This window comes from Marmota flaviventris, chromosome 6 (genome assembly GCF_047511675.1).
Source record: "Marmota flaviventris isolate mMarFla1 chromosome 6, mMarFla1.hap1, whole genome shotgun sequence".
Classification (NCBI taxonomy): domain Eukaryota; kingdom Metazoa; phylum Chordata; class Mammalia; order Rodentia; family Sciuridae; genus Marmota; species Marmota flaviventris.
Window position 1 is genome coordinate 80369770 of NC_092503.1, and position 144179 is coordinate 80513948.

Consider the following 144179-nt stretch of genomic DNA (forward strand, 5'->3'; position numbering starts at 1 on the left):
TGCCAAAAGTAAGCCCACCAAGAGTATCTCACAAACACCTTCCATAGGTGCTAAACCCTATAAAACCCATACCCTTGTTGTAGCCAGTCGCCATTTTCCTCTTGAAAATGTGACCCTCCGCTGCTTAATAAAGTATTGCTGATTCTTCGGGGTTTGTCTCTCTTTCTTTTTCCTTTTTGGATTCTCTTTCATTTGCTTTCGGTAAGGATATAAACACCAGACATTTTCATACTTGTTGGGAGTATAAATTTGTTGAAATGTTTTTGTTTCTAAAATATCAGAAAGTCTTAAAATCATTGCATCCCTTTACCCAGTTCCACTTTTTTAAACTTTCACCTTTGAAGAAATTCTTTTTAAAAAGTTGTAATATACAAACATAAAATTATTATACAAGTATTTATTTAAAAAAAAAAAAAAGGTGGGCTGCGGTTGTGGCTCAGTGGTAGAGCACTCACCCAGCATGGGTGAGGCACTGGGTTTGATCCCCAGCACCACATAAAAATAAATAAGTAAAGGTATTATGTCCATCTACAACTAAAAAAATATTAAAAAAGAAAAGAAAAGGAAAAAAGGTATCATAAGTAGTAATGTAGTTAAATATTTTATGTTATTTGTCTAAATTAAACACATTTTAAGATCATTTTGAAGTGTTTAAAGAAAATATTTTGGGGAGTTATAATTAGCCTATAAATCAATTTGAGATGATTTGACCTCTTTATTCAGTTTTCCTTTTTAGAGACATGATATATTTTTAGCTTTTCTGTATGTAGGCCACAGAATGTTACTGTTGTTAAAGAAGTATTTTTCTTTTACATTATCTAGATAGATATTGCTAAATATATCAATATCCGTAATAACAATATTTATCTACATAATAATATCTGTCATATTCTCTAGCTAGATATTGCAGGTATGTTACAATAATATAATACATTTTCTTTGTAATTCACTAAGCAATCATCTAATTTAATTTTCAAAATAACTCGAGGAAATTAACATTATGCTTTTCATTTTACAAATAGGGGAACTAAAACTTAGGGACTATGAGCAACTTGCGCCAATTTGCAGCTCCTGAGTGACAGACCCAGGTCTCTCTGACTTCTGACTTCAAATCCTTTGCTCTTAACCATGCCAATCTGAAATATGAAAGCTATTGAATTTTATATTTTTTCAACTTATATTTCAATTGACTGAACTTTAAGATTTAGAGAAAAGTACATTTGAATTACAAATTTCAAATCAGCATTCTTTATTCCCTCTTGCAGACTCCTCAATAAATCTCCTATTGAATTTCAAAGAATACTCCAGAAACAAGAACTCTCAAATGACTGTCAGTAGTGTTTGTCAAGAGAAGATTAGAAAGGCTCTATTAATATTTTTGCATACATTATGTCCTTTAGCACAAACTTGTGATTTAGAAGTTATGTCTCCTCCCCCCAATCCCTGGAATTTATTATATTAAAATCTTCTAGAAATTCCTATTTAATTTGTTATACATTAGACAACCATTATAATGATACAGTATTAATAAACCTACTGTAGGTCACAACAGAGAAAATAAGAGGGAAAGATAGGCCATTTGCCTCTTCGAAGCTCATGGAGATTTGAACTTGTGAGCTGAAGTTTCTCAACATTGTGACTCAACTGACTACATAATTTTTAAAAATGTCATTAAAAAATGGATGGTGACATATCATATAGAAGCTTATGAATAATAACTGTAGTATTTCCTTAAGATGAAGGGGGCTTAGAACACAGGATTAGATCATATAATTTTTCCCAGAACATTGTGCCTTAACAGAAATATTTAATAGGGAAAAAGACAATCCATCTGTCTTATAAGATTTAATTACATCAGGACCTTGGTGTTCTGATGGTCTCTGTTCATTATGATTACAAGAATCATCTTTGCTTTGCTCTATCATGTTTGCACATTCATGCAAGAGGTGAAAAACAAACATACAAATAAGTCCAAACCAAAACACATACTGAAGTTTTGGGTCTCTTTTCACTGGCGCCACAAGTTTGGATTAGTTTTCCTGAGTTGATGAACTCTTCTGCACTCAGTTCATCTGGAACATGTGTCTATTTAATCTAAAATTGAGGTTTTGTTGTGATTTTGAAGAGGTTTGTAGGAATCCAGTCTTGCAGAGTATTTCTATATGACAAAACATACAAGCACCATCTTTCTTAGTATTCTGCATATTTTATCAAAGAAACTCTGGGACTGGCAGGTGAAAACTCAGAGGCCATGACAGAGAAGGTGAGTTCTAAAACTAAAACTTTGTTCTTTGACTCACATCAATTGTTAAGTCTGTCTTTTCTTCCTACATCTGGCTAGTAGATAATGTAAGTGCTTTTCAAAGAAATAATGCAATAATGAGCAGAAAGCAGATTCCAGATTAAAACCTGAATACTCTTCAGGAGATGGAATCCTCTCTGATAAACTTTGATTATGATTAAAATTGATAATCTGAATCATCAAAGTAATGAAGGGGCTGATTCCAAATCCTAGGGCACTGGGTCTCATGCTTAGAATACCTTCAATTTGAAATCCTATGATGTTCATGAGAAGCATCTACCTTCACTTGAATATCAAATGAGTGATATAGCATGCTCAGAAGCTGGTTGTGGTTGGGCACAGTGGTAATTCCAGCTTCATGAGAATCTAAGGTGGAGGATCCCAAGTTAAAGACCAGACTGGTCCACTTAGCATGACTCTGTCTCAAAATAAAATTTCAAACAGGGTTGGGGATGTATCTCAGGTATCTCAGTGGTAGAGCACTTGCCTAGTATAGTACACTGGAGGCCCTGGGTACAATTCCCAACACTGAAGAAAAAAAAAAATAAAAGAAAGAAAGCTAGGTATGAAATTCATAAGATATAGAGTCTGTGTTTTGACAGATTTTTCCAAAGCAGCTTGGATTATCTGAAACCAATGCTTTACTATGCGTATGAATTACCTGAATTGAAGATCCTTATTTCATAGGTGTGGACTGGGCCAAAATTTCTGAGTGATTCATAGTCATGCAAATACTGCTTGTTTGTGGATAACACTTTGAAAACCAAAACCTTGACCAAGAAGATCCAGCTGACTTTTAGACAACCCAATGTACAGGCTGCCCCTGCTCCCTGAATATGTCAATACGTTCTACAACTCCACAGAATCTTCATCCATAGAATCTATAGATGAAGTTTTGCAATTCTGCAGAAATTGTGTATAGTTTAAAATATCTTTATAGCCTGCAATGGAAAAAGTCCACCAGAGGGATCAGAAATAGACCTCCAAATGTAACAAAAAAATGTCCTTCAAAAAGTAAAAGTCCTTCAAATTTTGGAAACATTGCATGAAAACTCCTGAATGACCTTCATTTGGCTTTCTTAAATGGTGTATATTTTTGAAGGAGCTCTTCAGATAATAGATGGGCATAGTACCCTTTTCATGTTCAACCAACAGTGCACCCTTGACCACTGACTTCTATAGATACTCTGCTGGGTTTTGCATGAAGTAATATGTCCTTCTAGGGCATTCACCAGTGAAAAATGAAAAGAAAGGCAAAGACAGAGACAGATGCCATGAGGATGACATTAAAGTACATGTAGGACAGTTTTGCTACACAGTCTAATAATTGATCCAGTATTACAGCTGTTGTGAAAAGGCACCTCCTGCAGCAACCAGATGCTTCCCGATAATATTCTACCCTAAATACACCATGTGTAGCAACCATCCCACAGTAGTACTGAACACCCTGACTCCTTGGCCTAGTGAGAAGAGCAATGGGTGATCATGAAACTAACTCTGTAAAATCATGTCTGATTGGTGGCAGGCCAAAACCAGGAAAGAGCAATTTTTTAAAAAATAATCTATTTGGTGGCAGATTTTTATCTGGTTGTAATAAATATGAGACAGGGGAAATGGATTTGATAGTCTCATCGTATATAAAAATCTAGATGGGCAGAGGATACAGCGGTGAGAAATCCAGGAGCAGCTCAGTAAGCTCCATGGCTGGTCAAACATTTTTTCCCAGTGCATAGTCAGAAAGAATATATTACTTTCCTGTACCAGTTCCAACTCCTTCCCTTTAGTGCCAAATTCCTCTTCCTGCTATCAGCAGCTACAATGCTCAGTTTCTCCTCTTGTCCTTCAATTAAATATTGTTTTTAATTATTTATTTGTATGTATAATACTTCACAGAAAACCCATGGTTGTGAATTTTCTTAATAATGATTTTTTTCTGTTTATACAAGTAATAGAGATACCACGGAAAATGTGGAACTGTAGAAAACCCAAAACAAAAAAAAAATGTTTTTGTTTTTGTTCTTAATTCTTTCTGATTACAAACAACCACTATTGAGCTGAGGGATGTGACTTGGTAGCAGAACACTTGCCTAGCATAGCTGAGGACCTGGGTTCAATACTTAGCACTGCAAAAAACGAAGAATAATAAACACACACACACACACAAACACACACCACCACCACCACCACCACCACCAACAACAACAACAAACCACTACTAATATTTTGGTACATTTCCTTATATTTTTCTCCTACTAAGCATTTAAAAATTAGCTTGTTTTGTTGAAGAACTATTAAAACACAAAAGAAATTTAAATTATACAAATGTGTTTGTGTGAAACTCCCCCTCTCCCCGATGCCTGCATTTCCTGTACCAAAGTCTTACTCCCCAGAGATAAACTTTCAGCAGTAACCCTTGTATGTTTTTAAAAGCATTCTTGTTTGTTTGTGGTAGTTATTCTTAACCTAAAATAATACATATCACTTGTAGTTTTTGACTTGCTAATTTTAGACAGCATTTATCTACTTTTTGGTATGAAAGATAAGGAAATTAGGATACTTATAGAGACACCCTATCTTTCCCCTTACTGTTTTTTAGTTATTTTTTTAATTGTTGAAATTTGTATTGTGGATGTTGTTTCATAGTTTTAAGTAATTCTCATATGCTGAGATTATACACTAAATTTGGAAATGTAATCCCAGGGGAAAGACAGGAAAGGGGGAGTGGGAGGATCCAACTGTCTTCAGAACTTTTTAAGAACATTTCAGTGTGCTCGCCCCATCTTGAACAAAATTTTGCAAATGCTGCCTTTGAAGTTAGGAATTTTCCTGGGCATCCTTTGGAAAGGATCCCTCTTACCTCTGAAGTTTGGGGCTGTCATTTTTTAAATTTTCAGTTTATTCCTTTAGTCTAACCTGGTTTTATTTCTATTTTCTAGAATTTCCTCAGACTGGTGATTAACTGCTGACATTCTCTGCCTCTCACCCTTAATATTATGCTCTTAATCTTTAAAACCTTTTTTTAAAAAAAAATTATTTAATGTCTTTCTATTCACTGGGATAGTGGCCAGCAGAGAGCTAGATGTGTGAGTTCTGTCCACCACTTACCAACACTAGGAATGATATTCTCCATATGGCCATTGCTTGGTTTCAGTCATCTTGTTACAAGCTTGATTCTTATTAATGAAATTAATTAATTTGGATCTTTCAAAGAACAAGGTCATAGGACCACATCAATATTTGTTCAGATGCTAGGGACCTGATCTCCTTCTTGCCTTTTGTCTGTCTTCTGCTACAGGACCTGGTCCTCTCATTGTTTCCCTCATTAGATCCAAAGTTGTTCCACCCAGGTACTTATGTGTTTCCCCCAAACCATTCTGCAAAAACCAAAGGGAAGTTAAGGAGTAATTAGGTCCCACTTCTATTTCAAACCACATTCATTTATTTACATTCAAAAATATTTATTTAAATGCCTTTCTAGTGCTGGGCCCTCTTCTAAGATCCTAGGCACAATGTAGAGAAAGAAACAGAGAACTGCTGTCCTCATGCTTACATTCTAGAAAGCAGGGACACAATATATCTTATTTGACTGCAGCTTTTAGGTCTACACAAATTGTCAAACATTGGGAGGAAAAACCATGTAATGCTGCCAGATTAGTAAACACATTATCAAGATTCCTAGCTGGCTTATCAATACCCCAAATTGTCTCCTGTTAAAAAATAAATAAGAGTCTTTGCCCAAAGATCGGTAGATATTTAATAGTGATAATAATCATATTTAAAGAGACAGAAATTCAAATATTAAAAGTTAAAAATACCACCAATGTTTTACAATGCAGTATAGTTTAAAAATTGACATATGTATAAAACGGAAATATGAAAATATTATAGATGACATTTATAGAGATTTTTTTTGGCTTTTTTTTTATTGGTTGTTCAAAACATTACAAAACTACTGACATATCATATTTCATACATTAGATTCAAGTGGGTTATAGAGATTTTTTAAGATGATAAAATTGTATAATTATTAAGCAAAAAATCATGATTCAAAATTATGTATGTAGTCGGATTCTATGTATTAATTGAGTAGTCTCGGCTTAGCAGGATATTAATTAAAAGTGTATCCTGCCTACAGCCCCCCCCCCATTCACTGCTCTCAAGTATGCTTTGTTGAATTCCAGATTCCTATCATTATAACATTTTGGACAAATTTCATGATATTTTACTTTCTACTTCTGAAGCATACTATTAAAACTTCATTTTCATTTCTGAGTCAATTTCTTTTCCTTCCCTGCAGCAGAAGCTAGAACCTTGACAGTGACTGAACTTGGGGAGTAGTAGGGAGGTAGAACCCTGGCTCTGGAAGAGGGTGAGGGTAGGCACCAACTTCTTATATGAATGCCTCCTGTGGGGGGACTGCCCTCACTCCAGTTCAGCATGTGCAGGTTTGATCCTAGTGTCCCAAAGGCTAAGATGGTCTACAAGCAGTCAAGTGTTCCCTTGGACAATAATCATCTTTACAAAAGTCTGCTTTGACACTGTGAGGAAGAGAAGGACTTCCCTCAGGTTTACTAGCAGTTTACCCTCCCAGCTTCTCTGGGTTGTGCATCTATCCCACCAACAGCCTGAAGGCTCTTATACTTTTCCTTGATATTTTCCTCCTTCACATGGAACTACTCAGAGTTCATTGCCCTGTCGTTTAATGTCATGGAGAACCCAACTGGGGGCAAGAGTCCTCATCTTCTCAGGCATATTATCTCTTTAGCAGTCGTCTTTCTACTTCCACCTTCAGAAAAATTTTAGATGAGAAATGGATATTAGTCTCCATAGATGTTCCATGAACTATGGGGAACTCTCCCAAAGACTGTATCAAATGCTTTATTCCAATGGCAACACAGTGACAAAGAGGCTGCAATTTAGCAGGCATCTGCTATGAAGTGAGATGTCAATCTCCTCTTCTTTGAGGCACCCTGGATTTCCTCCACTCAGTCCACCCACTAGGCTTTGGCAGTGTTAGAACCCTCCCCAGAATGCAAATCTGGTTTCTTACCTCATTTCCTGTACATAGATCTACCCCTCTTTTTGTGAGGTAAAGACCCAGAGAAGAGTTTCCTAGGGTGTAGGTTTATGGTAATAAGGTTAGCTGTACACTTTTTAACTAGCCATGATGAAAAGTTTTGAATCCTAATTATTGATGGCTCAGCTTGGACAGTAATTACAATTCTAAGGTAACAGGAAAAATCCCACCCAACATTCCACTTAGCAAAAGGGGTAAGGGGAAGATTAGAGACAATTTCAAGCTTTCTAAATTTTACTCCACTCTATGTATTGTTTAATTGGTCTAGGGAGAAAAGTTCTTAGTTCATTCAACTACTATGGTTTCCTTGTGTCACAGTATTAGGGTCTAACTTGCTTTTATTTCCAATTATTAATTTTGATAATATGGTTGGAGCAAAGCACATGAAATTGCTGTTCTGTTTTTTCTACACTGCTACCTCATTAGTATACCATGACTTCAATTCCATTTGTTTCCTCTGTACTGTTGATTACTTACATTTTTTTAATGTAAGAAAATTTTACCATTACTGGAAAGTCAGAGTCATTCATACATGAATACTGACAGGATGGAGACATATTAGTTAGAAACTATTGCTTGCAAAGGTTATGTGCAAAATGCCTGCCTTTCCTTGTTAAGGAAAAAAAAAATAGCATTGTTAGCAAGGTGCTAAAGAGGACAATCAGGCCGTTTTCTCTTTCCTGAATGTGAAAAGATCTGAAGCCAATGTTATTTAGTATTCTATCTAAAGACCACAAAAACAGCTTCAAGTACTGCTACTGCTAAGGAGCCAACATTTTGGGCAACCCTATTTTGTTGTCATGGTTTTTGTCATATTTTACGTTGCATTCTGTTTTTTTCTTAGCGTAAACAGTTATGTACATGCAGCGAGAGGGAACGTTAAATAATAATCCCCTTTAGACTTTCTTTTCCTTTGGAATCACATTTCTGAAATTACTTTCTTATTGATTTAATTATAAAGATAACATTTTCAGATGCTGAGATAAAGAAGATTAATGGAAATCACCAAGGCATAACATTGGTTTAAAAAAAAAAAAGGAAGGAAAGAAATTAAAAAAAAAATGTTAATTCCTCTTTAATAATTCAATACTTGGTGATTTGAAAGTTTTGGGGAAAATCACCTGAATAATCAAGCCAGAATCATTTGGATGGATTAAAGCTCAAATTGCTGCAAAGCAGCTTTTTTTTTTTTTTTTTTTTTTTCATCCATCACCATGGATACAAAAGGACAGCTGAAGTGCAGGCGTCTGACATCACAAGCATGCCCAAACAGGCCCGGAGCAGAGCCGCAGGAGAGCGCAGCAGCGCCACAAAGGATCAGGAGAAAAGCAGCGAGGAAGGGGAGGAAGAGGAAGACAGAATCAGGTCGTTGTTAAGATGAGTCAGGAGTTCAGATGGGAGGATTAAAACCGAGGAGACACCAGGCCAACCGGGAGGCCTGAAGACTGCTGCAGTTGTTTATACCGACCTCTCAATAACCTTCTTAGCCAGGAACAGAGCCAGGAGGCTGAGAGAAGGTCGCCTGCTGCTCGAGCGGCAGTTTCGATAGTTTCTCTTCACATTTTGCTCAGGCTTTAATTTTAAAGCATTTGAAACGTTTGTAATGTGAAATATTTAAAAAATAATGTTCTTAGAACTTTTACTTGCCTAGCTCACCTAATATTAAAAAAAAAAAAAAAAAGTCAATCCCCAAAGTAGCTGAATACTCCAAATAACAGCTTGAGACAATCAAAGGAATCAATATCCACTGGGCAATAGGCAATGGTAAATACATACTGAGAAAAATTGCTCTTTTAAATGTTGACTTCGAATTCAACAGTCACGAACAGACATGACTTCTATTTAGTGTTATCTTTTATTTGTTTTATTAACTTAAATTTTTGTTTCCTGTTAAAATGCAGTGTATTCCTTCTCAGGATGCTGTGTGGAATGTAAAGACCTGGACTCAGGAACCTGGATTCAGAGGTGTGCTGATAAAGGTGTAACAAGGGCTCCCAGGGCTCCCAGGGGGAAACTGGGATTTTTGTGGCAATTGATTTTTATGGTGAAAATATTTTCACCATGGCTGATTTCAACATTTGGCTTGAAAAAATTCTGAAAATATAATAATCAGCGTTTGCAAGCTACTTCCTCCTGACTTCGGGGCAGGGGTGATGGGGTTCTAGTGTAGTTCTGACCCCCAGCTGGGGTGGAATTTTGAGCACTTTACTGAGTTTCAGTTCCCTTATCTGATGAAGGAGCTGGAGCTGAGCTTAATCTTTGGTTATGGAATTGTACATGGGTCTACTCAGTGAATTCTTGGAGGCCACTTATGGAAGAGGGCATGTCCGAGATCCTGAATTGTTGAGGTTTTGCCTCTTTACAACCACTTAGACTTTGCACAATGGTCCTGATTTTAGCTATCATATAGTAATTTAGATTTATTTATATCATTTGAAAAGAAAAGTCCATCACTAAGGGAAAAATAACATTAAAAACCACTTGAATAATTGATCTTAAAGGTCTACTTACATTTGTAAAAAAATATTGATGCAATAAAACTAAAAATGTGAGACAGACACCAATGTACTGATGAACTGATTGTGAGTACTGGACTCACAATAGTAATCTGTATTTCATTATTAAATCTTAAAAACTGGCTGAAAGAGACAACTGTTTGAGTGAAATTTTACCCATGGAATCATAGACTTGTTTAAAACGAAAAAGATCTTAGGGATAATTCCCTCTAAGAAGTTTCAAATATGCCCCAAATTTTCATTAGAACCCCCTCAGAAGTGTGTGTGTGTGTGTGTGTGTGTGTTTAAGTGTAGGCTAAACATTTGTACCCAGCCAGCTCCCATGCCTTCCACATAGAAGCAGTTCCTATGTTTTAAATATGGGCTTCCATATAAGATTTCACTTGAGAAAAGGGTTATGTGGTAGGAAAGTAAAGATGCCATTTGCTTGTTTTTCTTAATATATCCAGAAACTAAGCTTTAAGGAGCTCCTGGTCTACTATCTCACAACCAGTAAAAGGTGAAATCGTGAGTGGAATTAAAGTCCTAGGTTTCCATACCAGCATTATTTTCCTTTCTAGAAGCTGGTCAACTGAGACCACCATTTCCTACTACATGCCTCTGTGTAAATAATCTGAACTTTTCCTTTCTCATAAGGTAGACACGACCCACATGTGACTAGTGAGTACTTGAAATGTGGCTAGTCCAAAATGAGATGTGTTGTAACTGTGAAATATATAATAGGTGTCAAAGTCTTAGTACAAAAAAACTCATTGATGATTTTAACTGCTGATTACAGGTTGAAATGGTAATACTTTGGATGTATTATGTTAAATAAAGTATACTTCAAGAACAAATTTCTCTTTTTAAAAATTTATTTTAATGTGACCACTGGAAAGTTTTTAATTAAATATGTGGCTCACATTGTATTTCTACTAGACAAATCTGACTTAATGGTAGGGTCAATTTCCTTATTGATACAAATGGAAAATATCCATCTGACCTTCCCATTTCTCAGGGTTGTTTAAGATCATATGAGGTAATCTTTTTGAAAATACTCTGCAGAGTGCTACACATATGTAAGATCACATTTCAAAATGTTTTTTGTTTATTTGGTCACTAACTCTGGTAGTTATTCTCTATAAGGTAGTAAATATTTTATAGTCTTTTTTTCATATATATCCATCCCATAAGGGAGAAATAGTTGTGTAGGCTACAAACATAATAGCAAACACATTCATTGAACCTCCTCATTTATATACTGTGAACACAAGACTGTTAGACTAGAACCAACTGCTGCTAAATAGTAACAAGTACATTCCAGAAACTTCTTTCTCCTCAACTTTCACCTTCAAACTTTTCCCTTGGAGTTTCTTTTTGGTAGTACTCAACAGTGAGCTAAGTAACAAGGTAGTCTGGGAAGTGTAGTTGCTAAGTCCTAGCTCCAGCATCATAGAACAGGACACAGAAAGGTAGGGAAGGATCTGAGAAACAGTAGCCATATAACTGGCACAATTCCAATTAATCTTTGGCACTGATATAATGATAGCACTCAGTGACTCAGTGACAGTCACCAGTGGAAGCTGTTGGGTTCTAGAGAAAAGAGGAATAGACTGCTGTCTGATAGAGCAGTGGTCCTGCTTTCTTGCTTAGCAGGGGTTAACAGTGAAGACAGACATGTCCATTATTAGGAGACACTTTCTGTGAGGTCCCACAAATTATTGGCAGAAAGCCTTTTGGGGATGGAGTACTTAAAGCACAGGGAGTCAAAAGATGACAAAATTTGGTTGAATTTATCTGTATTTATAGACTGGGAATTTAGAATTACCAGTGTTTTTCTTAAATTTAAAAACAAACTCACCAGACTGGTCTCTGAACATATTTGATTAAAATTATCATTATTATTTTTGGAAACATATTGGTTTGGTCTTGTAGTTCTAGTAACAATATTCCAGTTCTTCTTTGGAGAACCACTGCTCTTTTCTGGAAGAACATGAACATTTTGGTTACTTATTCACACACTTTCCCCTTCCCCTGCCCAGGCAACAACTTGACCGCAATAATTAGTTCATGTTCACATGTGGATGGTTAGAATTAGATCCCAATTCTAATTCCAATTCTAGATCTGGGTCAATCAGAAAAATATGTTCTTTCTCCATTGGGGTTGGTAGGTGAATACAAGGTAAGTTTGGAACTATGGTGGCCATATCTGAAAGGACAAGTCTTCCTGAAATCAAACCATCTCATAGACAGGTATATATCCAAGAGGGCTTGGATTGTGACTCAGCGGCAGAGAGCTTGCCTAGCATATATGAGGTACTGGGTTTGATTCTTAGCACCGTGTACAATAAATAAAATAAAGGTCCATCTATATCTAAAAAAATATTAAAAATAAAGAAAGATATATCCAAGAGATAAAGGGAAGAACAAAATCTTAATGACATCACACACTGGGAGCCAACTATTTGGAGCTAGGTCTACTTCTAGATTTTTCTATTATATAAGCCAATATATTTTTTCTCTGTTTAAAATTATTAAGATTACAGTTAAGTTTACATATAGCAAAAATCACTTAAGTTAAATGTATATTTTGATGAGTTTGAATAAAGAAAACCTTATTTTAACCACTATCTCAATCAAGATTTAGTAGGTTTATATTATTTTTAAAAAATCCCTTTTACTCTTTTTCAGTCAGTCAATGGCATGTTTTTACCAGCATAAATGAATTTCGCCACTTTTTGAACTACTTATTAATGGAACTAGATGGATTCTTTTAAAAATTGAAATGTAATAATTATACATATACATGGGCCATAATGTGACATTTTATATAGAATACATTCTTTTGTATCTGACATCATGTCCTTGAAATTCATCCATGTTGATCAGTAGTTCATTCTGTTGATGACTAGCATTATGTTGAAAGGAGATATTGTACTTTTTAAGTGTATTTTCATTTTGATAGATACTTAGGTTTTTTTCTGTTTTGTTTACTATGAATAAAACTGCTACAAACACTGTTGAACAAGTGTTTTTTGATGTTTTTATTCTCTGTAAATATCTGGAGTAAAATCACTGTCATGTTAGAGTTGTATGTTTAATTTCATAAGAAAATGCCATCTGCATTTTTCACCTGCATGCCCTATAGATATTTCAAACATTGTCCCCTAATTGCTTATTACTACCATCCTTTACCTCTCACACTTCTGTTTGCAATACCTTGGTGAAGGATGCCAGGTTTCTTAGAAATTTAGTGTCAACTTAGGCTTCTCTTTCACTCTCTCCCATATAAACCAGTTACCCAGTCTTGTAACACAGGTGGAACACATCCTTTTTTTCTTTTTTCTCATACTATGACTGCAGCATGACACAGTGAAGTTATTTCCAAATGCTATTTACTTTGATCCATAATGTTAAAAAATACATATCAGATGTATTTATGAAGAAAAAGTTTCACAAAATGATATTTATCCCTACTGTATACAGTATAATCTGTTATATTCTACATACATTTAAAAATTGTGTTTATAAACTATTAACTGATTTGATGATTCATTAATGATTTACAACTTCAATTTGAAAAGTAGGTGATTGAAAGTCAGGTCTTATAATCAGGCAAGAATTTAAAAACTTACTCCTCGATTTGTTAACCTCACGTTAAATAAAGCACTTGCCCTCTTTCAGTCCCAAGTTCCACTTATAACAAAGAAATAATAATAATAATAATAATAACTACAACCACCACCACCACCACCACAACAATAATAATAATAAATCATGGAGTTGTAGTAAGGATTAAAATGAGTATGTAGAACTATAAGCTCTGGGCCAGGAACAGATCCTGCTCAATATTATTTGATCCAGACCTTCCTCATTTCTTGCCTGTTACCTGTCCTTTTGTGAAGTTTTTTAAGCTTTGAGCTGATATTTCTGCTTGTCTCACTCTGCATGATGCCACTGAGATAATCTGTCTAAAATGCAGACCCAATCATATGAGTCATCTGTTCAAAAATTCATTTGTTGCTCCTATGACTTTGGGGACTAAATATAAACTTCATAAAAAGGCATTTAAATATTTACCCTTTGGATCCCCCCAGTGATGACAACTTTCTCTTCCAAGGTACCCCCCTCTCCCATCTTGCCTCACTATTTCTTCCCCTATCACATCTTACTAAATGATTTTTCCTGACTCTGTAGTGTCTGGGAATATACTAATTTGTTTCTACCTTATGTATCTTCCAGCTTCACTTATGATGTGCTTTTATGTGACATAAACTTCATTTTAAGAGTTATTTCTGGGAAGCTTACCTGGCTACCAGGCTGAGTTGAATATCTCTTCTAAGTCCCTTATGTATACCTTTTATAATCACCCTTACTACACAGTACTTGCAATCAGAGTTTGACTTCTCCTCTTTGTTCATTAGACATTGAACAGCTTGAAGATATGTCTCTATTCTTTATCTCTGTATTCCCCAAGGTGACTGATAAGTGCTTCAGTATGTATTTAATGAATGAGCCAAAGTTTCCTTCTAACTTAGAAATTTTCCATTGCAAATATGGTATGCCATTTTCCTGTTTACACCAGAGAAATATCTGGCTATTTTATTATGCCATAATACCAAATAACAAAAATGCTTTTTAAAAATCTAGCATATTTATTGTCACTTAAAAATATAGTGATTGCTTTTAACAATTTCCTGTGCAATATTTTCAGGTGAAAATAGGCAATTGCTTACTAAGGAAGTAATATTGATATATTCTTCCTTTCAAATCTAAAAATGTGAATACAAATAGAACTGCCATAGTTTCCCTGAGTGTTATTCCTACTGCTTTGGAGGTAGGATTTGATCTATAGGCAAATCTACTTAAAGATGTAATTGTGGAGAAACAGATTCTGAAAACAAGTTTTTTTATGTAAGACAAAAGCAGAAGTACCCCAAATTTAAAAAAATCATGAGATTCATATATTATTGATTTATCATCCAGTTATATGAAAACTACTAGTAAACAATCTCAATGGTTTAACTTCTTTACCAACAAAATAACTTCAAAATTTCATCAAGCATTTTAAAAATTTATCTTTTAAACAACAATAATCAAATAGCATTATAGTTCTATACTGCAAAGACAAATAATAACAGTCAAATTAGACTTAAGTTTGCTTTTGTAAAAACAGTTCAATTTCTAGGTCTCCAGTTACACTGCAGTGTATACCCAACTCAATTTTTCCTAATCCCTTCAATTTCTTTTATATACCTGGAATGTTAGTACTGTTTAAAAGTTAATATTATATGCTAACAACCTATTATTTACCTATAATCTATTAATAAATAATCTTACACCAAGAGTGAAAGTGAGATTTAAATTGTTTAATTTTATTATTCATCACATTTATGTGAAACATAGAAAATTGACACTGATTTATTTTTTAAAAAGAATGGTATTAAATGGACAACTGAACTTAATAATTAGATTTGTGTGCTTTTCAACATATTATATATAGTATGTCTTGCCTTTAAAAATTGTGGTCCTTGTAATTCTGGATGGTCTATAGGTGAAAAAACTACTTATTACTTTGCCTATTAACAATAAGAAGACATTCCTGTTAAAGATAATTTCAAGTGATAGAAATGTAAAAATGTGGTTTTGTTAGCTTTCTTTTATCTTTTATGAAAATAAGAATCTTATGTAGAATGTAGTGAAATGAAATGGCAAATCATATAATCTGAGAAAATTCTAGTCCCATAAAGAAATGATTTACATGAAAACTATATAACATCATGTAAAAACTTTTTTTTTTTTTTTTAGGGGGGAGGAGTACCAGGGATTGAACTCAGCGGTACTACGGGCACTGAGCCACATCCCCAGCCCTATTTTGTATTTTATTTAGAGATGCCTTGCCATTGCTGAGGCTGACTCCCAGACTCCTGCTGGAGATTATAGGTGTGTGCCAGTGCACCTGGCATGTAAAAACTTTTTAAGTTGGTATCACATACTTAGGGATAATTTAAAAGTTAATTCAATAAACTGTTTTTTTATTTCTGGAAGTTTATAATTTTTTTTCAAGATCAGATAAAGTCACTGTTATTTTTAATATGATAGGATGAATAAAATTGCATGTTGAAAGGATGTGTAATATATGTTACAATTAGATGATTTTGTGGAGATGGGTTGGCCTTTTAGATATTTTCTTGCTTACCAGTAATTCCTTTAACCTGTAGGTAAAAGATACTTCAGGTGCTAAAATTTGAAACTGATGGATTTTGAATTTGACTGGGTTTGTATCCTACTGTTACCACTTATCTGCTGCTCCACCTTCTAAATTTCTGAATCTGTTTTCTCAAGTATAAACAAAGACTAACAATACCTGTCTAGAACCACGGATGAAGATGGAATGAGATTTCACAGCCTGTAATATTCTAAGCGCTGACTAGATGGTTAGTTTCAGTCTTAGTTGTCCTTGAGTGCCTGCAATCCCTATTTGACTCTGTGATAGTCATTCATTTGTCCACATAAATGTAGTATGTTTCTTGATTTCACCCAGCAACTTCCTTTAAAAGCAATACACTAAGACATTTATTCAACTATCCAGTACTACCAGAGTCAATAATAACCAGCAAGCTATTTTAACAAAGAGTATTAGGAGATAGATTAACTGATGAAAAACGTTTCAGCGCAATTTTAGAGATTGCTCATTTTATTTTCACTAACAGTCGATTGTCATCTTATACAGATACGTTGTGTATAACGAAAATTAGATTTAATTACAGTGTTGTTTAGGTGGGTTAGTCTGTAACTTGAAGCAAAATATATTGATAGGATAAAATGAAATCTCTGAAATAGTGCACAGGTGGAAAAAACGGAGACGCAAGAAATTACCATATTTAATTACCACATTTAATAGTCAGAAGATTGATTAGAACTCATTTGCACTCCAGAATTAGATTTTCTGCAGGTAAAAATCCAGTGAGAAATGAACTGCAAAAGCAGCAGAGTATGGGGTTAAATCATCTTGATGAGAAGGCTTAGAGAGATTTAAAATCCTTAAGAGGATTTTCTTTTTATTGTTTCCTACCTCCTGTACTTAATGCTTTTTAAAGCACCGCTGACGTTTAAAGGGGAAAATACAGCATAGAACAAGTCTTAGGCTACTAACATGCACTTTGGTACACTTCCTTTAAAAAGCAGTGTGTGCAACTGTATTTCAAAAACGGTTCCACTGCAAACCTGTTTCACAACCTAAAAAGCCAAATTTAAGGCATGTTCGTCATTGACGAAGGCCCAAACCTTGCCACAGGAGCATTAATACACCAACCTCAAATGCTTCTGAAAATCAGGAATTTCAGCAAGCAGACCGAGAAGTACGAGCCACTTATAATTTTTTTCTGCCTCATTTAAAACCGTGCTATTTCCAATGCTTTTTAATTACGCCGTCGCCAATTTTACATTTCATTTCACGGATACTATTCCCCTCCGCCCGCGTTCTTCCCCCATCACAAAGGGCCCCAAAAGCTTCGCAGTAGCGCTTCGCCGGGCACAGACCAATACGCCCCTCAAGCGCAAGGAGCTTCGCGGCGAACACCCTCCTTCGCGAGCGCTGTTACAGCTAGAGTGATCGACCAATAGCCGTCTTCTGTCGCATTCGTCGTCCCGCCTTCCAATTTCACTGAAACCAATAGAAAAGGCCATCTGGAAAGAGAGGCCAATGGGAACCCAGCGAGAAGCACCATTGGCTGAGGGAATCCCGCGGTGCAGTCTGGGCCTCCGCCTCCGTTACCCTGGAGCTGAAGTCGCCGTACCGCTGCCACCCTGGAGCCGCCGTCCTCGCCCCTACCCCTTCCCAGTATTCAAACTTCCCGCACCCCGGCAACCCCGGCACCCACCCGCAGCTTCCGCAGGAGCCTGGCACCCGCACTTTGGCGGCTAGACGTCGGGGTCCCGGCTAGGAATTCGGTCCAGTGAAGGAAGGCAAGGAGGCGGGACGCCGCGTTGGTCTCCTGAGGAGCCGAGGAGGGTTGGGTTTGGGGAGGGCGTGGAGACCAGGGTAGGCCCGGGTGTGAGGAGAGACGGGTTGGGCGGAGGGGAAGCTGACCACCGGACGTTTGAGGATGGGATTGCAAGCGGAATTATTAAAGCAGGGGGTTTGAAAGGATTAGGGATGAGGGAGGATTTGGGGACCTGGGGGAGAAGAAAGTCGTAAGAGAATGATCTCGGCAGCTGGGAGAGTTGGGATGAGAGGAGGCTGACAGGCAGATGGGGAACTGGCAAATTAGAAAGAGAAAGAATTGGAAAAGGCAGGTTTATTTGTTGGGAAGAGAAGGAAGCAAGCAGATCTAAAGAAGCGACTAAAGTTATTAGCAATAAACAAAACCCAGGAGGCCTGTAGAGACTCAAGATGGTACAGAAGGGACGGTACCAAGAAGGGGGAGACTTTTGGTACCTCGGGGATAACAGGTTTATTGTTATTAGACCATGATTGGAGTGGAAAGGCACTGTTGTCTAGGTTGTGAATTTTTAAAACATCATTCAGGGATGGGATAAAAGGCGTAAGTTAATTGAAGTGGACACTCAGCCTTGTGTTATGTATGTTGAATGAACCTGGGTACATTGTTTTAACTGGTTCTGTTCACCTGAATTTAAATCCCTCTTTTGTTTACTCTGTGGTCCGGAACAGAGTACTGACATTGATTAGTAATAAGTTACTAACTTTTACAGCATATCTCAATTCTGATGAGCTACATTTCAGGTGCTTAGTAGTCACAGTATTGGACAACAGAATTGTAAACTATTTGCAGCTTGATAATATACTGTGGTTTCCTTATGCCTTTAACTTTTGCATATGCTGCTTCCTCTTGTAGAAACAAGGTCTTCCCTTACTTACTGCTTTCTTTTACTAACCTCATTAAACATCCATTCCCCTAAAATTTACAGCCTGTCCCCTAAAGTTACATTTATGCATAACTTTTACTAATACCCTGAGACTCAATTTAGGTATTATTTCCTGTGGAAAGCTTCCCAAAGTTTTCTTTCCTCTTATCTTGGTTCTGTGTTTACTTAGCCGCTTATACTTCCTTTTACATCATAAGTTCTTATACTCTGTTACATTATCTTTCTCTTCTTGGCAAGAGTTTCTTAATGGGAGGACAGCAGAAGTATAGGGCTGGGATTGTGGCTCAGTGACAGAGTGCTTGCCTCACATATATGAGGCACTAGGTTCGACCCTCAGCACCACATAAAAATAACTAAACAAAGATATGCCCATGTATAACTAAAAAAAGAAAAAAGAAGAAGAAGAATCATCATCTTACTCATTTGGTATTTCCACTTCATGTGTAGTTTAGGTTGTAAACAAATGTTTTATGTTTGAATGAAGAGAGGTTTTGTGATGACTTTATTTGACTGACTAAACTCTAAGAATACATACTGCAGCAAAGATGCTTTCATTTGACCTGTTATTTCAAAATGCTGTTTAAAAGAAACTGATAATACCTTAAATTTTAAATCTAGCATTTACCATGATCTGACTGATGCTATTTAAAGTCATACTTAAAATCTACAAACAGTTTTAATTTTTTAGATGTTTTACAAAGTTTTATTTTAACATAGTTTGATTTTTAAGGAAGAGTAGTTATTGTGAAAATAAATGTAGTAGGACAAGAAGATTATTTATAAATATGAAGGAACATGTAAATAAAGAAATGAGAAAACTTTACTTGGTTTATTTGTTTCTTAATCTTTTCTGTTTTGTAGAATAAGCAGTTATAGTTTTAATGTAGCAATATAGCTTTTTACCTTTATCTCATCTGTAGAAACTTCCTTTTGTTTTTGGGGAAAGAGAACTCCTTGTTTGTATCTTTCTTTTAGTTTATTTTCATTTTACTCACCAGCTGCCTTTTGGGTGAGCTCTTTTACCAAAAGCAAAGGTAGTTAGGCAACAGTGTTTCATATAAAGAAACTTAGCATAGGAATATGTCAAGGTATTAAGAATTCTTTGTTGCATGCAGTTTCCCCTCTTAAAATGAAAAAAAAAAAAAACCTTAAAAAAATCAAAAGCCTTTCTTTGAATCATGTAAATAAGATATGATTATGATATTATATACTGTAGGTTTACTTTGTTTCATTTGAGACTGAATATAAAGGAAACATTCCAGCACTGAAAGAATTTTTGTTAATCTTTATTTTCCTGACCTGTTAGGTGTAATCTATATTGCTTGAGATTTTTTTAAAAAGGAGTTTATTTTGGGATAAAAAATGACAAGTATTAGATTTGACAGTTTTGTATCACTGCTGTAGTAACACTCTAGGCCAGTTTTAGAAAAGAAGCTACATTACCCAACCCCCACTCAGCCACACATCAATAGGAAAAACAGATAAATAACTAATTACTGATTCAATCCTGGTCACAGTGAATTAGGTTTAATTAGTTGGAGAACTACACAGTGTATAAATCTTAAGTGTGCTACCTGTTAACCTAGATAATTTTTTTCTTTTCAGAGAAAAAATTCATTTAATAATATAACTAGATTATATTAGTCAAGTAGAAATTATTAATATAAATGCAGCTAAAATTTATCATTCTGAATCCCTGTTAGGTCTCTCGTTATTTATGTCCAGAAAAAAATATTCCAACTTAATGATGGCAGAGTTTCTGAGCAAAAATTTGATTTGCTAACTTTTCTCTCAGGAATTTTAGAGATTTATTTATGTCTTAGGCAATTATTTTTTTTTTAATTTTTTATTGTTGGTTGTTCAAAACATTACATAGTTCTTGATATATCATATTTCACACTTTGATTCAAGTGGGTTATGAACTCCCATTTTTACCCCATATACAGATTGCAGAATCACATCAGTTACACATCCATTGATTTACATATTGCCATACTAGTGTCTGTTGTGTTCTGCTGCCTTTCCTATCCTCTACTATCCCCCCTCCCCTCCCCTCCCCTCTTCTCTCTCTGCCCCCTCTACTGTCATTCATTTGTCCCCCTTGTATTATTTTTCCCTTTCCCCTCACTTCCTCTTGTATGTACTTTTGTATGACCCTGAGGGTCTCCTTCCATTTCCATGCAATTTCCCTTCTCTCTCCCTTTCCCTCCCACCTCTCATCCCTGTTTAATGTTAATCTTCTTCTCATGCTCTACGACCCTACTCTGTTCTTAGTTACTCTCCTTATATCAAAGAAGACATTTGGCATTTGTTTTTTAGGGATTGGCTAGCTTCACTTAGCATAATCTGCTCTAATGCCATCCATTTCCCTGCAAATTCTATGATTTTGTCATTTTTTAATGCAGAGTAATACTCCATTGTGTATAAATGCCACATTTTTTTTATCCATTCGTCTATTGAAGGGCATCTAGGTTGGTTCCACAGTCTAGCTATTGTGAATTGTGCTGCTATGAACATCGATGTAGCAGTGTCCCTGTAGCATGCTCTTTTTAGGTCTTTAGGGAATAGACCAAGAAGGGGAATAGCTGGGTCAAATGGTGGCTCCATTCCCAGCTTTCCAAGAAATCTCCATACTGCTTTCCAAATTGGCTGCACCAATTTGCAGTCCCATCAGCAATGTACAAGTGTACCCTTTTCCCCACATCCTCGCCAGCACTTGTTGTTGTTTGACTTCATAATGGCTGCCAATCTTACTGGAGTGAGATGGTATCTTAGGGTGGTTTTGATTTGCATTTCTCTGACTGCTAGAGATGGTGAGCATTTTTTCATGTACTTGTTGATTGATTGTATGTCCTCCTCTGAGAAGTGTCTGTTCAGGTCCTTGGCCCATTTGTTGATTGGGTTGTTTGTTATTTTATTGTCTAATTTTTTGAGTTCTTTGTATACTCTGGATATTAGGGCTCTATCTGAAGTGTGAGGAGTAAAGATTTGTTCCCAGGATGTAGGCTCCCTATTTACCTCTCTTATTGTTTCTTTTGCTGAGAAAAAACTTTTTAGTTTGAGTAAGTCCCATTTGTTGATTCTAGTTATTAACTTTTGTGCTATGGGTGTCCTATTGAGGAATTTGGAGCCCGACCCCACAGTATGTAGATCGTAGCCCACTTTTTCTTCTATCAGACGGCGTGTCTCTGATTTGATATCAAGCTCCTTGATCCATTTTGAATTCACTTTTGTGCATGGCGAGAGAAAGGGATTCAGTTTCATTTTGTTGCATATGGATTTCCAGTTTTCCCAGCACCATTTGTTGAAGATGCTATCCTTCCTCCATTGCATGCTTTTAGCCCCTTTATCAAATATAAGATAGTTGTAGTTTTGTGGATTGGTTTCTGTGTCCTCTATTCTGTACCATTGGTCCACCCGCCTGTTTTGGTACCAGTACCATGCTGTTTTTGTTACTATTGCTCTGTAGTATAGTTTGAAGTCTGGTATCGCTATACCGCCTGATTCTCACTTCTTAGGCAATTATTTTGAAAGAGGGAAAATTTAATATTTCATTTAAAACAAAAAAGGTAAATTTTATTAAATTAAACTGTTGATATCCTGTTTGGAAAAGCATTATGGAATAACCATTCTTTTCACAAATAATGCGTAGTGGTGTCATTATCATGGTAATGATGACATGATTTCTGTTTGCATGGGTCTCACATTTAGCAGGACTGGTAAGATCATAAATGTAAGATGATTTGTAGTGGTGACAGGTCTATGAAGAAAACAAAACTGAGTAATAGGATAGAGTTAATTAACTCAGTTTAATAGACATGCAAGTGGAGCTGATTTTGAGAAGGTAGCATTTGTGTTGAGAAAAGGAATAAGAGAAGGAGCCACCTTTGAAATTCTAGGTAGAGGGTGCAGCATGTACAGAGACTTGGCATGTTGGAAGCACAGAAGATCAGCTTGCTTGAAAGGGGAGATGGGAGGAGTAGCATGAGATAAGGGTGGAGGAGGAGGCAGAAGTGCTGAATCTTATAAAAATTTGTAGACCTCAAGGAATCTTATGGCCTTAGGAGGCGATTGAAGCAGGAGAACAGTGCTATCTGATCTGTTTCAAGTTGCATTTTCTGACTGCTGTGCAAAGAACTGGCTGGAAATTGAAGCTTGAAAGCATGGTATCAGGAGGCTATAGCAGAATTGCAAGTGAGAAAAGATGATGACTCAGACTTGGGCTCTAGCAGTTTAAATGGTAAGAAATAGTCAGATCTGGAATATATTTTGGAGATTAAACCACCAGGATTTGTGGATGACTTGGTATATTATGTGAGGGGAAAAAGAAATCCAGCATGATCCTAAATTTGTGACGTAATTAAGTAGATAGAGATGCTACTTAATGAGATAGGGAAGAGTTGGGGTAGAAAGGAGACAGATGGCCATTTGAGTTTTGAAAATGTAAATTTGAAATGATTTGTCAAATAGGAAGGTGGATATATCAGTCTGGAAGTCAGATTTATATGTGATCACCTAAGAGAGAGTGTACATAAAGAGGGCCGGTGTGTGGTACCATGGGTATTCTAGCATTTAGAGAACAGGAACAGTGGGGTAGTAAGAAAACCAAAAAAGCAGATGGCTATGAAAACTAAGAAAAGAGAATGTTTTAAGAAAGGGAGGGTGATATGGGTTGAATCTGCAGTATCTCTCACAAGCCCCTGTGTTGGCTTGGTCCCTAGCTGGTGGTACTCTTGAGATATGGTGGAACCTTTAGGAAGTGGGGACTAGTTGGGAGAGGTAGGTCACTAGATTGGGGGTCATGTCCTAGAAGCGTATATCTTGACTCTAGCTCCTCTCTCTCTCTCTCTGCTCTCTGGCCACTATGAGGTGAGCAGTTTTACTCCATCACATATTCTCTACCTTAATGTTCTGCCTCATCACAAGCCCACAGCCACGGAGCCAGACTGTGAAGTGAAACCTCTGAAACTGAGCTATATAAATCTTTCCTTCTCTGTGTTGATTTTCTTAGGTCTTTTGTCACAGTAACAAAAAGCTAAGAGAGGGAATGGTTCAAACACTGCTGTGAGATCAAGTAGGAATAGGATAGAAAATTGACTATTGGATTTAGGAAGATGAATCTCGTTCATGATCTTGGCAAAAGCTATCTCAGTGGAGTGGTGGGCATGAAAACTTGACAAGTGTGTGTTCCAAAGAAAATAATTGTTGAAAACCAGGTGGAGTTTACATTCTAGATTATAGATTACTTTTCAAAAAAATTAATTGGAAAATTAGAATAGAGAAATTGGGTTGTAAATATTATAGGACATGGAGTCAAATATCAGCTTCATTAGAGCTTCTTTGTTGATATGAATGATCATGTAAAGAAGGTACAATTGTACAAAGCAGAGTTTTTGATATGGAGAAAAGCGCATGGTAAAAGGTTTAACTTTCAAAAGGAACAGAAATACTCCTTCAGTTTTACCAGGTTGGGAGGGCAAGGAGTACCAGGATAAATACAAATGGAGGAGGCTTCAAAGATGAGGTAATGCTCATTTGATTGTTGTTTTTGAAATATGGATTTGGTCACTCATCTAAGAGTTGGAAAACTTATATTTTATTTCATGTTTTATTAAGTGAGCTTTGTGACCTCAGATAAGGTACTTGTGACCTTGAATAAGTCATTTTGTTTTTCTGGGCCTCAGTTTCCTTAATCTTTGCAAAGAAAGAAGTGATTCCCTAGAGTCTTTTCTAGTGCTCCATTGTTATATAATCTTATTAGGCTATAGTATGGTTTTTATTTCTTTATACTGTGTAAGAAAAATTAATAATTATTGTTCTAATAGTGGCTTTATCTGGTCATTATCTGTTTCCTCCTCTCCCCTTTTGGTCTAAATTTCCGGGTCTTTTTTCCTTTAACTTGTCTTTCATTTGCCTATTTCATTGGCTTGTTTGAGTTGTTTTTCTGAGAGCTCTGCCAGCCCTGCAACCAACAGTGTTTCTACAAGGACTGATTTCTTAACAGTGAATTTTTGTCTTAAGTTTTCATTCTCAAGGAAATCTTAGCTATTTGAGTTGCCATATTTTCTGAGGAATATTTGTTTATTAAATGTCGTGAAGAATTTTAAAGTAGTATGAGATGAACAAAATATGTAGATTAGAAATGCCCCTTATTTCAAAACAGAACTTAAGTAATCAGAAACATGACAAAAATAAGAATATATTCTATAGTGTTCCTGGGGCTATTCTTCATTTATCATTAAGGGACTATTTTTTCTTCTTCTTCTCCTTTTTTTAAAAAAATATATTTAGTTGTAGATGGACACAATACCTTTATTTAATTTTTATGTGGTGCTAAGGATCGAACCCTGTACCTTACATGTGCTAGCCAAGTGCTTTACCACTGAGCTACAAACCCAGCCCAGGGAAGTATTTTCATGTAATTAGTATGTAATCTTTTGGGGGAGCATGTAAAGGATACATACATAATTTATTGTGACTGTTTTTTAAAGTGTTTTTTCTACGGAAGACTTAGATTCTGTCTCAGTATGTTGCTCTTCTTGGTTTCCTCATTGTTTGAAATATCATCTGTATCTTCAGTAATTTTTTTTTTGACCCAATGGGTGCATGCGTTGAATAGTAGCTTCATGAACTTTGGAAAATTGATGGTTTATGTCAGATTGTTGAAAAGGGTAAGAATAATTTTTAGAAATAATTGGCTCAAAAATGACATATTTGTTGTTAAAGATATAGATCTGACCATATATACTTGGTCTCTTATCTTTCTGGAGATAACACTAACATAATAAAGAAAAAGAACAAGCCTATAACCATTGAAAAACTATCAAGATATTCTCAGTAGATGTTTTAGTCCACTTTTTTTTTTTTTTTTGCTGCTGTGACTTAAAGATCTGACCAGAACAATTATAGAGAAAGAAAAGTTTATTTGGGGGTTCATAGTTTTAGAGGTCTCAATCCATAGACAGCAGGCTTCATTCCTCAGAGCTCGAGGTGAGGCAGGACATCATGGCAGAAGAGTGTGGCAGAGGGAAGCAGCTCACATGATAATCAAGAAGCAGAGAGAGATTTCACTCACCAGATGCAAATATATACCTCAAAGCCATGCCCCAATACCCACTCCTCCAGCCATACCTCACCTGCCTCTAATTACCACCCAGTTAATCCCATCAAGGATTAATTCACTGCTTTGGTTAAGGCTATGACCCAGTTATTTCTCCTGAAGCTTCTTTCATTGTCTCACACATGAATTTTTGGCACCTCACATCCATACCATAATAGTGGACAAGAGATTATAACATGTTTCTGAAAGGGGCAGAGAGTAGTAATGGAACAAACAGAGAAAACTTTGTCCAAAAATAATCAAGAGAGAGCGGCAACAAAGGAAGAGTCTGATGTATCTAATAAAATCTCAAAATCTTGAGAATTAAAATGTCAAAGAGAAAGGATGATTGAAAATTGGAAGGGAGGAATAAATGAAAACTTTGTAAAGAACAATTGTGCCTCCTTTTCCACCTAAGCCCATGCAGTGACAGTTACTATTCTACTCCCTGACTCCTCACTCCTTTCTCTCTTTCTACAAAATATACAGAGGTTATTTCTTCTGGAAATAAAAATAAAGAGGAATAGTAGTATTGTCATGGTGGATATTTGTGCCTGGAGATAGTTTTTAGGCAGTTTCTTATATAATGACTGATTCTTTACACTTCATTTTAAAACAAAATGTACCAGTCCAGAAGCCTCGCTAATAATGCACAGTGTTTCTATTTATTCTTGTTAAATGTGAATGTTATGGTTTAGATATTAGGTGTCTCTCAAAAACTCATGGGTAAGACAATGCAAGAAAGTTTAGAGGTAAGATGATTGAGTTATGAGAACCTTAATCTAATCAGCGCAGTAAATCTAATAGGAATTAACTGGTGGTAACTGAAGGCAGATAGGGTATGGCTGGAGGAGGTGGGTCATGCCCATGGGGTATATATTTTGTCCCTTTGAGTGGAGTAGTCTTTCTCTCTCCGCTTCCAGGTGCCATGTCTTTAGCTGCTTTCCTCTACCACACTCCTCTGCTGTAATGTTCCATCTCACCTAGGGCCCAGAGCAATGGAGCTGGCTGGCTGTGGACTGAGACCTGAAACCTTGTGTTCCAAATAAACTTTTCCTCCTCTAAAATTGTTAGTGTTAGGTTTTAAGGTCACAGCACCAAAAAAGCTAACTAAAACAAATGGCCAACGAAGAATTCTCTTCAAAGAAATAAAATTAATAGTGTATAAATAAAAAGCCTATGATAAACAGAAGAAACTGACACTATGTAAAAGAATCCTCAAATTAGTAGAGACAAACAGGAAAGTGCATGTTTACTATTCTCAGAAATGAAAATATATTGCCTCAATAAAGCAAGAACAAAGTAATTATTTTAAAATCAGAAAGGAGAGTTCTTTGAAGTGAAAATTGTTGGTGCAGTTTTTATTTTTACTTATTCATTCATTTATTTTGGTACTGGGCATTGGACTTGGTCTTGAGTGCTTTACCACTGAACTACATCTCCAGACCTTTACAGTTTTAATTTTGAGAAAAGTTCTTGCTAAGTTGCTGAAGTTAGCCTTGAATTTTGTGATCCTTCTGGCTTTGCCTCCCAAGTTACTGGAGTTGTATGTGTGTGCCACTATGTCTAGTAGCACAGTTTTTAAAAGTTGATGGTTATGAGGATAAACCAAATTAAAATTCTTTGAAAATAGATCAAAAAGATGAAGAGAGCAGGTCTGTTATTTAACCAGCAGAAGTTTCAAAATAGTGGAAATAATAGAGGTCAATTATCAGAAAAAATACAAGTTTCCGTATTAAATGAAAAAAGTTTTCTGCTTATCTTGGGTGGTTTTTATTTCCTTTTTTATTTCAAAGATAACTTTGCTAGATATTGCAATTTTGGTTGATAGGTATTTTCTTTTACGACTTGGAACACATCATTCTAAACCTTTATGGATTTTAGAGTTTGTGCTAAGAAAGCAGAAGTAGTTAATGTTACTTGATGTTTTTCTCTTGAGGCATTTAAAATTCTATTCTTGTTCCTGTGTTAGGCATTTATTTTAATTATACTATGTTGTGAATCAGTTCTTTTTTGATCTTGTCTAGGGTTGTTAATGCATTCTGTATTTGGATATCCATCTCATTCACAAGGTTTGAAAATTCTAAAAAGGTTATCCATTCCATTAGTCTGCATCTCATACCTCTCTTTGATTCCAGTGATTCTTTAATCTGGTCTCTTAATATTGTCCCAGTTGTTCTATATTCTGGTCTTGGTTACTTTTTTCTTTTCTTTAATACTGTCTGAATGTTCAAGGCCAGTCACATTGTCTTCTAGCTTTGAGATTCTGTGTTTAGCATGATCTGCTCTATCATTAGAGAGACTTTCAACTGAACATTTTTATTTGATTTATTGTCTTGCATTTCTAAGATTTCTGTTTGGTTCTTTTTCAGTATCTCTTATCTCCTTTTTGAATTTCTCATTCATATCCTGTACTGACTTGAATGTTCAAAATGTGAAGAGAGAGAAAGTAAAGTGATGTAGCAAGGGATTGCTATAAATGAGAAGGAGGAAAAAAAATGAAAGAAACAAGTAAAAGAGAGAAAAAAAGAGAATTTGTCTATTAAGGGAGAAGGAGAGAAAGAAATAAGAGAAACAAAAACAAAACAAACATTCTAATGCTCAAAAGACAATACAAAGAAAGACAAGTTTTAAATAAAAAGTGCTAAAAATGAGAAAAGAAACAAATATGTGTATGTATGTATCCATGAACCATATATTCATGAATCAATCTGTACAGTAAGAACACACACACAAGATTCTTAATGAAAAATGGAAGAATTGTATCCATTGAGGTGGTTGAAAGTGTTAACAAGGATGAATAGTAACTGCCTATGCTCAACTGCCCTTCTTTTCTTTCTTTTTTTTTTTTTTTTTTTTTTTTTTGTGGTGCTGGGGATTGAACCCAGTGACTTGTGTAGTGAGGCAAGCACACTTCCAACTGAGCTATATCCCCAGCCCCCTTCTTTTCATTTTGTCTTGGGCTATATACCACTTAAAGCAAGGGCTGGGGTTGTTAAACCCTTCCTCTTATTGTGTTGCTCACTGAGCTGTCATCTGCAATGGCCTATAACTGAGGCTAGTCGAAATCACTCTTAGCTTCCCTTCTCACCAGGGAAGGTAGGATGGAATGGAAAGTAGTGTCAATTGGAGTTTTGTCTAGACAGACCAAATCAGTGTACTTGCAGGGTAGAAACTGCTGGTGGATTTCTAAGTGGGGAATTTCAGTGCCTGGAGTATAGCAGTAGTCAGGCCTCTAGAGGGGACTTCATTGGGTGGTGGTGTCTGCTCTGTCCCTAAGGCTAGGCAAACCCTGATCTCTGCTGGAAATCTCGATTTTAGAAGCCTCCTAAGAATTCTACTCAAAGGGTAGGGGAGCCAACCCTTCCACATGTCTCTCATAGTCTACATCAATGAATACAGTTTTCAAGGCTTAGTCCCAAAATGTTTCCATGCCTATCTGTTCAGTTTCTTGACCCTTTTCAGCAGGTCACATGAGCTGCTTGACTCAAAAGTGAAGTAAGTTGTACTCCCCTCTGTATCTGTGATTTGAATTCCCCTAGTTACAATCTTCTCTGTGCCTGTTTCAATCATGTAGGCACTTGCTGGGAAAGTATGGCAATATTTGCTTTGATTTCCTGGGCTTTTGCAGCAGCAAACTGCAGTATGGCCTCCTCAAGATGGCTCCCGGCTTCAGTTCTTTGCTTGCCAGTTAAGAAACCCAGAGCACTTTTCAAATACCATTTGCTGTGCAGCCTCTGAATCTGCTACATTCAGGCCACTTTTCTTTTCTACAGGTTTTTTCATCCCATGTTTATTGCGTTTGTTATCCTTCCCCTCAGTAGTGACCCAGTGCTGCCACCACCACTGTAACCAGCTTGGTTCCAATGTACTCTTCTTGTACTTTGTTCAGTGCATGCAAATTTCTGAGTCTCTAAGATACTCTGATATCCAGTATTGAATTTCAGTGAGTTTCTGCTTTTACCTGCCTCCATAAGAAGTAGTACTCCTACTACTTGAATCCCAATCCATGGAGCAAATGGAAATGCAGCCTTCTTCTAATCCACAATCTTGAATAATCAACAATATTTAGAACATATGAATTATTTATTTCTGGAATTTGCTGCTAATATTTTTAGACCCAGTTGACCATGGGTAACTGAAACTATGGAAAACAAAACCATTGATGAAGGGGAAACTACTGTAAGCATAAAAGTATAAGACATTAAAATGCCTTTCTTAGGGAATGGGACTTGGATAATGGGACAATGTACATTTCCTTTTTTTGTTGTTGTGTAACTGTAGATATATTTGGGAGGAGGAGAAAAAAGAGTGTATTGTGGATTCTTCCCATTGACATTAAAAACTGCTCTGATTTAGATGGAATAAATCTTCTGTTATGCAAATATGAACAGAATGACTTATTTTTTCCATTAATTTACTTTTAATTTTTAATAGAGTGCTAAATTTTATTTTTGTATTATATTTCACATATAAATGATGTATAAATAATAAAACGCAAAATTATATTTTATTAACACATTTATTTTCCAAATTAATGAGTTTCTGTATGGCATTTCCATACACATGTATAACAGTGCATTGATCATGTCCACCTTCCCTTCTACCTTCTGTCATACTCTCTACTCACTCCCCTCCTACGAGTACCCTTCCTAGTACCTAAATTGCCTCTATTTTCAAGTTATCTTTTATTTAGTTTCCATATAATATATATTTACACATGTATATACACATAAATGCACACACATATGTAATAATGTAATATTATTATTATTATTATTATTATTATTATTGTTGTTGTTTTGTGACTGTTGTGAATGATTTACTTGCCTGATTTCTTTCTCAGTGAGTTCATTATTGATGTATAGAAAACCTGCTGATGTTTTGTGTTGATTTTATATCGCTATTTTACTGACTTTATTAGTTCTAAAAGTCTTTTGGTAAAGCATTTAAGATTTTCTATATATAGAATCATTTTAGTAAACTGGGATTATTTGACTTCCTTTCCTATTTATATGCATTTTCTTTCTTTCTGTTAGTGATTGCTTAGTCCAAATTTCCAGTACTATATTGAAGAAGAGTGGTAAGAGTGGGTACCCTTGTCTTGATCCTGATCTTAGAGGAAATGCTTTTAGTTTTTCCCCATTCAGTATGATTTTGGCTATGGCTTTGTCATATATATCATTAATTATATTTAGGTTTGATCCTTCTATACCTATTTTATTCAGGTGTTTTACTGTGGAGGAATGTATTGTTCTGTTAAAGACTATTTCTGCCTTTGAAATGATGCCAATTGAGATTTTTCATCAAATGATATCAAGTGATATTTTCCCTTCATTCTCTTTATGTGCTCTATTATGTTTATTGAATAATATGTTGAACCATCATTGCATCTCTAGAATGAAACCAAGTTGATCATGGCATATATGATCTTTTTGGTATGTGCTATTGAAAACTATTTGTAAGTATTTTATTGAGAAGTTTTATATCTGTGTTCATCAGATATGTTGGTCTGTAGTTTTTTTTTTTCCTTTTTTTTTTTAGTTGTAGTTAGACACAATACCTTTATTTTATTTATTTTTATGGGGTGTTGAGGATTGTGGGGCTCTCTCTCATCCAGCGAGGAGGTCTGTGGAACAGATTAGAGGACAGTGTGGCTGCAGAGTCCCTAATCAAGACCTCTGGAGACCAAGCAGGAAACAGGTCTGATTTTACTGCACAGTTATCATGTATATATACTCAGGCAGTAGTTAAGCAGATTATAGGCAGCCACCAATGCAATTTCTGCTAACTGTTCTTGCAGCGACCAGCTAAGGAGTGGGCTATGGAGCAAGCACAGGAACTTCAACACATGGCCTCACCTCCAGGGCTGTGCCTTCGGGGTAATATAATTAGTGATAATGATATGATAATGTACCTTCGGGGTAAGCAGCCTGCCACTCACACACCTAGCATGAGGGGAGTGGCCTACCACTCAGAGCCCTTAATGTATGCCAAGTATGCAGCACTCCATGCACTTGTCCCCACAGAGGATCAAACCCAGGGCCTTACACGTGCTCCATGATTGTTCCACTGAGCCACAACCCCAGCCCCTGGTGTGTCATTTTATTTATTTATTTATGTCCTTACAAGGTTTTGGTAGCAGGTAATACTGGCTTCAGAGAATGAGTTTAAAAAGGATTCCTTTCTTCATTTTATGGATAGTTTGAGGAACATTGCTGTTTTTAAAAAATCTGATGAGATTTAGCAGTGAATTCATTGGGTCCTGGGCTTTTCTTCATTGGGAGACTTTTTTTAATGACTCAATCTCATTAGCTATTGGTATACTTTATATATATATATAATATATATATATATATAATATATATATTATATATGTATATATACACACACATATATGTATATATATATGTATACTTAAATATATTTACATATATGTGTGTGTGTGTATGTACATACACACACACACTCTTGGTTCAATTTTGGTAGATCATATGTATCCAGAAATGTGTCTGTTTTCTCTGGATTTTCTAGTTTTTTTAGCATAGAGTTTTTTTTTTTTGTTTGTTTGTTTTTTAACAATATTCCCTAATGATCTTTTGAGTTTCAGTGGTGTCTGTAATAGTGTTTTCTTTTTTTAACCTCTGATTTTTTTTTTTTTTTTTTTTAATTTTTTATTGTGGGTTGTTCAAAACATTACAAATTTCTTGACATATCATATTCCACACTTTGATTCAAGTGGGTTATGAACTCCCACCTTCACCCCATACACAGATTGCAGAATCACATCAGTTACACATCCATTGATTTACAAATTGCCATACTAGTGTCTGTTGTGCTCCACTGCCTTTCCCATCCTCCACCCTCCCCCCTCCCCACCTCTCCCCTCCCCTCCCCTCCTCTCTCTCTACCTCCTCCACTGTATAACCCTGAGGGTCTCCTTCCATTACCATGCAATTTCCCTTCTCTCTCCCTTTCCCTCCCACCTCTCATCCCTGTTAAATGTTAATCTTCTTCTCCTGTTCTTCATCCCTACACTGTTCTTAGTTACTCTCCTTATATCAAAGAAGACATTTAGCATTTGTTTTTTAGGGATTGGCTAACTTCACTTAGCATAATCTGCTCTAATGCCATCCATTTCCCTGTAAATTCTATGATTTTGTCATTTTTTAATGCAGAGTAATACTCCATTGTGTATAAATGCCACATTTTTTTTATCCATTCGTCTATTGAAGGGCATCTAGGTTGGTTCCACAGTCTTGCTATTGTGAACTGTGCTGCTATGAACATCGATGTAGCAGTGTCCCTGTAGCATGCTCTTTTTAGGTCTTTAGGGAATAGACCAAGAAGGGGAATAGCTGGGTCAAATGGTGGCTCCATTCCCAGCTTTCCAAGAAATCTCCATACTGCTTTCCAAATTGGCTGCATCAATCTGCAGTCCCACCAGCAATGTACAAGTGTACCCTTTTCCCCACATCCTCGCCAGCACTTGTTGTTGTTTGACTTCCTAATGGCTGCCAATCTTACTGGAGTGAGATGGTATCTTAGGGTGGTTTTGATTTGCATTTCTCTGACAGCTAGAGATGTTGAGCATTTTTTCATGTACTTGTTGATTGACTGTATGTCCTCCTCTGAGAAGTGTCTGTTCAGGTCCTTGGCCCATTTGTTGATTGGGTTGTTTGTTTTCTTATTGTCTAATTTTTTGAGTTCTTTGTATACTCTGGATATTAGGGCTCTATCTGAAGTGTGAGGAGTAAAGATTTGTTCCCAGGGTGTAGGCTCCCTATTTACCTCTCTTATTGTTTCTTTTGCTGAGAAAAAACTTTTTAGTTTGAGTAAGTCCCATTTGTTGATTCTAGTTATTAACTTTTGTGCTATGGGTGTCCTATTGAGGAATTTGGAGCCCGACCCCACAGTATGTAGATCGTAGCCCACTTTTTCTTCTATCAGACGGCGTGTCTCTGATTTGATATCAAGCTCCTTGATCCATTTTGAATTCACTTTTGTGCATGGCGAGAGAAAGGGATTCAGTTTCATTTTGTTGCATATGGATTTCCAGTTTTCCCAGCACCATTTGTTGAAGATGCTATCCTTCCTCCATTGCATGCTTTTAGCCCCTTTATCAAATATAAGATAGTTGTAGTTTTGTGGATTGGTTTCTGTGTCCTCTATTCTGTACCATTGGTCCACCCGCCTGTTTTGGTACCAGTACCATGCTGTTTTTGTTACTATTGCTCTGTAGTATAGTTTGAAGTCTGGTATCGCTATACCGCCTGATTCACACTTCCTGCTTAGCATTGTTTTTGCTATTCTGGGTCTTTTATTTTTCCATATGAATTTCATGATTGCTTTCTCTATTTCTACAAGAAATGCTGTTGGGATTTTGATTGGCATTGCATTAAACCTATAGAGAACTTTTGGTAATATCGCCATTTTGATGATGTTAGTTCTGCCTATCCATGAACAGGGTATATTTTTCCATCTTCTAAGATCTTCTTCTATTTCTCTCTTTAGGGTTCTGTAGTTTTCATTGTATAAGTCTTTCACCTCTTTTGTTAGGTTGATTCCCAAGTATTTTATTTTTTTTGAAGATATTTTGAATGGAGTGGTTGTCCTCATTTCCAATTCAGAGGATTTGTCGCTGATATACAGGAATGCCTTTGATTTATGCGTGTTGATTTTATATCCTGCCACTTGGCTGAATTCATTTATTAGCTCTAATAGTTTCTTTGTAGACCCTTTTGGGTCTGCTAGGTATAGAATCATATCATCTGCAAATAGTGATAATTTAAGTTCTTCTTTTCCTATTTTTATGCCTTTAATTTCTTTCGTCTGTCTAATTGCTCTGGCCAGTGTTTCGAGAACTATGTTGAACAGAAGTGGTGAGAGAGGGCATCCCTGTCTAGTTCCAGATTTTAGAGGGAATGCCTTCAGTTTTTCTCCATTCAGAATGATGCTAGCCTGAGGCTTAGCATAGATTGCTTTTACAATATTGAGGTATGTTCCTGTTATCCCTAGTTTTTCTAGAGTTTTGAACATAAAGGGATGCTGTACTTTGTCAAATGCTTTTTCCGCATCTATCGAGATGATCATATGGTTCTTATTTTTAAGTCTATTGATGTGGTGAATAACATTTATTGATTTCCGTATATTGAACCAGCCTTGCATCCCAGGGATGAATCCTACTTGATCATGGTGTACAATTTTTTTGATATGTTTTTGTATCCGATTCGCCAGAATTTTATTGAGGATTTTTGCATCTAGGTTCATTAGAGATATTGGTCTATAGTTTTCTTTCTTTGAAGTGTCTTTGTCTGGTTTAGGTATCAGGGTGATGTTGGCCTCATAGAATGAATTTGGAAGTTCTCCCTCCTTTTCTATTTCCTGAAGTAGCTTGAAAAGTATTGGTATTAGTTCTTCTTTAAAGGTTTTGTAAAATTCTGCTGTATACCCATCTGGACCTGGGCTTTTCTTAGTTGGTAGTCTTTTTATGGTTTCTTCTATTTCCTCAATTGATATTGGTCTGTTTAGGTTTTCTATATCCTCCTGACTCAATCTGGGCAGATCATATGACTTAAGAAATTTATCTATGCCTTCACTATCTTCTAATTTGTTGGAGTATAAGGATTCAAAATAGTTTTTGATTATCTTCTGTATTTCTGAAGTGTCTGTTGTGATATTGCCTTTTTCATCCCGTATGCTAGTAATTTGAGTTCTCTCTCTTCTTCTCTTTGCTAGCATCGCTAAGGGTCTGTCGATTTTGTTTATTTTTTCAAAGAACCAACTTTTAGTTTTGTCAATTTTTTCAATTGTTTCTTTTGTTTCGATTTCATTAATTTCAGCTCTGATTTTAATAATTTCTTGCCTTCTACTTCTTTTGCTGTTGTTTTGCTCTTCTTTTTCAAGGATTTTGAGATGAAGTATGAGATCATTTATTTGTTGGTTTTTTCTTTTTTTAAGGAATGAATTCCAAGCAATGAATTTTCCTCTTAGAACTGCTTTCAATGTGTCCCATAGATTCCGATATGTTGTGTCTGTGTTTTCATTTATCTCTAAGAATTTTTTAATTTCCTTCTTGATGTCTTCTATAACCCATTGATCATTCAGTAACCTATTGTTCATTCTCCAAGTGATGTATGCTTTTTCCTTCCTTCTTTTATCGTTGATTTTCAGTTTCATTCCATTATGATCAGATTAGATGCATGGTATTATCTCTACTCCTTTATATTGTCTAAGAGTTGCCCTGTGACATAATATATGATCTATTTTTGAGAAGGATCCATGTGCTGCTGAGAAAAAAGTGTAACTGCTTGATGTTGGGTGGTATATTCTATATATGTCCATTAGGTCTAGGTTATTAATAGTGTTATTGAGTTCTATAGTTTCCTTATTCAACTTTTGTTTGGAAGATCTGTCCAGTGGCGAGAGAGGTGTGTTGAAGTCTCCCATGATTATGGTATGGTGGTCTATTAGACTCTTGAACTTGAGAAGAGTTTGTTTGACGAACATAGCTGCACCATTGTTTGGGGCATAAATATTTATGATTGTTATGTCTTGTTGGTGTATGGTTCCCTTAAGCAGTATGTAGTGTCCCTCTTTATCTCTTTTGATTAACTTTGGCTTTAAATCTATTTTATTTGATATGAGTATGGACACTCCTGCTTGTTTCCGAAGTCCATATGAGTGATATGATTTTTCCCAACCTTTCACCTTCAGCCTATGTAAGTCTTTTCCTATCAAATGCGTCTCCTGCAGGCAGCATATTGTTGGGTCTTGTTTTGTGATCCATTCTACTAGCCTGTGTCTCTTAATTGGTGAGTTTAAGCCATTAACATTTAGGGTTATTATTGAGATATGGGTTGTTCTTCCAGCCATATTTGTTTATTTCTGTTACTAAACATGGTTTGTTTTCCTCTTTGATTATTCCCCCCCCCTTTACTGTCCTACCTCCCACTGTTGGTTTTCATTGTTATTTTCCATTTCCTCTTCCTGTAATGCTTTGGCGAGGATGTTTTGAAGAGATGGTTTTCTAGCTGCGAATTCTTTAAACTTTTGTTTATCGTGGAAGGTTTTAATTTCATCCTCCATCCTGAAGCTTAATTTCGCTGGATACACAATTCTTGGTTGGAACCCATTTTCTTTCAGTGTTTGAAATATGTTATTCCAGGATCTTCTAGCTTTCAGAGTCTGTGTTGAAAGATCAGCTGTTATCCTGATTGGCTTACCCCTAAATGTAATCTGCTTCCTTTCTCTTGTAGCTTTTAAAATTCTCTCCTTATTCTGTATGTTGGGCCTCTTCATTATAATGTGTCTAGGTGTGGATCTCTTATGATTTTGCACATTCGGCGTCCTGTAGGCTTCTAGGATTTGGGATTCTGTCTCATTCTTCAAGTCTGGGAAGTTTTCTTGTATTATTTCATTGAATAGACTTCTCATTCCTTTGGTTTGGAGCTCTGTACCTTCCTGTATCCCAATGACTCTTAAGTTTGGTCTCTTAATGTTATCCCATATTTCTTGGATGTTCTGCTCATGGTTTCTTAACAGTCTTGCTGAGCTGTCTATGTTCTTTTCCAGTTGAAATACTTTGTCTTCATTGTCTGATGTTCTATCTTCTAAGTGTTCTACTCTGCTGGTAGTATTCTCCATTGAGTTTTTAAGTTGGTTTATTGCTTCCTGCATTTCTAGGATTTCTGTTTGTTTGTTTTTTATAACCTCTATCTCCCTGTATAGTTGATCCTTTGCTTCCTGGATTTGTTTGCGTAATTCGTTGTCGAAGTGATCTTTCATTGTCTGATTTTGCTGTTTAATGTCTTCCTTGATACTCCAGATCATCTGAAGCATGTATATCCTGAATTCTTTATCTGACATTCCATCTGCTGCAGCTGTTACCTCTTCTAAAGTTGCGTTGACCTGCATTGCTTGTGGTCCTTTCTTTCCTTGTCTTTTCATACTGCTTGCGTATCTTTCCTGCAGGTGCGGGCGGCGTCTCTGCTCTCTGCTTATTCCAATTGGGGTGTCGTGGCTACCACGCCGGCAGGTCACTGGGCCTGTTCTGGGAGCTGGCGGCGGCTCTGTTCTGCCCCTACTCCAATTGGGGTGACGAGTGTACCACGCCGGCAGGCCACCGGGCCTGATCCGCCGGTCGGTTGCAGGTTTGCCTACCCTGCAGGCGCGGGCAGCGGCTCTACCCTGCCCCTACTGCAAATGGGGTGACGTGTCTGTCGTACCGGCAGGCCACTGGGCCTGTCCCGCTGGTCGGTCGCAGATCTGCCCACCTTTCGGGCACGGGTGGAGGCTCTGCTCTGCCCCTACTCCAATTGGGGTGTCGTGACTACCCCGCCTGCAGGACGCTGGGCCTGTTCCTGGCACGGGCGGCGACTCTGCTCTGCCACTACTCCAATTAGGGTGGTGTTTGTACCACGCCGGCAGGCTCCTGGGCCTGATCCGCCGGTCTGTTGTAGGTCTGCCTACCTTGGAGGCGCGGGCGGCGGATCTGCCCTGCCCCTCCTACCACGCCTGCGGACCCCTGGGCCTGATCTGCAGGTTGATCACTGGTCTGCTCACCCTGCGGGCACGGGTGGCGGTTCCGCTCCGCCCCCACTCCAATTGGGGTCACGTGACCACCACACCGGCAGGGCCTGGTCCGGGCGTGGGAGAAGGATCTGCTCTGCCCCTACTCCAGTTGGGGTGACGTGTGTACCACACTGGCAGGCCACTGGGCCTGACCCACCAGGCTGTCACAGGTCTGTTTACCTTGCAAGCGCGAACCGCGGCTCTGCCCTGCCCCTCCTACCACGCCCATGTACCACTGGGTCGCGGGTCTGCCCACCTTGCGGTTGCGGGTGGCGGCTCCGCTCCGCCCCCTCTCCAATTGGGGTCACGCGGTCACCACGCTGGCGAGCCACTGGGCCTGCTCCGGGTGCTGGCGGCGGCCCGGCTCCTTCCCTCTGGCTCGACGACAAATTGAGGAGACTCGGGTGACTGTGCCTCCCCCCCCCTACCAGGAGACCAACTGCTTATGTCACCACTGGTATTGATGAAGTTCCCTCCTCCGCCGCTTTCTGCAGACATCAGATCTCTGCCATGTTGGTATCCTATGCGAGTGGCAGCATTTCGTTCCCCTTGCCGGGCAACCAAAGCACCGGGTGAGTCCTGACCGGCCCTCAGCAGGACCCGGACCGAGAAGCAGTTTCCGCGGGCTCCTAGCCCCGGGCCAGGGAAGTTCCGGGAGCCGGAACTCGGCCACTCCGTGCTCGGTGTAAGCTCCTATAAATGTAAGCTCCAAGAAGCAGTCCCCGCGGGCTCAGTTCCGGGAGCCATAATTCGGCTGCTTAGTGCTTGTTGTATGCTCTGGTAGGCGCAGGGTCCAAGAAGCAGCCTCCGCAGGCTCAGCAGCCCTGGGCCAGTGCGGTTCCGGGAGCCGGAACTCGGCCGCCCCGCGCTGGGTATTCACTCCGATAAGATCAGGTTCTAAGAAGCACCCAGGCGCTGAGCCCTAGCAATCTGTCTGCAAGCCGCAGGCGAATTGCAGCCTGAAATTACCTGTTCTATGGCTGAATGAGCTGCGGTCAGTCGAAAACAGTGGTGGTGACGTCAGTTTACCAACATGGTGGCTGCTGGCCTCCTCTGTGGTCTGACCGGTGTGGAGAACCGAGATGGACCGCTTCCTTCCCCGTCTCGAACCCAGAATTCAGCCCTGAGTACGGTGCTTGCGCGGCTGGCAGAAACTGCAGCGCTGTAACCCTGCGTCTCTATCCCAGCGCACGCTGCAGATTCTAGCCTCGGGCCGATTTGCTGAATAAGCAGTGCGACAAACCTCTCGCGTTTGAGTCCCCGTAGCTGATCCTCGTGCGATGGAAATCCTTCCTCCAGGTTCCGGAGCACCCCACTATTGCTGGAAATTCCTAACAAGATATCCTTTAGCCGTCCTGACTTGTCATACTCCCACACAGTGAAGCAGCACACGGGGGCAATGCACTCCCCTCGCCGCCATCTTTCGGCCTTAACCTCTGATTTTATTTATTTGGATATCCTTTTTTCTTTTGGTTAGTTTTGCCAAAGGTTTGTCAATTTTGTTTGTCTTTTGAAAGAACCAACTCTATTTCATTGATCCTTTGTATTGCTCTTTTGGCCTCTATTTTATTTATTCTTTCTCTGATCTTTATTATTTCTTCCCTTCTACTGATTTTGGATTTAGTGTATTCTTAAGACCTTGAAATTCATTACTAGGTTATTTATCTGAGGTCTCTGTTTTGTTTTTTTTCCACTAAAGCATTCATCACTATCAACTTTCTTCTTGATACTCCTTTCTCTGTATTCCATATGTTTTGATATGTTGGGTTTCCATTTTGATTTGATTCAAGAAGTATTTAAATTTCCCCTCTGATTTCTTAAACGACTCAATGTTCATTTAATAGTGTGTTTAGTCTCTATGTATTGTATCATTTCTACAGTTTCTCTTGGTGTTGATTTCTAGTTTAATTCCATTGTAATCAGATAAGATGCAGAAATTATTTGTTTCAAGTTTTTGAATTTGTTAAGACTTGCTTTGTGAGCTAATATATGCTTTATTGGGGGCAGTGTTAAATGTACTAATGAAAAGAATGTACATTTGGTAGCTGTTGGATGGAATGTTCTGTAGATGTCTTTTAAGTCCAGTTTACTTATAGTATAATTTATCTCTGATGTTTCTTTGTTGATTTTTTTGTCTGGATGATCTGTTAATAAGACTAGGGTATTGAAGTTAACCACTATTGTATTGGGAACAATTTATTCATTTATGTAGTGTTTGGTATATGAAATTAGGTGCTCTAATGTTTGGTGCATGTGTATTTATAATCATTATATCTTCTTGATGAATTATTCCATTGATTAACATGTAACAACTTTCTTTGTCTCGCTTAATTTTGTCCTAAAGTGTATTTTATTAGATATAAAAATAGCTACTCCTGCTTGCTTTTGGATTTCATTTGCTTCGGATTTTATTTTCTAGCCTTTCACTTTCAGTCTGTGTATGTCTTTGCAGAAGAGGTGAATTTATTGTTTGGTCTTGTTTTTTAATCTACTCAACAAATCTGCATCTTTTAATTACAGAATTAAGGCCACTTATATTCAGGGTTATTATTGAAAGGTATGTATTTGTTGTCATTTTATTGTTTTTCTTGTGGTTGTTTTAAATAGTATATGTTCATTTTTTTCTCTTTAGAAGTTTGATAGTGTACTATATTGATAAATTTTAATCTTTCCTGTTTCATTTGCATGTCTGATGTTCTGGTTATATTTATCCTTTCCTATACTTTGTGATTATATTTATCTTTCTTCCTTTTCTGAGTGTAGGATTTGCTGTTATCTAATGCTGGTCTTGTCATAAATTCCCTTAGTTTAGGCTTATCTTGGAAGGTCCTTATTAATCCTTTGATTCTGAAAGAAAGATAATCTTGCTGACTATAACCTCTTGATTGGCACTTGTTTTCTTTCAGAATTCATAATACCTCATCCCATACTCTCCTGGCCTACAGAATTTCTACTAAGAAATTTGTGTGTGTTTAATGGGTTTGTCTTTAAATGTGCCTTGGTACTTTTCTCTTGAAGATTTTTATTTTCTTTCTTCATACTGAACTTTTAGCATAGTAACTGTATTGTGAGAGATTCTTTCTGGTCATGTATATATGCAATTCCAAGTGCCTTCGTACCTAGATGTCTGTGTCTTTCCCAAGAGTTGGGAAATTTTCTGCTTTTATTTCATTGAATAGGTTTTTTTATGCCTTTAGCCTGTAGCTCTTCTCCTGTGGGTATACCTGTTGTGTGGATGCTTGGTCTTTTAATGGTGTCCTGGAGATTTTTTGTTTTGTTCATTCTTTTTTTTTCCACTTATTTCTATCTTAATGTAATATCAGGCTTGTCTTAATATCTCCGATAGTCTTTCTTCTGCTTGATCCAGTCTGTCCATAAGACTTTCAACTGAATTTTTATCTGACTTATATGAACTTTTCATTTCCAATATTTCTATTTGGTTCTTTTTCAAAAACTCCATTTATGGAAATTCTCATTCATATCTTGCATTGTCTGTTTGAATTCATTCAGTTGTTTATTTGTATTCTCTTGGAATCCATTGAGCTTTAAAAAACCATTCTTTTGAATTTTTGTCCAGTATTTTATCTAATTTGATATCTTTAGAATCTGTTACTATACAACTATGAACTTTAGAAGGTTCTTATTGCCTTATTTTATCATTTTTTGTTTGTATGTTGTGTTTGTACATCTCTTGGGATGGATAGCTCTTCCATTTCTATATGAGAAACTTCTTAACTGGCCTTCTTTTGATGATGTATCTTGGATATCAGTTTATTGTGTAATGCTGGGTTTAATTCCAACTGGACTTTGTAACATGGTCTCCCTGTGGCGTCTTCAGCTGTGATTAGTAAGTTTTGACACAATGTGCAGTGTATTGGAGCCTGAGAAGCCCACCTTTTTTTGAAGGCATTGCAAGAGTGGGATCCCTTTGATAATTTAACTAAATGTGGTATAGACAGAAGGGTTGAGTGGCATTCTCTGTGGTTACTCCTACAGTGGGAATATATGCCTCTATCAGGTGGTAGAGGTTTCCATAGTCACTTGAAAGCAGTTCTCATATTGACCCTTCTAATCATGGTGAAGGACTAGAAGCTTTTTATCCTCTGTTTAGACATTGGTCAGTTTCTGGTTTTTCAGGTGGAAATGCAGGGACCCAGATCACAGCTCCAACTCTGTGGCACTCAGATTCACACTTGTCAGTGATGTGCCATCTTTAGGATGTTTTTTTTAAAAAAAAAACAACACTGAGGACTCACATAGGCACAATGTCCAAAATGGTTTTGTTATTTCTTTCTGCTATTATGGAGGGGGTACCCAGGAGGGAAATGGCAGAGCCTTTCCCCCATTTGTGCCCACTTTGGGATGGGCCATTAGCTAGGGGCTTCTGTTCCCTATATTCTTTAAGTTGAAGTATCTGCCAAGGTTTGAGCAGGACCAAGTCACGGCTAGAGCTAGGTGTAATTCCTCTTAGTGGGATTTGCAGTGTAGTTCAGGGCAGAGCACCTTCTCAATATGTGTAAAGTCCTGGGCTTGATGCCTAGCACTGTTGGGGCTGGGTGGAGCAAAACCAAGAGATAAGGGGAAAACATGTAGCATAAAATATTTTTAAAATTTAACGTTAAAATTTTAAAAAGTTCAAAATGGGGGAAAATTAAAGAGTAGAAAAGAAAAAAGGTATAAATAAAAATTTATTTGGGGGGAAGAAAGGATGATTGCAGCTTATGCTGATCAAGCCTTCTCTGTGGGTCTTCTTAGGCTGTGCACCCTGTGGACAGAGAGAAAATTAAGGATTATTCACAGGCCCCCATTCTCCATTCCTTTTTTTTTGTTTGTTTTGCTTGCCAGGTGGCTAGCAGGAGTGATTTGTGGCTGAATCTAGTTGGAATTCCACTCAGCTTTTTTTCATGCTGAAATGAGCTAGCACAGCATGCAGAGCTATCCAGGCAAAGATTGTCTCCGTAGCTTTTTGGGTTGTGGATCAAAGACTGAAGCTGCAGTGTGTTAGCAAAGTAGTACAGAATTCAGATTTCATTAAGCAAAGATTCTCTCTGGAATTTTTTGAACTTTCATTCCTTGGGCTGAGAAAAATCCAGTTTGTCCCTAGATGCCCCAAGTGGGTAGAGAGAGCTGTGGGCTGCCTGAGAGCTGTACTGGGAGGGTGGCAGTGGGTTCTGCATAGTTCACCACCCACAATCCTGGTGCTCCCACACATGACTTGCATACCAAATCATCTATGACTGTTTACTCTCATGGACTTGTCGGGTTTCTCAAACTACAGATTTTAAAGGGAAGTACCTTCCATTTCCCTCCACCTCACAATCTGGTTTCTCATCTCAGAATTCTCATCAGGTTTGTGTTAGATCTCTTATCTGGGCCAAACCAATTCATGAGGCAAATACCCACTTAACCAGTATTGTGAAATTGCTACAGGGTCTACTAGGGTCCTTGAGAAAGGAAAATGCTGGGCCCTTTGATCTCCACAGCAGTAAGCTCAGACAACAGACCCTTCTAGTATGGCTTCCAGTTACAACTCTGTGAAAATACACTGGGAAGTGGGGAGAAGTTTTCCAGAGTTAGCTCACTATGCAGTTCCTGATCCTTTATCTGTTTAGAGTTTATGGCTGCAAGATTCCAAATTCTGTATATGCAGCTCTCTGGGACTCCCCCTTTCACCTATACCCTGGTGGTGAAGTATTTCTTCTCTCCTTGCCATGCTGCTCTGAGGTCAGTGCTGGGATACTGTTTCTTCCACTATTTCAATATTCAAAATCCCAGGGTTTCTCAAGGTCTCTTTCTCTCTACTCTTGAATTCCAGCACTCTCTCATAGCCACTCACCTCAACAAGCAACTACACTCATTATTTTGGTTCTGCCTTGTGGAAAAGCAGGCAGGTGCTAGGTGCCACTAATCTGCCATCTTGAAATCATCTTTTTATTATTAGCAAAGCAAAAGTCTTTGACAAGGACCTGTCAAAGACTTGTGTTTGAATTATAAATAAATCTTGTGTTGAATTATAAATAAAATTGCTGATGTTTACCAAATAATTGTGTAATAGTTATTGAATTATCCCATTTAATCCTTACAGCAATTCTCTAAGGCAGTTACTATTAATAGTCCTATTTTACAGATAAAAAAATTTAAAATTTTAGATTTAGATTGATAGATTAGGTAAAATCCAGATTTGCACAGCCAATGAGGTGTGAAGATACTTCCTTGCTCTTACTCATTATCCTTTTTCTTATTCACATACTTATTCATGTGGAAGTGTTTTCTTTCAGGATTGCAGAGTAAAAGATTCGGGCTGATTAGATTTATTTTTAAAACATTAGTATTTGCTGATTTAAGATATAATAGTGAGTTTTAACAGAGATTGAGATTACTAGATATTACTATATCAGAAGTAAGATCAAAGTTCTAGGTTTGGGTTTGGGATACGGCTCTGTGGAAGAGTGTATGCTTAGTATGCAACATGACCCTGTGTTTAGTCCAGCACCAAACAAACAAAATACTTAAGTTTGTATTTCATTTTTTTTAAATCTTTTTTTTTAACTAAGGAAAATTTTGAACAAATACAGAAGTAAACTATCAGAAAATGAAGCTGTTAAGTCTTTATCACCAATTTACAAAACTATCAACTCATTGCAAATCTTATTTCATTCTCCCTAGTTTATTTTGAAACTAACCTCAAACATTTAATTTTACATGTAAATACTTGAACATATATCTCTAAGATATAAAAATTCTTAACAACAAACAAACCATAATATCACTATTTTATCTAAAGCAGTTATTCCTTAATATTAAATAGCCAGTGTTTAAACTTTCTCACTTATCTTTTTGTTTTATACAACATTTTTGAATCAGGATTGAAATAAAGTCCATAGGTTACAATTTTTATGATTTCTTAATAATAAAAATCTTATTTCTTAAGACTTTCTCAATATATAAATACCATCTTCCTATTCTGCTTGTAATTTATTTGTTGAAGAAACATTTTTCTTGTAGAGTTTGCCTCAGTTTGGATTTTGCTGTTATTTTCCTTGTACTTCTATCCTTCTGTCCCTTGTGTTAGCGTGGCTGGTGCAAATATCCATGAGAGACACATCTCTGAGTTCAAACAAAGATTTATTGACAGAGAATATCTGCCAGGCTGCCCTTCTGCAAGGTGCAGTAGCCTGCTGGAAAAAACTTATTTATTATATAGTCATGTACAATGAACTAGTAAAAAATAACCCTTCTGGTCCTATGATTATTACTTGGTATCTGTATTGGGGTTTCAGTAATTAGGGACTCTTTGGGGGCAAGCCTAATGGGAAGGTCATGCCTGGGTGGGTAGGTGATGATTTTTAAAATGGAGTTACTTTTGCATAAGAATCTAACACCTTGTATTTTCTGTAAATTGTCATTTACATTTAGAGGATTGATCAGATTTAGATTTAACTCTTTGGGGAGGGAAGGCAAATACTTCAGAGGTATTGTTGTGTACTATGAGGAGGCACATAATATCTGTTTGTTTTGTTTTGTTTTCACAACATGTTAGCTTTGCCTTTTTGTAACCAAAATAGCTGATAAGAACAACTTAGAGGAAGAAAGTTCATTTTGACTCATGGTTTTAGAGGTTTAGTCCATAGCGGGCTGACTCCATTGTTCTGGGTGCAAGGGGAGGCAGAATACCATGGCAGAAGGATGTGGCAAAGGGAGCACTGCTTACCTCATGGCAAATTAGAGCTGCAGGGAAGATGAACCCTTTCAGGACATACCCCCTATGACCACTCCTCCAGCCATTTTCCAATAGCCTACAGTTAGCATTCAGTCCATCTAAACTAGAATGGACTGATAAGTGTATAGTGCTCATAATCCAATCATTTCACCTCTGAATATTCTATTAACAGCAGCTTTTGGGGGGATACCGTATGTCCAAACTGAAATACTTGGTTATAGCCATTGGTATTCATTATCTAGCTTTATTATTTCATTAGTGGTTACAAAATGTCAATATTCTAATTCCTTCACTGCAATATTTTCTTTTCCCTTTGTTTTCTAAAATAATTCTAAAGAAATACTTTCCCTCATGTGCTACATTGTTATTTTAAGATACAGCTTTTGGCATTATAGGCAATATACTCATTTTTACCCCTTTATGTATCAATTTTAAGATACAGCTTTTGGCATTATAGGCAATATACTCATTTTTACCCCTTTATGTATCAATTTTCTAATTAATGAGTTGGTTCTCTAGCATCTTCCAAAGGTGACTGATTTTTAAAAATATATGATATGAGATTACATATATTTGATCTGTTTTAATCACTTATTGATGCAATTCTACGCATGATGAACATTTCCCATCTTTGGCTAGCAGAAGCGTCTTCAAATTGGCTCTTCAGCCCTTTTGGTAGTTCATCAGTAGTGTCTGATATCTTCCTTGCTTTCTGAAATGACCAAACCTCTAGATTTCTGATTTATCTTTTATATTTCGTCCCTCAGACATGGAATTAGACATTTACAAGGAGCTTTAGTTCTTTTATTGGGAAGTGGCATTCAGAAACCACATTTGGGTGCTAGTTTATTACAACTCGTTTGATGTGTGTGTGTGTGTGTGTGTGTGATTAAACCCACAGGTGCTTAACCACTGAGCCACATTATTTTTTGAGATAGAGCCTTGAAAAGCTGCTGAGGTTGGTTTGAATTTAGAATCCTCTTGCCTCAGCCTCTCAAGCCACTGGGATTACAGGCATGCACCACCACACCTGGTTCATTTGTTTTTTATTTCTAGAATTTTTGAGTGGACAGCTAAGACTTTTTTTTTTTAAAGAAGTCATCTTAAGTTCATACTGATACTTGTAATTCAAATTTTGGACTTCAGAATTTTAGAGTTTACATTATTAGATAAATTTTGTCTTTTCCTGTTGAAAATTCTAGTGACCATGCTCAACAACAATAATTACTCATTTGCTTTATCTTAATACATGTATTAGTCTGAGAATAACAATACCAATGATACAGTTACTGAAAATAGCCCTTAATGTATTGCTTTGTCACTGGGATATATCTCTCTGGGGAAATAAAGTCAAGTTGTGTTTTAAAGTTATTTGAACTGGTTACTTTGTGTATTTTTGCCACTAATTATATATGCAGTTAGAGTGATTTGTTTTATTTTCTTTTGATTTATAGGAATTGCTTTATAAAAAATTTTATTTTTAAAAATTTATTTTCAAAGTCAAGTCTACACATAGGTTTATACAAGAGTTTAGTTTCCATCCCTTTTCCAAGCTCTTTTTCCTCTGTTATGCTATAGTTGTTTTTTTCAATAAGCTAACCACCATACATTTGGCCTTTACATTTTAAATTAATTAAAATTAAAAATTTATTTCTCAGCCATAGTAGCAACATTTCAAGAGCTCAGTACCACATGTGACCGACTACTACACAGGACATAACAAATTATAGAACCTTTACATCCTTGATGAAAGTTCTATTTGGACAGTCTACCCTAGATAACTCATTTTTAAAAATTAAATATTTGATTTATCTTTCCACTTTTTAAAAAATATATGTTATTCTCCTTTGATAAATAAGGCTGTGTACTTATAAAGAAAGAAATTTATTTGAAAGAACTTTATTTAGCTCATAGTTTTATGGGGTGTTCCATGAATGGGTAGCCCTGGTTCTTCAGCCTTTGATGAAGGCCTCATGGTGGATGTCATACACTGGATGAAAGTATGAAGGATGAAAGAAGAGATCATATGGTGAGACAGGAAGCAGAGAGAATCAGGGTGCCTGAGTCTTTTTATAATAACTCATTCTCTTGAGAATTTAATGGAAGATTAACATTCATCTTTTCCAAGGGTGATGCTCCTGTGACCTAATTACCTTTTATTAGACATCATCTTTTAAATGTTCTACCAATCTCAACACTGCTCCACTGAAGACCAAGCCTCCAGCATAGGAACCTTTGGGGAAAAAACATATCAAAACCATACTACACACTATATATGCTCTTATCTATCTACCTTTCTTAATATATTTTGGAGAATTACTCAGATTGCTAGCAAATATACAAAGAAAGTCCTCATTATTTTAATAGCTCCGTAGTACTGCATTGTGTGGATGTTTCCAGTTTCTAAGGTCAGTTTCTTAGTGATGGTCGTTTTGATTATTTTAGTCTTGTGCATCTGTTCATTTATTCCTAGGATTACTATACTATTAATGCTAATTTCATCAATAAGATTATTTTTTCCAAATATTAAAAGCAACTGTTCTCATTTTAAAAGTAGTCTAATGTGAATGTATTAGAAAACAAAATATTTTAAAGGAGAGATACAAAAATCTAAACCAAGTTGCTTAGGCAGACACTATATCCATGAATGTATGATAAGTCTCCCTTCCTCTTCCTTAATTATAGGGAATAAAGTGTATCTTCTGGTTGCTAATGTGAATGTGGACTAAATTGTAAATTGCTTTGTAAATTGTTTTCAGTTATTTTAAAAGGAGGATCAAGGCAGGAGGATCAAGAGTTTAAATAGGAAGAATACTTAGTAATTTAATCTTTTTTTCAATAAATATGTGCATTGAGATCATACTATATAAACTAGTTGGAATTTGTTTATTTTACCACAATAGCATAAGCATTTTTCTTGAACACAAACTTTTTGTAAACAAATACTATGCTGTATGGACTTTATAGTACATAAATTATATTCTTAATTAATCTGATGGTTATATATCTAGGTTGCTTCCATTTTAAAAAAAATTTTACTGTCCTCCATTAGACATTTGCATATGACTTTCTCCCTATTTTTAGAGTCATTTTCTCAGAATCCAGAAATGGTTTTATTGAATCAGAGATTAAAAGCACAATTAGCCCAGCATGGTGGTGCACACCTCAGGAGGCTGAGGCAAGGAGGATCAAGAATTCAAAGCCAAACTCAGAAACTTAGCCAGGCCCTAAGTAACGTAGTGAGACCCTATCTCTAAAAAAAAATATAAAAAGGACTGAGGATGTGGCTCACTTGTAAAGCACCCCTGGGTTCAATCTTTGGCAATAGAAAAAGATGATGATGATACAGAAGCTGGTTGCAGGGCGAGAAGGAACAACAATTAAAGTCTTAATACATCTTACCAACTTTTTTTCCCCAAAATTCCATGGATTTTTCCTGATGGCAGCTCTGCAAACAGTGTTATTGTTTTGAAAAAAATTTAATAATATGATAGCTTTAAAAATGTTATAAGGATGAACATTTTTGTGTATCATTTGTATTGCCTTTTTGGGTCTTATATATTTTGTCCTCATATTTTTCCTTAGGTAATGTGAGGTATTTGTTTACATGTTACAAATGGTAACCATTTTCCTGTCATGTTTGGAAATATTTTTTGTCAAATGCCTTTTCTTTTAATTTTTTAAAAGTATACTTAATTTTTACATTTTTTGTAGTAAATATTAGGTATTTTTCTTTGCACAGATTTGCAGGTTCGTTCTCCCACTAAGCAAAAAAAGAAAAATATTGGTGGTTATTGCCCTGTTAAGATTCAAGTTTTATGTTTATTATAACTCTTAAGATTCAAGGGAATCAAATTAGTTAACACTTATTTAAGTACTTTGCATGTTATCTTCTTTCTAGGCCATGACAGAAACTGTCTTTTGTCCAAATACTGTCAAAAACTTATGTGTGAAAATAGATAAATTATAGCATCTTATAAAAATTATATATGGTATATTATTTTTCTTTTAGTATTTTACATTATAATTAATTGTAGAAATGTATTCCATGAATGCATGATGAGTCTCCTTTCCTCTTCCTTAATTATAGGGAATAAAGTGTATCTTGGGTGCTAATGTGAATGTGGACTAAGTATATATCGTGGAAAAAAATAAATTGCCTGGAAATAATATTATGAAGACTATGAAAATGTTCTTCAGTGTTGTCATCAATCTATGAATTTATGTGACTAGAGACCATTTTTCAAAACAATGGGGGAAAGAGCAAAAAGTCCAAATGCTGATCAAGAAAGAAAAGCAGACAAACAACATAGCTCTAATTATTCCTCTGAGTTTGGAACTACATCCCAGTCTTCTGGTCAGTCATCGCCAGTTAGTCCTTCTTCACCTACAGTTACTATGGGAAAAACTTCTAAAAAACAAGCATCAGATAACCAAGTATATTGCCAATGTAAGTATTCTTTAGAAGAGTTTTGTGGATCTAGAAGATTATGTACAATGCTTAAGGAAAACTTGTACGAATGGAAGTCTTCTATTAGTATGTATAGTGTTATACATGTGGATGTAGGCTGATTTACATTTTTAATAGGCTATATTTTAATAAATTTATATAAGCCTTGCTAATGGGTCTATCTGTTCCATTTTTAATATTCAAAATCATGCATTATACAAAATAAAATAACGTAAGGCTGCTTATTTTCTCTTCCTCCTAAGTAAATATTTATTTTTGGATCTCTAAGTTATTTCCTGTAAAGGCAAAACCAAAAGAAAACCTACGAGACAGTTGTACTTTTCTGTATCTTCATTTTTAAAAAGTAGTGAAAGATATTGATATAAAGTCGCTAGGGGCATTTTTATAGTTTGAGTGAAATTATTTACCCTTGGTAATTTATTGCTGACTCCAGAAGTTTGAATTAAAACTAGGAATACGCTTGGAATTTTGGACTACCAGTCTAATTTTTTTCCCATTGTGTTACGATCTCCATTATAATCATTAAAAATATTTTTATTATTAAAATGTTACTATTCTGGAACATATTTGGTTACCTAGTGTTCTATAATTTCTTCATTTTATTAAAGTTCGGGTCAAGAAATCTCGTTGTACTGAGTAACAACAGCCTAGAAAAATATGGTAAATGTATGTGAGGTAATTATTGTATGCATTTAAAAAGCACAGTTATAACAGCAGTAGCTTAGATTGGTAAAACTTGCAAGGCAGAAGAGTGATAAAAATTAGAGGCTGAAAGAATAATAGAGGCCATATCATGAAATACCTTGCATCTTATGATAATATAATTTAATTAATGTCTATTTCTGTGGGGAATAGTTTTGAAAAGATATATGCATGGGTATAATTTAATTTGCTTTTATAAATTTTTACTTTGAAAAGTGATGATACTATTAAAAACTACAAAGAATATGTATTCCTTTTGAAAGCAGTCTTTTCATGGACCCCTAATTTAGCCCCTATCTGGCTACTCAGGGATGCCCATATTTCTAACAATTGAGTGCCTCCCCCTGCCACAAGCACAGTGTTTTGGGGGGATGGTGGGGTATGGATCCCTTCCTCCAAACCTGTTTCAGTGAGAAGATCTTGTTAGTTTCATAATTGAGAGCATGATCTTAAGCTTCTGTTTTATAATTAAGAGCAAATATCTTTTAGAATTGGATCTTAGAAAATGCCTGTTATTCCTAAGAAATTATTAACATACTTAAGGTATTATTAAGTAAGGAGTACTTTAATTTTTCCTTCCTCCCCCAAAAGCAACTTACCAAGTCACCCAATTAGAGTCAGAATTTGGTAAGCCTTATCTTTTTGAGAAGATATGGAGAAAAAGCTGTGAAAAATGGTTCCAGTATCAACCAGGAATTATCAATTATCATTTTCCATCTGTCTCATATTGTTTTCTGTTTTCCACTGTCTTTTGAATTAAAACCTGTGTTCATTTGTCCATCTTAGATCAAATAATAGAACTAAACTGATATTTTTATTTGAACACCAAGTTAATTTCTCTAAGTTTTAATTGCAACTAATATAGATTAAGAAAAAACAAATATGATGAAAGCAGTATCTTAATCACTTGAATTCTCAGGTTTTCATGTTTTATAGTATATTCTTTCTTTTCTTATAAATTTTCAGCAAATCTTCTTATTTTTAAAATAAAATAATATTATTAGAATTTCTTTGTATAATAACATATTTTAGGGGAAGGGAGGGCTACTGGGACTTTAACTCAGGGGCACCTGACCACGGAGCCATATCTCCAGCCCTGTTTTGTATTTTATTTAAAGACAGTGTCTCACTGAGTTGCTTAGTGTCTTGCTTTTGCTGAGGCTGGCTCTTTATTTGAGCCGCTGGGATTATGGGAGTGTGCCACTGCACCTGGTTGTATAATAACAATAATAGTTTTGGTTATACATGTTTGTATATTACATATTTATTTCTTATCAGTAATATAAATGTATCTTGATTTTTTTGTTAGATACAGAGTTTATTTTTACTGAATTTTAAAAATGAGTCATATTTCATTTTGAACAACTGAAGTAAGAAGAAAAAACCCAGTATCTTTCCACCCATTTTTTGATAGTGACATAACAAGGGAGAGAAGAATGTCAAACAGGACAGCCAATTATCTTTTTTCTTCTTACTTCTATTAACATTATATTTCATCTCGATTTGAAAACTATCAACATGTATCAATCCTTTCAGAGTAGATAGTCTATAACTCAAAACTCTGCTATCTCAGTTGTTAAGAAGGAAAGGAAATTTAAATAATGGACATTCCAAATTCAAAATTACATTCTAAAGCAATGTTGTCTAATGGAAATGTAATTCAAGTCACAAATGTAAGCAACACATGTCATTTTATATTTACTAGTAACTACATCAAAAAAGAAATATGGGTGAAATTAATTTTACTTAACCCAACATAAAGTATTATTTCTGTATAGTCAGTATGAAATAGTATAATGTTTTGCATTTTTAAACTAACTGTTCAAAATCTAGTATGTATTTCACAGTTATAGAATATCTCTATTCAGACTACCACATTTCAAGTTTCTCCAAAGCTGTATGTGGCTAGCGTCTACCATCTTGGATAGATATAGTTTCAATCAGTCATTCTCTCATTTCTTTTATTGCTGCCACTTTTTTTTTTTATATCTGAGCAGTTATAGAGCTAGAATTCTAAATCAGTGTACATTCAAAACAGTCTGTGAAATTTTCATATTTTCAATGAAACTTTATAATGTAAAATTATAAAAATTAGTTGTTATTTTTTCTTGTTTCCTTAATGAATCAGGTATCCATGAATAGTGAGATGGGGAAGGGTATAAGATTGGATCTTTCAGTTTTTCTTTTCTTTCTTTTTAATCTGGAATGTATTTCTTCCTTGAGAGGAAAAAAATGAGGAGGAAAAAATCCCTCAGAGATTAAAGTTTATTATCTTAACTCTGGCAAATTTTCAGATGACTCTTTTAAAGGGCAAGTAGGTACTCTGTATATTGAGGCTTAATTTTAATGAACTTTTAATAAAAATAAAACATACCAAATTTTTGAGAATGTTACAATTTAATATGTAGACTTTTAAATATTTCATATGCTTATTTTTAATAGAATGTGATCTTTTTTTCTTGTTCTCAAATTATGTTGATGTTTTGATATGAACATTACACAAAAGAAATTTCCCAAGAAAGTATATAGAAACACACTTGTACAACTGTTTTCCTTTGTTCAGTTTCTGATAATTGGGATATAAGTTCTTATTACTAACAGAGAATACTTTGAAGAAGTTCCTCTTTTACATGTATACCTTACTTAACAACAATCTATTTATGTATATAGTGTTATCTTCATCCTGCGTGTTGAGAAAATAGAATTGAAAAGGTTTAATTGAATTGCCCAAGGGGGTTATTAAGTGGTAAATCTCGAATCTCAAATCTTCTCACTATACTATAAGCTGCCATTCTGTTTCCCCAAATGAAGAAAAGGAGTTGTAATTAATACAGAAGAAAACTTTTCATGTTTAAAATAAGGATTACAGCTGGGCATCATGGTACATACATGTAATCCCAGCAGTTTGGGACGCTGAGGCAGGATTGTGAGTTCAGAGCCAGCCTCAGCAATTTAGAGAAGCACTAAGCAACTTAGTGAGATCCTGTCTCAAAATAAAAAATAGAAAAGGGCTGGGGATGTAGCTCAGTGGTTAAGCCCCTCTAGACTCAATCCCTGGCACCAAATAAATAAGGATTCCAATTTTCTTGGCATAGATGACTTAAATATCACAATGTTTTGGCCAATGTTTATTTTATAGCATTCCAATGCTAATGATGCCCCTGTTTGAATTTTGACTTGTCATCTCATAAAATTAAAGGTGGTTAAAGCCTGATACTGCCATCTTTTTTATTAAAATTTTTTTAGTAGTAGATGGACATTATACTTTTATTTTATTTATTTATTTATTTTTGTGTGGTGCTGAGAATCGAACCCAGTGCCTTACACATGCTAGGCAAGCACTCTACCATTGAGCTACAACCCTAGGCTGCCATCTTTTTAAGCAGTGTGAATAATCCTTCCCCCAATGGTGAGGATTGAACCCCAGGGCCTGGTTCATGCAGGGAAAATGGGATGCCATTTTTGATAGATAGAATATTCTTTATCTTTCTTAGAAGACCCTAAACCTTTCTTAATAGAAATATATTAAGAGCTCTTTAGGGAAGTGAGTACCTAAACCAATATGTTGGCGCTCGAAATAAAATCTGATATTTAACAAAATATTGGAAGAAATCTTTTTTTTTTTTTGTTACTAGGGATTGAACTCAGGGGCTCAATCACTCATTCACTCACCTCCCCCTTGTAAGGCTGGCTTTAAACTTGAGATCCTCCTGCCTCAGCCTCAGGAGCCACTATGCCTGGCAGGAAAAATTCTTTTTTGAAAACAAAAATAAAGAATGTTATGGACTCACATGTGTTTGGATGAATAAATGATACTACATATACATTTGGTATAGCTTTCACTGTATATTATTATTGTCTCTTTTTTAGCCTCTAGGAAACCAAGCCCTAAGGGTCTACCAAACAAAAAAGGAGTCCAAGTGGGAATTCGTTCCCAAAGCCTCAATAGAGAACCACTTCGGAAAAATTCTGATATTGTCACAAAACGGGTTCTTTCTGCAAGACTGCTAAAAATCAATGAGTTGCAGAATGAAGTATCTGAACTTCAGGTCAAGTTAGCTGAGCTGCTAAAAGAAAATAAAGCTTTGAAAAGGCTTCAGTACAGACAGGAGAAAGCCCTGAATAAGTTTGAAGATGCAGAACTTGAAATCTCACAACTTGTAGTTCGTCATAACAATGAAATTACAGCACTCAAAGAACGCTTAAGAAAATCTCAAGAGAAGGAACGAGCAACTGAAAAAAGGGTGAAAGATGCAGAATGTGAACTATTTAGGACAAAATTTTCCTTAGAGAAACTGAGAAAGATCTCTGAAGCTAGACACCTACCTGAACGAGATGATTTGGCAAAGAAACTAGTTTCAGCAGAGTTAAAGTTAGATGACACTGAGAGAAGAATTAAGGTAAAATTTTCACAGCTTCTAATTGTGCTGTCTTGGATTGTTTCTCATTGGACATTTCATATGCTCTGATTAAATAGCTTGTTGCAATTTCATACTTGTTTATAAATGAAAATGATTTTTAGTATTATCCAAGTAAGAAACTACAGAAAATTTAAGATTGTATATTTAAGAGCAAGATGCCAAAAAGATTGTATATGTTAATAAGCCACATATTGATGAATGAATATTTAATTCCAGGGATCTTAGTCATTTGAGGGAAAAATTCTTATTTGGCTATTTGATTGTTTCTTTAAAATTGAAAATTATACTATAGTAGTGAGGCTACATAAAACTGACCTTTCAGGACTATAACATAAGAAACCTGATCTATGATTTCCTTTTTGTTCATTTGTAATAGATATGCATAATACATCATTTGGGGCAAGGTATGTTCCGTACTCCCCAAAACAAAACCTTATATAAGGGTAGATGGTAGAATATTGAATAACTAATAGGCCTGAGAGTAAAAATCTTTGGATTTTTTTTTCCTTTTTTTAGAGAAAGGAAGAAAAAGAGTCCTATTTCATGACTTTTACACATGGAACTTATATTAGATTGCCACTTGCTATCTAACAAACAGAAACCTTATGTTGGGTTCTGTTACTTATAATTAATAAGTAGTTTAGAAAGTAAAGGTAAGCAAAATTTATGGGACTAATGTCTGCTGTGAGAGCTTTCTGAGCAAAGAACACCCAGAACTGTAAGTAAATTAAGTTTCTGTACTGTATTAATTATTTTTTAATACATAGCCTATTATAGTACTTAGTCTGTATAATAAGCATGGCTAGTATACCAATGCCATGCACAGGGGCAGTGGCTTATTAAATACAGTGTGTATTAGTGGCCAGAAAAGATTCCTAGTTTATTCTCTAAATTTTGCAGTCATTATGTTAGGGTTATTTACCATGAGGTGGGATGGGGACTGAAAGCAGTTATCATCATTCAATAAGGAATTGGCACTTGAATTACTTTTTTGTTTTTAAAGTACTTTCTTTCTTTCTTTTTACTTATCAATGGACCTTTATTTTACTTATTTTTATGTGGTGCTGAGAATTGAGCCTCGTGCCTCACACATGCTAGGCAAGTGCTGTACTACTGAGCTATAACCCCAGCTCCTTGAATTATTTATTTATTTATTCATTCATTTATTTATCTATCTATTTATTTATTTGTTTATTTAAGCAGGATATGAAACATTTATTCACAAGCTGTTGGTGCAGATTCACCAGCAGGTGCGCCAAGGAACAGGCTGCAAGTCCATATCCTTAGAACCCCTCAAGGGGTTAGAACAAATTTTTGTTTTTTAACTGATTTTATTTTTTAAATACATGACAGAAGAATGCATTACAATTCTTATCACATATATAGAACACAATTTTTCATATCTCTATTTGTATATAAAGTTTGTTCACACCAGGGAGGGAGTAGGAGGTTATCAATAATGGTGGAATGTGATGGACATCATTATCCAAAGTACATTTATGAAGACATGAATTGAATTACTTTTTAAAGGGAATTAGAACATGTGCCACATAATGGATTTTTAAATTAGGAATAAATAACCCATGGCCTGGTGTGATGGCCTAGGCCTGTAATCCCAGTGGCAAGCGCGGAGGAGGGAGGATTAAGAGTTCAAAGCCAACCTCAGCAATTTAGCGGGGCACTAAGGAACTCAGTGAGACCTTGTCTTTAAATAAAATACGAAATAGGGCTGGGGATGTGGCTCAGTGGTTGAGTGCCCGTGACTTCAATCCCTGGCACCCCAAAATGAATAAATAAATAAATAATCCAAAATGCTGATTAATATATGTGGTAAAAACAGAGAGGATGAATAAAACTACAGAGAAAGAAAGAAATTACAGTGCATACATACATATAAACAGCTGTAAATTGCAGTTCTCTCTTATAGCCAGTTATGAAGGAGGTTGATGGGTGGGTGGTAGAGGAGAGAGCAGAAACAAGGATAGGAAAAATGGGGATAAGTGTGTGGATTCCAAGTTGTAGATGAAAATAAGTTGTAGATAGGACTGTTCACTTGGGAGCACAAAAATCTTTCATCTGTATTGATAAGCTTTGAAACAGTTAACAATATAGTGTCCTCAATCTGTTTTTCATACTGGATTTTTAAAATCTTAATATTTTAAGTTCACTGTAGTTGGGCATGCATATGTAAGAAAATTATAAGAAAGATTCCATATACTTTTTACTTAGTTTTCCCCAGTGGTAACATATTACATAACTATAATACAACATTCTAATGAAGAAATTGGTTGTGATTCATTAATATAATCCATCAAACTTATTCAGCTTTTGATGATATATATATATGTAGTTACATAAAATTTTATCAAATGTACAGACTTGTGTGACCATGAACGCATTCAAGATACTTAATAGTTTCATTACAGGGATCTTTTGTGTTACCCTGATATGGCCATTGCTACCTCTTCCCTTCCCCTCTAACTTCTGGCATATACTAATCCATTTGCCATTTCTATAGTTTTGTCATTTCAAGAATGTTATACAAATAGAATTATACAGCATGTAACCTTTGATGTTGGCAGATTTCACATATACACTCATCCAAGTTGTTGAATGTGTCAGTAGTTTCTTTTTATTCCCAAGTATTATTCCATGGTATAGATGTACTGCGGAGTGTTGCAATGTATCCTGTTGAAGGGCATTTGGTTTATTTCCAGTTTTTGGCTATTAACTAACAAAACTGCTATGAGTATTCATATACAGATTTTTGTGTGAACAAAAGTTTTTATTTCTCTGAGCTATATGTCTAAAAGTATACCTGCTGGGTTGTAAGATAAATATATGTTTGGTTCTGTATAAAACGCCATTCTGTTCTAGAGTAGTGGTACCATTTTACACACCAGCAATATTTAACTGTCCATTTTCCATATTCTTGTCAGTGTTTGGAGTTTATGCTGTTTTTAATTTCAGCCATTCTAATAGCTGTGTAATACCATCTAACTGTGATTTAATTTGCATTTTCCTAATGGCTGAGGATGGATAATCTTTTTATGTGCTTATTCAATATCTGTAGGTCTATTTATTTTCTTTGTTTTGCCATTTAAAAAATTAATCATTATTATTATTATTATTATTATTATTATTTTGTGGATGGACACAATACCTTTATTTTATTTATTTATTTTTATATGGTCCTGAGGATTGAACCTAGTGCCTCACATGTGCTAGGCAAGATCTCTACCACTGAGCCACAACCCCAGCCCTGTTTTGTCATTTTTCTAATTGGATTATTATGCTTTTCCTGTGGATTTTTTAGAGTTCTTTATATATTCTTGACACAAGTCCTTTTTCAGATGTGTGATTTGTAAATATGTTCTCCCAATCTGTAGCTTGTCTTCTCCTCCGCTTCACGGTCTTCTGAGAGAGTTTTAAATTTTGATGTGATCAAATATATCATATTTTTTTCTTATTGACTGTGCTTTGGTGTTGAGCCTAGGAACTCTTTGCCTCTATCCCAGTTGCCTCAGAGTATCTATCGCCTGTACTTTTCCCAAAAGGACTTTCCTCCAGTTTTACTGAGGTATAATTGACGAAAATTTTACACACACACACATACACACACACATTTAAGGTATACAATTTGGTATTTTTAAAAAGTATTTTTGTAGTTGTAGATGGACACAATACCTTCATTTTATTTTTTTATTATATGTGGAGCCAGGGATCAAACCCAGTGCCTCACACATGCTAGGCAAGCGCTCCACTACTGAGCCACAACCCCGGCCCCACAATTTGGTATTTTATAAAGATTTTGTTTTAAGTCCAGGATTTATATTTTGAGTTTAATTTTGGGGCAGGGTGTCGAGATTTAGGTTCAGGCTTTTTTTTTTTTGGGGCGGGGGGGGGGGTCTGTGGATGCCCAGTTGCTCTAGCCCCATTTGTTAAAAAAAGGCTATTCTTCCTCCATTGTATTGCTTTGACACTTTTATCAAAAATTAGTTGGACACATTTTTGTGGGTTTATTTCTAGATTCTCTGTTCTGTTCTATTAATCTATGTGTTCCTCCTTCTATCATTACCATACTGTCTTAATTTAAGGATTCCTAGAATGCCTTAATGCCAGATATAGTGATTCTTCTCATGTTACACTTTGTTTAAAAATTTTTAGCTACTTTAGGTCCTTTGCCTTCCCATATAAATTTTAGAATGAACTTGTTTATGTGTACAAACACCTTCCTGGTATGTTGATAAGAATTGCATTAAATTGATTTGTGAAGAATGACATCTTTACTATATTGAATCTCCCAATTCTTAAACACAGTATGTCTATTTATTTAGGTTATCTTTGATTTCTAAATGGTGTCAATTCTTTCTGGGTCAGAAGGTTACTTTTAAATTTTTATTTTCTTATTTCAAAACTTCTGTTGTAAAAATTATTTTCACAAAGAGCTGTGAATGTTTTATGCACACAGAGGAATAACTTGATTTTAGTTTACTCCCAAGTTTTAAGATTATTTGGTTTACAAGTCTGAGCCTCCAAATTTAATTGATAGATATAAACTGCTTCCTTTCTGCTATAATTGAAATTATATTGGAATCAACATTAATATGTAATTATGAAGTTACTTTTCTGAAATCAACAATTTCACTTTCCTGTCACATCTTACTAGCTCCATTCTGAATGGTATAACCTTTGCAACCCATCTGAGAGCATCTATTCTTTATTCTAGCTTGCCTTTTCAGACTTCCTAAAACCTTTGGCTTTTAACTATTAAATATAGTTATATCTTTCATAATCTCAGTAATCAATCAAGAATTTGAAATAGTTTCTACTGAATTTCTTACTTGGCTTTGAAATTTAGCTTTTGTCTTTGTGCATTATTCAGTTTTCCAAATTTTACTTTGTCCAAATTAAATTAATCTTCTTTTTTCTAACAGTAGGTTAAAGTCACTACCACTAATTGACTAAGGGAAAAAGCTAAGAGCTTGTTTGTGGTGTTTCATTTTGCAAATTAACTAAAATGGAACAAGTCCTGGATATTGAAATTGTGGTAATATTGCTGGTAGCGTTCTCAGGTCTATGCTGTCCTTTCCTAAGGATGACTATCTGTATGGTGTTTGATTTTTTATTTGTTTTTCTTTTGGTATATCTTTCTGTTTTAAGAGTTTGTCCTTAAGCTAAAATTTGTGGCAGGCAGCTTTGTTTATAGCTTGTCTCATATCTAGGAAGTTTCCAGCTACAAATTCTTATTCTTCTTGTTATATTTTATTCTTAAGGGGAGGATAAATTGTCACTTTAAGTGTACACTGAGCTACAAAACCTTTCCCTCTTAATATCAGTTTGTAAGATGGGTGCAGGCTCATTTTGTTAGTTGATGGAAATGACAGAATATGTAGGTACTCAGTAATTTAGAAATGGATACATAGTTAGGAACAGCCAAAGGTGTCAATGGAGACAGCCTCATGACAGTTGCCTTTCCTCCTGTAGGAAATCAGTCCACCTGTATGATACGGTTTGTTTCAATCCCAGGACAATACCAGGGATGAAGAACTACTTGATGGGTTAACTCTTTTGAGTTCTATATAAAGGATAAGTAGCTATGTATTTATTTATTCAGAATTGACTTTATACCCTTATTTTGGCTTCTGTTTTGACAGATATATTTATTTTTTTCTCATAAAATAGTGCTTTTTAAAAGTTAAACAAGGGGCTGGGGATATAGCTCAGTTGGTAGAGTGTTTGCCTCGAATGTACAAGTCTCTGGGTTCAATCCCCCGCACCCCCTCCCCACGCACACACAAATGCCTGGTTTCTGTTCTCAAGACTAAAAGGTTCAGGGGTCACTCCAGGTGAACTGGGCTAACTGGGCTGTGCAAAATAACCACACAAGAGATACAAATACCTTTTTCTTTGGGGTCGCTGTGACTGTTCCGTTGACCTTAAGAGTCCACAGGAAGAGAGAGAGAGCACACACTGACCCCTTTTATTGAGGAGAAGCTATTCAAATGAGGCAAGGGGTCAGGTTTCAGGGGGCTGAGTCTATCTTCATGATGTCCACTGTCAGCAGGTTGACTGACACCTGGGTAGGCCACACCCAAGGGCACAGTAAGAGAAGGGGACACACACAAGGCACTTCCATGGAAGATTCTATCCTAAACAGGGCAAGGGGTTATATTACAAAGGAACAGGGGAGCGTAGCTTCACCCATGGGGCTGTAGCAAGACACACCCATGCACGAGACACTGACTCTCGAACCCAAGAAGGGTGGGGAAATCTCTGTCACATTTCTGTGACTGAGCACCTCAGCACTCAGCCGGGGAGTGTGACTCAGTTACGTACAAGGTTGGTCTCCCACGCACAAAAGTTAAAAACATTAACTGATGTACATATTAATGGGGTACCATGTTGTGTTTTGATACATTATATGTTTTGATACATATAATGTTTAAATCATATTAACCATATTTATCTCCTCATATTTCTTTATGGTGAAAACTCCTTTCTTCTAGCTTTTGAAATGTACAGTACATTATTGTTATCTATAGTTACCTTACTATATAGGAACATACCTTAATAAATTTATTCAATAGAGTTCTCTAATTTATCATTTTAATCTTTAATATTTTATACATATTTAATACTTAAAACTGCAAAGTATGCACAACGTAACTTTTAGAACAGAAAACTTTTTAAAATTATATAATGCAGTGATTTTCAAACTTTTGCTGCAAAGACCCAGTAGTATTCTTAAAAATTATCTAGGAACCTCTCTAGTAAAGCTTTTGTAAAGTCTATCTATTGCTGCTTAATCACATTAGAAATTAAAGTTGAGAACATTTAGAAATATTTATCCACTAAAATAGAAGACAGCTCATTACATTTTACAAAATCTTGTATATTTTCCAAGCCAAAAATAAATCAAGTTAAGAGTGGCTTGTTCCATATATTTGTAAATTTCTTTAATATCTGGGTTAATAAAGGACAGCTGGGCCCTCACATTTGCTTCTGCATTCAATCTGTTGGAGTATGTTGTTGTGTTGATAAATGTGAAGAAAATTCAGCCTCACACAGATGTCTGTATTAGTTAGAAATTGGAGGAGTATTTAATAGTCTTCTCATATAACTGGATATTTTTCTTTGATAGAATATCACTTACACCAAAATGTAACAAGTGATATTCTATCTAAATAGTTATAAAGTGGAATCTGAAGCCATATTGGAACTTTGTATATTCAGTCACATTAACACCTATTGGTGTCTAATCTCACTGGATTAGATGTTTTATCCTTCACACATTGGTCATTTGGAAATATTGAGTTATGTAGATTTTTAAAACATACATGTTTCATTATATAATATCACATGGCATATAGCCTTTGGAAAACTTCACGATACTCTCATGACACGATGTGAGTGAAATTAGCAAATAATATCTTATTATTCTAAAATAATTTTGACCTTGAAGACTCTCAGAAGTATCTCAGAGATCTTTGGGGGTTATTACACCATTCTTTGAGAATCACTGATTTAATATAAGCAGTTCTTTGTTAGCATTTCCTTATTAGTGATTCCCCAATCAGCAGTTTCTTTCAGTGACTATCCCAACTGTACCATCTCATTCTGGGCCTGGGATTGGCCTCAAATAGGGGCTCAGGTCATGTTTTTCCACCCTCTTACCACAGATAGTAGCAGGTTATACACATTGCTTGACATGTTGTTTTTCATGGAAAAGTATTTTTTTGGCACTTTGAACATAGCATTGTCTTAATTCTGTCTTAATTCCTTTGTAAAAAAACTTTCATGTTTCTTCCTGATCAAGAATGCAGTAGCAGATTAATAGGTATAACCAACAACATGTCATAAAGCAAATATCATGAATTGTAATTATCAAAATAATCCATGATCATTAAATAGGAAATTATCTTCTAAGTTTTATGAAAAGATAAAAAAAGTAATTACATGTACATAATTATTAAAAGAACTCCAGTAAACTGTAGGATATACATTGAGAATGTTAAAAATCCAACTGTATTTTTAACATCAGATGGCACAGAGTGAATTACTTTTTAGGGATAAAATAATGAAACTCTTAAGATTTTATCTCTTTTTAGATATTTGTAAAGATTTTGGGAAATGGTTTGCGTATCATAGAACACAGGATCACAGAGCTGTGAAAGAAGTTTGATAGATTTTTTCCTATGAGAGACTGGAATTCAAATTCCCTTGGCCCTGAAGCTACCCTTATGTATTTCTTGTTGATAAAATCATTATTTTATTTTATAGTTGTTCCTCACTATAAATAATTTTCAAAAGTAAGAATTCACCGTTATCTTCCCATTACTCATTGGGCCAAGTAGGTCCATTTTCCTTCCTCTTTCCCTGCCATGACTTAACTCTAGTTCCTTCTCTGAAAGATTTTCTGCCCTTTTGTCCTTCAGAAACCCAAATCACAAAGCCCTATCTTTGTTTCAGCTACCTGTTCTGAATTATTTTTAAATAAGAACATCTAATTAGGACAGAAAATGGAGGTAAACCCAATAGGTCAGCTCTGTTCTTGTCTTGCTTTGACATAGTGTAACTCTTTTAACCCCAGGTTCAGTTGATTTGTCTGAGGAATTAAATGGTATGATTTCTGAGGCAACTTTCGAATCTAAAATCTGAGGAGCCTGAAGTCATGCTTTTAAAGTTTTCATGTACCCAAAATGTTTTTAGCATGGTGTACTTTTATTCCCCTTTAACAACACCAAAATTAAGGACCTATTGATGAATGTTGAAGAGATGAAAAATTCCTAGTATTGAAAAACAAATTGTTTGTAAAATAAAATTTTTACAAAATAACCCAAGGAATTGCTGAGTTTTATTTATATATATATATATATATATATATATATATATATATATATATATATATGTGTGTGTGTGTGTGTGTGTGTGTGTATATATATATATACACATACATATATATATGTATGTATATATACACACATATATATTTATATGTATATATCATACATACATACACACATACACGTATTTATATAAATAATATATAAAAGCAGTCTTTTACATTTCTGGAGAGAAAAGACTTAAATGAAATGAGATCTGTGATCAAAGAGTAAATTTTAGAATGATTTCAGAAATTAACTTTTTCAGGGACCTTAGAAACTACCCATTTATTTTTAGACAGTTATTAAAGCAGTTTTATGTTAATATTCAAGATAAATTTTATTGAAAAAGTAATAAAACCACTAAAAATGGGCTTAAAATTCAAATAATACAAAAAGGTATGCAATGATGACTTGTTTCTTTTCTATACTGTTTGTAGACCCATTTCTAAGAAACACTTTGAAGAAATTGTCTTTTCCTATGCAAGCTTGTATCTGTATATTAATGTCATGTTTTTCCATCCTCTTACCACAGATAGTAGCAGTTTATACACATTGCTTGACATGTTTTTTTTCATGGAAAAGTATTTTTTTGGCACTTTCAACATAGCATTGTGTACATGTATATCATGTACACACATATACACAAACTTGCACTTGCATAATCAGTTTCATGCTTTTTTTTATAAGATGCATACTAGTCTGTATAGATGTGTAATAATATGATGAACCTTTATTTTGATTTTTTTTAGTTATAGATGGACACAATATCTTTATTTTGTTTATTTATTTTTATATGATGCTGAGGATCAAACCCAGTGCCTCACATGTGTGAGGCAAGTACTCTGCCACTGAGCCACACCCCAGCCCCAAACCTTTATTTTTAACATACTGATTTCTTGTTCTGGAGTAGCATAAAAGATGCCTGGCATTAAATATATATGTGTGTATGTGTATATATATGTATGTGTGTGTGTGTGTGCCATATAGAGATGTATATTAGTATAATGGAAAATTCCTAGAGGAGGAAGTCTTTGTCTCAGTAAAGCATTTTAAAATCATCTTTTGTTATTTGTTTATATAAGGTTTTAAAGAGTGCTATAGGCTAATAGTTTTTTTTCTTAGAGCAATTAAAGTTAAATCCTTCCTATTGGGGGAGGATTAAATTAGTTTTTCTTGTGACTAGTATATCATCAAGAAGATTTTAAAGCATTTTTATTTTTATGACAGCATCTTTAATATGGAAACATTGATGGACTTTGCCTGTTTAGTTGAGTTAGAAATTTTTGGCTTAGAACTCAAGGTCAAATAAAAAATGATTTAGTTTGTATCTAACTATGCTATTAATTAACACTTACCTCTTAACCTGTTAAGTTCCTAATGAAACTTGAAATTTTATACACATACAAATACATATGAACAAGATTCAAATTCTTGTTATATACCATGCTAGCTTTATGATATAAGACACTTATATTATCTGAACACTTATTAAATTATATTATTATATTATCTGAACCTCAGTTTCCAGTCTATAAAACCTTGCAAGTGATAAACAGTGTTAAAGTTCATAATGAGTGTGGATAGCTCTGTGCCTTGTACTTATTAGGCAGTATATGAAAGAAGGAAAGAGGGGAGGGAAGGAGGGAAAGAAAGAGGGGGAAAGAAGGAATGCACTAGAAGTAAAGTACATTAATTAAAAGTAAATACATCTCTGAGAGTACTGTAGTATTTTGGAGTTTGAAAAACTATTATAGAGCATTGTTTTTCAAATTGAGTTTAAGGATTCTTTTTTTTTTGAAAGGTTTAAAACTACTACTGATTTATTCTATTGGCTTTTCGCGTTTTGTCAGTTCCTCACAGGCAATCACATGCAGGCCCTGAGATGTTCTGTGATGGTGACTGGTGAGATAGTTTGTTGAGAAGGCTTTAGAAACTCACTTTCCCAGCAACCTGAAGCAGCCCCTGAAACACTTCCATGGGGAACTCTCTAATTCAACTCAAACATTTTAACTGTTGAAGAAACATAAGCAGAGGAGTTATTTGCCTTTTTCTAGGTCACAGAAAATTGCATAGATCATTAGAACCATGTGTCTAGGACTAGAATTATATTCTTTTGTCTCCCATTCTCTTGCTCTATTATTCTATTTTCTTTTTCATAAATTTCTTGGAATTTTGTCACATTTAAAAGCTGAGTGATAGTTTCCTCTGATAATAGTACTTTTTATGTTATTTTTAATTATAACATAAGTAATTAAAATTTTGGCTATTATCATTATTATTGATGTACAAACTATAAAAGAGACAAATCATTTTTTAATCTTTTCATATGCTCATTTTGTATGTGTGATGATTTATTGAGTAGGAATGACCTCTGAAATCTGTTTTATTTTCAATACTAACTATAATAAATATTGTGGAGTAAATGCGAACTGTTGGAAGACACAAGTTCAAAGTAAGGAGAGACCTGCAAACATTTTAAGGAAAGCAGGTTTCATGAGTGCATGGATAAGTCTCACTGCTTAGGATAGGCTGTGATGCAAAGAGGAAACACACTATTGGATTACAAATTTGCTTCTAATCTGTCCTGCTCAAAAGCACAATAAGAAACAGCTCATATAAATGAGCTCAGTCTCCAGATTCAGATGAATTATACCCCAGAGGACTGAAGAATCTTGCAAATGTGATTTCTGATCCTTTGTCAATGTACTTTCAGGAGTTAGGAAGACAAGGAGAGTTAACAAAATAATAAAAGGCAAGTAACAATTTTTTTAAGGGTAGGCAGAGATAGATGTTAAATTATGAATTAGTAGCCTGCTGCCAATCTCAAATTTTGAAACGTGTTTTGGAAATTATTGCTCTTTCAGAACTATTCTTTATTTTATTTCCTTTAGATTGGTTCATGAAGATATATCTATACATTCTATCCTATAAACATGTATATGTTATACACTTATATTCCTATATATACTATATATTTATAAAACATTTGCATGTATATTTTATGACTATACTGTATCTACTATAGTCTAGTGGATATGTTATATAGTAGATATACTATAGGATATAGTTAATGTTGTCTGTCTTTTATGTTTATTTTTTTAATGGAGTAATGTGGATTGCTTGAGAATAATGTTAGCTTCATAGTTAGAGCTTTAACTGTATTCAAAGGGTGTAGATAAACAGTTGCCAACTTGGAGAGAAAGTTTCTAGGTGAGTGTTTTGGGCTACCATCTTAGGTCCTATCCCTTTCAGTTTATTGGTGAATTTCATCTGGCTCCTAAAGGGCAAAAACAAGTCTCATTTGATTTTGTATTTGCAACATCTGACAGTCTGGGATTGAATTAGTTCTTTATAAAAGAATAAATGGATGGGTGGATGGATGAAATAAAATTGTGGCATTCACAGCAGGTTCACCAATAGGAGGGACCCCTAATTTGATGATGACAACATTAAGATTGAGTTGGTCTCCCTAGGCTCAAAATCTGGCCCCAAATTTTGATCTAGTTAAATATTAAGTCTTCATTTTTTAAAGATCTGTTATATATGATCTCCTAGCTTGAAAGTAATTCAGTTTTTAAAAATATATTTTAGTTTATGAACCTGAAATCATATTGCTACTTAGAAAGTTAATAGAAGGGAGAGAAGAAATGCTGGGAAGCAATATTGGCCAAAATTTATTGTCTGCATGTATGAATATGTAACAATAAATCCCATCAATATATACAACTCTAATGCACCAATAAAAAATGAAGAAAAAAATTAATAGAAGATGTTTGTTTTTCTATTCCTAGGAGGTAATAGTAACTATACCTTTACTGGTCAGATTACATGTATTAAGGTACCAAGTTTTAGGTAACAAACTAATGTGTGGAGAGCAAATAGGATAACCATTATGTTGAAAAACTATTATATGAGAAACAATGTAATAAATATGGAATCATGGATTAGATTAGGGGAAAATATAACTTACTTCTTTATTTAAAGGCCTATTGCATGGAAGAGGAGAAATAGGTCTGCTTTTTTGAGGTTGTTTTTAGATCAGTGCAAATCCAGTGAATATTACTAATTTCCACTCATCTATATGGAAGAGCTTTCAAATAATTGAAATTGCACTAGAAGTATTTGTGTAGAGGCTGGATGTTCCCCTTCTGGAAATATAAAAAAAAAAAAAAATTCCTAAAAGATAGGCCAGTGAAATAAACTCCAGATTCCTTGCTTATACTAAGTCTGTCTTCAGAGTTGAGCTACCACAGTACTGAACAGGCATTAAAACAACTGAGATGGGTAGTCCTGTTTTAATAAAAACTGTATTATTTAAGTGTATATTACTTTATTAATTAATAAAAAATAAGGTAAAATCTAATATCCTTTGCGTTTGTAAAAAAATTGTTATGTTAATTCTTTATTTCTGTTAAATAGTAACAATTCTGTGATATTATTTTGGAAAAAAGTTTTGAAGTACCTTAAAATTTTTTCTCTTGTTTCAAGACATTTTGAAATTTATAGTATAGTAATAAGAAAAATATTCTTAGTCCTACCAGCCAAAGATAACTACCATTTGCATTTTCTTCTTTCCTCCATTCAGTATTTTTTACTTCTTAAAGTAATTTCAACTTTTTTCCCATATATGGAATATTTTGAACATATGGAAAAAGAGAATATTAAAGGTTTCATGTTCCTATTTGATATTTTTCTACTTTTGCTTTAGAACTTATTTTTAAAAATAAGATATTAAAGTTCCCCTGTGTCCTTTCTCCAAACAGCCTTCTATTCTTCTGCCTCAGAAGTAACTGCTTCCCTGAAGCTTAGATGTTTCCTTCCTAGCCATTTTAGTTTTTATTTGAACATATTTTTAGAAATTTTATTTTTATTTTCCATAAGTAGTACATGTACATTAGTAAGTAGCATAAATTTATTGAAAATGAAAAAATAGGGGTTGGAGATATAGCTTAGTTGGTAGAGTGCTTGCTTTTGCATGCACAAGGCCCTGTGTTCGATCCCTAGCACCACCAAAAAAAAAAAAAAAAAAAAAAGGAAAAGAAAAACTAACATTCTATCAGCTGGAGATAACCACTTTTAGCTTCTTTATGTGTATGTTGGATATTTCCCTCCATTAATGTGTGCCTTATGTAAGTTTTCATCTGTATGTTTGTGTATATGCAAAATAATTATTTTAAATGATATGTTGAACTGTATGAAATGCTTTTTTTTTCCTACTAAAATAATTAAATTTTTTTTTTCTCATTATCATGGCAAATTACATTTAGATTTCCCCCCTGTGACCTTGATACTAGGGATTGAACCCAGGATGCTTTACCACTGATCTACATTCCCTGCCTTTTTATTTTTACTTTGAAACGGGGTCTTGCTAAGTTGAAACTGGCCTGAAGCTTGTGATCCTCCTGCTTATGCCTCCTATGTATCTGGGATTACAGGAATGTTCCACCATAACCAGTCACATAATAAACTACTTTGATTCTTTGCTTTCTTGGGATTGATGTATTTAGTAGGATGCAATTTTTATTCATTGCCTAATTCTTTTTGCTAATACATGGGATTTTTGGAACAACATTCATGTATAAGAATGGTCTATGATTTTACTTTAAGCTATCCTTATCCACTTTTTTTGTGATTTAGTAATATTGGCAGTTGTAGCTATATTCATTTAATTAATTAGCATATATAATATTTCTTATACACTTTTTTATTGGTTGTTCAAAACATTACAAAGCTCTTGACATATCATATTTCATACATTAGATTCAAGTGGGTTATGAACTCCAATTTTTACCCCAAATACAGATTGCAGAATCACATCGGTTACACATCCACATTTTTACATAATGCCATATTAGTAACTGTTGTATTCTGCTACCTTTCCCATCCTCTACTATCCCCCCTCCCCTCCCCTCCCATCTTCTCTCTCTACCTCATCTGCTGTAATTTAATTCTCTCCCTTGTTTTTTTTTCCCTTTCCCCTCACAACCTCTTATATGTAATTTTGTATAACAATGAGGGTCTCCTTCCATTTCCATGCAATTTCCCTTTTCTCTCCCTTTCCCTCCCACCTCATGTCTCTGTTTAATGTTAATCTTTTCCTCCTGCTCTTCCTCCCTGCTCTGTTCTTAGTTGCTCTCATTATATCAAAGAAGACATTTGGCATTTGTCTTTTAGGGATTGGCTAGCTTCACTTAGCATAATCTGCTCTAATGCCATCCATTTCCCTGCAAATTCCATGATTTTGTCATTTTTTAGTGCTGCGTAATACTCCATTGTGTATAAATGCCACTTTTTTTTTTTTATCCATTCATCTATTGAAGGGCATCTGGGTTGGTTCCACAGTCTAGCTATTGTGAATTGTGCTGTTATGAACATCGATGTGGCAATATCCCATAGTACACTCTTTTAAGGTCTTCAGGGAATAGTTCAAGAAGGGCAATAGCTGGGTCAAATGGTGGTTCCATTCCCAGCTTTCCCAGGAATCTCCATACTGCTTTCCAAATTGGCCGCACAAATTTGCAGTCCCACCAGCAATGTAGAAGAGTACCCTTTTCCCCACATCCTCGCCAGCACTTGTTGTTGTTTGACTTCATAATGGCTGCCAATTTTACTGGAGTGAGATGGTATCTTAGGGTGGTTTTGATTTGCATTATTCTGACTGCTAGAGATGGTGAGCATTTTTTCATGTACTTGTTGATTGTATATCCTCCTCTGAGAAGTGTCTGTTCAGGTCTTTGGCCCATTTGTTGATTGGGTTATTTGTTATCTTATTGTTTAATTTTTTGAGTTCTTTCTATACTCTGGATATTAGGGCTCTATCTGAAGTGTGAGGAGTAAAAATTTGTTCCCAGGATGTAGGCTCCCTATTTACCTCTCTTATTGTTTCTTTTGCTGAGAAAAAAAACTTTTTAGTTTGATTAAGTCCCATTTGTTGATTCTAGTTATTAACTCTTGTGCTATGGGCGTCCTATTAAGGAATTTGGAGCCCGACCCCACAATATGTAGATCGGAGCAAACTTTTTCTTCTATCAGGCGCAGAGTCTCTGATTTGATATCAAGCTCTTTGATCCATTTTGAGTTAACTTTTGTGCATGGCGAGAGAAAGGGATTCAGTTTCATTTTGTTGCATATGGATTTCCAGTTTTCCCAGCACCATTTGTTGAAGATGCTATCCTTCCTCCATTGCATGCTTTTAGCCCCTTTATCAAATATAAGATAGTTGTAGTTTTGTGGATTGGTTTCTGTGTCCTCTATTCTGTACCATTGGTCCACCCGCCTGTTTTGGTACCAGTACCATGCTGTTTTTGTTACTATTGCTCTGTAGTATAGTTTGAAATCTGGTATCGCTATACCGCCTGATTCACACTTCCTGCTTAGCATTGCTTTTGCTATTCTGGGTCTTTTGTTTTTTCCATATGAATTTCATGATTGCTTTCTCTATTTCTACAAGAAATGCCGTTGGGATTTTGATTGGCATTGCATTAAACCTATAGAGAACTTTGGTAATATCGCCATTTTGATGATGTTAGTTCTGCCTATCCATGAACAGGGTATATTTTTCCATCTTCTAAGGTCGTCTTCTATTTCTCTCTTTAGAGTTCTGCAGTTTTCATTGTATAAATCTTTCACCTCTTTTGTTAGGTTGATTCCCAAGTATTTTATTTTACTTTTTTTTGGATATTGTGAATGGGGTGGTTGTCCTCATTTCCATTTCAGAAGATTTGTCACTGATATACAGGAATGCCTTTGATTTATGCGTGTTGATTTTGTATCCTGCCACTTTGCTGAATTCATTTATTAGCTCTAGTAGTTTCTTTGTAGACCCTTTTAGGTCTGTTAGATATAGTATCATATCACCCGCAAATAGTGATAATTTAAGTTCTTCTTTTCCTATTTTTATGCCTTTAATTTCTTTTGTCTGTCTAATTGCTCTGGCTAGTATTTCGAGAACTAAATTGAATAGAAGTGGTGAGAGAGGGCATCCCTGTCTTGTTCCAGATTTTAGAGGGAATGCCTTCAGTTTTTCTCCATTCAGAATGATGCTAGCCTGAGGCTTAGCATAGATTGTTTTTACAATGTTGAGGTAAGTTCCTGTTTTCCCTAGTTTTTCTAGTGTTTTGAACATAAAGGGATGCTGTACTTTGTCGAATGCTTTTTCTGCATCTATCGAGATGATCATGTGGTTCTTATCTTTAAGTCTATTGATGTGGTAAATAACATTTATTGATTTCCGTTTATTGAACCAGCCTTGCATCCGAGGGATGAATCCTACTTGATCATGGTGCACAATTTTTTTGATATGCTTTTGTATTCGATTCGCCAGGATTTTATTGAGGATTTTTGCATCTAAGTTCATTAGAGATATTGGTCTGTTGTTTTTTTCTTTGAAGTGTCTCTGTCTGGTTTCGGGATCAGGGTGATGTTGGCCTCGTAGAATGAATTTGGAAGAGCTCCTTCTTTTTCTATTTCTTGAAATAACTTGAAAAGTATTGGTATTAATTTTTCTTTGAAGGTTTTGTAAAACTCCGCTGTACATCCATCCGGTCCAGGGCTTTTCTTGGTTGGTAGTCTTTTTTTTTTTTTTTAATTTTTTATTGTGGGTTGTTCAAAACATTACAAATTTCTTGACATATCATATTCCACACTTTGATTCAAGTGGGTTATGAACTCCCACCTTCACCCCATACACAGATTGCAGAATCACATCAGTTACACATCCATTGATTTACAAATTGCCATACTAGTGTCTGTTGTGCTCCGCTGCCTTTCCCATCCTCCACCCTCCCCCCTCCCCACCTCTCCCCTCCCCTCACCTCCTCTCTCTCTACCTCCTCCACTGTATAACCCTGAGGGTCTCCTTCCATTACTATGCAATTTCCCTTCTCTCTCCCTTTCCCTCCCACCTCTCATCCCTGTTAAATGTTAATCTTCTTCTCCTGCTCTTCGTCCCTACTCTGTTCTTAGTTACTCTCCTTATATCAAAGAAGACATTTGGCATTTGTTTTTTAGGGATTGGCTAGCTTCACTTAGCATAATCTGCTCTAATGCCATCCATTTCCCTGTAAATTCTATGATTTTGTCATTTTTTAATGCAGAGTAATACTCCATTGTGTATAAATGCCACATTTTTTTTATCCATTCGTCTATTGAAGGGCATGTAGGTTGGTTCCACAGTCTTGCTATTGTGAACTGTGCTGCTATGAACATCGATGTAGCAGTGTCCCTGTAGCATGCTCTTTTTAGGTCTTTAGGGAATAGACCAAGAAGGGGAATAGCTGGGTCAAATGGTGGCTCCATTCCCAGCTTTCCAAGAAATCTCCATACTGCTTTCCAAATTGGCTGCACCAATCTGCAGTCCCACCAGCAATGTACAAGTGTACCCTTTTCCCCACATCCTCGCCAGCACTTGTTGTTGTTTGACTTCCTAATGGCTGCCAATCTTACTGGAGTGAGATGGTATCTTAGGGTGGTTTTGATTTGCATTTCTCTGACAGCTAGAGATGTTGAGCATTTTTTCATGTACTTGTTGATTGACTGTATGTCCTCCTCTGAGAAGTGTCTGTTCAGGTCCTTGGCCCATTTGTTGATTGGGTTGTTTGTTCTCTTATTGTCTAATTTTTTGAGTTCTTTGTATACTCTGGATATTAGGGCTCTATCTGAAGTGTGAGGAGTAAAGATTTGTTCCCAGGATGTAGGCTCCCTATTTACCTCTCTTATTGTTTCTTTTGCTGAGAAAAAACTTTTTAGTTTGATTAAGTCCCATTTGTTGATTCTAGTTATTAACTTTTGTGCTATGGGTGTCCTATTGAGGAATTTGGAGCCCGACCCCACCGACTGTAGATCGTAGCCAACTTTTTCTTCTATCAGACGTCGTGTCTCTGATTTGATATCAAGCTCCTTGATCCATTTTGAATTCACTTTTGTGCATGGCGAGAGAAAGGGATTCAGTTTCATTTTGTTGCATATGGATTTCCAGTTTTCCCAGCACCATTTGTTGAAGATGCTATCCTTCCTCCATTGCATGCTTTTAACCCCTTTATCAAATATAAGATAGTTGTAGTTTTGTGGATTGGTTTCTGTGTCCTCTATTCTGTACCATTGGTCCACCCGCCTGTTTTGGTACCAGTACCATGCTGTTTTTGTTACTATTGCTCTGTAGTATAGTTTGAAGTCTGGTATCGCTATACCGCCTGATTCACACTTCCTGCTTAGCATTGTTTTTGCTATTCTGGGTCTTTTATTTTTCCATATGAATTTCATGATTGCTTTCTCTATTTCTACAAGAAATGCCGTTGGGATTTTGATTGGCATTGCATTAAACCTATAGAGAACTTTTGGTAATATCGCCATTTTGATGATGTTAGTTCTGCCTGTCCATGAACAGGGTATATTTTTCCATCTTCTAAGATCTTCTTCTATTTCTTTCTTTAGGGTTCTGTAGTTTTCATTGTATAAGTCTTTCACCTCTTTTGTTAGGTTGATTCCCAAGTATTTTATTTTTTTTGAAGATATTTTGAATGGAGTGGTTGTCCTCATTTCCATTTCAGAGGATTTGTCGCTGATATACAGGAATACCTTTGATTTATGCGTGTTGATTTTATATCCTGCCACTTTGCTGAATTCATTTATTAGCTCTAATAGTTTCTTTGTAGAGCCTTTTGGGTCTGCTAGGTATAGAATCATATCATCTGCAAATAGTGATAATTTAAGTTCTTCTTTTCCTATTTTTATGCCTTTAATTTCTTTCGTCTGTGTCTAATTGCTCTGGCCAATGTTTCAAGAACTATGTTGAACAGAAGTGGAGAGAGAGGGCATCCCTGTCTTGTTCCAGATTTTAGAGGGAATGCCTTCAGTTTTTCTCCATTCAGAATGATGCTAGCCTGAGGCTTAGCATAGATTGCTTTTACAATATTGAGGTATGTTCCTGTTATCCCTAGTTTTTCTAGAGTTTTGAACATAAAGGGATGCTGTACTTTGTCGAATGCTTTTTCCGCATCTATCGAGATGATCATATGGTTCTTATTTTTAAGTCTATTGATGTGGTGAATAACATTTATTGATTTCCGTATATTGAACCAGCCTTGCATCCCAGGGATGAATCCTACTTGATCATGGTGTACAATTTTTTTGATATGTTTTTGTATCCGATTCGCCAGAATTTTATTGAGGATTTTTGCATCTAGGTTCATTAGTGATATTGGTCTGTAGTTTTCTTTCTTTGAAGTGTCTTTGTCTGGTTTAGGTATCAGGGTGATGTTGGCCTCATAGAAGGAATTTGGAAGTTCTCCCTCCTTTTCTATTTCCTGAAGTAGCTTGAAAAGTATTGGTATTAGTTCTTCTTTAAAGGTTTTGTAAAATTCTGCTGTATACCCATCCGGACCTGGGCTTTTCTTAGTTGGTAGTCTTTTTATGGTTTCTTCTATTTCCTCAATTGATATTGGTCTGTTTAGGTTTTCTATATCCTCCTGACTCAATCTGGGCAGATCATATGACTTAAGAAATTTATCTATGCCTTCACTATCTTCTAATTTGTTGGAGTATAAGGATTCAAAATAGTTTTTGATTATCTTCTGTATTTCTGAAGTGTCTGTTGTGATATTGCCTTTTTCATCCCGTATGCTAGTAATTTGAGTTCTCTCTCTTCTTCTCTTCGCTAGCATGGCTAAGGGTCTGTCGATTTTGTTTATTTTTTCAAAGAACCAACTTTTAGTTTTGTCAATTTTTTCTTTTGTTTCAATTTCATTAATTTCAGCTCTGATTTTAATTATTTCTTGCCTTCTACTTCTTTTGCTGTTGTTTTGCTCTTCTTTTTCTAGGATTTTGAGATGAAGTATGAGATCATTTATTTGTTGGTTTTTTCTTTTTTTAAGGAATGAACTCCAAGCAATGAATTTTCCTCTTAGAACTGCTTTCAATGTGTCCCATAGATTCCGATATGTTGTGTCTGTGTTTTCATTAATCTCTATGAATTTTTTAATTTCCTCCTTGATGTCTTCTATAACCCATTGATCATTCAGTAACCTATTGTTCATTGTCCAAGTGATGTATGCTTTTCCCTTCATTCTTTTATCGTTGATTTTCAGTTTCATTCCATTATGATCAGATAAGATGCATGGTATTATCTCTACTCCTTTATATTGTCTAAGAGTTGCCCTGTGACATAATATATGATCTATTTTTGAGAAGGATCCATGTGCTGCTGAGAAAAAAGTGTAACTGCTTGATGTTGGGTAATATACTCTATATATGTCCATTAGGTCTAGGTTATTAATAGTGTTATTGAGTTCTATAGTTTCCTTATTCAACTTTTGTTTGGAAGATCTGTCCAGTGGCGAGAGAGGTGTGTTGAAGTCTCCCATGATTATGGTATGGTGGTCTATTAGACTCTTGAACTTGAGAAGAGTTTGTTTGACGAACATAGCTGCACCATTGTTTGGGGCATATATATTTATGATTGTTATGTCTTGTTGGTGTATGGTTCCCTTAAGCAGTATGTAGTGTCCCTCTTTATCTCTTTTGATTAACTTTGGCTTGAAATCTATTTTATTTGATATGAGTATGGACACTCCTGCTTGTTTCCGAAGTCCATATGAGTGATATGATTTTTCCCAACCTTTCACCTTCAGCCTATGTAAGTCTTTTCCTATCAAATGCGTCTCCTTAGGCAGCATATTGTTGGGTCTTGTTTTGTGATCCATTCTACTAGCCTGTGTCTCTTAATTGGTGAGTTTAAGCCATTAACATTTAGGGTTATTATTGAGATATGGGTTGTTCTTCCAGCCATATTTGTTTATTTCTGTTACTAAACATGGTTTGTTTTCCTCTTTGATTATTCCCCCCCCCTTTACTGTCCTACCTCCCACTGTTGGTTTTCATTGTTATTTTCCATTTCCTCTTCCTGTAATGCTTTGGCGAGGATGTTTTGAAGAGATGGTTTTCTAGCTGCGAATTCTTTAAACTTTTGTTTATCGTGGAAGGTTTTAATTTCATCCTCCATCCTGAAGCTTAATTTCGCTGGATACACAATTCTTGGTTGGAACCCATTTTCTTTCAGTGTTTGAAATATGTTATTCCAGGCTCTTCTAGCTTTCAGAGTCTGTGTTGAAAGATCAGCTGTTATCCTGATTGGCTTACCCCTAAATGTAATCTGCTTCCTTTCTCTTGTAGCTTTTAAAATTCTCTCCTTATTCTGTATGTTGGGCCTCTTCATTATAATGTGTCTAGGTGTGGATCTCTTATTATTTTGCACATTCGGCGTCCTGTAGGCTTCTAGGATTTGGGGTTCTGTCTCATTCTTCAAGTCTGGGAAGTTTTCTCGTATTATTTCATTGAATAGATTGCTCATTCCTTTGGTTTGAAACTCTGTCCCTTCCTGTATCCCAATGACTCTTAGATTTGGTCTCTTGATGTTATCCCATATTTCTTGGATGTTCTGCTCATGGTTTCTTAACAGTCTTGCTGAGCTGTCTGTGTTCTTTTCCAGTTGAAATACTTTGTCTTCATTGTCTGATGTTCTATCTTCTAAGTGTTCTACTCTGCTGGTAGTATTCTCCATTGAGTTTTTAAGTTGGTTTATTGCTTCCTGCATTTCTAGGATTTCTGTTTGTTTGTTTTTTATAACCTCTATCTCCCTGTATAGTTGATCCTTTGCTTCCTGGATTTGTTTGCGTAATTCGTTGTCGAAGTGATCTTTCATTGTCTGATTTTGCTGTTTAATGTCTTCCTTGATACTCCAGATCATCTGAAGCATGTATATCCTGAATTCTTTATCTGACATTCCATCTGCTGCAGCTGTTACCTCTTCTAAAGTTGCGTTGACCTGCATTGCTTGTGGTCCTTTCTTTCCTTGTCTTTTCATACTGCTTGCGTATCTTTCCTGCAGGTGCGGGCGGCGGCTCTGCTCTCTGCTTATTCCAATTGGGGTGTCGTGGCTACCACTCCGGCAGGTCACTGGGCCTGTTCTGGGAGCTGGCGGCGGCTCTGTTCTGCCCCTACTCCAATTGGGGTGACGAGTGTACCACGCCGGCAGGCCACCGGGCCTGATCCGCCAGTCTGTTGCAGGTTTGCCTACCCTACAGGCGCGGACGGCGGCTCTACTCTGCCCCTACTCCAAATGGGGTGACGTGTCTGTCGTACCGGCAGGCCACTGGGCCTGTCCCGCTGGTCGGTCGCAGATCTGCCCACCTTTCAGGCATGGGTGGAGGCTCTGCTCTGCCCCTACTCCAATTGGGGTGTCGTGACTACCCCGCCTGCAGGACGCTGGGCCTGTTCCTGGCACGGGCGGCGACTCTGCTCTGCCACTACTCCAATTAGGGTGGTGTTTGTACCACGCCGGCCGGCTCCTGGGCCTGATCCGCCGGTCTGTTGTAGGTCTGCCTACCTTGGAGGCGCGGGCGGCGGATCTGCCCTGCCCCTCCTACCACGCCTGCGGACCCCTGGGCCTGATCTGCAGGTTGATCACTGGTCTGCTCACCCTGCGGGCACGGGTGGTGGTTCCGCTCCGCCCCCACTCCAGTTGGGGTCACGTGACCACCACACCGGCAGGGCCTGATCCGGGCGTGGGAGAAGGATCTGCTCTGCCCCTACTCCAGTTGGGGTGACGTGTGTACCACACTGGCAGGCCACTGGGCCTGACCCCCCAGGCTGTTACAGGACTGTTTACCTTGCAAGCGCGAATGGCGGCTCTGCCCTGCCCCTCCTACCACGCCCATGTACCACTGGGTCGCGGGTCTGCCCACCTTGCGGGTGCGGGTGGCGGCTCCGCTCCGCCCCCTCTCCAATTGGGGTCACGCGGTCACCACGCTGGCGAGCCGCTGGGCCTGCTCCGGGCGCTGGCGGCGGCCCAGCTCCTCCCCTCTGGCTCGATGACAAATTGAGGAGACTCGGGTGACTGTGCCTCACCCCCCCTACCAGGAGACCAACTGCTTATGTCACCGCTGGTATTGATGAAGTTCTCTCCTCCGCCGCTTTCTGCTGACATCAGATCTCTGCCATGTTGGTATCCTATGCGAATGGCAGCATTTCGTTCCCCTTGCCGGGCAACCAAGCAACGGGTGAGTCCTGACCGGCCCTCAGCAGGACCCGGACCGAGAAGCAGTTTCCGCGGGCTCCTAGCCCCGGGCCAGGGAAGTTCCGGGAGCCGGAACTCGGCCACTCCGTGCTCGGTGTAAGCTCTAAGAAGCAGTCCCCGCGGGCTCAGTTCCGGGAGCCGGAATTCGGCTGCTTAGTGCTTGGTGTATGCTCTGATAGGCGCAGGGTCCAAGAAGCAGCCTCCGCAGGCTCCGCAGCCCTGGGCCAGGGCGGTTCCGGGACGGTTCCGGGAGCCGGAACTCTGCCACCCCGCGCTCGGTGTTCGTTCCGATAAGATCAGGTTCTAAGAAGCACCCAGGCGCTGAACCCTAGCAATCTGTCTGCAAGCCGTAGGCGAATTGCATCCTGAAATTACCTGATCTATGGATGAATGAGCTGCGGTCAGTCGAAAACAGGGAAGGTGACGTCAGTTTACCAACATGGTGGCTGCTGGCCTCCTCTGTGGTCTGACCGGTGTGGAGAACCGAGATGGACCGCTTCCTTCCCCCGTGTCGAACCCAGAATTCAGCCCTGAGTACGGTGCTTGCGCGGCTGGAAGAAACTGCAGCGCTGTAACCCTGCGTCTCTATCCCGGCGCGCGCTGCAGACTCTAGCCGCGGGGCGATTTGCTGAATAAGCAGTGTTACCCTCCGTGCGACAAACCTCTCGCGTTTGAGTCCCCGTAGCCGATCCTCGTGCGATGGAAATCCTTCCTCCCGGTTCCGGAGCACCCCACTATTGCTGGAAATTCCTAACAAGATATCCTTTAGCCGTCCTGACTTGTCATACTCCCACACAGTGAAGCAGCACACGGGGGCAATGCACTCCCCTCGCCGCCATCTTCCTTCCTCTTCTGGTTGGTAGTCTTTTGATGGATTCTTCTATTTCCTCCTTTGTTATTGGTCTGTTTAAATTGTGTGTATCTTCCTGACTCAATCTGGGCAAATCATATGACTTAAGAAATTTATCGATATCTTCACTATCTTCTATTTCTTTGGAATATAGGGTTTCAAAATAATTTCTAATTATCTTCTGTATTTCTGTAGTGTCCATTGTGATATTGCCTTTTTCATCCCGTATGTTAGTAATTTGAGTTCTGTCTCTTATTCTCTTCATTAGCATGGCTAAGGGTCTGTCGATCTTATTTATTTTTTCGAAGAACCAACTTTTAGTTTTATCAATTTTTTCAATGGTTTTTTTTGTTTCTTTTGTTGATTTCCACTCTGATTTTAATTATTTCTTGCCTTCTACTACATTTGCTGTTGTGTTGCTCTTCCTTTTCTAGGGTTTTGAGATGAAGTGTGAGTTTATTTATTTGTTGGTTTTTTCTTTTTTGGGGTAATGAACTCCAGGCAATGAATTTCCCTCTTAAAACTGCTTTCATTGTGTCCCCTAGATTCCGATATGTTGTGTCTGTATTTTCATTTGTCTCTAAGAATTTTTTGATTTCCTCCTTTATGTCTTTTGTAACCCATTGATCATTCAGTAACATATTGTTCATTTTTCAGGTGATGCAGGATTTTTCCTTCCTTTTTTTATCATTGATTTCCAGTTTCATTCCATTATGATCAGATAAGATGCATGGTATTATCTCCACACCTTTATATTTACTAAGAATTGCCCTATGGCATAATATATGGTCTATCTTTGAGTAAGATCCATGTGCTGCTGCGAAGAACGTGTATCCACTTGATGATGGTTGATATATTCTATATATGTCAGTTAAGTCTAGGTTATTCATTGTGTTATTGAGTTCTATAGTTTCTTTATTCAGCTTTTGTCTGGAGGATCTGTCCAATGGAGAGAGTGGTGTGTTGAATTCACCCATAATTATTGTGTTGTGGTCTATTTGACTCTTAACTTGAGAGTTTGTTTTATGAACGTTGCAGCACCATTATTTGGTGCATACATATTGATAATTGTTATGTCTTATTGGTGGATGGTTCCTTTTAACAGTATATAGTGGCCTTCTTTATCCCTTTTGATTAACTTAGGTTTGAAGTTGATTTTATTCGATATGAGTATGGCCACTCCTGCTTGCTTCCGAGGACCATGTGAGTGGTATGATTTTTCCCAACCTTTCACCTTCAGCTTGTGTATGTCTTTTCCTATCATATGAGTCTCCTGAAGGCAGCATATTGTTGGATTTGTTTTTTTAATCCAGGTTACTACTAGCCTATGTCTCTTGATTGGTGAATTTAAGCCATTAACGTTTAAGGTTACTATTGATATATGGTTTTTATTTCCAGTCATGCTTATTTATTTATTTATTTTAATATGGCTAGTTTTTCCTTTTTGGTTATTTTTTTTTCTTCCCTTTACTGAGTTACCTCCCACTGTTAGTTTTGGGTGCTGTTTTTCAATTCCTCTTCTTGTAGTGTTTTGCTCAAAATGCCTTGCAGTGCTGGTTTTCTGGCTGCGAATTCTTTTAACTTTTATTGATCGTGAAATATTTTAATTTCATTGTCAAATCTGAAGGTTTATTTTACTGGATACAGTATTCTTTGTTGGAATCCATTATTTTTCAGTGTTTGAAATACGAGGTTCCAGGATCTTCTTGCTTTCAACGTCTGTGATGAAAAATCAGCCGTTAACCTAATTGGTTTACCCCTGAATGTAATCTGCCTCCTTTCTCTCATAGCTTTTAATATTCTCTCCTTGTTCTGTATGTTGGATATCTTCATAATTATGTGACTTGGAGTTGGTCTATTACGGTTTTGTATGTTTGGGGTCCTGTAGGCTTCCAGGATTTGGCAATCCATTCCATCTTTCATATCTGGGAAGTTTTCTAAGATTATTTCATTCAATAGATTGTTCATTCCTTTGGTTTGAACCTCTATACCTTCTTCTATCCCAATGACTCTCAAGTTTGGTTTTTTTATGACATCCCATATCTCTTGGATGGATTGCTCGTGATTTCTTAGCATCCTTTCTGTGTTGACTATATTCTTTTCAAGTTGATAAACTTTGTCTTCATTATCTGATGTTCTGACTTCTATTTGATCTAGTCTATTTGTAATATTCTCGTTTGAGTTTTTAATTTGGTTTATGGTTTCCTGCATTTCTAGGATTACTCTTTGATTTATTTTTAAATCTCTATCTCCTGGTAGAGCTCATTCTTTGCCATTTGAATTTGCTTATGTAATTCGTTTTCAAAGTATACTTTCATTGTTTGAACTTGCTGTCAGATGTCTTCTCTATGATTCCGTTCCATCTGAGTTAGGTATGCCTTGAGTTATTTCTCTGTCCATTTTTCTGATTCCTCTAGATTCTCCTGTGAATTTAAGTTGTCCTGCATTGTTTGTAATCCTTTTTTCCCTTGTTTTTTCATGGTGCTTATGTTACTTTCCAACTCTGTTTGACTGCTGTGTTTCTGTTTTCTCCTTTAAATTTGTTTTGGTTTTTTTAGTTCCAATATCTCTCCTTTGTGTTGGGAGACAATGTTTAGAGATGTTGGATTTAATTGTGATTTAAGGGAAATTCATTAGTTTCATTAAAGGCCTACATATTTTGATGGCATATAGAGAATTGAGGTTCGAACTTAGGATTTTATATTAAGGTCGGGCGATTTGATGGTATGGAAATTGTGTATGTTAGCTTCTTTGGGGGGTTGCTCGAATGCAGGCGGATAATAACAAGAGAATAGATAGGAGTACTTGAGGGTAGTTAAGGGCTTAGGCGGACTATAGACCGATTCGTAGTATTCATCTATTTGCATTTAGTAAGTTATACGTAATCTGGGTGGTCATGCTTAAGAGGAAAGATGGGGAAAAGGTAAGGAAGCAAACCAAGAAAGATAGAGGGAGAGAAGAAAGAAAGAGAAAAGAATAGAAAAGAAAAAGAAATGATAAAAAAATAATAAAATGCAGTAAAATAAAAATTTCAATTAAAAAATTAATTTAAAAAATTAAGATTAAAAAATTAAAAAAAGAAAGAAAGAAAGAAAAAAGCACTGTTAGGCTTCTATTTTCTTCACTTCCAGTAGGTGTTGCTGTGCCTTCCGGACCAAGATTTTGCCCTCCAGCTGTAGGAAACAATCCATGTGAGGCCGCTCCCTCCCCCCCCCCCCCCGTGTCTCTCAAAACCCGTTAGCTTAGGTTTATTCCTGGTCTCTAGTCTTGTCACTTCTCCTGCCAGCCAGGCCTTCCCCAGTGTGATACCTCTCGGCAGTTCAAGCTACACTCTAGGCCTGCAGTTTCTTGGATGTGGAGCGCGGCTATTGGGAACCGGCCCCTATTGTTTTGATTCCCTCTGATAGCCACTCCTCCGAGAGCTGGCGAAACAAGTTTCGTTTTCGCCGCTGGTGGGAGGGGGGAGTTGGAGGTCAGGTGCCTTTACCTTTCCCCACGCCTCTGTTCACACTCACCCTGTTAATCACGCCCCCGGAAAGCTGGGGAGAGATTTTATGTGATTTCCCCGCTGTATGGGAGATATGCTAAATGACACACACCTGTTTTATCGCTGAACTTGCTGCAGTCTGTCTGAAACTGGCGATGGTGACGTCAGCTCTCCAAGATGGTGGCCGCTGGCTTCCTCGGTGGGCTGTCCAGTGTGGAGGACAGAACTGGATCGCTTCCTTCCCTTGTCTCAAACCCAGAACTCAGCCCGACGCACAGTGAGGGCACAGCCGGCAGGACCCCACAGAATCTGCAGCACCGTTCCTCTGCATTGCTGGCACGCTGTTTCCCGGCGCGCCGCAGTCTCTAGCAGCGGGGCGGGCCGTCGATAAATCAGCCTGAATCTCCGGACGCACGGTTCACTCGCGATTGAGCCCCAGTAACCGATCCTCGGGTGATGGAAATCCTTCCTCTAGATTTCGGTGCACCCCAATTTTGCTGGAAATTCCTAACAAGATAGCTTTTGGCCGTTCTAACTCGTTATTCACCTGCGCAGTAACGTGGTACTCGGGGGTGATGCACTCTATTCGCCGCCATCTTCCTCTTATACACTTTTGACATCAAGATTATAAAAATTCTGGGCTGGGGGTGTTGCTCAGTGGTCGATCACTTGCCTAACATGTACGAGGCTCTAAGTTCAAGCCCCAGCACTGCCAAAAAAAAAAAAAAAAAATTATAAAAGTTCTCACCAAGAATGATTTTTTTTTATAGGTCTTTCTCCTCTTTCTCCTCCTCCTAGTCCTCCTCATCATCATCATTCTTCTTCCTTCTCCTCCTCCTCTTCTTCCTTTTATTCAAATTATAAAAGATAGCTATATCTGTTTCTTAAAATTTTTTGGATTTTTACCTTCAAAACCCTGTGAATTTAATGTTTATTCAGAAGTTCATTTTTGTCTTTATTTTTCCAACTTATTCATTTAATAGATTATAAATAGATTCATGTCTTACATTTCATTTTTAGTTATTTGATTGTTTATTTTATTTGAGATTCTGTATTTATTGTCATTAAGTTTTTTTTTAATATCTATTTTTATTACCATTTAGGATTCACTGTGATATTTCTGTATATGCATACAGCATAAATTCATCATTTCCATCTACCCTTCATCCACCCTTAACTCCTCTCTCAACAAACCATTCCCAGTTTCCAGTAATCACTATTCTGCTTTCAGATTGGCTTTTTAAAAAATTTGATATACGAGAGAGTACATGTAGCTTGTCTTTCAGTGTCTGGCTTATTGCACTTAACACGGCATCCTTCAATTTCATCCATTTTGTTGCAAATGGATTTCATTCTTTGTGGCTGAAAAATACTTCATTGGGTATGTATTCTATATTTTCTTTACCCATATATCTATTGATGGGCATGTAGGTGGATTCTGTATTGTAGCTAATTGTGAACAGTGCTGCAATAAAAATGTACATGCAGTATCTCTTTGTATTCCAATTTCATTTCTTTTGCATATATAAGCAGGACTATGATAGTTTGATCATATGATACTTGTATTTTCAGTTTTGAGGAATCTCCATACCATTTTCCATAATGGCTCTACTAATTTGCCTTCCTACTGACAGGGTATTAGGGTTCCTTTTTTCTCCACATCCTTCCCAGCATTTGTTATTTTTGTCTTTTTTAAAACAGCAATTCTAACTGGGATGAGATGGTATCTCATTGTAGTTTTGATTACCATTTCCCTTATGACTAAAGATATTGAGCATTTTTTCATATATTTATTGGTTGTTTGTATTTTTCTGAGCAATGTCTATTTTGATCATTTGCCCATTTTTTAGTTGTATTACTTTTCTTAAGTTTTTTGAGTTCTTTATATATTCTGACTATTAACCTTCTTTGAGAAGAATAGCTGGCAAATGTTTCCTCCCATTATGTAGGTTATTTTTTTTTTTTTATTCAGTTTTCTTTGCTGTTCAGAAGCTTTTTAAGTTGCTATAATCCCATTGTCAATTGTGCTTTTATTTCCTGTACTTTGGGAGTTGTAGCAAGAAAATGTGCCTATTCTAGTTATTTTGAAGTGTTTCCCCAGTGTTTTCCTCTAGTAGTTTCAGGGTTTTATGTCTTATATTAAGGTTTTTTATTTATTTTTTAAGTCGATTCTTCTATAGGATGAGAGGGATTAGGACACTGGATAACCAGATTCCCCAGCATCATTTGTTGAAAAGGCTGTCTTCTTCATTGTATTTTTTGGCACCTTTTTTTGAAAATCAGTTGGCTGTAATTGTATGGATTTACTTTTAGGTTCTCTATTCTGTTTCATGGGTCTATAATATGTCTGTTTTTATACCAATACCATGATGTTTAGTTGCTATAACTCTGTAGAATGCCTTGAAATCATATATTATGATGCCTCCAGCTTTGTTCTTTTTGCTCAAGATTGCTTTGACTATTTGGGGTCTTTTCATACAAAATATGGGTTTTCATACAAATTTTAGGATTGTTTTTACTTGTTCTGTGAATGTCATTTTTATTTTGTTGGGGTTGTGTTGAATCTGAAGATGGCTTTGGGCACTATGGACATTTTAACAGTGTTGAATCTTGCAATCCATGAACATATAGGTCCTTCCATCTTTTAGTGTCATCTTCAGTTTCTTCAGTGTTTATACTTTTCTTTGTAGAGGTCTTTCACCGCCTTTATTAGGTTTATTCTAGGTATCTTATTTTTGTGGCTATTGTGAGTGAGGTTGCTCTCGGAGTTCTTAGCATATTAATTATTGGTATATAGAAAAAGTACTGATCTTTGCACATTATTTTTGCCTATTGCTACTTTACTGAATCTATCAATTCTAACAGTCTTTTGGGGAATTCTAGATTTTTCTACTGACTTCTTCCTTTCTGTGCTCTAGTTTTTGTTTGCGGTTAGGTCTTACTGTGTTGTCTAGGCTGGTTTCAAGCTAGTGGACTTAAGTGATCTTCCCATCTCAGTTTCCTGAGTTGTGGGGACTATAGGCATGTGCTATCACACCCAGCCCTTCTTTCCTTTTTGTATGCATTTTGTTTATTTTTCTTGAATGATTGTTTTGGCTAAAACTTCTAGTACTATATTGAATAAGAGCCATAAGAATGGACACTTTTGTCTTGTTCCTGACCTTAGAGGAAATGCTTTCAGTTTTTCCCCATTCAGTATGATGATGGCTATGGGTTTATCATATAGACTTTATTTGGTTGAGGTATGATCCTTCTAAATCTATTTCGTTCAGCTCATTTTATCATAAAGGGGGATGTTGAATTTTATCAAATGCTTCTTCATCTGTTGAAAATGATATTATTTTATCCTTCTATTTATGTGATGTATTATGTTTATTGATTTATGTTTTGAACCATTCTTACATTCCTGGAATGAAAACCACCTTGATAATGGCATATGATCTTGATTTATATTATTAAATTAATTTTGCTAGTATTTTGTTGAGTCTTGCCCACATCCCACGTGGGTGGTGGAAATGGGGTTCCCCTCAGTGGAATAGGCTGGCTGAGAAATAAAAGCTAGGAAGAATAGAATGACGAAAAAACCACAGAACACAGTAGTTTTAAAAGTTGGGGCAGGATGGGCAAGCTGGTCAGATAGATCGAACTTACAGACTCTGGAGTAGAGCCCACACCTGCTTTATTTATATCAGGAAACATCAAAGGCCTTTCATAGAATGTTCTTCACCAAAAAAAGAAAAGCTTAAAGTTGGGCTATTCAGTTCCCAATTGGTTATGCCCATCTCCTGAGGTGTCTTCCTAGCAGACTGGAGATAAAGGTCACATGCATTGGGCAATTTATTGCCTTGGGAGAGCAATAAATAATTCTCAATGCCAAACCTAAATCTCCTGGCTACCATATGAGAGAAGACCCTCATGTAATTCATAGATGGCTTCCTGCAGTTGAAAATTTTTTCTGTGTTCATTAGTTCTGTGGATGAAATGGTTGTTTTTCCTCTTGGCTGCTACTGTGGGCATGCCCACTAGGAATGGGACTACAGACAAACCCCCATCCCCCATGCAGTTGTGCATATCTAGAAACAGGGCAACAACAAGGACTTTTCTTCCCTCCCCTCACTTTCTTAATAGTGCCCATCAGGGATCAAGGGTAAGTGGATCACCCCTGGCAAGAGATACTGGCAGAAGAAAATGAGAGGTGAATATAGCCAGTGCTGGGCAAAGTTCCTCTCTGACCCTTCTTAGGCTGTGTGCCCCATTCTTTGTAGTGCTTGACAGATATTGTGGGGGAATAGTTCATAATAGGAGCTGGGTAACATAAGTGGCAGTGCCTCTGGTCTAAGGACAGGCTTCCCATCTCCCTGATTTTAGAGATGGCACTCAGTTCACTTCCATGCCTCAACATCCATTCCCCACCATATATCACTCTAAATTTTGTGTCACTGAGCCAAGTCTGGCTTAGGAAGCAGCCACCAGCAGAGCCAATGCCATGAGTTGTTTGTGGGTCCCAAGGATAGGAATATGCAAGGATTCTGAGCCCTAAAACAGTCTAAATTCAAATAATAGATCCCTTCTCAAGATGTCTCCTGAAGTTTCCCTCTTAAATGCAGTGAATTTCTTTTCCAAAACCTTACTATTGTGCATATTTCATGTGCCTTTGCTATTTGGGCTGAGCTGACAGTTTGCTGGGATTTTTACTTTTCCTCCTGCAGAGGGGAAACTTCCTCTCCCCTGGTTGTGAATCGGGCAGCAAGTGATGGGCTGTTTCTTTCTTTTGCTGTGCCACTGCCTTTTCTCATATGTAGTATTCTCCAAATGTCCCTTTGTTTGCTGTCCCTTTACCAATCCCTATCACCTATACTTAGCTCATTGTTTTGTCCCTATAAATTAATTTGCATTTAGTGGAGGCATACAGTATGCATTGTTTAATGCCTGGCTTCTTTCATTCAGCAAAATTATTTTGAGATTCGAATATATTGTTGCATGTATTAATTGTTCATCTTTTTTTATTGCTGAATAATAGAAATATACCACTTTTTAAGTATTCACTAACCTGTTGGTAGACATTTGTGTTGTTTCTAGTTTGGGACTATTATAAATGAAGGTAGTATGAACATTCATGCAAAAGTTTTGGAGATTGACTTCTATTTCTCTGGGTAAGACCTAAGTGTGAAATGACTATTATATAGTAAGTATATGTTTACTGCCCCAATTTTTCAAAATGATTATGCCATTTTATATTTCAACCCAAAGTGTATGAGTTCTGATTGCTGTTCATCGTTGCCAACATTTTGTGTGCTTAGTTTTTCTAGTTTCAGACATTTTAATAGTAAATATTGTTTCATGTGGCTTTAATTTGCATACATTATGGCAAATGATATTGAGGCATCATTCTTTGTGCTTGTCTTTATATATTCTGTGGTGAATTATCTATTCAAATATTTTCTCCATTTTAAACTGAGCTGTTTAGTTTCTAATTACTGAATTTTGTAACACATACATATATACATATACATTTTTCTTTGATATGTACTGTAGCATATGATTTGTACATATTTTTCTCAGACTATGGCTTATCTTTTCATTCTCTTAACAGTTTCTTTCAAAGAGGAGAATTCTTAATTTCAGTAAAGTCCAAGAAAATTTCTTTCTTAATATTTACCCTAGGGAAATAATAAAAGATATGTTTGAAGTTATATATGCAAGGATATTCACTATAGAAAAAATTGGAACACATTAGTGGTGAATAGCAGAACTTACAAGTTACTACAAGAAGATAGAAAAGTATTCCATTTAAAAAAATTATATTAAATTCTGCTGGCTTAGGCATTTATATTAGGAAAATATGTAAAAGTCATAAATTATGTACACTAAAATGTTGACAATCATGATCACAGGATAATGGGATTGTGACTGTTTTATTTTCTGATTTTATTTGTAGTTTTATAATATCTTAAAGTATACTGTAATTGTACCCAGGGGTGCTAAACCACTGAATACATCCCCAGCCCTTTTTGATATTTTATTTAGAGATAGGGTCTCACCAAGTTGCTTAGGGCCTTGCTAAGTTGCTGAGGCTGGCTTTGAAATTTGAATTTACTATCTTCCTGCCTCTGCCTCCTGAGCCACTTGGATTACAGGCATGTTCTTTGTGATTTTATAATACTTTTTTGCATATACAAAGCATGTTTTTTTTTTTCCATTCAGTTAGGAATGGTATCTTGATATATATATATATATATTTTTTTTTTAATGTGATGCTGAGGATTGAACCCAGTGTCTCACATGTGCTAGGCAAGCACTCTCTCAATGAGCTACAACTCAGCCCGACATATTATTTTAAAAGAAAATATTTTAGCCTAAATACTTTCATAAACTTCATGGGAGATATTTAAAGACAATGGTAATAGCTGTAGTTTTTATCCAGAGATGTGTTCTGTCCTCTGCACCTTGCCTAAGCAGTGATTTCTGAAAGCCTATGCTTCTTATCCCATTCTTTGGCTATCTTTTTGCTCTATGTGTGCGTGCTTCAAATGCTTAAGAATATATTTACAAATCACTGTGAAAAATGCTAAAAGAAATAATTAAGTAGGTATCTTATTAAATTGTTGGTAAATCTATTTCCCAGTTTATTTTACGTTCATGAAGACCAAGTCCAGCCAGCCTAATTTTATGTCTAAAATTAGAATCACTAAAAACATCATTTTGACACCTCTAAGTGCTGTGTTTTACTATTGGGTTCTTTTAATTAATACTGTTTTTGAAATATGTTTGTACACCTAGGAATTATCGAAAAACCTTGAGCTAAGTACTAACAGTTTTCAACGACAGTTGCTTGCTGAAAGGAAAAGGGCATATGAGGCTCAGGATGAAAACAAAGTTCTTCAAAAGGAGTTACAACGACTGTATCACAAATTAAAAGTAAGCACTTTACACATTAAATGGCATTATTTTCTCTGTAATATAAACTTGATGAAAACCCAATATTTTAAAACATTCTTACTATTCATGTTTTTAGGTTGGTATGGTATAATTTATAAAATTCTGTTATTATCTTTGGTGCTTAGATAGAAAATGTTTTGATATAATTATACAAAGTAAAGCAGTAAGAATAATGTGAAATAATTGTTAAATCCTGGAAGAAAACTGTAGAAAGAACTAGCATTTTTGTTGCCTGGTTAAATAATCTGTGTTCTACTTTTACATTGTTGGTAGAATTGTAAATTAGTATAACCCACTATGGAAATCAGTGTGATGGTTCCTCAAAAGTCTAGGCATGGAACCACCACATTACCCAAATACACCTTTCCTCAGTATTTATTCTAAAGAATTAATTTATGACTTTTACATATTTTCCTATGATATACCCATACCCTTGTTTAAAGCAGCACAATTCATAATAGCCAAAGTATGGAACCAGTCTAGGTGTCCATCAATGAATGAATGTATAAAGATATGGTATATATGCACAATGGAGTTTTAGTCAGTCATAAAGAAAAATAAAATTATGTTATTTGCAGGAAAATGCTTGGAACTAGAAACCATTCTGTTAAGTGAAATAAGTCAAATTCAGAAGATCAAGGTCACATGATTTTCATAGTGTTTAGAAGAATCATTCAAATTATTTAATGTTGTTAAAGCACATATTCTTAATTTTATCTAATGATCAATGATGGATTGAATTTTTGTGCAGAATTGTGCAAAATCATTTATTATCTTACATAATTTTCTTTTTGTTAATCAAATTTTCAGAGTCATAGTCCCAAAATGGTCAAGAACATTGGACTTCATAGGAAAAAGCATTACTCTTCCCTAATCTAAATGTGCTAGAGACATTTTTTTCTACTTGGTAGTTAAAAAAGGAAGCTGAACTCTAGGTTTATTTCAGTTTGTTAAGGAAAATGTTGATTGGCAAAGTGACACACACCCTCACTTCATTGTATATGGATTTGTTTTCAGGAAAAGGAGAGAGAACTGGACATAAAAAACATATATTCTAATCGCCTGCCAAAGTCCTTTCTAAAGAAAGAAAAAGAAATTACACCAAGGAAGAATGGTATAGTAGACATTATTGTTGAAAACTGATATTGTAGCTATTATTTATTTTTTTAAATATTTTTTCGTAGTAGATGAACACAATATATTTATTTATTTATTTATTTTTATGTGGTGCTGAGGATTGAACCCAGTATCCCACACATGCTAGACAAGTACCTTACCACTGAGCCACAATCCCAGCCCCTGTAGCTATTATTTATTAATAAAATTAATTAATTTTGAAGTACAAGGAAAGAACAATAAACAACCCCATTGAAATACATTTAAATTCAATTCAATTTTTTAGTTTGTTTCGTTATAGTTAATTTTCAGAAATCCTTGTCAGTTTTTTTCTCCTGAAGAGAGGTTATTAAAATTAAGTAACATGCTGTTTTGAAAAATTCTTATAGTAATTTTTGAATCATGCGAAAATATATAAACATACCCAAAGTAGAGAGAATTTTATTTTATCTGCTTTTTGCTGCTTTTGCTAGATTAAATACATTTCATTTATAAATATTTAGCATTTTTTTAAATGAAAGTATATTTCTTCTATGAATTGAGAGAGTTTTAAAACATAAAATTTGTAAACGTTGCCAGGTGTGGTTCCAGTGGCTCAGGAGGCTGAAACAGGAGGATCATGAGTTTAAAGCCAGCCTCCGCAAAAGCAAGGCACTAAGCAACTCAGTGAGACTCTGTCTCTAAATAAAATACAAAATAGGTCTGGGGATGTGGCTCAGTGGTTGAGTACCCCTGAGTTCAATCTCCAGGACCAAAAAAAATTTGTAAAAAGTAATAGAATTTACAGTGAGAATTGCCCCCCAATCCCATAATTGCCTATAAATCTTAGAAACAAAAATAGTAATAATGTGCATTTGTTGGGCTGAGCAAAACATGCAGTATCTCATTTAGATTAACATATATACCAGTGGAATTCTATGTATCTTACCACTGTTCAGTGGGATTAGAAAAATTCTTGTACTGTTTTCATGGTAGCTGCATGCCAGAGTGATTTTACAGACTTGTGTACAAAAGAAGTACAAACCATTGAAGATTGTGAGTTGGAAGAATTACCTGTAACACCACAAACAATGATGATTTGTGAAAATAAATGGGAGGAACCAGAATGTCTTACTTTGGTGAGTTCAGCCATATTTGATTATGCGCCAAACTCTGGGTTTAAAGTTGTCCCTAAAAACATAGTATCAAACATTTAAAAATTCAGTGGTGGAGCCTAGTACTATATCTGTATGAATATTCAACTAGCCTTTTAAAGAGAAAGAGGTAGTAACAACTGTGCATTTTATTAAATTTCTTTGGATTGAAATTTAGTTAGTTTACATTGCATTTTTCAGTTGCTTCACAGAGAGATTGATCATACCTTCTAGGTTGAAGATAATAGGAATACATTTTTCTCTATCTGCTTATATATTCTTAGAAAACCCTCAGTGCTTTTATTTATTTTAATAGCAAACTAAAGGTTTCAAGTGATTTTTTTTTTTTTTTTTTTTAAGAACTTGACTAAATGTAATATTTTGGGGCCTGAGAATTTTATGGGTTAACTGCATGCTGAACAAGGATGGAATCTGACATACCATTCAAATTAAGAGTGGAATTTAGAGTATCATTTAAAAGGACTTTCATATTAAATCACTTGCAGATCCCTTTAAGAGGGTTTTGTCTTCAATATTTACAATTCAAAAAAACAATATTTCAGGGATCCAGAACATTTCATATAATGTTATATTTTTTTGTACCTTATAAAGTTTCCCAGTGTATGACATCTCTTAAGGTATAAATCAGAAATGGACTGATTTGGTTCCTTGGTGTATTCTAGCTTTTTAATTTCATTTTTGTTTTAGAAAAATTCAGATACATAAGTTGTACTTGCTGTTTCTTCCTGTATTTACCCTTTGAGACCAGATCATGTTATGTCTTTAAAATGGTAGAGAATAATGGAGTAATTCTTAAAGTATTTTTAAGAAGTATTAAAAAGATTCATCAGGAGCATCAGCAGCCTGGTATTGTGAAAAGAATATAGCTTTAGAATTTGATCTGCTTTAAAAATTATGGCTCTTAACATTTTAGTTGTTTGACTCCTTAGAGTCTCAATCTCAATTTTCTCATCTTTAAAATGGGAGTGATTTTCAGGATTATAAAGATGACTAATTATGAAGTTTCTAAAGCTCTTAGCCTGAGCCTCTTAAGACTGAGGTCACTGTTAAAAGACCTCAGCAAGTGATAGCTTAGTTAGAGTGCAGGTTAACTTGCTTTGAGAAATATGGTGGTCAAAGTAGGATAACAAATACCCTTCTCTTTTAATAGACTAAAGTCAAATGGGTTGTCCAGGATTGGTGGTATATACAACTTTGTTTGTGGTAGTCACTCTATTTTACTGGTCTTGCATTTTAGAGTATAGTCCTTCTGTATTTTTGGAACTGGCTTACCATTCTATAAAAAAGGGAATAAACAAGTTAGAGGGCAAGCTGTTTTATAAATGTGATCAGAAGTTGCATGCACACTTCTGCTCACCCACTTTGGTCTTGTCTAGGTACAAGGGAGGCTAGCAAATGTAGTATCCAACAGAGCAGCCCCTGTGCCCTGTCGAAACTCAGGGAATTCTGTTCTTAAAGAAAGTGAATCTTACTAATAAAGATAGCTTATTTTTATTAAGAAAAATTACATATGTCTCAGTTGGCTACCATAATTGTTTAATAGCCATTTCTGGTTAACCAGAAATGGCTATTGAACAAAATCTGGTTAACATTTTGTAGTGAGAATGTATGAAGATGCTTCTGCAACTTATTTTTTTTTTTTTTCAGAATTTTGTGCAGGATGTTGGATTTGCTTCCATTATATTGGTTTTGATATCACTTATAAATGCTTCTTTAAAAATTTAAAGTAAGAAATAATCCTATGTGTTTCTGAAGCATCTTTCAAAGCATGATAACTTGTGATTTTCTGATTCATTAAAGATGAAATTTTGCTTTAATTTCTAACAATGAAAGAGAAATCTATAATATTTAAATAGTATTTCCCCTTTTCTATAAGTAAATTTACATTTTTAAAATGTATACTAGGACTTGGAATTCCAAGAGCAAGATAAGCATGAAGAAGCAGGGATTCTAAACCCAATTGTGAACAAAGAAGAAAAATGCATTAAAGATCAAGGACTGCAAATTGCAAAACAGGAGATAGAGAAACTAAAGAATGGTAAGAAAAAGACTTTGTTTAAGCAAGTAATGAATCAGCATCCCTTGGGAAAGAAATGGTTAGGATCCCTTAGTATTGTCCAGCTGAACCATGAATTGGTTATACAGAATAAGAAAAGGTTGATGCAGTGGTATATCAGGAGTCACAACCATTTGAATGAAGTTATTAAGGAAATAAATATATTGACTATTACTCACTATTTGGGGTTACAGAATAAAAACAGGTTACCTTCAGAAAATTCAGATGAAACAACTCAATGAAGGGGGAAAATTCTTTGTGTATGAATTAAAACTTGATGAAGAAATAGCTGAAAAATAGCTTTCTTTATTGGTTCAGCCTTGGGACTCTGTACCATGGACTAGCTTAAGTGTAAAAATCAATGAAATACGAGGACCTGAATGTATCCTTGCAATTTTTATTTGATTTTAATTTGCAAAGTAAATCTTGAATATGTTCAATCATTATGTAGAAGTTTAGTGAAATAACTCCTATAAGTTTAGTTACTGAAATGAAGTTCAAGAATACTTTCATTTTCATCTTTATTAAATGTCATAAAAGTATGGGCAAGAGGGATTTTTTATTTATTTGTTTGTTACATTAGGGATTGAACCTAGGACCTGCCTGCACAGGCTAGGCAAGTGCTCTATCACTGTGCTACAGCCTCAGCTCAACTCTATAATCTTTTGAATGTATTCTGTTTCCATTAGTTGTATAGTATCTGCTTATAAAGAAATCCTTTTTCTTTCTTTTTCTTTCATGGAAATTCATGGAACATAAAATCATGACCCAGTGATTGTAAACACTGTGTAACTATTGAAAGAGAAGCCATATTTACATCACTGTTGGCTAATGGACAGAACAAGATGCTTTCACATGTTTAACTACAGAACAGAAAATTAGGTATTATGGTCAGTTCCATCTAGGTAACAGGAAAAGGAATAAAATAGCAGAAGACTGTCACTTGTTTTTGTCCTTTTGACTATCTTTTTTTTTTTTTTTTTTTGAGTCTATATGGATTGATCTCTGACATTAATGAGAATGTATGCCATTTACTGAAGTTATCACATTTGTGGTATTCTTGTATACTTTAGTATTTTTAATGTTTAATTTGGGAAATAACTTCAAAATTATAGAAAATGGCATGAGTAGCCAAAAAACTATTTAAGAGTGAACTGTATACCTAGTGCCTGTACGCATCTGCTGTCGAACACTATGTAAGTGGTATTGTGCCCTTCTCAAGATATGACATCCAAGGGTTTAACTTTAAAACTCTTTGCTTGATTGCATCCATCCTGTCACCCACCTTAAAATGTATAGCATCATATTAGTTATTTAAATAAATGAGAACCTTCCCTATCCATACTTTGAAGAACAAGTTTCTCTATAAGTGTGATTCTTAAATGAAGTATACATTAAATATATTATTCTCGAAAAACAAATATAGAAGTGAAATATTATGATGTCCATTTGAACCCTATTTTAATACTAAAATTAGATAAAAATGGTTGTATTATAAAATATGGTAGGTTTTTTTCCCTTCTTAAAAAAATACTGATTGCTATAAAATTCAGTTTGTAATTTTTTATTTCATACAGAGTGGGAAAGAGAAGAACTTAATGAAAAGCAGAAAGAGGGAGAAGAGGAGCCTGAGTTGGAGACTAGAAGCTACCAAATGGAAATGTATGAACTTCAAAGTATTGATAAATTGGAAGAGGAAGAAGAAGAAAGACTGAAGAGAGAAATGCTACTTGCTAAACTGAATGAAATCAACAGAGAACTTCAAGATTCTCAGAATCTAAAATGTCCTCTTTTGCCATTAATACCTGATTTGGGATCAAAACTGCATTCCTCAGAGAAAATCTCCAAAACATACATGTTCTCTGAATCCTCAGAGAGATTATTTAATGGGCATCAATTGCAAGACATAAGTTTTTTTACTCCAAAAGGAGAGGGTCGGAATTCAGGAACTATTAGAAGTCCAATCTCTCCAAATGAGATTGCATTTGGTAGCTATGTGCCTTCATTTGCAAAAACACCAGGGAAGTCAAATCCATTTAGCCAAAAAAGTGGCCTTTTGGATTTAAAAAAAAACAGTATGGAAGACCTTAGTAAAGACAATGCAGATTTCATTGCAAGAAAAGAAAAAAAAGCCAATCTGATGGAACAGCTATTTGGTACTAGTGGCAGCAGTCCCATTTCCTCTAAAAGCAGTGACCCAAATTCTCTGGCTGCCAGCAAAGGAGACTTTGAGTCTCTAAATTTTCTCCCTGGAGATAAAAGCAGCAGGGGTAGAGAACATGATGAAGATGAAGACTATTTCCTTGGTGAAGGAAAAAGTTTTAATCCAAATAGACACCGATTAAAACATGCAAACAATAAACCAGCAGTAAAAGCAGTTGATTCTGTAGAAGATGAAATTGAAGAAGTAGCACTGAGATGACTGACTAGAGTATACATTTTTTCAAATTGTAAATATTAAAATATTTTAATACAGTATTTATGATAAACATTTAGACTTTTTAATGTTAAAAGGTCCTTATTAAGGAATGATTTCAAGTAGTTAAATACAGTAAAAAAAAAGGATTTTTTTAAAAAGTACATTATATCTACACAACGTAGTAGTTTGCCAGGAATGAAGAGAGCTTTTTTGAATGAAACCAAAAATATTCTCTTATTTTATTTTTACTTAGAAATGTTTTACCTCTTAAACTAGCTGTATGGGAAGTTTACTTCATTGGAAATTGTTTTCTACTTTTATCCCTATTTATTTTGACTAGAGTCTCAGATAAATATAATCTTCTCACTGATTACTGAATGAAAATTAAGGGTGAAAAACTCTGTGGTGAGAAAGGTAGAGTCCAGGTGGTAGAAATCTGATGCCATGTAGAAGCCTGCCTTCTATGGATAGGGGTGAAGGTCCCTATCTTAAGTGGCAAGGCTGAGTTGTTCTTGAGTGGTAGCTGTGACAACATTGGGACTTCCCATTCCTCTGAAAGTACTCAGTTAAACACTACTCATTTCTCAATTACAATATCCTGAAATCACTTAACTACAATTCTGTAGCATCTTAGGTGAATTTCAGAATACAGTTTCTATGTGGACCGTTCTCCTCTGGCATTTCTCCCCAGAGACCTGGGTACAGTGTAATTCTACTTGTTCTCATACATTCTTTATATCTCAGTGACTGGGTGTAAGATTTCATATCAAATACAAGAAATAGAAAAAAAACTTCATTTCAACTCAATCTTGAGTTGAAAGATTTTCAACTCAATTATGTTTACAGAAAGTAGTGTCATTTGAAAATTTTAATACTTTTTAAGATTTGAACTTCCCTCACACTGAGGAGACAATAATAGTATAATACTAATTGAACTTACAGGACTAGTTTTAAAGCAGCCTTGGATAAAAGGTGGGTTTTTTTTTTGGTGCGGGGTGGAGAGCTTCTGCCCTGCAGAGTAGGTTGGATAGTTTTCTGTAGAAATGCATTGGTTTTCTTTTGGTTATTTGTAATTCATTTCAGCTGCAAAGGAATATGCCGGGTATGATTGGGTTTTAATAGTATATCACCATTCAAGGAGAAAACACTGTTAAAATGAAGATTGGAGGAAAGAGTGTGTCCAGAAGAATAAAAACTTAAGTTTGACAGTTATTCCAAAGTGAGATATTTTTTCAAGAGTTATCTGTATAATTTGCTCATAGTATGGTTTCTGATGCTAAGCATGTATACTGATAAGGGGAAAGAATTACTAGTGTATCTGGAGATGTTACAAATGCTTAGTAGAGAATAACATTTTATGACTAATGTTTTATGTGGTTAGGCCTCTAATTAAAGGATGTACCACCTATCATCTTATAAATTGTGTTCCTGTCATTTATTGGGAACAGAAACTCCCCAGAGTGCTAAACTGTTTTAAAAAGCTTTCTTAGATTTTCTACATCTGCATTTACTACATTGCAAATCATTCTAATATGTGTAATAAGCATAATAGTACTTATAATACAGTTCTTGATAAAATATTATGTAATAATTTTGTTTATAACTGCTAATTTTCTGCCAAAACTATTCTAATTTTTATGTTTTATTTTAAAAGACTTTATAAAGGCTTTTGGGAAAGTTTTTTTATTCAGATTATTCTAATTAGCATCTTGCTTTTTTTTCTACATGATATCTGTAACCAGATGCAATAAGACAATTATTAAAATTAAACCTAAAATTGAGTTGTAGACTTAAAAACATTATGGTGTTAAATATTAAAATTGGAGATTAAAATGTACAGAATAGGGTTTTTTTTTAATGGACAAGTTTTAGAGTAAATCATTTTTCTAAATGTCAAGTTAAATTTATTTGTACTCAAAACTCTTGTTAATAAAAGTTAAAAACATACTATGACTCTTTATTTGATACCTTAGGTTACTTAGAAATATATAGTGGAAACAAGAACTGCAGGGTTAATTATTATTTCATTATTCATGTTTCTTTTCCCTGTCCAGTATTTTTAGTTGAAGTAGATGAATTTGCCCTAAATTAGGTTAGAAGGTATGCTAGTCTTATCAGATAATTACTGTTTTAATTAATCCTTTCACTCTTATAGCTATCATAATGTATCATAATGGCAATATTGCTCATAATACTAAAAAAGGGGGGTTGAGGGTGTGGAGAATTCAATTGGTCATAAAATAAACACAAACTTGTTTCATGGCACTCAGTTTTTCTGATCATCCTCTTCACTTATTTTTAGCTATATAGCCCTAGGCTTCTGATATCACTGGCTGGCTGTTAGGTGGCTAGATCATGTAAATCTGCCTGAGAAAGAGAGGAAGGGAAATATGTTTCATAATGACCATAAGAACATTTTAGGATTAAAGGAGGTACCACAAATTGTCAACAAAGAATGCCTTTAAAAATATTTTCTGTGCTACACAATACATGCCCTTCTCATTTTACAGTCCCCTTTTATATAATTTGAAAGTGTCCTCTTATTAGAGATAATTTTTTTGTTGTTGTTGAAGATTTGGGCACTTCCTGGGTGCTCCACAGTGTGTTAGGTGGCAGGCAAGTGTGGGGAATTAGCCTGATGGGTGTGGCCCTCACACACTGAACATTGTCCTCCCACTGCTCCCTGTGCATCCAGGGACTACAGCTTCCTCAGCTCCTATTGATCTTTTACAATAGTTCTTTTTTTTGTGTGTGTGTGTGTACCTGGGATTGAACTTGGGGCCACTTGACCACTGAGCCATATCCCAATACTATTTTGTATTTTATTTAGAGACAAGAGTCTCACTGAGTTACTTAGCACCTTGCTTTTGCTGAGGCTGACTTTGAACTCTTGATCCTCCTGCTTCAGCCACCCAAGCTACTGAGATTACAGGCATGCGCCACCACAACAGCATACGCTGATAGTTCTGATGGTGGTTATGAGTAAATTAAATACTTAGGTTAATGTTTGGCTGGGTGCCTGGCACATTATAAGTACTCAGTAAACATTATATATTATCATGGCTAATTATGCATTTATTTTAGGGAATAACTGAAAGTAGAGCGAAGATATGTATATATAACACATTGACACTATGCTTTGCACAATATATAAACAGCTTCTAAACCTCCATATTATCCTCCATATTATCTGTATATTGTACCTCTCAGATCTGCACTTATTCAATATTAAATGTGCAGCGAAATTGATGAGCTCTTCCACAGAAGAGGAGAAATACTAAACTTTGAAAAGATTTTCTGAAGATGAGCTTGGTGACATAGGCGAGGTGAGAGCCTCACAGCAAAGAAAACAAAATCCAGAAAACAGGACTCTATGATTGTATAATGTGATCATTCATACCCCAGTTCTCCTGTGGTGTGTGTCTCCTTGGATAAACTACAATACTGAGACATCTCTAATGAGAGGACCTACTTCATGGTAGCTACACACATTGATGAGCTTAGAGCCAGAATTACTCAAATGTTAACTATTTTGTTGTTGTTTTGGAAAAACCAAAGAAGGGCACTTATGTTTGTTAAATGCTCAAAATGGCAGTTGGTATTCTGTGTTTTAGCTCATTTATTCCTCACAAAGCTTTGCCAAGTAACTACTACTTTATTTTACTCCCATTTTTACATTTAGGACAATGTATAAGTTGCAGATTATACATTATATTATACGGGTAGTAAATTGCATTCAACGCTCTCAATATAATAAATCCAAAGACGACATTTTAGAAAGAGTTTTACACTAGTATTCTTTGGAGAAACTCAAATTAGCTTAAGAATAAGGAAATTACTTTTTGACTTGACTTTGGAAAGTGGTTGGATTGGGAGATTGAATTAATAGTGCTTATTCTTTAATATGTTTTTTAGTTGTAGTTGGACACAATACCTTTATTTTATTTATTTATTTATTTTTATGTGGTGCTGAGAATCAAACCCAGGGCCTTGCATGTGCTAGGTGCATACGCTATCACTAAGCCACAACCCCAGCCCCAATAGTGCTTATTCTTAAATCCACCTCTTAGCCAGACTGGGGCTCATTTTCAGGTAAACTTTCACTTGGTAATAATGTTATAATTGGCAGTCTCAAATCCACATCATCCCTTCAGCTGGTACTACCCCCCAAAAGTCTTCACTATGGCTGCAGATGTTGAATTGGTTTATGCTGTGTCTTCCTCTAAGGCTGGTGGCCTTGTGCAGGGCAAGGATGGATTCCCTGTTTCACCCCTCTTCATGGAATGAACAGGATTTTTGTGGAGTGGGGAAATATGGTTCTGCTGATAAAGCAATTTGGGGCATTTAAAAAAATCATATTTACAGTATTTTCCAATTTAAAATTTTAAAATGGATAGTTCTTATGAAAAAAACTTTAAAAGGTTCTTAATAGAATAAGCATTACTTGTCCAACACTCCTTATTCCTAGGAACTAGGCATTTCTGTAATAGGATTCTAACCATTAGGTTGTACTGTGAAGTTCATTGGTTATTCAAGTGCGAGCTCTCTCAGTGTATCAGGGATTTGCAAGATATTTATAGTTCAGAGAAAAGACTTAAGAGACCCAGGTACATACTTTCCTATGCTAAATACTACATATATGAAATATTTATCTACATAGGAGAACATATTCAATCTTGATCTAAAATAAAATAGAGATTAGAAATAGATAGCCAAAGTAGGACAGAAAAAAAAATTGATTTGGGTGTCAGGAGATGGGTTGAACTTTGCCATTTACTAATTACAACTTGGGTCAATTTAAATTTTCTTGAGGTTCCTCAAATGTAAAATGGGCTGATAACATCTTACAAGTTTATTGTGGGAATCACTTCAGATGATATATTTTAAAAAAATTGTTGTTGTAGTTGGACATAATACCTTTATATTTTTTATTTACTCTTATGTGGTGCTGAGGATCAAACTCAGTGCCTCACACGAGATAGGCAAGCACTCTACTGCTGAGCCACAACCCCAGCCCAGATAGTATATATTTATATAAATTTTTTTTTTAGTAGTAGTCAGACACAATACCTTTATTTTTTCATTTTTTTTCTATGTAGTACTGAGGATTCAACCCAGTGCCCTTGCACATGCTAGGTGAGCGCTCTACCAGTGAGCCACAACCCCAGCCCCAGAAGGTATATTTTCGACAGAAGAAAATACATAATTAAGCATGTCAGTAGAAGGGAAAGCATTATCTATCCAGCATTTTAAAAAATATTCTGTGTCAATACACTAAACATTTTAACAGAAGCATAGTATATGGAATTGTAAAAACTAAACACATTTTCTTACTCCATAATTTTGTTATCTTTGATTGTCATGCAGATTTTATAGTCTTCCATAGAAGGCACTTTGCTGTTTTTGTAAGCAAGCTTCCTGTAGGAGAAACAGTTTTACATACACAGTTTTGTTTCACTGTTTCCATGGAAGAGTAGTAGATACAAATCAGCCAAGATTGTGGTCTTAAGGCAGGGCATTAGAATTCAGGAAGAAGCCTCCTTGCCTGTAGCTAGAGGGGTGCTCCAAACGCCATGTCCAAAGACAATCATCCTTCTTCTCACTTTAACTGACCTAAATATTAAATTTCAGATTTCCTATCCTGGTTAATATTGATCCTGCTTAGATAGACTTTTCACACAATCTATAACAAGGCATCAGAGAAGTCAGATTTTCCCCAGATATAAAGAATGCAAGAGTTACCTACTGCAGGCAGGCAGGGATGAATAGTTAGAACTTCAATAAACCTTTGTTTCCAGGTGTACCTGAAGTCTTTTTTCCTTCTAGAAGAAGGTCTCTCCAATTTAGATTCAATATTAATATCTGTGCAGATATTAATATCTGTAATATTTACTCTCTTAAGCACTTAACAGAGGAGCTCCTTCAAATAATGAAAAAAACCTGCATGTTCTTTATCTAAAATAATTTTCAATAGAGAAGTAGAATTAATAGAACCAAAGAACACCGACCAGGAGAATCTGTGTATTGTTTCACCTGGGTCTCAAATACAGAACAGTGGAGTCCACAACTCTGAAATCTGGTTTTATTATAAATATCACACACTCCCCACCATTGGCAGGAAAAAGTAATACTACCAGTTTCCTCTTGATGAACAAATTCACATCATTGAAATAGAGAAAACTGCTTTCTACTTTAGGTAATAGTCCTCAAAGCCTCTTCTCCAGAGCGCCCTTGGGAACTTGATAAGAATGCCAGTTCTCAAGCTCCAGTCCAGACTTAACTAAATCAGAAACTCTGGGGGTATAAGGCTGCAGTCTGTATTTGAACAAGCCCCTTGGGGTCCTGATACAGCTCAAGTTTGAGAATCACTTTCTAAGGTAAGTGCAGCGAGGGGTATTCTTTTATATATAGAAGGAACTTCCTATAGGATTTTGCATATTCAAATCTAGCACTTAGGACTGTGATCACAGTGTGAAGTTATAGCATCTGGACTCCCTGCTGCTCTCACAGTCCACAGTCTCTAGAAAGAACCACTGTCTTCTCAATGGCCACAACAATCTGTAGTATGTGGCTGTTAGTTCTCTGTGATTCATATGCTAGAAAATTTGAACTAGTCAGGAAAGAAAATTCTATTAAAACAACCAACACCAGAAAAATTGGGTAATTCATATAGCATTCCTCCATTGTAGCCTTCAGTCCCCAAACTTTCAGAAGACCCTTTAAAAATGTCCTTATAGCAAACATTCAAAAAGCTAACCAATGAAGTTTAAGTTCAACACTGCATCAACATGGTTTTTTGGCAACAGATTTCTTAAAATTCCTGTTTTTCCAAAGCTTGAGAACATTGTGTGTGTGTGTGTGTGTGTGTGTGTGTGTGTGTGTGTGTATGAGAGCAAGAGAAAGAGAGAGAATAGATGGTCTAAGCAAGAAGTTTCTGTGCTTGAAGTTTAAGAAATACTAAAATTACCTGAAAGAAATTAGCCAATATACAGGGAATATTTTAATGTAAAATAATGTGAAGTATTCAAACTTCTCATGTGTCTACTCCTCACCATCTGTGAACACAGATGTATATAAGCAAGAATTTGCTTATACATCAAGAAGAAATATTCATTTTACAAAATCCATCATGTTTTCATGGGATTATATTTTGTTTGCAGTACCAAGTCTCCATACGTCTTTAGCTTCCTTGATTTCTGTGTTTATTACAAAATAAAACAAAAGGCAACAAAAAACACCTCATTTGAACAAACCTGTTTCTGTGGAATCTATGCCCAGAATCAGGCCATGTAAAATCATGACATTAATAATGGGGTGGCAGTGGTTATTAGGAAAAGAGCAATGTTTCCAAATATGTATTCAAGAGAAATGTATTTCTTCTGAACTTAGGTCTCATAAGATACATCTCCACTAGAAAATGTGCATTTGTAGGCCAATGGAAATGCAGAGTTGCCAGTTTTGAATATATCCATGAAACTGATTACCCCAGTGTAATTCTGGCCTGGGGACTAGCAATCTCTTACAGTAATTAATGTATTGGTTCTGACAACTCCAAAGAAATCATAACTTTGTTAATTTCCTCACTACTCTGCTTATTCATAAACATGCTTTAGAGTAAAGAATCCTTGTTTAGGTATGAAATTCTTCTCTTTCTCCTCTTCCCCAGTAATGTTCATTTTTGGCTGTAGCTTAATTTTTGTTTCTCTCTCTCTCTCTCTCTTTTTTTTTTTTTTTTTTTTTATTAACTACAAAGTGTGATGGAGTCCAGCAGCATCATTCAATTGGTGCCCATTGTCAGTCAGGTTTTCCTTAGCTGCTGAGAGGTTGCTAGGATACTCTTAAAGGTACAATTCTCTTGATTAACTGCAAAAGCCAGATTGCCCAAGTAACATTTTTATTCATTCGTAGAAATACAGGTCAGGATTGCATTTAAATTTATAGCAAGAGAAGAGCTGTGTATCTCTAAATGCTTTTAGCATTACAGGAATGTGTTTAGGGGTGGTTACAAAGAATGTGTTTTGAATAATAATTTAGCGGATGAGAATTAGTCATCTTTATTTTAGGAAAAGCATTCCTTTGGGCTGCTGGATATATATGTGGATTTGAAGCTGAAAGAATTGTGAATTTTAAATCACCACTGGGAAATGCATCTCCATTGTGTCTGTAGCTCTGTAGAAATTGTGGTTATTATGAATATTATTTATTGGTGTATTTGACTCTAAAATTTCATATAAATTGCAACTGTTGCCCTAGTTGATTTAACAGAATCAAGAAGCTTTCAAATAAAAATGGAACTTTTTTATGTATAATAGTTTGATTTCATATGGACCATTGTTTCAGAGGTTACAGACTCAAATAGAAGAAATACTTCTCAGTTTTAGCTAATAGTTATTTTATGGCTAGTCAGTATTAAAATAGCTGTGTCTGAATCTACTCATTGCCCAAGATGCAGTTGTTCATTTGTTCATTCACTTAACATGGGCTTATGCAGCTCCTATTGTATATAATACAATTACTAGAAGTCATAAGAGGATTTTTTAAATGGCAATTGGACATAAGATTTTCATTTGCAAACAGTCACTTCCATACTAATGTGATAGATGGATTGAACCATTCAGGAATTGTAGATAAGAAATAATAAAATGTCTTTGGGAATATACTACATAAATGAATAGTAGAATTTATTTATGACACAGAATTGACAGCCCTTGGTATTCAGTTGGAAATAGGGAGAGGGAGCGAGAAGAGGCACCCAGTAGATAGTGACACTGACTGAAATGGGTACAAGGAGATAATAAGCCGACTTGGGTGGTAGGAAGTAATAAGTATCCACCTTAAACATTTTGAATTGGATCATAGGACATTCCCATAGCGTGCCCAGCAGACATGAGGAAGATCTCCACCAGAGGTGCTAACTGGGAACTCAGTCACACAGAAACAGAATTCATAGTCATGGGTTTGCACAAGGTTACTAGTGCGTAAAAAAGCATGAATACAAACAAGGAAACAATCATAAAGAAATGATGATGGCAAATAGCTTCCCTATTAAAATCCCTTAAAAATCACTTCTCACTTTTGATTCTGAGTTGCATAAATACCTCCCTCATACAACTAATGGAGTTGCTGAATCTCTCCTAACTTCTTACTTTTTCTCTTGCTTTGGCTTTCCTTCTCTTTCCTCCCTCTTTCTCTCCGAGTAGGAGAGGCTATCAGCTCTCAGTTTTTTTAAACATTACTAGGAAGAAAGGAATTCTTTTATTCTCAGAAGGCTTTGGTCCTTCATTGTTTGCCTCGGCTAAACTTTCCAAGGGAATCAAAGACATTTTAAATTGTTTTTCTATTGCTAAAGAAATAAGTTCACTGAGGAAATAGGCAATGTGGTAAAATAGAATTAAACTTTTGCTCTACCAACCCATTTGAAGTGATAGTTCAGGTGGTGGGTATGGCTGTTCATTTTTTATTTTTGGACATTGTATCTTGTTTTAATGATGCTATTTTTCCTATGCCAATACCACAGATATTTTGTGTAGGTAATAAATCTGTGGTTTGAAAATCAAAACTACATAAAAAGGTATACAGTAAATTCTTGTTTCTTCCCCTAATCTAACCAGTTATATATGCACATATATACAACTAAACTTCTGTCATTGGTTTCTGGAAAATGCATCCATAACTTTCACAAATGCAAGCAATATGAATTTTTAATTTTCCTATTTTGTAAATGAAAGATAGCTAATTTAACACTTTTTTGGGGGGGGCGGGATACAGGGGATTGAACTCTGGGGCACTCAACCATTGAGCCACATCCCCAGCCCTATTTTATATTTTATTTAGCCACACGGTCTCACTGAGTTGCTTAGCACCTCACTTTTGCTGACACTGGCTTTGAACTCGGGATCCTTCTGTCTCAAGCCTCCTGAGCTGCTAGGATTGCAGGCATGTGCCACCACGCCCAGCTAATTTTACACATTGATATATAATTTGATTTTTCATTAAATCTCTCTCTTCCGGGTGGTTAGTTTTGTATGTCAGCTTGGCTCACTTTGGTGCCCAGGTAATCAAACATTACTTTAGAACACAATGCCATGTGATGATGGAGAGAAAGATTAGAGTTATGTCTACAAGCCAAGGAATGCCAGGGATTGACAACAACCATCAGGAGCTAAGAGGGAAACAGAACAGAGTCCTCCCAGGGCCTTTAGAGGATATGAAGACCTGCCAACACCTTGATTAAAAACTTCTGGTCTCTAGAACCAGGAGCAAAAACATTTTTCTTGTTTTTAAAGCCACTTAGATAATGATAATTTGTTAAGACAGCCCCCTAGGAAACCAATATAATGATCTCTTGATATAACATAGAAAGTCCTTCACTTTAAAAAAATAGCTTCATGGTATTCCTTTTTACAAATATATCAGAGTTAATTTACCAGACCTATTGATGGACATTTGGATTCCTTTTCATCTTAGAATATGCTTCATTGCATGGTTTTGTATGTCAGTTTCACACATCTGTAGGATAAATTCCCAGAAGTGGAACTGATGGGCATATCATTTTTTTATTTTAACAAATACTACATAATTTTAACAGATACTCCATATTTTAACATACTCCATAATTTTAACTATTTTACACATTCCTTAAGCAATTTTACCCTTCATATCAATATTGGCAAGGCGATTTGCATTTTCTTACTAAATATGAGATTGGATTTATGGGCCATACACTTCTGAACTACTTGTTCATATCCTCTCCCCATTTTTCTATTAGGTTATTGATCTTAATTTCTAGGCTTGACTTACAGATTAGATAGATTTGTCCTTTATCTGTGATATGATTTAGAAACTCCCAACTTGTTCCTTATCTTTTTGATTTTATGTATTTTTTACCACGCATAATTTAATTTTATATAAAGCTTATCATTTATTTTTCATCATTTTAGATCATAAAGGAATTCTCTTATTTTTATCTAACACTTTTTAAAGTTCTATTTCTATAGAACTTATACATACCATGAGATATGGCTTCATTTTTTTTTTCCAAAATGGTTATTCAATTGTCCTGACACTACTTGTTAAAAAGTACATTTTTAGAATTAAGTTTGAAATTTCACCTTTATCTATACTAAATTATACACATTTGGATCTATTTCTGGATTTTCCATTCTGTCCCATTGGTTGCCAGTCTATTCATGTGCCAATTATCACCGTGTTTTAATTTGAAACCCTAAAATATATTTTAATATCTAGTGACACCTCATTTCTCATCTCAAATTTTCATACACGTTTTTTTTGTTTAAAAGTTTTAGGATTATTTAACTTTTAAAAAAAATATATTTTTGGTATTTTTATTAAAGTCAATTTATTTTTTTTAATTTTTTATTGTTGGTTGTTCAAAACATTACATAGTTCTTGACATATCATATTTCACACTTTGATTCAAGTGGGTTATGAACTCCCATTTTTACCCTGTATACAGATTGCAGAATCATATCAGTTACACATCCATTGATTTACATGTTGCCATACTAGTGTCTGTTGTATTCTGCTGCCTTTCCTATCCTCTACTATCCCCCCTCCCCTCCCCTCCCCTCCCCTCTTCTCTCTCTACCCCCTCTACTGTCATTCATTTCTCCCCCTTGTATTATTTTTCCCTTTCCCCTCACTTCCTCTTGTATGTGATTTTGTATAACCCTGAGGGTCTCCTTCCATTTCCATGCAATTTCCCTTCTCTCTCCCTTTCCCTCCCTAAAGTCAATTTAAATAGTTGCTTTTATAATATTCACTCCACCTAAGTATACAGTTATGTTTTTATTCAATTATTCTGTATGCTTTGGTGATGGTTTTTAAGTTTTGTTGTAGTTACTGTTTTTGTCTTACACATTTCTTGGTAAGCTCATTTCTAGGTGGTGGTGGTTCTTCTTCCTTCCTTCTTCCCTCTTCCCTCTTCCCTCCTTCCTCTTCCCCTTCTCCTCCTCCTCCTCCTCCCCCTCCTCCTCCTCCCCCTCCCCCTCCTCCTCCTCCTCCTCCTCCTTCTCCTCCTCCTCCTTCTTCAAATGTGGTCTTTTCTTTCCTTATATCTTTTACCTGAATACTATATGTATTTAAAAATTTTTTCTTAAATATTTAGGTATTAATCATTTTGATAACGATAGTTTTAACTCCTCATCTCCATTTGACATCTTTTCCTGCTTTCTCTTGGCTAACTGCCTCCTTCCTCCAACACAATATTACAATGGTAATTGTGGTCATAATTATCTTGCACATAATTTTAATAGGAATGTTTCCATTGTTTTTATCAAGTTAAGTAAATATACATCTTTTTCCATTTTACTTGAGTATTTTAAAATCAAGGATGATTGCTCAATTGTTTTTCAAATGCTTTTTTGGTAGCTACAGAGAATCATATGCTTGACTCTTTATGTCTAATAATGTGATGAATTAGGTCAATGAAATGTTTCTATTCTTGTAGGTTCTTTCATTTTTGCTTTATATAATATACTTGAGTGTTATTTGATGCATAAGAGATTTATAGCCATATCCTCACTGTAATTGTTCCCTTAGCTTCTTAAGAAAATCTTTATTTTTATGGATTATTTACTGCTTTGGAGATTAAATTCTGTGTTTTTTGATATTACAATCTTGATCCTCTTTCTATTTTTAAGGGTATGTGCCTACTATTATTTTTAACTTTCGTGGATCTTTATGTTTTAGAAATGTCTCTCATACAAAGAGTTGTATAGGATTGGATATTTTTTGTGATCCAGGCTGAAAACCTTTCTTTCAATGTATAAATTAAGCAATCTGACATTTATTGATATTCAGATGTTTGATAATTGTTCCATATTATATTATGTACTGTTTCAACCGTTTAAAAAATGTCCTTTATTCTATGTTTTTCTTTGCCTGTGTGTGTGTACATTTTTGGTATTAAGAAAGGACTTTGCATTTTTTCCCAGTGCCTAATACACTTTGTCCTATATTTAAATGATATCCTCTAGTTCCCTATCCAACAGTGTTAGAAAATTAGCATGTTTCTCTTTCCTGACCCTTTTTCCAACAGATTTTAGTTGACAATATTATCTTTCTTATTTTTTATCTTTATATCATTGAACATACTTCTTAGTTCATCAGCTTTAAATGCCTTTTGATTTTGAACTATTATAGATAAGGCAATTAATTTCTTTCTCCCTTCTCTTCCCAACTTTTATTAGTTTTAAAATTTCCGTAATATCAGGACATAAAAACATTTGCACTTGGTTCTCATACTCTATTCTGCATGTGCTTTAGTCTTTTTTTTTTTTTTTTTTTTTTGAGAGAGAGTTTAAATGCTTATTTAAAACAGAAATGCCAAACCACTCCACCCTCAACCTTTCCAGCATCTGGCTAACAATAAGCTAGTTCTTCTGCAACAGTGTCAGCGTAGAGGAGTAACTCAGGTTATACTGTAACTCAAAAGCAATACCTAGCACCACATAAAGAAGAAAAGCAGGACAAAGGGGGGAATCAGCTACAGGAAACCATTCAAAGGCACTTCTGCTGTCTTGACTTTCACTCTCCAACGCATGGCTGCCACCTCTGAACTGGTTTCTGTTTGAATAGCTGTTTGGTGGGAAAAATCATGTTGTCCCAGGCACAATTTGGGAAAGTGCAATTGTCTCTAAGGCACAGAACTCAGTTCTCAGCGAGATTACTAGCAAACCTAGACTTCCCAAGGAAATATGCTAGAGAAACTGACCAATGTGTTCCATGGCTAGGGAATGACTCTCCTCTAGAAACAAAGCAAGGGCTTTGAGCCCCCTTCCACACTTACCATCATCCCACAGTCTCAGCAAAGTACCCATATCCCTTAGCTCCAGAGCAGAAGCCAGCCCCATGATGAACACCAAAACCATAAATGGTGTCAGGATGCAGGAACACTGAGAGGCCAGTCAGTCCTTGAGAAACCAATCATGTGCTTTAGTCTTAACTCTGTAGTTAAATATATTTAGTCCTCATAGACAATCATTTTGCAGTAATGACCCATTCATCTCTCAGTCACCTAAAGTTCATCTCACCACACTGGGACTCCTGTTGCCATCTGAATAGTGAATTGGCTCTGGATAATGTGCAGCGGGGCTGCTTTCCAGGACTCTTATCTGACTTAAATTGCATTCCTTGGAAAGGGAAAAGTGAGTCTGAGGCAAAAGCTTGTATCCAAGTAGCTAGTTGATTTGGAAAATGATTCTACAAAGTGGGAATAAGGGACCACAGAGAATGAACTATGGAAAGGAAGGAACTCCAGCATTTGCATGCACTAGTGGGTTGATAATAGCTGTTAGATGATGGTCCTTGATCTCACAGGGACATTGGAAGGATTGTATTAACATACCTTAGAATTGTCTCCCAAAGAGACAAAGGAAGTATTTCTCCATTGACTATTATCCCCATTGGCTGAATGCATTAATCTCCCCACACCTCTGGGCTGAGAGTCTGAGTGTTGATTATGACTCCTCTTAGGTGAGATGTTATCTGCAAAAAAAAAAAAAATGAGTTGTAATTTACATGGGAAGTTTTGCCAGAAAGATAGCTGGAATAAAGATGTCAGGTCAAGAGCAAATGAGATGATACACAAGAGGCATCAGATATAATTTAATTATCTCAAACTGTGATTTTAATTTTTACTTTGACCAAAGGGTTAGGATTATTTGGTATTTATGATCCATTTTAAATTTTTATTTTACTATTGTTTTTGTGTTGTTAATTTCCAATTTTATTTTTAGTAAGAGATTATGGAAGACAAAATTGTCACTTTGGGGAATTTATTATGATTCTGTTTAAAGCTTAGTGTATAATCAAGTTTTGTAGATTTTCCCATGAATACATGAAAAAAAAAAAAAACAGGATACAAAAGTATCCTATTTGTAGAGCACAAATTTCAATATTATTTTCATTCAAATTCCTCTTTATTCAAATACGCTGTTTCCTGTGCTGCTTTTTATCCTTTTGCTCAGTGAAGTCCTCCATTAAGAATGTAACTTTTTTTAAAAATCAATTTCTTCTTATATATTGCTTTAATGTATTTTCACTAAAGTTAATAGCATCTGTTTTGGGAGTTTGGAGAGTGTTAATTACCTACATCTTTCTCCTTTTTGGTTTATAAACTAATTGAGAAAGATACTTAGAAATCAGTTTGGGATGAAATGTGCTTCATTGTGCGCTAACTGAATTGGAAAATTTAGTTTGAATTTTAACTGAAGTAGAGTTTCTACTACTCATTCACTTTAACTATTCAGTCATAACTGGAATAGTTAGGATGGGGAAAGGTAGTAGTCCCAGAATTTCTAAGTAGCAGGGGAAGGGGCCACAATTTGGTTGGAGGAGTGTGCTGAGGAGCTATCTTAAAGCTACCTTGACTGCATGGCAGGCAAGTGCATTGTTTCCTTGCTCATTCGAAGGGACTTGAGCGGGCAGGGGCTCAATTCTCCAAAGCCAGACATTAACTCGACCATTCTGTGCTAGAAGGAGGTATCTATACAGGATTTGTATTGCTTTCTGATATGTGGCTCTAAGAATGTTCCTGAGAGGAGTTCATGAATGCACAAGGGTGCTTTTCTGATTTCACTGATCAAGCAAGCCATCCCTGTGGAAGGAATGAAAGAGAGCTAAAGGGAAGCATTTCTGGAGATTGGGACTTAATGCTGAGAGGTGGGAGAATTTGGTCTCCTCTCCTCTATCATTCCTGTTTAATTTGTAGCAACATAAAATTTCCCTTTGGCTCTAAAGAATTTCTTTTGCCTTCAATTATATTTTGGCATTGATAAAGATTTCCTACTTCTCTTTGGTTGGTATTTTTCACATTTTTTTCATCCTTAACTTATGCTTTCCATATATTTATACTTTTGATAGATTCTTATTAAAGAACATATATTTGAATTTCTTTAAAAGCCAGTGTAAGTATTTTTACTTTTTGCATTTTTAGTTGTCATTACTGGGTTTTAACAGTGGTCATCTAATCTTAGGAATTTTCGATTTCTCTACTACTAGGTTTTCTTTTTATTTCTATTGATTTGAAAATTACTGTTTCTAATATTTTATATTAGTTTAGCATTAGATATTTATTTATTTCCTAATTTATTCTATTGGGGGTAAGGATGAACCCAAATCTGTTGACCTCCTCAATGTAAAATACAAAAATTATCCTATATATTTTCTTCGTTCCCTCTTCCCTACTTCTGACTTTTTGTTGAAATACAGACTTTTTGTTATTATTTTATCTGCCTTTTTAATACTTTTCCTTAAAAATGCATACTAAATTTAATGACTATAATAACTAAATAACAATTATTTAAGCTTCATCTGTGTCAGTTGGTTTTACTGCTCATTAACTTTTCTTCTATATGTCTTCGTTTTTTAAACTTTATTCTTTTGTTTTTTATGTCTTGAGTATTTTCTTAGTAAATTATATTGACACTATAATTCGCCCTCAAAATAAACTAAAATTTCCCAAATATTGACTGTCATTCTGAAATGAATTTGTAAAACACTAGGGCAAACAAAGTTAATTATGCTTCTTACTACAAGCTTCTCTGAGTCTATGATATAGATTATGAATCTTAGGGGCATGCAACAGTTCCCAAATTTGATACCATTCCTCTTCTCTTGCATTTAGTATAATAGAGAAGAACTATTATTAGAACTCAAACTTCCTTTCCTTCTGTGCCTAGGTTTCATTTCTTCATTAGTGAAATGAAAATGTCAACAGGGTATGTTTATTGTAGTTCTCTTATTTTTCTTGGTACTCTGGGTATCAAAGTTTCGTACATGAAACAGAATCAACTCTAGATATTTTTAAGCAGAAAGCATTTAGCACAGGGAGGGAAGCAGTTGTGAAATCAGAAGAACTAGAGGAACAGAGTCTAGATTGGGATTCCCAGAATGATTCCTTGGACATTAGCTGACTGAGCCAGAGGACACCACTTCCTCTGCCACAACCAGGAGGCCACCTGGCTTCAAGAATGCTTAACCTTAGCTACAGCCCAGGGGATATAAAGCCACAATCAGAGGGCTACTGACACCACAAGTATAGGGCAGGCACTAGATCCCACAGGCTGATGCCTGCCTCCCCTACAACAACTGGAAACTGTATCTGGGGGTCTCCACAGCCTAGGTTGCCATTAGAAAAAGCCCCAAATGGGAGAAAGATCCCTCCAGTTTTAGCTTTCTGATTCTTGTTGCTAAAAAAAAAAAAAAAAAAAAAAAAAAAAATGGTTTTCTGACCAGTAGAATCTTAATCTACTGCAATTTACTCATCTGATGGAATCCAAATGTTACTTTCAGGTTCCAAGGTTTCTCTTCTCTCAGAATTCAGGATGTCCAGTCCTCTACTCAGCAATATCACCTTTTCCTTTTCCAGGAACTTTTCCACAAGGATGGTAACAACTGTTCACGGTGAGCAGAAGCAACTAGGGCTGACGTTTTTTTTTTTTTTTTTAAATATTTATTTTCTAGTTTTTGGCGGACACAATATCTTTGTTTGTATGTGGTGCTGAGGATCGAACCTGGGCCGCACGCATGCCAGGCGAGCGCACTACCGCTTGAGCCACATCCCCAGCCCCAGGGCTGAAGTTTTGTTAGCCACCAGGCAGATGGTTTTAGGGACAGTCATGTATGCTTGGGGCCAGGGCAGCTGCTTCCCCTTTAAATGACTATTAATACTCCTTCAAACATGTTTTGCTGGTTTCAAATAAGGCCCTCCAGAGAAACTGAGAAGCAACAAGCTAAAATCACCACATCAGTCTGACTCATTCCTTTTAGATGACCTAGAGTACACCTGCTCATTATGAGCTAAATTCTCTGCCCAGAGGCATTCCCACCTGCCAATGTTTTGAACATGCAATGTATGACCTGGAACTGAGCCTGCTTAGGAATGTGCCCACCTCGACATGTGATGATGAGTCTTTCTTACATGAATAAGTTTCTCCAATTACAGTCCCTTGCTTTCTCTGGGGAGGCACTGCTTTGAGAATTATCTCCTGTGCAGTCCTTATTTGCGGAAAGTAATAAACCCATTTTCATTCCTATCTCCTGGATGTGTTTATAGACTTTGCACTCACCATGGGGTGAACTCACTGCTTTTGGGTATAGTTACTCTACCAGCTAGCAATTGACCATGTAATGGGTAAGACTCCAGAAATATTCCTTAGGATTTAGTTTCTTTCTCTTTATCAGAAGACACAGTAAGCGAGTCTAGTCTTCTTATCCATGAATATTCTGCTCATTTAGGTACAGCTTAATTGACTCCTTTTACTCTTCTTTCCTTATCCTCTCTCACAATACTTCAAAACTGCCTCAGGAATCCTGCTGTTCTGGTCACTCAAATTCAGTAGAAATGCCACCCAAATTCAGTAGGAATAAAATGTGAGAATAATTGCTCCATTGTTCACAAGAAATACCTGAATGACCCCTTAACTAAATAAGTAGAAGATATGGCAAAATGTTCTCTCTCTCTCTCCCAATCTCTCTCTCCCCCACAATCTCTCTCTCTCTCTCTCTCTCTCTCTCTCTCTCTCTCTCTCTCTCACACACACACACACACACACACACACACACACACACACACAAACTTTCCTTTATCTGATTGATGTAGTATCCAAAATCTCTCTCCCTCCACCCCTATCCTGACAGGTAGCATAATCCCATTATCTTGACCAGTTTTCTCAAACAACCAGAAGATTCTCTGGGTATGTTTCTGAATTTTGTATAGGAGGTTCTTTAAAACATGCACATTTACTCACTGCTTTTCATCATCCCTAAAAGACACAGGAAAACTCTCCTTTCCAGTCTGAAAATTTTAAAATTTCCAGTGACCATTTTATTATTGCCAGAAAGACCCTACAGAAGAGAGTGTAAGGAGGAAGTACTTCTGATCTCCTCCTTGAGGTATGTGCTCTTTTGTTAGATTGCCTCCTTGATATGACAAAGTTTCAAAGGAGAACTGACAAGTGATATGTAGAAAGTGGGCTAAGGGTGGAAGCCAGGGTTGTTAGCTGGCAGAGTGTCTTCAGGCCCAGCCAAGTGGGGATGATTATACCTCCCCTGCATACTTTGTGGAAGTGCTGACAATACCCCATGTGAGTGTCCAGGTACCGATGACCATATAGTGCAAAATAATAATGATGGCCAAAAGAACGAGTGGAGCCAGGGTGACCGTGGTAAGACTCAGAAGCTCTTTGGGCATTAGCAGAAACATGAGAGTCCCCTCTACAGCCCATACAACATGGTGGCTAATGACCAAGACACTGAAGACAGCTTCTTTCACACTCAGTGGTACTAAGGCTGTGTCTACATTGTCCAGGCTGGAATTTGCTTGTTCATTCATCCAGAAGTTCCAGAAGCAACCAACTCCACCAAGAACCACTATTTCTGTGCAGACCCTTGGTTTCAGAAAGACTTCTGAAAATGCTAAGAGAAGGCCACCCATGTCCCACCACTCACCAGAGGAACTCAGACCTAAGGAACTACAACTACAACTCCTGCCCAGCAGCCACTATGCCAGGATATTGCAGCAATAAGATCTTTGGAAGTACATCTTCAGCACCTACTTTAACATAGGCTCTTACCCCAAAAGAAGGAATTATAGGAGGAGGGATTGTGTGTCACTTCCTGCTCTGGAGATTTAAAGGAATGTATACTGTCTAGAATCTGTCCTTTCTAGAAGCCATTTGGAAAGAAAACCTAAATGAACCTTTAAAGCCCCTTTTAACTCCAGCCTGTGAAGTTCAAAATACATCCTCAGAGGGCCTTGAGTGACAGTGAGATAGTGACACAACTGAGCTCACTGCTTCCTGCAGCTCCCACACCCCTGCTGCTCTGCTGACATACCTTGTAATGTTGGTCTTATTTTGAGAAAGCTGATAAAAATGACTGTTTGTCTTAATTCTCAGATTTCTTCAGACCAGAGTGTCACATATAATTAAGGTACAGTGCAATCACTTTGCTCTACTAACCATGGCTATTTCTGCTGAAATGTGCCTTTTAACATGGATTGCCCCCAAAGCTAGGGAACAGATTTTTATTTCCATTAACATTTAACCTAATGTATCTTTAAGTGTTTTAATATTCTAATCTATTACTAGAAAATGGATATTGGAAAATTAATACTCCCACATGTTCCTACTCATGTGCCATGAGAATTGTTTTCTTGCTCTGCCAACCTCACATGGCTATTGTGAGGTCCAAGTGTAGTAATAAGTTGTAGTGTGCAGGATAAGTTGTCAAGTATGTTACAGATGTATGTACTAAGTGCCAACCTAAACTCTGATCTTTATTGTCTGATAAAACCAGACTTGAACTCTAAGGGAAGTCTTAAGAATAGACTCAATGCTCCAGATATGTAGATCTGGTAACAGGAAAAATAAAGTATTTTTCATTTCCCACTATCTCAGTATGACAATAACCCTACTGCAGCCATTTTATATCCAGAATTAACAATCACTGGTCCTTACTGGCTTTTTACATCTCTAAGGCAGTATTAATCTCCAAGATTTACCAATGTAATAATATAAAATTTTACCCAACATTTCTTGCAACAGTATCAAGCAAACTGTAGATAGTTCTCTGTACATTATGCAAAACGAAAAGGGGAAAAATATAAGAATAAACCACAAAGTTAGATTGAACATATAAAAAAATCCACAAATGGTTCCTATCACTTTTTTCTTTTTATTCTCATGTCTTAACCACACACTCTACCTGTCCTCTTTTAATTCAGCTGATCTGGCCATCTTCCCAATACACAGTGCTTGCCCTGGGGAAAAACTGACAAGGTTTCTCAGCCCTCAATTCTACACATTTGCCCTTCAATCTAGCACATTTCCCCAAGACACTTACTTGGACTTGCTTCTGGGTTTCCCATCTTTCAGAAACTAGAATGCCTAATCCTTTACTCAGAAATCATCACTTTTACCCTTTCCGGGAACTTTCTTTACACAAAGATGGTGACAACTACAGTGAGCAGAAGCAACTAGGGCTAACATGGCTTTGCCCCTCGGTCCAGAATTGGTGTAGATAGTTCCTTGTGAGTCTTATGAATAGTGCTAACATGAATTCTTTTTGTAATTTTGAATCCATACTGTGAATTACAATTAAGTAGCATTTTAGCAGAATAAATGCTGAATTAAACCTACATATTGAATGTACCTCACAAGGATTTCCTTTAGAGGGCACTATTGATTCTCTGAAACCATGGAAACCTTTCTTCCTGCATCCTTGGTAAAGTTGCCCAATTTTGCAATCTTAACTGGGTTTCAAAACTACTCAATAGGAAGTTAGTACTGTACTCATTACCAATTCTATACTTTGAAGAGATTGTTCGTGTACAGAATAATTCAGAAGCTAAACCAGAATGTTCATTGTTATGACAAGTCATCAACACAATACATATAACTATATTTGGAAACTTCAACTGGTTTATTTGCTTTAGAAAAGTCTCCAGATGGGAATTTCCTTTGCTTTCAGCTTTTTCCCATAATGTATATTGGCTGTGAATTTTCTCATATATGGCCTTTTAATTTTGAGGTGTGTTCCTTCTATACCTGATTTGTTGAGAATTTTTTTATTATGAAAGGATGTTGAATCCTATTGAATGCTTTTTCTGAATCTATTGAAATGAACACATATTTTTTGCTCATTCTATTGATGTTGCACTTCCTCTAAGACAGGGAGCAAGATGAGGATGTCCACTTTCACCACACTTATTTAATATAGTACTGGAAGTCTTAGCAAGAGCAATTGGGCAACGGAAAAAAATAAAGGGCATTCAAATCAGAAAGGAATCATTTTGATGATCCATATTGGCAGACAGCATGATTTTATACCTAGGAAACCTAAACACTACATCAAAACTCATTAGAACTTATAAATAAATTCAGTAAAGTTGCAGGATATAAAATTAATATACAAAACAGTAGCTTCTTATACACCAATAATGAACTTGCTGAAAAAGAAGTTCACAAGGCAATCCCACTCATAATAGCTACCAAAAAAATCAAAAAAATATTGAGGAAATAAACTTAATCAAGGAAGTAGAAGACCTTTACGATGATATTATGAAGCAATAATGTAAGAAATTACAGAGGACACACACAAAATACATGAGTATCCTGTATTCATGGATCAGAAGAATCAATATTATTGAAATGACCATACTACCCAAAGAAATCTATAGATTCAATGCAATCCAAAAATTCCAATGACTTTCTCCATATAAACAGAAAAAAAATCCTAAAATTCATATGGAACCACAAAAGACCCTGAATAGATGAAGCAATCCTGAGAGGGAGAAAAAATACTGGAGGCATCACATGATCTGACTTCAAAACATACTATAAAGCTAGAGTAACTAAAACAGCATGGTGCTGGCATAAAAACTGTTACCTAGACCAACAGAACAGAGAACTGGAAATCAATCCACGTTCATATAGCCAACGGATTTTTGGCAAGGGTGCCAAGTACAAACAGTGGAGAAAAAAGTATTTTCAATAAATGGTGCTGGAAATGTTGGACATCCATATGCAGAAGAATGAAACTAGATCCCATCTTCTCTCTCTACACACACATAAAAACAACTCAAAATGGATTACATACCTAAATGTTAAGCCTGAAATTATGAAATGACTATAAGGGGAAACACATCGATGCATTAGTGTTGGCAATGATTTTTTTTTTTTTTTTTAGATTGGACCCTGGAGACAGAAGCAACAAGAGTAAAAATAGACAAGCAGAATTTTGTAAAATTAAGAAGCTTCTGCTCCACAAAGGAAATATTCAAAAAAACTAAGAAACAACCTACTGAATGGAAAAAGTATTTGCAAACTATTAATCTGAAAAGGGGTGACATACAGAATAAATAAGGAACTTAAATATTGAGCACACATGTAAAGATCTAATTTTAAAAGAACTAAAGAACTAAACAGACACTCTCCAAAAAGACATACAAATGTCCAACAATTGCATAAACATGCTCAATTACATTTATTTTCAGAAGAATGCAAATCAATAACCACAACAAGGTAGCTCGCCCTAGAATGGCTAAAAAGACACCTCCACCCACCTACCATGCTAGTGTAGCTACAGAGAAAGGAGAACTTTTACATATTTTTTGTGGGGAATTAAATTATTACAAATATTATAAAAACTGTATGGAGATTGCTCTTAAAACTGGAAATAGAAAAATGGAAAGATTTGTTTGCGTATTTACTTACTTTTATTTGAGTGTTTTCTATGTGCCAGGAATTCTGTTTAACACTTGGCACCCCTTCTTTCACAAATCCTTCAAGAGTTTTCCACTTCCTAGAAGTAAACTGCAGCTTTAAGAACTTGAGAGGCAGGTTCCCTTGGCAGTCAGTAGCAGAACTCACAGTTGGGTAGTAGACTGGCTCTTGGCCATTAGGTTAGACTGCAGTGGTTTTCCCAGGGAGGTAGGGGATAAGCAGAGGCACAAAGCACGTGGAGTGGGGTCAAGCAGTGCCTGAGGAGTGTGGCAAAACAGGGATTCAACCTGAGATACTTCGGAATGGTAGAGCAAGAGAGAGGCTCTGGAAATGGCAAATATGTATGTCATGGTTATTTTGAAGAGTATAATAAGAAAAAAATGTAAACTGCCCCTTGACAATATATCAGTTTATCTTCATATCAAAACTGAGGAAGACTTGAATATCACTGAGTCAGGTTCAACTCCCTCAATTGTAAGTGTGGAACCTGAGCTCCAGGGTGGACACTATGTAATAGTGACATGCATCTCTTAAGCTGACCAATTCTCCCAGGGGCTGAGTTCTCCTATCCAGGATTTTTCTGAAAGCTACATTCAAGGAAATGGGCCAGACATGGGCGCCATTTACAGTGGTCACTAGACAGATATCCAACTTGCTGCTCTCTAAATATGCTCCCAGATTACTTGTGTGTAATTACTAATTGATATCAGGGACTTTATTAGTTCACTACACCTTTCTTCCTTTGGAAAAACCTCTTCTCTTTACTTTTTATCTTCTACTTTTTGCCTTAATATGCTTCTTAACTAAGCTTAGTGGTGGGCAAAATATTAGAAGTATAGGAAATTTAGGTCTGAGTCCTTTCTAGGCGGGGGCCTCCTCTCTTTCCTCAGAACATCTGTCCTGCTTACCTCATAAATGCCAAATGGTGCATATCCAGTAAAATGCTGTGTGTTAAAGTGGGACATTAGAGACTAAAGGCCAACTTCTATTTCTTGCCCTTTAAATGAGTTTCTGAGATGGGTAAAAATAGAGATCTACTGATTAGTATGGGAAGGAAAAAACTGAAAAATAATATATCAAGATTAAAAAATGTGTTAGACTTGGATATGGGGCAGAACAAATAAGATATGGCTTACTAGGGATTAATGTAAAGGTTGGAAGCTGAATCACAGATTGTTATAGCTGTATAGATCATGCTTTGGATTCAAAGAATACAAAACATTCAGATTGGGGCAGATGGTCTTTAATAATTGCTAGTGCAAAACCTTTCTGGAGGAGATTTAGTTGACTAAAAGTTGATATAAAGTGCAGACTTAGCTACATAGAGATCAAAGGAACATATAGTCCCAGGGGGGTTCACGTATAGCGTAAGGTCTCCTTGAGTTGACTCCATTTATGAGCTTTCCTAATACTAGGGACCTCCAGGGAAGTACAGTATGGCCATGGGAGGAATCAGGCAATCAAGAAGAAAGACTGAATAAACTGGAGATGTCACATTGAGAAAAAGATGATTTAGGAAGAACTGGAAGCTGTCTTTAGGCAAAATCTGTGGATGCTCAAGCCCCTTACATAAAATGACTTAGAATTTGCATACAACCCATGAACATCGTCCTATATACTTTAAATCATCTCTAGATTACTTACGATGCCTAATACAGTGTGAATTCTATTAAACAGTTGTTACACTGTATTGTTTCAGAAATAGTGGCAAGAAAAAAGTCCATACGTGTTCAGTACAGATGTGATTTTTTGACAGATTTTGATCTGAGATAAGAAGAATCTGTGGATTTGGAATCCATAGATATGAAGGGCTAATTGTGTATAAAAAACTGGATGTATTACCTGCTTTCCTCAAGGACAACAGATAGGACCAGCTAGTGGAAATCAGAGGGAAGCAGACACAAGGTTCATTTAAGAAAGAACTTATAAATATTTGGATCAATATGGAAACAGAATGTGTTGGTTCTGGATAATTAATGAGCAATTGAATTAAATGATTCAAAAATCTCTTTGACGCTAATAATTAGTGATTGTTTTCTTACAAACCATGTCTAATTGAGGTAAAGAAAACCATTATAACTTGGTATAAATAGCCTTTCAGTGTTTTCCATGCACACTTACATATACTATTTATTCATACTTTACACAATTTTTCTTAAGTATTCTGTGTATACTTATAAATCTGATTTTTTTCCAAATTATTTATAGTAAATATTTTTCTGTTGTTACATAATATTTTATGAACTTTTATTGTTTAGATGCCCTAGCTCTCCATTTTGGACTCTTAAATTGTCTCCAATGTTTTAATGATTTTAAATAGCTATATAATAAACCTTCATGTTTTATTTTCAGCAAAAATAGACTCATCTTTAAGAACAGGTTCATGAAACATCAAGCAAACCAAAAATCACACCAAATAAGAGACCTAACCTATGCTTGACATTTTAAAAGCATCTAATTTTCCTTAGCCTGGAAACATTTTAAGGCAGGAATTCTGGTTTTTAAATGTCTATGCAGCAGAGAACACACCATTCATTTTATATGTTTTTTTCCCATTTATAAAATTGTCCCCTTCATGTTAAAAATGCCTCAAAGATACTAGTGCGAAATATAAAACATAAATTAAACATATAAATCAGAACCCTAATATGGTAGCATAACCAATGTTAATGACAATATGAAAATAGTGACTTTTGAACATGTAGAAAAAAGCCCTTGGTTAGTTTTTAAAATACAGGATATGAAGTATTTCAAATTACAGTTCTGCATAATAAGTAAGAGTACCACACATGACCACATTAGATACAAACAGCATTATTTTAATAATGCTGTTTACTTTCTCTATTTATTTCATTTCCCAATTCTGAGATAAGTGCACTAAAAGCAAAACACTTAAGTCAAGAGGGTTTTCAGACCAAAGATCAAAAAACAGGTTAGGCATGAACACATTTGAAACAGTTTCCCTTTGCAAATAATGATTTTTTTTTTAATCAATTCAAGCCCTTTTATTTTTGTGCCTTATGATTTAGTTAGACAAGAGTTTGTGGAAAATATTTTATTTGCAAATAAAGACTTTTAGCATTTATGATGTAGGTATGAACCAAAGCTGAGCCCAATCTGCTTTTACCAAAGAATTAAAAAAAGATTTAAGACAGGCAACCTTTATAGAAATTTCTAAAGGTGATTGATTAGGGAGACATGAAGGTGAGCCAGGACTCGAGGTAACAAAATCTACAGAAATAAATATCTTCCTGTTCTCTGGAAGTCTTCTCTGCTGAAGCATCCACTAAAGGAAACAGGCTAAGAAGGAAGGGATTCTCAAGGAACACAGGGAGAACCTGCCAGAGTTTTCAGAGGGCCTGTCAGGGCTTTGAGACTGCCTTACCTGGATCAGTTCCTTTAGGAGAAGTTAGTATATTTTAGAAACCTCATTATTTGAGACTATATATCCCAGAATAAATTTTCAACATGCTCCATCTATACAGGAAAGGGGCAGTTCCTGCATTGCCATGGAAATCAGACTTTCAGCCCTTTGACTTCTGAGGAGACTTGTATTTTTTCAATTCAAGGAGGAAGACATTCTTGCAAATGACATTCTCCAGGGACCTGACACCATGAGATTTTCCCAGGATGCTCTCTAGAGTTCATCCAGCTGAGGATGCAGAGACGCCTCCGACCTTGTTTTCATTTCCTAGAGCCCCGTCTCTATGGCCATAGCCTGACTTGACAGTGGCTGAGAAGACGGTCTTTGGGCGTAGATTATTTTGCATCTTGAAATATTTTGGGAAAGGAAGGACAAAGGGTCAGAAGCAAGAAGGAGAAGAAAAAAGGGGGCAAAATAGAAGAACAAAATGCTGTCCCTGGAAGAAATCATGCACTCGCGCCTGGCTGTTCCCACTAAAATTATCTGAATAAACATTTTAAAAGAGAGAGGGAAAAACTGTGATGCTTTGGAAATTTTATTTAAAATAACTTCAAGGTCAGTTGTAAGTAGGTTGGATTCCAGGAGAAGCAACAGTCTGTAGAGGGAGGTAATGCAATAGAAACACCACCAGATATCGCCAACACCTAAGCCTTTCGTCTTTTGTCTTTTTTTCCAGAATAGCCATAATTGGTTGTAATATAATTCTACTGGGGATTCTTACTACCAGATGATGAGTTTTGTGACTAGTCTTCTGTGTCCACAAAAAGCACTGTCCTCACACCTAGAGGACAATAGAAAAACATTTGGGACTTCCTCTGTTTTAGGTTAAAGATATTTCAGGATTCGAGGTCTCTTTATTACAAAAGTAAGAATTGATTGAGGCAAAATTTGTTTCATTCCCAATTTTCTGAATGTATTTTTGGCTCCCCTTTTTCTATAATACTCAATTAAGGAATAAAATGAAAATACAAATTCACACAATTGTAATAATTAATACCAAAATATAAAAACATACAAACTACCTGGAATGGTCACAGATTTTGGATTACTGATGGGAACACACTGATCCTTCCTTGGCCACCTGCCCAAATGTGCATGGCTCTGTCCCAAGGGCTCAGGTGGAGCCCCTGATATCAGAGACTGGTCATTTGCAGTCCAGAGGATACACCATCAATCCAAGCTTCCCCTTGCTGCAGACCACCCTATAATGATTTATATTATAGGCTATGTATATAATTTATATTGTGTTATAATTATAATGACAGAGTTACTAAATGGATAATCACTCAAAGATCCTTTTGAAATGATTCCATGTCTGGCTTGCTTTCAGTATTTCAGTTCCTAAATAAATGATCTTACATCTATATTTATTTGTTCACTAACAAAGGATCTGATATTTTTAAACATCCTTTTCCACCTTTGAGGTTAAATGAAATTTCCTAAAATATCATGTAGTAGGATGTTTACAGATAATCTATTCTGTCCTCTCATCTCAATACAGACAAGGAGGAGAGACGCCTCCAACAAGGTTACTCTGCCTTCTATCTATTGGGAGTTCTGATGTGCAGCCACCTGCTTGTGTTTAGGAGAACCCCAGTTCTTCCTCACCAGGGAAGAAACTGTAACAGCACATGGCTCTTCCACCTCCTTATACTTTAGAGCTGCTCCAAAGTTCACATGTCCTTAGGCAACTGTCAGATTTATCAGATAATGTATAAATAGCTGCTTCCAACAGCTCAACTCCTACTCTCAAGAGGCTCTTTCTAGTGTATTCTTTTTTCTCCATCAGCATCGACTGCCCTGCACATGCCCAGCCTTTCCCACAACTTTGACTTATTCCTACCCCCTCCCCCACAGAATAACACATAGTCCTCATCCCATCTCCCAAACCTAACAGCCCTTCAAGGCAAGCCCTAATAACCTTCTCCATTAGGAAGGTCCTCTGCTAAAACGCCTTCTAATCTTCATTTCTCCCTGACCTTCAAATGAACTTACATTTATATACTCAAAAAAATGTTTAGCTGGAAAAAAACTTTGGAGAACTTTCAATTCAGCTGCCCTGAATTGAAATTTATTTATAGCTTTTGTATCTATTACCTTTTCTTAAGAATGGCCAGTTTTTTCCCTTCATTTTTGGAACAGATTTCCTTCATTTTGGAACAGATTTCTATTTATCTGGATAAGTGGTAAATGTAGCTGTTGACTTCACACTAAAAGCCACTTTACATAAAATGCTCCTTTTTTAATACTATAATCACATAAACAGAGAGATGCCCATAAATTGGGAAGCCTCAGGGAACTGAGATCACAGAGGGAATAGTAGGTATCTGTTCACTGTGGGATACATCCACTCCCTCTCACATGTGGCAGGCTTCAAATAATAGTACCTCTTAGCTGCTCCCCGAGGATTTTCATTATTTTTGTCACTTTGATGGTCCTGCCACCTTCCTCACTGCTTTTTCTCTTTTACCAAACAACTCTGATGTTGACGTTACATGCATCCTGATTTTCTGAGAAAAAGCATTATTTCAGGTTTAGATATGTTGAGTGGAGGTAAATAGGAGATGCAAGCAGATTGTCTAGGAGGTAAACAGGCAGAAAAAGTATTGCAGTGACATTCAAGCAAGAGATCAGAACTGAAAAATCTAGATGTTTGGAGTCACTCTCAGGATGATGACAGTCCTGGCCTCACACTTAGATTTGCAATTTCTTGAGACAGGGAAGTTTCCATCTATTTCTCTAAATTCGCACAGCATAAAAGCAGCCCAGCAAGCGCTAAACAAGTGTTTGTTGGATTACAATTGAATGCAATTTCTAAGGAGCCCAGAATATAAAGGCAAGTCGTTTAGAAAAAAGCAGGGAGGAGTTCTGACCATGTTACATTTTTATGAGCAAGAGAATTGCCTTTTTTCCATCCTACCTCCAAACAGGCGTGCATGCCTGCACATGCCTACCCTACCCTCACAGTCCCTGAAAACTGGCCTGTGCAGAATTCCTCAGGTGTAGGGAGAGGAATGTGATGGGTGAGGAAAGGAAGAGGCTTTAGGTTCTCACCTCCAGCACAGCAGCTCTGTTTTTTAAGAATTTCTTTGATGAAAAGATCTGAGAATAAGGATGAAGGGGAAGTGAGGGAGAGGGAAGGGAACAAGAGAATGATGAGGGGTAGAATAGAGAAGGGGAGGAGGAAAAGGAAGAGATGAAAGCGGTTGCTCTAGTCCACAGCAGAAAACCAATAGGAAAGAATCATCTGGGCACAAGAGTTCTCTAGGCTGGGAATATGCAGCCATCATTCTCAGGGTTAATAGCTAAAGGATGTCAAGATCTGACTCTTGTCTCCACTCTGCTCACTAACGGTCCTCTTCCTTTATTTTATTACTTTATATATATATTTTGTTGAACTGATAGTGTTCACTACAGAGAGCTCTGTCAAGCCTACTTTTTGCACTTTGGAAAAAATAAATGATTTTTTTTCTCTTTTCCAGGTTCTGTCTGACTTCTTCTAAAGAGAAGTCTTTAGAATATATCCAAATACCAAAATACCAAATGCACCTGTGCACAGAAGAATGCATACACGGCAATTGGGATGGGTAGTGAGGAGTGAAAAGAGAAGTTGGATTTTGCATGGATGGAGGCAGGACCCGTGGGCATAGCTGAGTGATGGTCAGGAGACCCAGCCAGCTAAAGGGAAGAGTGGAAGATCAAGCTGGGAAGAGGGCAGGCACCAGAAGGAAAGCCCCTGAATGCTCAACTGAAAACTTTGGACATTATTCCTTGGGCAATGGGGAGCATCTTTTCCCTTCCATTCTTTCTAAAGAAATAATCAAAATGGTACAATTAGAAGATTGATCTGATGGAGGAGGTGTTTCTGTTCTGAACCTCTTTGAGCCTTAGTTTCCATATCTCTAAAATAGGGAGAATCCTGCTTCTTTCATAGGGTTGTAGCAAGAATTAAAGAGAAGCTATTGCTGACATTGCTTATAATTAAAGAGAATTATTGCTGCTATTTTTGTTATTATTGAGGCTGTGTGGCAGGAACTTATGCATACTTTCTCTGGCATTAGACTGCTTATAAACTCCAAGACCTCAGGCAAGTAGCTATCAAACAGGAGGATAAAAAGAGTACTTACCTCATAGGCCTGATGTGAGGATGAAGGCTAATATATAATGAAGTGCTTACAAAGTATAATGCCATTGTCCAAAAGACGCATAATTAAGATATTGCCAGTGGGAAAAGAATTGCCAGTGGAAAAGAGCAATCACAGGTAGGCAGTATTATTACGATAGAACATGATGACAACTGAAAGATAAGGGAAGGTAAAGATAATGGTGTGGTTTCTCTTCTTACCCAAAAGACAGTGGTGTCACTGACGGGAACAAAGATAGCAGGAGGATGAGCTGGCCCTGCAGGACAATCATGAGTTGGTTCTGGTGTATACTGAGTATACTTGCAAGATGTCCACACGGAACTAGTTGGCAGGGCTCATTACCATAGGACTAAAGATCAAGGTAAAGGCTGGATACATACAGCCAAGGTGTGTAAGGGATTAGAATCAGTAGTTGCAATTATGACATTGACTGAGATTGCTTAGAAAATAAAGAGAAAAGATGATGGGAGACAGACATTTTGGGAATCCTAGAAAAGCCTCAAAAAGTGTGTATTTAATATATATAAAGTGTTATTTTTCCCAGTGTAGTTTGAGAATGCAGGGGGAAAGGTATGTCTTAGGAGTTTTAGAAACTTTTCAAGCTATAAAAGTAATGTAGATGTACCTCCATATCTATGGGGGGATTGGCTCAGAACCTGACTTGTATCTGCAGATGCTCAAGCTCCTTAAAGTGGTACAGTATTTGCATATAACCAATGCACATCCTCTCATACACTTTGAATCATATCTAGATGACTTATAATACCCAATACAATACAAAATGCTATATAAATAGATATACTATATGGTTTAGGAAATAATGGCAAGAAAAAAGAGAAGTCTTTAGAATATATCCAATCCTCTTCAGTCTGTGTATGGTCAGTATAGACACTTTTAAAAATTTATTTTTGATCTGCAATTGGTTGAATCCACACATGAAGGACCCAGGACAAAGAATCTACATATATAGAGTGGACTGTGCTCACTGAAAATAGCTCATAAGTACAGCAGTGTCCAAGAGGGGCAAACATCACCCAAATCCTATTATTAACGGCGAGGTGTATTTCCTTCCAAATTATTCCTGTCTTGATGGAAATCACACTACCGAAACAGCTTTGCATTCTATTTGTTTCACTTAGAAATGGCCCAGTCCTTCTCTCAGAATTTTATTATGTCATTGAAGAGATCTTAAGGAAGCCTCATAATGAATGGCTGCCAAGTACTCGCATACATAATCCCTAAACCTGGGAAGTCAAACATAGTTAAAGAGAGCAATCGTTTCTATATGGATTTTAGAGGGAATAGCAGGAGCTAGCACTTCCTGTCACACTGCACCTTCTGTTTCTGGGGCTAGGTGGCAGCTCCAAGGAAGTATAACCTCCATGTAAAACACTTAAACCAGAATTAACAAGAACAACTATCAACAAACTAATTGTATTATTCATACTCACTCATTGCCCTTTGGAATTGTCTTTCTAGAAACAAGTACAATCCCACTACTGTTTGAAGTCCATATTAAGGACTTTTAAGAAAGGTGCTCTGTGGCTGTTGGACCAGAAGGATTCTAACAGTTTTACACATTACTGTTCAAGACTTGATCTCCAAGTGTTTCAGCTTGGCCAGGTATATAAGATACCTTTGAACATAATTTATAACAGCATGAGGATAAAAGTGTCAATTTTATTTACTTTATTATCAGAATCTCACAAGCTAAATAGACTATTCAGGAGGGAAGAGTTGGTAAATGGTTCTCCTAGGTTTCATAAATTTGCATTATCTACAAAGGTGTAATACATCAACTTCTCACATTGTCTCTTTATCAAAACAGTCTTCCTTAGTTTACTCACCAGAAAACAGAAGAAGGTAAATTAAAATTTTGCTGGCTTCTGATAATAAAACATGCAGGCAAAACTATGGGAGGAGATGTAAATTTCCCTTGAATTCTGCCCCACCTGCCCAGCAGCAAGATAAATCTCTCAGTATAGGTTGTGTGTTTTCCAAATTATTTATCTTTAGTAGGAGCTACAAAATTGCTTGGACAGTGCGCAAGACTGGCTTGTCAAAAGAAGGGGGGAGAAAATCATAATCAAAGTGAATTTGGACCTCAAGGAAATATTTCTCTATTCCCATGTGGCCATGTTGTTTAAGATTCAGATAGTTGGGTGGTACAGAAGGGAAGTAGGCTGTTTGAAAGAATGGAGGACATCAATGTCTTTGATTGAAACATGAATTTGGTTCACAAGCCAAATTAAGTGGATAATAGTGTTATTCTCTATTGAAATTTCAATAAAAGTATGGAAGTTTAGAAAGAAAAAATACAATTAAAGCAACAAAAGGCCTTACTTTGAAGAAAGAGATCAACATCTTACGTTTGAACATTTTGCTGTGAGACAAACATGCCTTATTTAGCAACTAGTCCTAGGAAGATGCAAGACTTGGAGCCCCCTTGGACTCAACCTGCAGCTTTAGGCAAGTCTAACCTGTGCAACAGGTACAGAGGGCGAAATAAAGCTTATTGCCTTTTTTTTTTTTTGGCCAGTGAGATTGTGTGCTTGTTTATTTTGCAGGGTTATTATGGTAATGGCAGAGAGATACAGCACATATTTACATAGTATCATTTTAAGCTCTTTCCATACCCTGGGTCATATAATACTCAAACATCTGTATGAGATAGGTGCTAGTGTCATCTCCATTCTACATTTCATCAAGCTGAGGCACAGCAGCTAAGGAACTTGTCACAGTCCCATAGCAGGTGAATGGTAGAGCATTGAACCCAGGCTGCCTGGCCTCAGGTCTGAATCTGTGCTGCCTGTCATTACACTCTGCTTCCTTATCCTACCTTCGAACCTGCTCACCCAAACTAACTGCTCCCCCAGCTTAGTAGGTGCTAAATTTACCTTCTTCCTCATATCCTTTATGTCATGGTTTTCAAACGTATTTGCTCCTGTGCCTTCTAGAAAATTTGAAAAACAATTAGATTCAATCATATAAATTTGTCATTTTTGACATATTTGAAAAATGGCCAAATAGCAGCAGCAGCCTCATTTGATTGAGCCTACTCCACCACACATTTTTAAAGTAACATCTAAATTCTTTTCATCCTAGTTTAAATCATCACAAAGATGGTAACTTCAAGAATATTGAAAGTTATTAAATTTTCAAATAAAAATTTATCACACTGTTAATATAGACAATGGATCTAAATACCTTAGTAATTTTTTTTTTAATTTGAGGTAAAATTCACACTATTTAAGCCATTTTAAAAATGTAGAGTTCAGGGCCATACACCGAGGTCAGCACTTTTTCTTGACTAGGAGTTATCCTGGTTTGTAAGCTTTTGTTTGAATTCCTGAGACTGATGTTTGCCAGTCTATGTTGAGAGCCACAGCCGAAGGGGCCCCAGCAAACTTCCAGCTGCCAGCAATCCAGCTGCCGGCTGATGATTGGCTCACAGCGGCCCCAGCAACATCTAGCTGATTGGCTCCTCGGCCCCAGCAACATCTAGCTGATTGGCTCCTCTGCGGTGATGCTCATTGGACTGTTTCCCTGCCCTTTCAGACCACGGAGCTGCTCATTGGGGGACTTTTTGGCTCTGCCCACGTGACCCAGCCAATCGGCCTCAAGAGCAGGAGGATTGTGGGAGGTGGGAAGAAGCTTGTGGGGGGAGAGAGAGGCTTGTGGAAAGCCGGTGGTGGCAGTTGAGGCTCTGAGGGGTTTTTCCTGAGAGGCTGTTTGTTTGGCGTGTTTGGTTCTAAAAATAAAGTTAGTTTCTTTTGACAAGTGGCTCCTGATTGTGCCCAGCCAGACTGCGGCAAGTCTATTCATGCTTTTGTGGAAGAAAAGACTTTTGGAAATCAGACCGTTCACTGACATGTCACCTACCATAGTAACTTAATGCCCATTTTATCCATTTACAAAAATACATTTTTGATAAAACTCAGAAAATCCAGATATTTTACATTAATTATTTTTCCTTAAACTTACACACCCATTCCTCTTCCTCTGTAGAATTTTATCCTAATAAAATTTATCTTTATGTTTAAAGTTTTTTTGTTAATAACTGTATATGCTCCCTCTGAATATATTTAAATTGAGTTTTAAAATTTCTTTGACTATGATTTTGCTATTGAAGAATTTCCTCTGGATTAAACTGTAATTACAATTATTATAACTCCTTATTGCATTAAATATTGCATATGTTAAACATTTAATAATTTCAATCATTTTTTAAATACATCTGAAATGAATGGGGCTTTCCCTTTCAATCAGCTCATGTACCTTTGGATGAATCACTTATTGCTCAAAGGAGACAGGGTTCAGAAGGAGAGAATCTTACTTATATAAATAAGTAAATAATAGAGTTCACTTATAGCAATGTCTCTCAGTTGTTTAAATTCCAGTTAAGTCAGATGCCAAAAACATGTATATAATAAAAAATGACTTTATTATAATTTTCTCTGTGTTGGTTATCTCCTACCCTCAATGTTACCCTCTTCTCTGCTGCTTTCTGTCTAGAGGCTGACCTTAGGAATTCCATGAGTATACTTGGCTTTTAGCTTCCAGCTGTATTGAACCAATGAATATTCCTTGGCCGAAGACCAGAGGAAGAAAAAAGATAGATGACAGTTTATTTATTCCACTTCTTCCCAGAAAAGTTACTTCCCATTTCAAGGTGACTGACTCTGCAAGGACCATCTCCTGGATTCTGATAAACTCTCCTTCTTCATGAACCTTCAGAGCCCCAAATTATAACAACCTTTCTGTTACTACTCCAGGATATTCACTATCTTTGGGGTTTTTTTCTTTGTTTGTTTTTACATCCTGTTCATATTTAAATAGTCCACTTATGAAGCCTTTCCTGAACTGATAACCTTATGTGAGAATCTCACACATCTTTTGCCATTGGTGATGAGTGGTAGCCATGACTGACTCGATCTATCTGTGGGCAGCACAATTAAGTTCTCCAACAATTCTGTGGAAAGAAAAGAATCAAATACCACCTAAGTTACAAAGAATATGCTAGACAACTTAGGTGGTATTTGATTCTTTTCTTTCCACAGAATTGATGGAGAACTTAATTGTGCTGCCCACAAATATGGAAACTACTAATCACATTTGGCTAAATTTAAATGAATTTAAATGAAATACAATTTAAAATTCAACCCCTCAGTCCTAAACCATATTTGAAATGTTCAATATTCACCTCTCTAGCAACTACAACATTGGACAGGACAGATAAAGAATATTCCTATCACCCCAGAAAGCAATGCAGTAGACAATATTTGCATGATAACTCCTAAATTAAAAATATGCAGTGAAAATTCGGTAATTTTTTAAAACATTAAAATTATTTTTCTTATATTCCTTGACCTATGTAGCCATTCAATTAAAAAAACTTTTCAAATAAATTTTCTAAGAAATTAATAATATGTATCTGGTCTCTACATTAAAGCAAAAACAAATTTTAAAATTTCTTATAGTGACTGTCTAAACATTAGATTAACTCAAACATAGCTGTGACTGCCATACCAACTACCATATAGTTGGTGGTTTAAAACAGAAATTTATTCTCTCACAGTTGAAGACCAGAGTCCAAAATACAGATATCAGTGGCACCATGTTTCCCTCACAGACTCTAGGAGAGATTGTTCTTGCTCTAATTCTAATGTCTGGTGGCTTTTGGTGTTTCTTGGCTTGTGACTGCATCGGCCTCAAACTTCACGTGGGCTTTTCTTCATTTGTCTAGATACCTCTCATTTGTGTGACTCTTATAAAAACACTTTCATTATATTAGGGTCACCTGGATAATAAAGGATGATATCCTCAAGATTCACAGATTAATTACATCTTCAAGGATCCCTTTCCCAAGCAAGGAAACATTTGTTCTTTCTCTGTTTAGGGCATAGATATAATTTTCTGGGACATTTAATTGATTATAGGAATCAACAATGATGGCATATCTATATTTTCTTGTTGCTTCTCTTGTCCAACATGGGAGTAAATTGTATGTGATCTGATCTTGACACTTGCTTTGCCCAGTAGAATGCAGCAGAAGTATTCTAGCACTTTTGTTCTAGACCTTCAAAGGTCACATAGCCTCTGCTTTTGATCAGGGGGAAAACAGATGTTATATAAATCCACTTACTCTTCTGGACAAAGTGGCCATATGGAGAGAGAGAGAACCATTGAAGGATGACAGAGTATGGCGGGAGATAGAGGCTTGTTCAGTCTCTGGACTACAGACAAAAACTACAAGATCAAGGGACTACTCAGCAAGATCAAAGGGCAATGAGAAAATTACTAGTGAAGGCTGGAAAGAATGGGCAATATTAAGTAGCATAAAACATTTAGAAAGAAGTGGAATGTGCAAATTCAAAATGTACTTCATAAATTTGTGGATCTGATTAAGCAGGTGTCCAGACAGAATTGTGAATGTGCCAATTGGCTTCTCATATATCACAAGGTAAAGAAGGAACTGTTCAGTTTTCAAGTAGAATATAGAGAAAATACTTCCAACCCAGGACTTGCTGAGTTGGAAAATAAAACCTTTTCTTTCACTCCCAGTTTCCTCAGGTAGAAAAATATTCTTAAAGAAAGGGCTCCAGGGTAAAGATCAAATCCAGGATATTGTCATGACCTTAAGGTACAGCTATACAATCTCTGAAAGATTTAAGTCAGTGCAGCACCAATCTTCTCAGCCATACCAAATAGTCTCTAAGAAGTTGACATACAGTTTGATACATGGAGAGCACACTATGTTTTTAAAAGTATTATGTCAGCTTGGACTAAAGAGGATATAGATGGTACTAAATGAAAAGAGGCTTCTGGATCTCCAACTTTCTTTGGACAATGAGTAGTCTGAGAAAGCTACATAATGGCAAATTTGGAACATTCCTTATAAAAAAAGGAAATGTAATTCAGAGGGTGGAGCTCAGAGTCCACCTAGGTACAACCAGGAGCTATGGGAAGAAATGGATTAAGGGACTCACTTCCAGAAAACTGGAACCCAATCAAGAAACAATCCTTCCTTTCACATTAGAGAACACTGATGAAACTAGCTGTATTTCAGAATTTCTTTTCTAGTGGCTGCTTTGTGCCTACCTTTCTCCCTTTAAAATGAGAGCGTCTATGGTGCTCATCCTGTTTTTGTCTTACCACTGTATTATTGGGCATGGAGGTGAAGAGAACTTGCATTTTTGCTTCATAATTCTGTATCAAAAGGAATTGCACCTATGAATCCTAATACATATCTGTATGATTCCAGTGTAGACCAAGAAATACTGGGCATAAAATCTGATGTTATAATTTGTTGAGAGTTTGGGAGTCTCTGGAATAGGTGACTATAATTTGTATATTGAAATAATATAAACTCTTGTGGCCAAAGGGCAGACTGTGGTAGGATGTCTGCAACTATGGCCAATTATTCTCATCCCTGGGTACACATGCCACTTCTCTGACCAAGAGGTCAGATCTACTTACCTATACCTAGAATCTTCACTAAACTTGTGATTTATTTTGACAAACCAAATGCAGAGATATTCTGGGATTTTTGATCTTAGATATTCAAAGGTTATACAGCTCATCTCTGTTTTCACTCAGAGGGGGATCCAACAGCCATATAAAGAAATCATGAAAGGGAGATCATGTGGAGAAAAAAAACCCTGGAATATCAGAGCCCAATAATGGGAGGGGGTGCCCAGCCAGCTCTCAGCCATTTTGGTCAAACAGCTGAGAAATCAGACATGTGAGTGAAACTATTATGGATTCTCCAGCTAATGCCACATGTTGCAGAAATAAGCTTTCTCTTCTCTGCACTTCTTTAATTCCTGAACAGCAGCATAGTGAGAGTTACACAGTTCTTTTAAGTCAATAATATGATGTTGGCTCACTGTGCACCAACTCATCTGAGTTCTTGTAAGATGGAACACTTTCACATAATGAGTTACATGAAGTAGTTTTATTACTTTTACTGGTATGCAGCAAGAGACAACAGAAGCCCAGGATTCATTGTGAGCCAGTTCCCTAATACAAGGCTTAGATGGAATCCTATCTGCATGAGACCCCCTTTCCTGGAAAGTAGCCTGTTCTGGGTTTTATACACTAGGAAAATGTGAATCACTGGACTAAAGCAGGACATCTTGTTTGAGGTTGGGTGTCTGGAACCCAGCCTGGGCTGTTCTGGCCAGTCCCTTCCTATTTAAGGATGTCACACGCCTAGTACATTCCACAGTTATTTTCAACAACTATAAGTGAGAAAGAGGAGAGAACTGCACTAGTGTAAGACTATTCAGAGAACTGTCCTGTAAATCAGTACTGGAGAAATTTGATGTGTAGGATTCCTCAGCCTCTATATATTTTTGTAAATATTTGACATACACCTAATAATCATTTCCTATTGTTATGGGCTGGATGTTTTTGCATCACTTCAAATTCATATGTTGAAGCTTTAACCCCCCCAGTTTGGCTATATCTAGAGATGGGACCTCTAAGAAACTGATTAAGGTCTAATAAAGCCAATAGGGTAGGGTTTTCATCCAATAGGATTTGTGTCCTTTTAAGAAGGGACACAAGCTATCCCTCCCCTCCACCCATCTCTCTTTTTCTCACCTTCTTCCCTCACAGAAGCACAGAGGAAAGGCCACGTAAGGACACAGAAGGTAACTATCTGCTAGAAGAGAGCTTCCACCGGAAACAATCAGCCAGTACCTTGATCTTGAACTTTTCAGTTTCTAAGCACTGTGAGAAACAAATGTCTGTTGTTTAAGTCACCCAGTCTATTGTTTTTATTATGGCAGCCTTAGCTGAACAAGATACCAAGTTTGCTGCTGACTTTGCTGACTGACAGACTAGGCTTCATGCATCCTTCAGGCCACTACACAGGTCAAGGCACAACTTGCTGGAAAACTGGGTGATCAGCTGGCGGCAGAAATGGCAGCATTAAATACTTCCAACCATCAACTGAGACTACAAAGAGTTCACTGTCCCTAAACCATTGGCATTCTAGAACACTTACTTGGTTTTATCAGGAATTGCCCTGCATGCTGTCTTTGATGGGGAAGTATTAGTTGAGTTTGAAATGATGGGTAAGTGTTAGCTGAGGGTCAATGAAAGAGAGAATGGGTTATTGCAAGCCATCTTTCAGATTTAATCAGTGTTGAAGTAAAGACTTCACTGCACATGCAATGCAGAGATTGGAAGCCAAAGATGGAGTTCCATCAAACCCACTCTAGCTGACTTGAATGCAACTATTGATAAGGATATTTAGTTAAAATAGGAAATATCTGGGACAAGAGCTAAACTAGATGAGATGCTGACACTGTAATCTAGTATTTTGCCAAGCAAGCTAAGAACTTTTCAGTTTCTCAGGTTCTTGTAAATATACCATAAGTTATATCAAAGCTTACCAATTGACAGTTCGTTATCATTATATTTATTATACTTTTTTAAAAGAGGCATCTTGTTTTGTGGAGCTAGATTTAGAAAAAAGCGGGTAAGAACAACTTTATAAAACTGGAAATTACAATTTTTTTTCCTTCGTCCATGAACAAAGACCTATTTTATGCCAATGTCAATATTTCAGGTTGACTTGAAGGACCTTAAAAAGGCATGACAGATGGCTCTATTGAGAGGCGCTTGAGAATCATTACATATGGATTGCTTAGTAATTTCATTTCCTGGTTGAAAATTGTTAAGTTTATGATTACACATTTGACAGTATTAAAATATCAACATCCGAGAGGAAGGAAGTAATCCTAATTAAATAAAGATGATTTTCTAAATTTTAGGATATTATACCCTAGATTGCATTTTGAGAATATTTTGCGAATTAATGATAGCTGTTGAGTGTATTATGTATAGCACTGCAATGTTAAATACACAAACCAACAGAATGACTGAGTGATGACGGCGAGCAGGAAGGAGGCTTGTGTCTAAATGAAAAATAAAAATGTATTTCTGTTGTAATCTTTTTGGAAAAACTTGATACAAGTAAACACAAACATTTCTAGCTTTTCTTCCTCAAAACCACACAAAGATGCCCTGAGACTTGGGCCATGATGCATGTTAAAAACACAAATCACCAAGCTCATTATCACTACTGAGAAGCATAAGCATGCAGGGAGGAAGGCGCCTCTTAGCTGAATGGAACTTTCAAGTAGGTTCTTCAGTTACATTCTGTGATAAATAAAAATCTTTGACCAAAAAAAAAAACATTTCATAAGTTTGTCACTTGGGTGAAATAATGTACCCAAGCTGTCACTTACTGGTTATCCTACTCTTTTACTCTGCCAACATTTCATATTTTAAATCATATCCTTGGTTTGATGAGAGTCTGTTTGTCCATCCTGGGAAAATGTGTGATGGATAGGGTCAAGTAGGATAATACTTATTCTTCTTAGGTAAAGTAAGAAAAAATGACAGTGGTAAGAAGGAGGGAGAAAGCCTCCCAAGGGTACATCTGTAGTCAGGAGTGTTTTGGGAAAGGAGGACATGTGGAGGATGAGGATCTGATCCCATAAAGCCTAGGTCTCTTAGGACAAGCTCCACATACACTGATGTACACAGCCCCAGTCTGAAGAGTGCTGCCCTACACTGTAACATTTGGTAACAAGCCCATTAACTGGTGACCTACAATGGGTTAATGTGTACTACACTGTCACAGCCTGCAGTGTTGGCATTCGCCTTTCTGCTTAGAAAGCCAGAGAGATTTTGTACCATTCCTATTTGGAGGACTTCAGATAAGAATTTGAAATCGCACATTTTCCTCCATTATATGCTTAAATTCTTTAAAGATTTATTAAATCCAGGTGTTTTATTTCTCAGTAATCACCAGAACTTGCCTGATTTGATTATGCCAATCTATTATTTTCAAGACATTTTAAAAATTCCTTTTCCTAGTTAATAGGGTGTTTCTGTGGCTTTCTTGATCTAAAAATATTTTATAAAATTGCACGATCTTATGAAAGATTCTTTTCTTATGCTTTAACAAAGCTTAACAAAGAATGGTATTTATAGATTAATATTTGGGGAAAATTCTAAAATGCCTTTCTAGCAATGACCTCCACACTTTCCTCAAGAATACAGAGCAATCTGCTTCTGTTTTTCTAGGACTAGAAGTATTCAGCAGAGTGATGTAACTCCTTATTCAAAACACTGCAGCTCCATTTTAAAAACATTTTTGCTTAAACAATTAACATATTTGGTTGTCCATAAAGAACCCACATGAAAGCTGGGTGAGTGCCACATGCTTGTAATTCCAGTAGCTCTGGAGGCTGAGACAGCAGGATTGCGAGTTCAAAGCCAGCCTCAGCAATTTAGCGAGGTACTAAGCAACTCAGTGAGACTCTGTTTCTAAATAAAATACAAAAAAGGGCTGGGGTGTGGCTCAGTGGTTGAATGCCCCTGAGCTCAATCCCTGGTATCCAAAACACAAAGAAACCACATGAGACAGAAAAAAGTATTTTTTTCCACATGGTCCTTTTTGCACTAATATTACTAATCCAGACATCAAAAACAACCAATAAGGCGCTGAAATGTATAATTTGGGCCAAAATATCAGCCTTGAACTTCTGAGTTCTTTGCAATTTTAAAAGCATAGATGAGTATGCGAGTTCACCCTGGCTCTGACTCTTATCTCTCTTGTCTTTCTTTTTTCTATGTTGTCACTATGTGTATACTTTCCTTCTTTTGAAATGAAAGACAATTATAACTGTTCTTGAATTTGGGAAAGGTATAGAGATTTGTTTGCCAGTTATAAAAAGGGGTCTCTCTCTCTCTCCATCCCCCCTCCCCCATTAAAAAGAGAGAGAGAATCAGTAGTTTTTTTTTCTGGTATCCATTTGATTTTTTGGGGGAAAGTAATCTGTATCTTGGAATACCACTCCTTTTCCATTTATATTCACCTGGGACTGAGAGCCCAGATCTGGGCCCAGGATCCATCCAGGTTGGCCAATCAGAGAATTAAATTCCTCTGGCTCCTGCAATTGGTTCAAGAATGGTACATCCTCCATATTGGCCTAATGAAACTAAATCTGGGGACTTTTACAGAACTGTTAGGAAATGAAAAAAATTTTGACTAGGAATTGCTGAGTCACTACGTGGAGATAACAGCACAGAGGAAGGTAGAGCTGAGATGTGGCAGGTGGTGGTGGAGGGTGAGAGGGATAAGAAAGGGCAGTGGTGGGGAGAGGGGAGATGAAGAAGGAGAAAGGAGGCAGAGGAGGAAGAGAGGGAGGCAAACACAAAAAATTAAAATAACAAGATAGAAGAGACCTGCTCTTGGTTATTTTAATTATATAAGCCCCAAATTCCCTTCTTGTTTAAATCAGTATGAGCTGGGTTTTTTTCTGTCACTTGCACCTGAATGAGTTCAAAAACAAAATCTATCCTAGATGTGATCATGTTCAAAATGGGACAATTTATCAGAAGTCAGGGCTGTCTACGTGCCAGGCACTCTGCTGGTCCCTGGGGACATGCAGGGATCAATAAGACAGGGCTTCTCTTATTGATCTTCTCCAAACACTAGAACTTATTTCCACCCTTCTGGTGACAGTAAGCTTTATGGATCTCTCTCTCTCTCCCCCCCTCCCTCTTTCTCTCTCTCTCTCCTAAACAAGATATCCTTTTATAAGGATTTTTGCAGGTAAGGAGATAAGAAGGGGAGAGAATCCTGATTGTGTAATGTTAATATAAGGTAAACATATTTATTACCTCCTAGAGAAACAGTTAGTACTTCAATAACTTTCTTTTTGAAGGTGAAGAAGAGTCTTTATTATTTAACTGGTAGCCTTATGTAGCAATCCTTGGAGGGGGAGGAACATCCAGGGCCAGGCTCAAAGTAACTACCCAGCTGAATTTGTGCAGTTACATTTTCATTCTTTCAGAATAGCTGATGATGGATTGGAGGGGAGATTACAAGGTTAGGCATTCAACTAGACTTAAATTTGGTATATTTAGCCACATTTTGGAAGGAGGGAAATAAAGTCATTTTTTTCTAAATTATTATTGGCTTATAAGTCAAGACTTTAATCTGCCTAGGATTTCTCTGTTATGGTTTGAATGTATCCCCTGAAAATTTATATATTGGAAACTTAACCTTCAAATTCATGTGTGAATGGTATTTGGAGGTAATGCCTTTGGGAGGTAATTAGGATCAGAGGAGGTCATGAGGGTAGGGTTCCCATGATGGCATTAGTGGCTTTATAAGAAGAGAATCCCCCATGGCTGCCTCACCAAGTGATGTCTCTGCTGTTATGATTCAGCAAGAAGGCCTTCACCAGATACCAGCACCACACCCTGTCATCCAGACCTTAGAGCTATAAAAAATAGATTTGTTGTTTATAAATCACCCGCTTTCAGGCATTCTGTTAGACCAGCAGAAAATAGACTAAGACAACTCAACAATTTCAATAAAATTCCTTTTTCTACCCCCTCCCCCATATCAATAAAAGGGAACAGTAACAGTTATCCTCATGCTGTATTTAATATAAATTTTATATTATAACACTTTAATTTATACATTTTCCAATTTATAAGATTAGAAAATTTAAAACCCCTCAAAACCATTGTAGATCATGATGCAACTTCATCAAAAGAGCAGACTATCCTTTTTCAGGGATAAGGGGGATCAGTGGAGATGGCCAGAAATGGACAGCACCTGGTTGGCTCAAGGAATTCACCAACACAGAAATAGCTGTAGTATAGTGGGCAGTATAATAGTGTCATTTAGGGAATTGCCACAAGTGGATAGTCTCATTGCTCCAAGTCAGAAGTTGTCAGGGTCTGTGTACATCTATCAAGAGGGGCTCTTTTGACAATCTCCTACCCTTACCACTGTACATCTCTATTCTCTCACTTCCTGACCAAAACAGGTGGACAGCATAGCCCACTGTGTCCACTATCATTGTCCCTATTCTTCAGAAGCAATAAAAGTTACCCCTGCCTCTACAAACTCAGCCATGAGTGTCAGACAGGAGAGGTGGCCTGCACTCCAGGGGATCAGCTTTACAGATCAGCTATTTCTAATCACACACTCAGTCATTTCCTTGGGACACACCACAGTGCTGGGTGTACTGGTCCAAGAAGTTCTGATATCAGTCATGCACTAAGCCCAGAATTGTGTTCCCCTCAGCTTATTGAGACCCTAGCATTGAGTCAGGATCACCAATACAGCCTCTTCTCTTACAACAAACTGCATTTGGGGACTTAATTACTCTTGCTGGTCATCTGGCCTCCACCAGGGTTTTGGGCCATTTTGAATACTCTAAACCTGAAAATGGGAGTCCACTGTGGACACTTAGCTTGAGGAAGGCAATAAGACCCCGTCTTCTCACAGAGCCAGAACTCCAGAATTAGACCCTGCAAAGACCCACTTATGTCTTCCTCTCCACACATGAATGGCTATTTCCTTTATGTTTATGTCATAGAAGGGACGATTTGGGAATTCCAAAATTTCCCTCACTTCCAAAGGAAGCCAGTTCCCACAGTGAGATGACATCATCATCAGAGGCAGATAATTTGCTAAAAATTTTTAAGTAATCTGTTTCTGATTTAAAAGAAAGTAGTAATAAATGTATTGTACATCTTTAAAAGAATCAGTGACAAATACATTTAATATTGAAACTATGATGAACACAGGTTTTGTATAATTACACAGTGACCTCAATAGTTCCTGAGATCCATTGTTATAGAAGAACAAGAGTACCAATTATAGAGCATTCCAGTTAATAGAAGCTTGAGTACAAGATCATTTGTTGTATTTATTATATAGTCATATGTACATCACAAGATCTTAATATCACAGAACAGTCATGACCTTTGCCTTCTAGAAATCTCAAATATGAAGTTCAAAGAATACTACTATTAAACCATCTCAGTGTAAACCTGACACTCCTCAGCATTGTTAACATTTTTTCAGATGATGTTTTATTTCCATCTTTCATTGTGAATATTGGGGTGGGAAAGAATACAAAAGAACAATTTGGGGACTGTATAAATGTGGAATATGGATTTATGAACCATATCCCCCAAAAGAGACAGCTTTTGCTGGAGCAGTGGTTTCAGTGGGGCTCTGTTTAAGTGTTTGGGGACTCTGAACTTCCCACTGGTGCAAAGGGAGCAGATGCCAAGTAGATAGGGATGCAATGTTCTCAAATGCTACAATGAACTTGTGCCCTGGAAAAATGCATATATTGAACTCCTACCCCATGGCATGTTAGTATTAGGAGGTGGTGCCTTTAGGAGTAATTAAATATGAGAGTAGAGCCCTTATGGATGGGATTAGTGGTCTTATAAAAGATGCCCTTGAGAACTTGCTTCCTTCTGTCATGTGAATATATAAGACAGCAGTCTGCAACCTGATAGAGGGTCCTCTTGCCAGAACCTGACAATGCAGGTACCTTGATCTTGGACTTGTAGCCTCTAGAACAGTGAGAAAAAAAATTCTCTTGTTTATAAGCCATTAAACTATAGGACTTTGTTACAGCACCTGAACTTGCTAAGACAGATGCTGTGACTTCTAGGTTCTATGATTCTTACTGTCCTCACAGTTGGGAACCTTCCTTTTAGTTATATGTGTATTACAATCACCTATCAACTTAATCTTCTTTTTATATGTTGCTTCAAAAAGTGCAATCA

At 36.3% G+C, this 144179-nt stretch overlaps 1 protein-coding gene across 1 annotated transcript; it reads left to right on the plus strand.

Moving 5' to 3' along the window:
• The first annotated feature begins 17668 nt into the window (after positions 1-17668).
• Positions 17669-99585, plus strand: Lca5 (lebercilin LCA5). The gene is made up of 8 exons (XM_027928277.2): positions 17669-17842; positions 50246-50605; positions 55199-55728; positions 90825-90962; positions 92001-92097; positions 93075-93217; positions 95159-95291; positions 96887-99585. Exons 2-8 carry the CDS (start codon positions 50407-50409, stop codon positions 97729-97731), a joined length of 2085 nt encoding a protein of 694 aa, XP_027784078.2. The 5' UTR covers positions 17669-17842; positions 50246-50406; the 3' UTR covers positions 97732-99585.
• Positions 99586-144179: the final 44594 nt, after the last annotated feature.

Excerpts from the sequence above, each read along its gene's own strand:
- Lca5 (XM_027928277.2), top strand. The coding sequence starts at position 50,407 with ATGGGGGAAAGAGCAAAAAGTCCAAATGCTGATCAAGAAAGAAAAGCA. Across the intron at positions 92,098-93,074 it reads AATTACACCAAGGAAGAATG|CTGCATGCCAGAGTGATTTT; the intron begins GTATAGTAGACA and ends TTTTCATGGTAG. Across the intron at positions 93,218-95,158 it reads AACCAGAATGTCTTACTTTG|GACTTGGAATTCCAAGAGCA; the intron begins GTGAGTTCAGCC and ends AATGTATACTAG.